The sequence below is a fragment of the Salmo trutta genome, chromosome 12 (genome assembly GCF_901001165.1).
Source record: "Salmo trutta chromosome 12, fSalTru1.1, whole genome shotgun sequence".
NCBI classification, from domain to species: domain Eukaryota; kingdom Metazoa; phylum Chordata; class Actinopteri; order Salmoniformes; family Salmonidae; genus Salmo; species Salmo trutta.
In genome coordinates this window covers 50,569,462-50,699,433 of record NC_042968.1, presented here as the reverse complement: position 1 = coordinate 50,699,433, position 129,972 = coordinate 50,569,462, and the positions used below count along the sequence as shown (strand labels likewise).

General features: G+C 43.1%; 3 protein-coding genes across 6 annotated transcripts in view; 1 reads left to right on the top strand and 2 right to left on the bottom strand.

Moving 5' to 3' along the window:
- Nucleotides 1-9,516: 9,516 nt before the first annotated feature.
- LOC115203744 (volume-regulated anion channel subunit LRRC8A-like) lies at nucleotides 9,517-65,615 on the bottom strand. 2 transcript variants are annotated; one of them, XM_029768693.1, is made up of 3 exons: nucleotides 65,408-65,615; nucleotides 37,637-39,758; nucleotides 9,517-9,690 (listed from the first exon to the last, which is right to left on the bottom strand). In XM_029768693.1, the coding sequence occupies exons 2-3, from the start codon at nucleotides 39,746-39,748 to the stop codon at nucleotides 9,532-9,534; spliced, it is 2,271 nt and encodes a 756-aa protein (XP_029624553.1). In that variant the 5' UTR covers nucleotides 39,749-39,758; nucleotides 65,408-65,615; the 3' UTR covers nucleotides 9,517-9,531. The 2 variants fall into 2 exon arrangements, with proteins under 2 accessions (XP_029624553.1, XP_029624552.1); XM_029768692.1 differs by lacking the exon at nucleotides 9,517-9,690 and adding an exon at nucleotides 23,667-25,744.
- A 46,636-nt stretch (nucleotides 65,616-112,251) lies between these two features.
- Nucleotides 112,252-120,932, top strand: LOC115203743 (uridine-cytidine kinase 1). The gene is made up of 7 exons (XM_029768691.1): nucleotides 112,252-112,419; nucleotides 112,696-112,855; nucleotides 113,102-113,198; nucleotides 119,172-119,314; nucleotides 119,457-119,551; nucleotides 119,994-120,042; nucleotides 120,125-120,932. The coding sequence occupies exons 1-7, from the start codon at nucleotides 112,333-112,335 to the stop codon at nucleotides 120,310-120,312; spliced, it is 819 nt and encodes a 272-aa protein (XP_029624551.1). The 5' UTR covers nucleotides 112,252-112,332; the 3' UTR covers nucleotides 120,313-120,932.
- A 168-nt stretch (nucleotides 120,933-121,100) lies between these two features.
- The window catches only part of LOC115203741 (rap guanine nucleotide exchange factor 1), a 128,322-nt gene continuing 119,450 nt past the window's right edge, over nucleotides 121,101-129,972 (bottom strand). For all 3 annotated transcript variants that reach the window (XM_029768686.1, XM_029768687.1, XM_029768688.1), the window contains 12 exons: nucleotides 129,396-129,471; nucleotides 128,921-129,005; nucleotides 128,672-128,764; nucleotides 128,301-128,415; nucleotides 128,134-128,204; nucleotides 126,857-126,941; nucleotides 126,641-126,735; nucleotides 123,906-123,984; nucleotides 123,691-123,792; nucleotides 123,439-123,536; nucleotides 123,152-123,280; nucleotides 121,101-122,373 (listed from right to left, as the gene is read on the bottom strand). In XM_029768686.1, coding sequence (XP_029624546.1) covers nucleotides 122,223-122,373; nucleotides 123,152-123,280; nucleotides 123,439-123,536; nucleotides 123,691-123,792; nucleotides 123,906-123,984; nucleotides 126,641-126,735; nucleotides 126,857-126,941; nucleotides 128,134-128,204; nucleotides 128,301-128,415; nucleotides 128,672-128,764; nucleotides 128,921-129,005; nucleotides 129,396-129,471 — 1,179 coding nt within the window. In that variant the 3' untranslated portion in view covers nucleotides 121,101-122,222. The remainder of the gene's footprint in view (nucleotides 122,374-123,151; nucleotides 123,281-123,438; nucleotides 123,537-123,690; nucleotides 123,793-123,905; nucleotides 123,985-126,640; nucleotides 126,736-126,856; nucleotides 126,942-128,133; nucleotides 128,205-128,300; nucleotides 128,416-128,671; nucleotides 128,765-128,920; nucleotides 129,006-129,395; nucleotides 129,472-129,972) is intronic.

Sequence of the window (129,972 nt, the reverse complement as noted above, 5' to 3'; positions counted from 1 at the left end):
CAGAATGGTCTTTAGGTGAGGCAGATGAACCTGTTGCCATATTACTTCAACAGTATTTAACATGAGATCCTCTCTAAGCTTTACAGGAATGTGGTTCTGAATATAAAAACAGCCACACCTCCACCTTTGGCATTTCTATAGATCTTATAACCATGTATTGCTACCACTATCAAAGTTACTATCCAAGTGAGTTTCAGAGGTTGTCAGAATATGAATGGCATCTGTTACTAGCAAATTATTGATTTCATGAACTTTGTTTCTTATTAAGCTACATATGTTAACGTGGGCTATTTAAGAAAAACATCTGGGATGCTGATAAGAGAATTATCTAATAAAGGTAAATGAATCAATAATCCATTATGAATTAGTAGTTATGTAGCATGGATAATGAATAATCAATGTACTGAACGTTAGTCTCATAAAGGTCTAGTAGAGGCTGGAGAGGGAGAGAAATGTGTGTGTGTATTTAGTGGCCCCAAAGGAGCAGTAGACGTATACATGTGTGAGATACCGGGAGAAGCCTTCAAGGTTCTCCTAATCTATAGGGAAAGGAACAGGCAGTGCTGGAACAGTGGTGGGAGGTCAAGGAAGAGATACTGTTCACCTACTGTTTGTGCGTATGTGTGTGCATAGGTTATCTACTGTTTGTGTGGAGGTGTGTGCGTAAGCGGACATCTTTGTGCATGTTGGGCAGAACGTTCTCTGAATAAAGCCGTATGAACCTTTTGCAGAAAGCTGAGTCCTTGCCTAATTATTAACCCATTGTCTTACAAACCCTGGGGATTAGTCAAGGCTTATTGATTGTTAATTATTATCATTAGGATATAAAATTCCTTTGACAGATGCTTGATTGTTTTTCTTACTTTACTGGGAAGCTTAGTAGAGGTAGACCTGCTTGGGTTATTTATGTTAGTGCAGGGTGAGCTGTACGCAGTGGACTTCCTGCTAGGGCACACCGACTCAGTGCTAACAGTATAACTCTGGTTCATATGTACATGACTACTGCATACAATAGCTGTAGGATAAGCAGAGGCATTCAGGGCAGTAAGAGGGACATACATTTGGTTACTTACATTGTGTCTTCCAATGCCCCTGGGATAATGTACATTTGCTGAAGCATTATGACAGCTCAGCGACACAATGGTAGGGATTAAATGAGCTGGACTTGGGTCATTGATAAGTCATTTTTTAATGTGATATTTCTTACATTGTTACCCCAGGTAATCTTAGGTTTTATTACATACAGTCGGGAGGAACTATTGGATATAAGAGCAACGTCAACTCACCAACATTACGACCAGGAATACGACTTTCCTGAAGTGGATCCTCTGTTTTGCCCACCACCCAGGACAATGGATCGGATCCCAGCCGGCGATCCAAAACAACGATGCCGTAGAAGGGGCAGACGGAGCGGTCTTCTGGTCAGGCTCCGTAGACGGGCACATCGTGCACCGCTCCCGAGCATACTACTCGCCAATGTCCAGTCTCTTGACAACAAGGGCCCTAAAGATTTATGTTATACAACGTTTGACATGTTTGAATGAACGTAAATACATTTTTTTTGCACATTCGTGAGGACAAGTCCCGCGCGCTTCGTACATTATGAGTAGCCTTCGGAACGCGCTAACAAGAAGGAGCTATTGGGACATAAATTATTAACTTTTTCGAACAAAACTACATTTGTTGTGGACCTGGGATCCCTGGAAGTGCCTTCCTGTCACATACCTCTTCGTCAGAAGATATGTTGAAATCGCTGTCGTAAAAAGTGTACCAATATGCAGCGGATTGCGTGCTCATCATAATTTATTATAAATGTGAACACGAGGAAAAAACAATAAACAAAACTTACGACAGGAACAGTGTAGCAGGCTAAACAAAAGCAGTGCTAACATACAACTACCCACCAGTGACAAACAAAACACACACCTCAGAGGCAACTAGAAACACCTGCCTCCAATTGAGAGTCCAGCAACCAAATCTGCACATAGAAAACTTAACCTAGAACCTACTCATACTAAAACATACACCACAAAACCCCGGAACACATAAATAACATACCCCTCTAAGCTATACACAAAAACCCCCACCATACAAAACAAACATACCTCTGCCACGCCCTGACCAAATAATACAAATAATCCTCTATACTGGTCAGGACGGGACAGTACCCCCCCCCCCCCCCCCCCCCAAAGGTGCAGACCCCGGATGCACCTTACACAAAACCCAGTAAATACCCCAAAACAAACAGAAAAATCCCCCTAAACTAAAGGGAGGGAAGGGAGGGTGGCTGCCGTCAACGACGGCACCTGTGCTACACCCCCCCTCCCCAACCCACCTATATTGGAGGCGGCTCAGGTGTGGGACGTGGACTCCGCTCCACCCTCGGCGTCGCCCACTTAGGTGGCGCCCTTGGCCGCGTCGGAGGACTGGTGGGCGACCCTGGCTGCGCCCGGCTGGCGGGCGTCCCTGGCTGCGCCCGGCTGGCGGGCGACCCTGGCGGCTCCGGCCTGGCTGACGACCCTGGCGGCTCCGGCCTGGCTGATGACCCTGGCGGCTCCGGCCTGGCTGATGACCCTGGCGCTCCAGCCTGGCGGGCGGCTCTGGCGGCTCCAGACTGGCGGGCGGCTCTGGTGGCTCCAGACTGGCGAGGCTGGGCTGACGCACTAGAAGCCTGATGCGTGGGGCTGGTACTGGACATGCCAGCCTGGAGACACGCACCCCAGGGCTAGTGCGAGGAGCGGGAACAGGCTGAACAGGACTAGGCTGACTACTGGGAAGCTTGGCCCGGGTTGCTGGTACTGGTCGTGCCAGACTGGAGGTACTCACTTCCGGGACAGCACGAGAGGCAGGAACCGGAAAGACTGGGTCGTGGAGGCGCACAGGTGGCCTAGACCTCACCGCCTGCACAACCCGTCCTGGCTGGATGGAACTAGCAGCCCTGTACAAGCGGGGTGCTGGTATAGGGCGAACTGGGCTGTGCAGGGGCCTGATGGTTGCCGTACGTAGAGCGGGCGTAGGGTAGCCTGGTCCTAGGAGGCGTACCGGCGACCAGACGCATTGCACAGGCATCCTTCTACCAGGCTGGATGCCCACTCTAGCATGGCATCTGCGAGGGGCTGGAATGGCGCGCACCGGACTTTGCGTGCGCATGGGTGAGATAGTGCGCACCTCAGCGAAACATGGCGCTCTCCACCTCATACGCTCCTCCATGTACTCACGGGCAGCTGGTTTATGGCTCTTCCTAGGCCTAGCCAAACTACCAGTGTGCCCCCCCCAAAAAAATTATTGGGGGTGCCTCTCCGGCTTCCTCACCAGACGTGTCCCCCGGTAGCGTTCCTGGTCCACCCCGGCCTTCTTCCACGGGCCCTCTCCGGCCAGAATCTGTTCCCAAGTCCATCTCTCAGTATAGTCCATATATTCCATGTGCCGCTCCTTTCTCCACTGCTTGGTCCTGTTGTGGTGGGTAGTTCTGTCACATACCTCTTCGTCAGAAGATATGTTGAAATCGCTGTCGGAAAAAAGTGGACCAATATGCAGCGGATTGCGTGCTCATCATCATTTATTATAAATGTGAACACGAGGAAAAAACAATAAACAAAACTTACGACAGGAACAGTGTAGCAGGCTAAACAAAAGCAGAGCTAACATACAACTACCCACCAGTGACAAACAAAACACACACCTACTTATAGGACTCCCAATCAGAGGCAACTAGAAACACCTGCCTCCAATTGAGAGTCCAGCAACCAAATCTGCACATAGAAAACTTAACCTAGAACCTACTCATACTAAAACATACACCACAAAACCCCAGAACACATAAATAACACACCCCTCTAAGCTATACACAAACCCCCCCCCCCCCATACAAAACAAACATACCTCTGCCACGCCCTGAGCAAATAATACTAATAATCCTCTATACTGGTCAGGACGTGACACTTCTGATGAAGATAATCAAAGGTAAGTGAATATTTACAATAGTATATTTGATTTTAGATGACTCCAAGATGGCGCTAACCTGTATCGCCTAGCCTATTTTTCTGAGCATAGCACCTCGTTTATTGCAAAGTGTGATTTCCCAGTACAGTTATTTTAAATCTGACAATGCGGTTGCATTCACGAGATGTTAATCTATAATTCTTTGAATCACAATATTATATTTTACCAATGTTTTCGAATAGTAATTTTGTAAATTGTAGCGCTGATTCACCGGAAGCATTTGAGGGAAAATATTTTCTGAACGTCATGCGCCGCTGTAAAATGCTGTTTTTATATATAAATATGAACTTTATCGAACAAAAAATGCATGTATTGTGTAACATGATGTCCTAGGAGTGTCATCTGATGAAGATTGTCAAAGGTTAGTGCAGCATTTAGCTGTATTTTGGGTAGTTGTGATGCATGCTAGTTGCTTTGAAAATGGCAGTGTGATTATTTTTGGCAGGGTACTCTCCTAACATAATCTAATGTTTTGCTTTTGCTGTAAAGCCTTTTTGAAATCGGACAACGTGGTTCGATTCAGGAGAGGGGTATCTATAAAATGGTGTAAAATAGTCATATGTTTGAGAAATTGAAGTTATAGCATTTATGAGGTATTTGTATTTCGCGCGACGCGATTCCACTGGCTGTTGACTAGGGTGGTACGCAAACGTCCCACGGTTCCCAGACAGGTTAAAGTGCAACACGCAGAAAATCGGTCCGCCATTTCCCGATTGCTAAAATTCTAATTGTTTGCCTTATTTCAGTTTGTGACAAAACAAGGGTAAAGAATCATTGTACCATCTGAACTGCTGTGAAATATATTTTCAATATCCCATAATATGGTATTTTCAGCTGTTTGAAGCTGGTGTATAACCCGGAAAGTAAAAGACGCAAAAACAAAACTTAAGGAAAGCATAAAAGTAATGCACATACAGTACCAGTCAAAGGTTTGGACACACCTACTCATTCAAGTAGATTTTTCTTTATTTATACTATAACGATGGATTATTTGGGACCAAACCTACATTTGTTATTGAAGTAGAAGTCCTGGGAGTGTATTCTGACGAAGAACAGGAAAGGTAATAACATTTTTCTTATAGTAAATGTGATTTTGGTGAAGGCTGAACTGGTTGGGTGTCTAAATAGCTAGCCCTATGATGCCGGGCTATGTACTTAGAATATTGCAAAATGTGCTTCATCCGAAAAGCTATTTTCAAATCGGACATATCGAGTGCATAGAGGAGTAATGTATCTATAATTCTTTAAATAATTGTTATGCTTTTTGTGAACGTTTATCGTGAGTAATTTAGCAAACTGTTAGTAAATTCCCCGGAAGTTTGCGGGGGGTATGCTTTTTCTGAACGTCACATGCTAATGTAAAAAGCTGTTTTTTGATATAAATATGAACTTGATTGAACAGACATGCATGTATTGTATAACATAATGTCCTAGGTGTGTCATCTGATGAAGATCATAAAAGGTTAGTGCTGCATTTAGCTGTGGTTTGGGTTTTTGTGACATCATATGCTAGCTTGAAAAATGGGTGTCTGATTATTTCTGGCTGGGCACTCTCCTGACATAATCTAATGTTTTGCTTTCGTTGTAAAGCCTTTTTGAAATCGGACAGTGTGGTTAGATTAAGGAGAGTCTTGTCTTTAAATAGCTGTAAAATAGTCCTATGTTTGAGAAATTGAAGTAATAGTATTTCAAACGATTCAAAAATCGCGCCACTGAATTCAGGTGGCTGTTACGTAGGTGGGACGAATTCGTCCCACATGCGCCAGAGAGGTTAAACAAATCAAAATATATTTTAGATTCTTCAAAGTAGCTACCCTTTGCCTTGATGACAGCTTTGCACACTCTTAGCCTTCTCTCAACCAGCTTCATGAGGAATGCTTTTTCAACAGTCTAGAAGGAGTTCCCACATATGCTGAGCACTTGTTGGCTTCTTTTCCGTCACTCTGCAGTCCAACTCATCCCAAACCATCTCAATTGGGTTGAGGTCGGGTGATTGTGGAGGCCAGATCATCTGATGCAGCACTCCATCACTCTCTTTCTTGGTCAAATAGCCCTTACACAGCCTGGAGGTGTGTTTTGGGTCATTGTCCTGTTGAAAAACAAATGACAGTCCCACAAGCGCAAACCAGGTGGTATGGAGTATTGCTGCTGAATGCTGTTTAGCCATGCTGGTTAAGTGTGCCTTGAATTCTAAAGAAATCACTGACAGTGTCACCAAGAAAGCACCCCCACACCATCACACCTCCTACTCCATGCTTCATGGTGGAAACCACACGAGGAGATCATATGTTCACCTACTCTGCGTCTAACAAAGGCGGCTGTAAACAAAAATCTCAAATTTGGACTCATCAGACCAAAAGGACAGATTTCCACTGGTCTAATGTCCATTGCTCGTGTTTCTTGGTCCAAGCAAATCTCTTCTTCTTTGTGCCCATTAGATGTGATTTCTTTGTAGCAATTCAACCATGAAGGCCTGATTCACGCAGTCTCCTCTGAACAGTTGATGTTGAGATGTGTCTATTATTTGAACTCTGTGGTTTGATGGTTTTTGCCACTGCACCTGAAATAACTTTCTTGAGGTCTTGAAATTTTCCGGATTGACTGACCTTCATGTCTTAAAGTAATGGACTGTTGTTTCTCTTTGCTTATTTGAGCTGTTCTTGACATAATATGGACTTGGTCTTTTGTCCAAATAGGGCTATTTTCTGTATACCACCCCTACCTTGTCACAACACAACTAATTGGCTCAAATGCATTAACCTCTCTAGGGCAGGTGGCACCAAATTGTCCCACCTACGTAACAGCCAGTTGAATCCTGTGGCGCGATTTTCAAATACCTTAGAAATGCTATTACTTCAATTTCTCAAACATATGACTATTTTACAGCTATTTAAAGACAAGACTCTTGTTAATCTAACCACACTGTCCGATTTCAAAAAGGCTTTACAACGAAAGCAAAACATTAGATTATGTCAGCAGAGTACCCAGCCAGAAATAATCAGACACCCATTTTTCAAGCTAGCATATAATGTCACAAAAACCAAAACCACAGCTAAATGCAGCACTAACCTTTGATGATCTTCATCAGATGACACTCCTAGGACATTATGTTATACAATACATGCATGTTTTGTTCAATCAAGTTCATATTTATATCAAAAACCAGCTTTTTACATTAGCATGTGACTAGCATGTGACTAGCATTCCCACTGAACACTTCCGGTGAATTTACTAAATTACTCATGATAAACGTTCACAAAAAACATAACAATTATTTTAAGAATTATAGATACAGAACTCCTTTATGCAATCGTGGTGTCTGATTTTAAAATAGCTTTTTGGTGAAAGCACATTTTTGCAATATTCTGAGTAGATAGCCCGGCCATCACAGGCTAGCTATTTTGACACCCACCAAGTGTGGTACTCACCAAACTCAGATTTACTATAAGAAAAATTGGATTACCTTTGCTGTTCTTCGTCAGAATGCACTCCCAGGACTTCTACTTCAATAACAAATGTTGGTTTGGTTCCAAATAATCCATAGTTATATCCAAATAGCGGCGTTTTGTTCGTGCGTTCAAGACACTATCCGAAGGGTAAAGAAGGGTGACGCGCCCGGCGTGTTTCGTGACAAAAAAAATCAAAATATTCCATTACCGTACCTCGAAGCATGTCAAACGCTGCTTAAAATCAATTTTTATGCGATTTTTCTCGTAAAAAAAAACGATAATATTCCGACCGGGAAACCCTGTTTTCGTTCAAAGACGAAAAAATAAAAACATGGAGTCGTCTCGTGCACGCGCCCCCAGTCTCATTGTTCTCAGATCAACCACTATCCAAATGCGCTACTGTTTTTCAGCCATGGCCTGCAAAGTCATCATTCAACATTCTGGCGCCTTCTGAGAGCCTATGGGAGCGTTCGAAAATGTCACGTTATGCCAGAGATCCCCTGTTTTGGATAGAGATGATCAAGAAGGCCAAGAAATATTCAGAGAGAGCGCTTCCTGTTTGGAATCTTCTCAGGTTTTGGCCTGCCAAATGAGTTCTGTTATACTCACAGACACCATTCAAACAGTTTTAGAAACTTTAGGGTGTTTTCTATCCAAATCAAACAATTATATATATGCATATTCTAGTTACTGGGCAGGAGTAGTAACCAGATTAAATTGGGTATGTTTTTTATCCAGCCGTGCAAATACTGCCCCCTATCCCCAACAGGTTTTAAGGAGTGACCCTGGACAACACACTGTCGTTCTCTGCAAAATTCAAAGCAGTAACTCGCTCCTGCAGATTCATGCTCTACAACATCCCTAGAGTATGATCTTTCCTCACAAAGGAAGTGGCTCAGGTCCTAATCCAGACACTTGTCATCTCCCGTCTGGACTACTGCAACTCTGTTGGCTGGGCTCCCCACTTGTGCCATCAAACCCCTGCAACTTATCCAGAACTTTCCCAAGTTCTCCCATGTCACCCTGCTCCTCTGCACACTCCACTGGCTTCCAGTTGAAGCTCACATCCACTACAAGACCATGGTACTTGACCACGGAGCAGCAAGGAGAACTGCTGCCCCCTGCCCCCACACAAAGGCTATGCACAAACCCTACACCCCAACCAGAGCACTCCGTTCTGCCCCCTCGGGTCTCTTGGCCGTCCGACCCCCTGTCAAAGTTCTTCTCTGTCCTGGCAACTCAGTGGTGGAAAGAGCTTCCCCCTGATCCTAGGACAGCAGTGTCTCTGCCCATCTTCAGAAAACATCTGAAACCCTACCTCTTCAAAGAGCATCTTAAATAAGACAGCTCAGTCTTATCCCCTCCATTAATTGTTTTAATAAAAAAGCTTGCACTTGTCTTTTCCTACTAGCAGATAACTTCTTTACTGAGGAAAAATGTACTTACTATGACTGATATGTGGTTGTCTCACCTAGCTAACTTAAGATGAATCCACTAAATTGTAAGTCGCTCTGGTTAAGAACGGCTGCTAAATGACTAAAATGGTCAATGTAAATTCATATAAAAAAAGAAATTATAAGATACAGATGGACAGTATACGTGATGCTCAGTGCTACTGGTCAGTGCTACTGGTCAGTGCTACTGGTCAGTGCTACTGGTCATGGTCAGTGTTACTGGTCAGTGCTACTGGTCATGGTCAGTGCTACTGGTCAGTGCTGGCTGACCTGTACATCTTGGAGCAGCTGGGGCAGGTGGAACTGCCACTCCTTACAGAAGCTGGACAGCTGCAGCAGAAAGCTCACCGTGTGGTCAGCCTCGTCCAGACAAACCAGACTCTGGACCGTCCACACCGCATTCAGACACTGACGGACACTGACGGAAACAAAGAAACAGACACCTTAGGTCTCATGTTCAGACAGACACACGCATACACACAAACCTCAGGAAACATTACACAATGAGATTACCAACCCCCCTTCCACACACACACCTGCAATATGCGTTGCACTCCAACAAAGTCGAGGGCCTCGTTTATGAAGTTATAGCGCAGCGTCTAGAGCAGGCTTTTATATCAATGCTTTTATGTCATGTTCCGCATCCCAAATGGCACCATTTGGGATGCGCCCATGTTGTGGTTGTGTGTTACCTGTGAGGCTCCATTGGAGGGCGCTGCATAGACACTGAGCAGAGGGAGACAGATACTCTGGATGACGCTGGCCCCGGCTACTGCTGCTGCCCCCTGGAGGACAGGACACAGAACATGCTCAATGGCTGAAACACAGAGTACATTTTCATGTTTAAATAGGTTTGTCTTTGCAGAAGAGATAATGATATCTAATAATATTACATCTAAGTCTTTCTACAGTACTCAACATTGTGCTATTGGGGTGTGACAATTGGTGTATTTTTGTACCTGTGGTGGGTGGGTGAATGAGAGAGAGAGAGACAGACAAAGTGTGTTCCTGTGGTGGGTGTGTAATAGAGAAAGACCAATATGTTTTCTTTTAGGGCCTATACCAATTTTTGGGGGGACCAAGGAAGCTGATGGACGATATTTTATGGCGATATTCAATATCATTACATTTAAAAATGTTAGTAAACATCTTCCAGAGACATCCATGTATGCATCAATAAATCAATTATACAATCATATCGATTTCACAAGTTTTTTTTATCAAACTACATAACATAAATGGTAATAATTTATTTTTATGGTAAATCTCTATTGATACATTGGTCAGTAGCCTAGGCCTACAATACAGGTGAATGCATATGCAATAGAAGTGTGTGCATGCATTGAGTTACTGAGCTTGCTACGACTGATTTCAGTGTAGTCTAGATGGGTCAGCTGACAACGTCCCGAATACGATGCACTCTGTGCAGGTCAGTCAAGTTCTTCCACACCGATTTCGACAAACCATTTCTGTATGGACCTCGCTTTGTGAACGGGGGCAGTGTTGTGCTGAAACAGGAACTTCCCCAAACTGTTGCCACAAAGTTGGAAGCACAGAATCATCTATAATGTCATTGTATGCTGTAGCGTAAAAATGTCCCTTCAATGGATCGAATGGGCCTAGCCCGAACCAAGATAAACAGCCCCAGACCATTATTCCTCCTCCACCAAACTTTACAGTGGGCACTATGCATTCGGGCAGGCAGAATTTTCCTGGCATCCGGCAAATCCAGATTCGCCCTTTGGACTGCCTAATAGTGAAGCGCGATTCATCACTACAGAGAACGCATTTCCTCTGCTCAGATTCCAATGGCGGTGAGAGAAGACAAGCCTTCAGTGATGTAACAGCTTTCCAAAATTTAGCTGGGATCTCTGTAAATTCTGATAGTGTATTAACTGTCACAACCGTCGTCAAGAATGGACCAAGGCGCAGCAGGTATGTGGATACTCATGTTTTTTTAATAATAAAAAAAAAGGAGTAAAGTATCCACTGGACAAAAACAATAAAGACAACAGCAACAGTCTTGCAGGCACATACAATGCAGTGCAAGGACAACTACCCACAAAACCAAGTGACAAACATACTCCTACATATATGACTCCCAATCAGGAACAACGATCCCCAGCTGTTCCTGATCAGGAGTCACAAGACCAACACAGAACATTCACACACACAAGACTGCCACGTCCTGACCCCAAAACTACTACAACAGCTCCATCTGCTGGTCAGGACGTGACATTAACATAATAATCAGATTTTCCTTTTTTGACTAGTTTTACACACAGATTTCTCAATAGCCCGAAAGACTGCCAGTCTGGATCTAGCTTTGGCCCAGGCAGCATCTCTGTTGTGTTTGACTTCAGATAGCTCTGGACTGAACCAAGGGCAAGACCTATTTTTAATTCTCTGTTTTTTTAAAGGGAGCATGTTTATCTACAATACAATTGAAAACATTTGAGAAGTGGTTCAGAGCTAACTCTGGGTCAAGAATAGATGCAATAAAATCAAAGGTCACAAAAAAAAGGCCTGCTCATTGAAATGTTTAAAATTCCTTGTTGATAAAATGAGGTTTGATGTAGGCATCTGTATATCCCTGCCACGTACAAAAGGACAGTGGTCACTAATATCCAAAGCAAATACCGAACTCCCAGCATATTTCTCTGGAGTATTTGTAAATATGAGGTCAATCAAAGTCGATTTTGTAGGGTCCTTTAAGTTTGGACGAGTGGGCTTTGTAATCAGCTGGGTCAAATTTAGAATAGTACAAAATCCTTTAAAACAGTCAGCATCCTGCGTTCCCCATGCAAGATACACATTTCCAGCGTTCAACACCTCTGGGGTAGTAAAAATTGCAATTAAATCAGTGAGTTAATTTAGTACACACTTCTTGGCAGAGGGTGGACGATAGATTCCTGTAGCTTATTTTTTTGTTTGAACCCAACTGAAGACTCAAAGCCAACAATTCAAATTGTTTAGGACTGGATGTAGCCTTAGACACACAGAAAAAATATAATTTGTGTAAATAGCAACACCACCGCCTTTGCCTTTCCTATCAGCCCTAAACACATTGCAACCATCCATAGCAACATCAGAGTCCAGGGTTTTATCAGTTAACCAGGCCAAGATCTTGACATTATCAATTTTAGGTAATAAACTATGAATATTAAGATGTAAAAATGTCAAACCTTTTCTGCATTTAAAATCATACGGAGGTTCAGGATACTCAACGATTGGATTATACTTATTAGGAAAAGAAAACAAAGTAGGAATAGCAATGACATTTCTCCAGTGAGCACCATTAGGCATGTCACCACTTTCAGATACAACATGTGGAACTCTCACAGTGACCAAAGAGGAGATGGTAAAAACTGACTTACATGTAATGCTAATATTGTCCTCATATAAATTTTGTTGACCAACAACCTTTCCAATGTTTGATGACAACAGCCAGGAGCCATTTTCACCCAGGTGAATTCCGTCTTCCAAAAAGTAGCCAGGCCCATTCCAGAAGGAGTCAAAATTGTTGACGAAGGACATGCCCAAGTACTTGGTCAGATGCATTAACCACTCACTGGTAAAGAGACCAAAAACGGCTAAAACACTCTGTCCCACAACGGCGAGGAGATGGAATTGGGCCCGAGACAATTATATGTTCTGCTCATTCCTGAGCATTCTACAAGAGCTGTAAGAAGTTGTCTCTTAGCTTTACAGATTTCACACACATAATATCATTAGACCCAATATGCAACTGTTTTCAGAGCAGGAATCTGTTTCTTGATGGTGGGCATGACTTCTAATAAATCCAATACCCTAGTTCCAGGAAAACAACCATGATGGTGGGCATGACTTCTAATAAATCCAATACCCTAGTTCCAGGAAAACAACCATGATGGTGGGCATGACTTCTAATAAATCCAATACCCTAGTTCCAGGAAAACAACCATGATGGTGGGCATGACTTCTAATAAATCCAATACCCTAGTTCCAGGAAAACAACCATGGGGCTTCCCATAATAATGGTTGTTGTCCATTTCGAGCCAGAGCCCCCAGCCCAACTAGGGGCTCCTCTAACTCGCCCCCCACAAATGATAGGAATAGCAGAGCCCACCGTAAGACCCTGGTGAAGCAGAACTCGGCGATGCCATCACAACGTTGGCCGATACGGAAGGAACCTCCGATGCTCCATCAGAAGATGGTGCCGGGACTCGGAGTGGAGAAAAACGAGAAAAATCGCAGGTCTTGGCTTTCCCTGTAGCCTGTTCAAATCAGCTATTTATATGCCTAGCATACCGACCTCTCTGTAGCCCTCCGCAAGCAGGCAATTGTCGCAAAATTGAATGGCTTATTCGGGGTTGCAGGTAGCCTAGTGGTTAGAGTGTTGGACTAGTAACCGAAAGGTTGCTGGATCAAATCCCCAAGCTGACAAGGTAAAAATCTGTTGTTCTGCCCCTGAACAAGGCAGTTTCCTAGGCTGTCATTGAAAATATGAATTTGACTGACATGCCTAGTTAAATAAAAGGTAAAATAAGGTTGTTATGAGTGTATTGATAAGTAGGATGTGACATTCTGGCAACTTTGAGAAAAAAACACTTCATGTTGAGCTTGTCTGTTGCTTTAAACTTACTGTTTGATTAAATAACACACAAATGACTCAAGAGATAGCCAGAGATCAAGATAAGCAGAATATTGTTTTTTACCCTGCTCCTTAACTCGCAGATTCTGCTGTTACTCTCCTGAAGTTTCCGGTAATAGGCTACACGAGTCGGCGGCAACCTTTCTCATGTGGAATGCCAATTTATCTTACCATTTCTACCGAGTTACGGTTTTCATATGCACATTTGTGGAAAAGTTTAATTTCATGTATAATAACGTCTTTGTATCTCAAAATCCTTGTCATGTGGTTAATCAAAATTCTATCCAAATCAAAATTAAAATGATAAACATAAAAAGTAACTTTTATTGCCAACTACGTAAAAATAGCCAATAAAGCCAAATATCAGGGTAAAAAGAAATATCCTTTGAATCACATTGGCTAAGCATGGCCTTTGACATATATTTGCACGCAGGCCAGATAGCCTATAGTACTTTTGTGCGTAATCTGGTTACTCAACATTGACAAGCACGCTCCAAACAAAAGACAATGACTAAATGACAAAACGCGTAAATGGAATGAAATAAACCAAAACCTGTTTCACACAAGTGTAGCATAGGTTGGGCAATCTGCAAACAATGTGTCCACTCCGACAATGAGACAGATAAGACTGGAGTAATAATAATAAATATATTGAAAGCATTAACATAAATTACCGTAACAAAACAAACATCGTAGATTAGAAATTATAGCAATTAACGGTAAATGTACTACTGGTGATATACACCACATTAACAAAAATAATGTGGACACCTGCTCGTCAAACAACTCATTCCAAAATCATGGGCATTAATATGGAGTTGGTCCCCCCTTTTCTGCTATAACAGCCTCCACTCTTGCTGCGGGGACTTCCTTCCATTCAGCCACAAGAGCATTAGTGAGGTCGGCACTGATGTTGGGCGATTAGGCCTGGCTCGTAGTCGGCGTTCCAATTCATGCCAAAGGTGTTCGATCGGGTTGAGGTCAGGGCTCTGTGCAGGTCAAGTTCTTCCACACCGATCTCAACAAACCATTTCTGTATGGACCTCGCTTTGCATGGGGGCATTGTCATGCTGAAACAGGAAAGGGCATTGCCCAAACTGTTGGCACAAAGTTGGAGTCACAGAAGCTGCCATTCTCCTGGTAAACGCCAAACCCAGATTTGTCCGTCAGACTGCCAGAGGTTGAAGCGTGATTCATCACTACAGACAAAACGTTTCCACTGCTCCAGAGTCCAATGAAAGCGAGCTTTACACCACTCCAGCCGACACTTGGCATTTCACATTGTGATCTTAGGCTTGTGTGGGGTTGCTCAGCCATGGAAACACATTGTGAAGATCCCGAAGAAGTTATTGTGAAGACATTGCTTCCAGAGGCAGTTTGTAACTCGGTGGTGAGTTACGAGGACAGACGATTTTTACATGCTACTCGCTTCAGCGGTCCCGTTCTGTGAGCTTGTGTGGCCTACCACTTCGCGGCTGAGCCGTTGTTGCCCCCAGATGTTTCCACTTCACAATAACAGCACTTACAGTTGACTGAGGCAGCTATAGCAGGGAAGACATTTTATGAACTGACTTGTTGGGAAGTTGGCATCCTATGACATTGCCACATTGAAAGCCACTGAGCTTTTCAAGTAAGGCCATTCCACTGCCAATGTTTGTCTATGGAGATTGCATGGCTGTGTACTCGATATTATACGCCTGTCAGCAATGGGGCGGCAGCGTAGCCTAGTGGTTAGAGCATTTGACTAGTAACTGAAAGGTTGCAAGATCAAATCCCTGAGCAGACAAGGTACAAATCTGTCATTCTGCCCCTGAACAAGGCAGTTAACCCACTGTTCCTAGGCAGTCATTGAAAATAAGACTTTTTTCTAAACTGACTTGCCTAGTTAAATGAAGGTAAAAAAAATTTTTTTAAATGGGTGTGGCTGAAATAGCCAAATCCACTAATTTGAAGGGGTGTCCACATACGTTTGTATATTTAGTGTATGTAATGGGGAATTGATAGACACTAACAATCAAATGCAAACAATTCACACAATTAAGTTATGAAACAATGCATGTGCACAAATTGGCTGGAGAGCGCGGATCCTGGAGAGAGACGTGCATTGTGCATCTTTGCCACACGTCTTTTTGGACTGTGCTATCCCCGCAGCCTCCGCACTGGATTAGTTTCAAGTAGTAACCAAAAAAAGAATTTTATAATTAGGATTCTTCAAAGTAGCCACCCTTTTTCTTGATGACAGCTATGCACATTCTTGGCATTCTCTCAACAAGCTTCATGAGGAATGCTTTTCCAACAGTCTTGAAGGAGTTCCCACATATGCTGAGCACTGGTTGGCTGCTTTTACTCTGCGGTCCAACTCATCCCCAACCATCTCAATTGGGTTGAAGTCGGGTGATTGTGGAGGCCAGGTCATCTGATGCAGCACTCCATCAATCTCCTTCTTCGTCAAATAGCCCTTACACAGCCTGGAGGTGTGGTTTTGGGTCATTATCCTGTAAAAAAATAAAAAGATAGTTCCACAAAGCGCAAACCATATGGGAGGGCATATCTCTGCAGAATGCTGTGGTAGCCATGCTGGTTAAGTGTGCCTTGACTTCAAATTAAATCACAGACATTGTCACCAGCAAAGCACCACCACACAATCACACCTCCTCCTCGATGCTTCACGGTGGTAACCACACGAGAAGATCATATGTTCACCTACTCTGCGTCTCACAAAGACAAGGTGGTTGGAAACAAAAATCTCAAATTTGGACTCATCAGACCAAAGGGCAGATTTCCACCGGTCTAATGTCCATTGCTCGTGTTTCTAGGTGCAAACATGTCTCTTTCTCTTATTGGTGTCCTTTAGTAGTGGTTTATTTGCAGCAATTTGACCATGAGAGCCTGATTAACACAGCCTCCTTTGAAAAATTGATGTTGAGATGTCTCTGTTACCTGAACTCTGTGAAGCAATTATTTGGGCTGCAATCTGAGGTGCAGTTATCTCTAATGAACATATCCTCTGCAGCAGAGGTAACTCTGGGTCTTCCTGTTGTGGTCCTCATGAGAGCCAGTTCCATCATAGCACTTGATGGTTTTTGAGACTGCACTTGAAGAAACATTCAACGTTTTAGGAATTTTCCAGATTGACTGACCTTCATATCTTAACTGCCTTGTTCAGGGGAAGAACAACAGATTATTACCTTGTCAGCTCAGGGATTTGATCTTGCAATCTTCTGGTTAAAAGTCCAACACTCTAACCACTAGGCTACCTGCCACCCCAAGCATGCTGAAATTATGTTAATTTGTTTACAGAGAAATAACATTGTATTTGGTCAAACACCATTTTTCCCCAACAGTTTGCAAAGAGCTGGCAGCAAGCTGATAGGTTAGAACCAGTAAAGGCCGCTTTACCACTCTTGGATAGCGGAATGACTTTGGCTTCCCTCCAGGCCTGAGGACAAAGACTTTAATCTAGGCTCAGATTAAAGATATGACAGATAGGAGTGGCTATAGTCAGCTACCATCCTCAGTAGTTTTCCATCTAAGTTGTCAACGCCAGGAGGTTTGTCATTATTGATCAAAAACTAACTTAACAAAATTCTAACTTGCAATTATTTTCTTTAATTATTTGTTTTGAGTACAATGGCTCACTGTTCGTTGTTGGCATTTCCTGCCTAAGTTTGCCCACTTTGCCAATGAAGTACCATTGGTACCACGGGGGCCCCTCAGGGGTGTGTGCTCAGTCCCTTCCTGTACTCCCTGTTCACTCATGACTGCACGGCCAGGCACGACTCCAACACCATCATTAAGTTTGCCGATGACAACAGTGGTAGGCCTGATCACCAACAAGAGACCTGACCATGTGGTGCCAGGACAACATCTCCCTCAACGTGATCAAGACAAAGGAGATGATTGTGGACTACAGGAAAAGGAGGGCCGAGCATACCCCCATTCTGTAGTGGAGCAGGTTGAGAACTTCAAGTTCCTTGGTGTCCACATCACCAACGAACTAACATGGTCCAAGCACACCAAGACAGTCGTGAAGAGGGCACAAAAAACCTATTCCCCCTCAGGAGACTGAAAAGATTTGGCATGGGTCCTCAGATCGTCAAAAGGTTCTATAGCTGCACCATCGAGAGCATCCTGCCGGGTTGCATCACCGCCTGGTATGGCAACTGCTCGGCCGCAAGGCACTACAGAGGGTAGTGCGTACGGCCCAGCACATCACTGGGGCCAAGCTTCCTGCCATCCAGGACCTCTATACCAGGCAGTGTCAGAGGAAGGCCCTAAAAATGTTCAGACTTCATAGACTGTTCTTTCTGCTACCGCACAGCAAACGGTACCGGAGTACCAAGTCTAGATCCAAGAGGCTTCTAAACAGCTTTTATCCCCAAGCCATAAGACTCCTGAACATCTAATCAAATGCCCCCCCCCCCCTTTTACGCTGCTGCAACTCTATCATCTATGCATAGTCACTTTAACTCTACCTACATGTACATATTACCTCAACTACCTCGACTAACCAGTGCCCCCGCACATTGACTCTGTACTGGTACCCCCTGTATATAGCCTCGATATTGTTATTTTACTGCTGCTCTATAATTATTTGTTACTTTTATTTTTTATTAGGTATTTTTCTTAACTGCATTGTTGGTTAAGAGCTTTTAAGTAAGCATTTCACTGTAAGGTCTATGTGACCACATTTGATTTGAAGAAATCATAAAAATAATTGGCAACATCAAATGGTTGTGTGATGAACAAGCTATCTGATTTGATGAAAGATGGAGTTGAATTTGTCTTTCTGCCCATAATTTCACAAGGAACAAGTAACCAGATGCAGCTGATAACGTACATAGGTGAAAGCAGGCCGGGGGTCACTCAATCATGTAAATTATGACTATAAAGGACAATGGAGACTATGTATATCTGGGCAATTCCATGGTAATGGAATTACTGAGACTCCGATTTCTCACTTTAAAATGTATACCAAACAAAAAACATTGATTTCAAAGTTTAAAAAAAAACATAACTATGCACAATCACTACTTTCAACAATTTCTACAGAACATTTTACAAAAACATCTACTGGAAGAACTTTGCAGATAATGTTTGGTAACAGAATAAAACTCAGGAACATTTTACAAAGAAAAAAACTGCAGTTTTTCCAAATATCTTTTTATTATTATATACTGTGTACATTTTTCAAAAAACACTTTGAAATCAAATGTGTTTTCTTTTCCATACATGTCATTACAGGAAATAAATAATAAAATAATGTATCAGAATAGTAGAAAAGGAGCGGTAAAACACGTGTGGTGGTGTTGTGAAGGCTAAAATCTCCCACTGTTTCAAGGGTCTGGGGCATTCAGCATTTCTCCACTTAGAAAGCTAGTGTTCACTCATTTTGGCAAAAAAGTGGGCAAACATAATGGTGACGAAGAAATACAGATGGTTATTTGTTTTCACTTTTGACACAGGTCCATGTTGTGGGTGGCACACAATGTGTAGGTTGAGATGAATATGACCATCCAATGATCAAATAAGATGGAAAGGAACCAAAATCTGACTGGAACAAAGGCCAGCATAGAGCACACTCGGGCCCTTACAATGCCAGCCAGCGCTGTTCTAGATTGAAAGGGGGATACCTTGACATTTCAGTTGACTCAACTGAAATGTTTTCCGCATTTAACCCAACCCCTCTGAATCAGAGTGAACACAAAACAGAGTAAAAACATCTATGAACTCATTCAGTTGGCTGACTGAAATATGTATCATTGTCCTGTCAACCACCCAAATATGTATGGCTTATTAGAAACAAAAAAAAATGTTTGACTAACACACAATCTGAATTTCCATGGGCCTTCCAACACAGAGAGCATGCCTTGTCCATGTCCATTTGTCATGCTGCTGAGCTATTATTTGACTAATGCCATCTTACCATGTCAACCTTTTGCACCTGCACTTTTTGTAGCTAAGCCAAGTACATTATGTAATGAAAGTAAAAAGCATTTTTCTATCTCAGCCTCCCTAAAATGTTTCTAGAGGTTTTTTTAGAGTGAGAACTTTTTAACTCTATCATGAACTTTAGCAGGTAGTGCAGGGTTTCCTAAACTCGGTCCTGGGGACCCCTAGGGGTGCACGTTTTGGTATTTGCCCACCACTGATTCAAATAATCAACTAATTATCAAGCTTGGATTATTTGAATCAGCTGTGTAGTGCTAGGGCAAAACACAAAATGTGCACCCCTTTGGGTCCCCAGAACCGAGTTTAGGAAACGCTGAGGTAGTGCCTGTTTATGCATATGCTCATTGTTAGGATTTCAACAATAAGTTACTAACTGAGAAACTATGCCCCTAAACATGTAAAATACATACTCATGAGAAGCATCAAAGCTGCTCCGACTATGTAAAAGACCACAATTCGGTATGCTAACCAAATTATGGATTGAGAATGCCGTTAATTTCTCTAATATTCATGGCCAGACTTTATTATATTTTTATGGTAATACACAACCGTGGAACCTTTTTCTTACATTACAAAATTAAGGCCTACTCAGTGCTCACACGGGGGCGCTCCACCCACACTGGATGCACAAAAGGATTGTCGAAGCAAGGCATGATTTCCAAGGTGCACAGAAGACCATTTCTGTGAGAATTAGAATTTTGCATGTGAAAGCAAGCTGTCAGTCATTCTGCAGAAACATGTTTACATAAAGGAATTTGGGGACATTTACAGTGCCATTCAAAAGTTTGGACACCTACTCATGCAAGGGTTTTTCTTTATTTTTACTATTTTATTCATTGTAGAATAATAGAAGACAAACTATGAAATAACACATATGGAATCATATAGTAAGCAACAAATGTTAAACAAATCAAGATATACCCAATTGAGATAGTTTGGGATGAGTTGGACCGCAGAGTGAAGGAAAAGCAGCCAACAAGAGCTCAGCATGTGGGAACTCCTTCAAGACTGTTGGAAAAGCATTCCAGGCGAAGCTGGTTGAGAGAATGCCAAGAGTGTGCAAAGCTGTCATCAAGGTAAAGGGTGGCTACTTTGAAAAAACGTATATATATTTTTTAACGCTTTATTGGTTACTATATGATTCCATATGTGTTATTTCATAGTTGAGATGTCTTCACTATTATTCTACAATGTAGAAAAACCCTTGAATGAGTAGGTGTCCAAACTTTTGACTGGTACTGTATGTAAAACCGGCACATTGCTGATAGGAGATTACAAAAAAAGTGACAGGATATGCATCAACTGTTGGGACCATGGCATGACGACCTACCTAAAGTGCCGGCACAGTGGGGGTAGGTGCAGAGGTCTTCCCCAAAGACTGATACAAGATCACATACTTTTTAATCTCCCTAATGACTAAGCTCATAATTGAGGGTATTGCAATCTGACCCTAGATCTGTCGTTAAGGGCAACATGTAGAGCCAGATACCGTTCCTACAGGGGCCTGAGTCATCATGTAATCAGATATTTTCTGCAGGTCAGACACACACACACTTCCAGGTTCCACTGCTCTGTAAACACTTGGCTGACCTCACCATCGGTCCTTTAACTCGCCTGTTCCCTCTATGGTGACATGCTGGAGTGGAGTGGGGATAGATGTTCAATGTGCATTTAGGGGGGAAAGTCTGCAGTCTTGTGACTCAAAGGTGAAAGTGTTGCCACTATGAAGGTCAGGCCAAGTACAGGTCAGGGCAAGTACAAAACAGATATTCATTTTAGCTTGTTGGGGGAGGGGCATGGAAAGGACATAAAAAGCTAGAGAGATGAGTTAGATACAAATAGTTAATTAAAATGAATGTTTTAACAGTGTAAAAAAGTACATAAGCAGAGTTAGATGTGACACAAAACAATAGCATGTAACCATCACCTCAGCTGAACATAAAGAGGCTTACATGAAGAGGGGGGATTTTTTTGTGACGCTATAAGGCCGTTAAAGTATTACTTTAATTATATACATCTATATATGGCCACAGCAAAGAAGAGAAATATACTCTGAAATATATTATACAGTTTTATTTGCAGAATCTCTATTTCCTACTCTGAGTCAGTCAGCGCTAACTGTTATCATATTCACCCTTACAAGCACACGCCACACTAAAGCTGTGAATCAATGAGCTCTCCAGTGAAGCCCTGAGATTAAATCCTACGGCACTCAGATCAGATTTGGTCATCAATCATAACAGCCCTGTTAAGAAATGACCAGGAGTCCGTTTGAGAGCTGTACCTGTTTGCAGCTGTTTTCAAATGTTCTAAAAAGCCTGGAACAAGTCAGAAAGGAATACTTGGACATTACTTGTATGTCTGTAGACGAACAACGATTTATATATACACACTAGATGACTGTTAGGGGCGCTATGTTGAAGCCACCGTAGCTCCATCTTGGTACTCCCCCACCGTTATACAAAATATTTTAGAAGCTATAGAAATGCATTTATTAATGTCTACATTCGTTTTTGCCACATGTATTATATTACAGACACCTTAATGCATACTTATGTGAGTTAAACATACAAATAAAAAATGAAAAAATATATAAACATTTTCCTTAAAGCATAATTTTTGGAAATTAATAATATTAAAGTACACTTTTTGGGGGGATTAATGTTACTGTCCCTACTACAAACAAAAAAATGCTTAAATACATGCAATCTTGTAGTGAAACATTTAATTGAAATAAAATCTGCAAAAAAAGAAACGTCCCTTTTTCAGGACCCTGTCTTTCAAATATAATTCGTAAAAATCCAAATAACTTCACAGATCTTCATTGTAAAGGGTTTAAACACTGTTTCCCATGTTTGTTCAATGAACCATAAACAATTAATGAACATGCACTTGTGGAACGGTCGTTAAGACACTAACAGCTTACAGACGGTAGGCAATTAAGGTCACAGTTATGAAAATTTAGGACACTAAAGAGGCCTTTCTACTGACTCTTAAAAACACCAAAAGAAAGATGCCCAGGGTCCCTGCTCATCTGCGTGAACGTGCCTTAGGCATGCTGCAAGGAGGCATGAGGACTGCAGATGTGGCCAGGGCAATAAATTGCAATGTCCATACTGTGAGACGCCTAAGACAGTGCCACAGGGAGACAGGACGGACAACTGATCATCCTCGCAGTGGCAGACCACGTGTAACAACACCTGCACAGGATCGGTACATCTGAACATCACACCTGTAGGACAGGTACAGGATGGCAACAACAACTGCCCGAGTTACACCAGGAATGCACAATCCAATCTGCAATAGGCTGAGAGAGGCTGAACTGAGGGTTTGTAGGCCTGTTGTAAGTCAGGTCCTCACCAGACATCACCGGCAACAACGTTGCCTATGGGCACAAACCCACCGTCGCTGGACCAGACAGGACTGGCAAAAAGTGATCTTCACTGACGAGCCGCGGTTTTGTCTCACCAGGGGTGATGGTCGGATTCGCGTTTATCGTCAAAGGAATGAGCGTTACACCAAGGCCTGTACTCTGGAGCGGGATCGATTTGGAGGTGGAGGCTCTGTCACGGTCTGGGGCGGTGTGTCACAGCATCATCGGACTGAGCTTGTTGTCATTGCAGGCAATCTCAACGCTGTGCGTTACAGGGAAGACATCCTCCTCACTCATGTGGTACCCTTCCTGCAGGCTCATCCTGACATGACACTTCAGCATAACAATGCCACCAGCCATATTGCTCGCTCTGTGCGTGATTTCCTGCAAGACAGGAATGTCAGTGTTCTGCAATGGCCAGCGAAGAGCCCGGATCTCAATCCCATTGAGCACGTCTGGGACTTGTTGGATCGGCTGGGGCCATTCCCCCCAGAAATGTCCGGGAACTTGCAGGTGCCTTGGTGGAAGAGTGGGTAACATCTCACAGCAAGAACTGGCAAATCTGGTGCAGTCCATGAGGAGGAGATGCACTGCAGTACTTAATGCAGCTGGTGGCCACACCAGATACTGACTGTTACTTTTGATTTTGACCCCCCCTTTGTTCAGGGACACATTATTCCATTTCTGTTAGTCACATGTCTGTGGAACTTGTTCAGTTTATGTCTCAGTTGTTGAATCTTATGTTCATACAAATATTTACACGTTAAGTTTGCTGAAAATAAACACAGTTGAGTGAGAGGAAGTTTCTTTTTTTGCTGAGTTTAATATAGAATTCCATGCATTCCTATAGAGGACTGCTCCTACTGGGGTGTGCCAATATGACCGACCGGTGGCCTCTCAATGGCCAATACATAGCATCAGAAATCCAGGGTTTATATAGATCATTGGTCTCAACCAATGATTTATATACACAATTGATTACTAATTGGGGATGCTGTGTTGAAACCACCACGCCTCCATCTTGGTACACCTTAATGCATACTTTTAAATTATATTATTTGAGCTAAACATACAAAAACATATTTTTCTGGTTCATTTTTAGCATCAGCAATCCAGGGTTTATATACATCATTGGTCTCGACCAGCGAGCCTTTGCTCTGGGATCGCTTGCTCCTTTCTGATGCACTCCTACTCTGTGAGCGTTGCTCCATTCATTTACATCTGGGCCCTAGCCTTTACTAACAAATCCAAAACCGCTAACTTTTCAGAACAGAGCTAGATTCAAAACACCTAGCTGGAAAGTTTTCATCGGTAAGTAACATTGCGAAAAAAGGGAAATGACGTGTAGTAAATACATAAAATGAAAATAATTGTGTGAACAAAGATGAATTCATCTCCCTTTCCTCCAAAGTTAGGCTTTCCTCTCCTAAAATAACTTGGGACAGTTGGTGAGAAAAATAAAACCATCAATGCCTATGCTTGAAACAATTTTACAACAGCTATACATTGTCTGCATATTTAGCAAAATCATGAACATTATGGTTTTAATCACAGACAATGTGGGACATACAGCACAGCACCCAAAAGGTAAGGCCATATTAGTAACAAGAGTTGCCTGGCTGGTCTTGAAGGAATCAGCTGAGGTGGCAATTTCCCTCCAAATTATGTTGTTTACTCCAAGTCCCATCGATAAAAGTGTCTCTTCTTCGATATCCCGGCAGAATATATTGCACTAACGTGTACTGTATAAGCCAATGCCGTATCCATGGACACTGTTTTGGAGTGCAAACATCTGGATAATTTTCATTAGGGCACAGTATCAAACATTTCAAAACATTTTGCAACAGAAAACAAAAATGTGTGTTTCTTATTGACAGTCCCTCTGTTTCAGACCATTTTCTTCCATTTGGTGTCTAATGAACAGGGCCCTGCTTAGGATGTATTGGCCATCGAGATGTGTTCCCTTAAGCCAGTCGGATCCTGTGTCCTCTCACTGCCGTTTGGATAAACACATACTGCTGGTATTGGTGGACTGTATACTTTAAAGTGAAGATGATGGAAAACAGAGCACACACACACACTGCTTGGTAGGCTACATGAGCCTTCCACTCCCATACAGCGTCTCTTTCATGTTGACCGCTGGCTTTCTAGCAGTGGATCAGTTAGGCAGAAGATACTATTTTTCTGAGTTCTAGGAGTGTGTGTTTTATTTTCACCACATGGGGGAACCGTGGGGGGTACCTCTTAGCTTTGTAACCCCTTGTCCCTTTGTGGTCTCTGTCTATACGGAGACGAATCAGTACTAAAAAAGGGCCTCAATCTCAGAGAGGTTTCTGTCTGGTTAGTCTGTTAAAGAGCATCTTGTGAACCTAAAAAAAACAAATTCAGCCAGTAAAGCCAAGACACCAACCAACCATCCTTCTCTAAACGTATGTCCAGAAATATTGACACCTCTCACCCCTTTCTCCTTCCCAATACCAGTGGAGGCTGGTGGAAGGAGAAATTAGAGGATGGCTTCTGATTTAAAATGACATCATCCTCCACTGCCCAATACCCCTTCTCTCTCCCGCTTTCCTCCTCTCCTTAGGCTCTCTGGAGTCTCTCCTCAGACCGGCTCTTTGTCGGCCCTCCACAGCTGCTCTTTGACCTCGGGGGGCAGGGTGTTAAAGAGGTCCTCCTCCACCACTAGGCCGCACCTCTTCAGCAGCCTGCACTCTCCCAGCTCCACGGGCAGGCACTCCAGACGGTTCCCCCGCAGCTCCAGCTGGGTCAGGCCCGTCAGCTCACCAAAGCGCGAGGGCAGAGTCTGCAGGCAGTTGTTGCCCAGGTTAAGGGTGCGCAGCTTCTTGCACTGGAACAGATCCGGCGGGAGGGACTCGATCTGACAGGGACAAGGAGGGAGAACAGAGAGAGGATGAATGTTGAAAAATAGGAGAAAGGTTCTTGTATTTGTTAACTTCTCCCCATAGTTAACAGCTGTATTTGTAATAGCAGGCTTGGAAAAAGAGGAGAGAGAAATCCGTTTCCACCGTAGTTACCCAATCAAAAACCAGTCACACACCAGCCCATAGGACTTTAAACCAATCAGAAACAAATCAAAACAATCTGCCCTAAAGCAAAGACTGGCATGATACCCTAGCCCAGAATCTAGAGTAAATTATTTAGGTAGAGGTACAGACAAACAGTGCATTCGGAAAGTATTCAGACCCCTGAACATTATCCAAATTTTGTAACATTACAGCCTTATTCTAAAATTGATTCATTTGTGCCACTCAAGGACATTCAGAGACTTGTCTTGAAGCCACTCCTGCGTTGTCTTGGCTGTGTGCTTAGGGTCGTTGTCCTGTTGGAAGGTGAACCTTCGCCCCAGTCTGAGGTCCTGAGCGCTCTGTAGCAGAATTTCATCAAGGATCTCTCTGTACTTTGCTCTGTTAATCTTTCCCTTGATCCTGACTAGTCTCCCAGTCCCTGCCGCTGAAAAACATCCCCACAGCATGATGCTGCCACCACCATGCTTCACCGTAGGGATGATGCCAGGTTTCCTCCAGACGTGACGTTTGGCATTCAGGCCAATCTTGGTTTTATCAGACCAGAGAATCTTGTTTCTCATGGTCTGAGTCCTTTAGGTGCATTTTGGCAAACTCCAAGCGGGCTGTCATGTGCCTTTTACTGAGGAGTGGCTTCCACCTGGCCACTCTACCATAAAGGCCTGATTGGTGGAGTGCAACTGAGATGGTTGTCCTTCTGGAAGGTTCTCCCATATCCACAGAGGAACTCTGGAGCTCTGTCAGAGTGACCATCAGGTTCTTGCTCCCCTCCCTGACCAAAGCCCTTCTCCCCCGATTTCTTGGTTTCGCTGGGCGGCCAGCTCTAGGAAGAGTCTTGGTGGTTCCAAACTTCTTCCATTTCAGAATGATGGAGGCCACCCTGTTCTTGGGGACCTTCAATGCGACATTTTTTAGTACCCTTCCGCAGATCTGCACCTCAACACAATCCTGTCTCGGAGCTCTACGGACAATTTCTGTTGACCTCATGGCTTGGTTTTTGCTCTGATATGCACTGTCAACTGTGGAGAGGTGTGTGCCTTTCCAAATCATGTCCAATCAATTGAATTTACCACAGGTGGATTCCAATCAAGTTGGAGAAACATTTCAAAGATGATCAATGGAAACAGGATGCACCTGAGCTAAATGTCAAGTCTCATAGCAAAGGGTCTGAGTAGTTCTGTAAATAAGCTGTTTTGATTTTTTTTTTATACATTTTTTTAAAATCAGTTTTTGCTTTGTCACTATGGGTTAGTGTGTAGATTGATGAGGGAAAATTACTTTAATCCATTTTAGAAAAGGCTGTAACATAAAATGTGGAAAAAGTCAAGGGGTCTGAATACTTTCCGAATGCACTGTACATATTCTATAATAACTTATGCATCATGCCCACACTAACACCTGTTATTAATGGCTGCCATCTGTTGGGACAACAGCACAATGAGTGCATCCTATATAGATTATGTTAATTTAAGCCAATTACGATCAGAGTAAGCCGATTTACGAGCCTAAAAACAGCCTTATCAAATTACAAATGCTTTTCTTAGCTTCATGCTCTGAAGATGTAAGATGGCTGGGGCTACTTAGGCATTGTTCTTCAAGCAAAAAACGTAGCACATTGGTGTCCAGCTGCGAGCATCGGGTCCTCGTTAGGGCCGACCTGGGAACAACGTTTTACAAATTACACAACTCATTTAAGTTGATAATGAACCAGAGGGGTTCCTTGTAAACGAGGCTAATTTGGGATGCATAACACTCTGTTCGAGGACTATTTTCAGTGTGGACAAGGGAGTGTAGCAAAGGGTGTAAAATAGTTTTCGAACTTCATTGGAAGGAATGATGTTTGAAATTCTTTTTACATTTTTATCACTTTTTTAAAATCATGATGAAAATGGCATTTTTTAGACCTATGTAAACCATGTGACCCGTGAACGTGATAGAGACAACATATTGGTGCCATTATACTACTTATACTGTGCTATAAAATATGGAGTATGTCTTGATTCTAAAATACAATTTTCACATTCATTTATTAAACTACCCTTTTTGAATTTGTTTATTTTAAGACATATTGTTTGGAACAATATACTCCACAAGCACATCACATTTCCAGAGTGGGCTCTCTTCTAATCCTGAGGGTATGTACAATTTTATGAGCACCACCAACACAGTGAATGGAAAAATGGATCCTGCTGGTGACTTGCTGAATGTGCAATCCTAAATGGGGTCTGTGATTGGTTAACCTCCTAAGGTCGATGTCTGCGCCTCCACAGAAATCAAATTAGCATAATAAAAAACATCCCATACAAATCAGTCAATTTTAGCTAGAGATGTTTGTGTTGTTGTTGCATTGGATGCGTCCTAATCCACCTCCTATGTAACACTTCCGCATCTGCAGTGAAAGGTGACAGAGTTAGAGCAGTGTTTGTCAGACGATGAGACGTCCCTAAAATCGGTCTTCTCACAAAATTGTCTGTAGCATCCAAATTATTATGACCCCTCTATGGAGAGATGAGACTCTAACGAATACGTACAAGACTTGTCTGAATGTCCCCCGGTACAAGTTGAAAAAATGTATGGAAGTATATATATATAAATAACTCAGCTAAAAAACAAACGTCCTCACATTGTCAATTGTGTTCATTTTCAGCAAACTTAACATGTGTAAATATTTGTATGAACATAAGATTCAACAACTGAGACAAACTGAACAAGTTCCACAGACATGTGACTAACAGAAATAGAATAATGTGTCCCTGAACAAAGGGAGGGGGGGGTCAAAATCAAAAGTAACAGTCAGTATCTGGTGTGGCCACCAGCTGCATTAAGTACTGCAGTGCATCTCCTCCTCATGGACTGCACCAGATTTGCCAGTTCTTCCCCCAAGGCACCTGCAAGTTCCCGGACATTTCAGGGGGGAATGGCCCTAGCCCTCACCCTCCGATCCAACAGGTCCCAGACGTGCTCAATGGGATTGAGATTCGGGCTCTTCGCTGGCCATGGCAGAACACTGACATTCCTGTTTTGCAGGAAATCACGCACAGAACGAGCAGTATGGCTGGTGGTATTTTCATGCTGGAGGGTCATGTCAGGATGAGCCTGCAGGAAGGGTACCACATGAGGGAGGGGGATGTCTTCCCTGTAACGCACAGCGTTGAGATTGCCTGCAATGACAACAAGCTCAGTCCGATGATGGTGTAACACACCACCCCAGACCATGACGGGCCCTCCACCTCCAAATCGATCCCACTCCAGAGTACAGGCCTCGGTGTAATGCTCAATCCTTCGAGATATATATGACTCGTTTCAGGAAACTAGGTGTATGTCACACGTCACTACTTCACAGGAGCAGCATTTGAATTTTTTTTTAATCAAAATGCGTTTTTTGGCAGAAATGCCTTTTGGAACATGTGAACGTTCATGTGCCTTAATAACAAAGTTGTATTCCTTCCATAAATATGAATAAAATTGTTAAAATTACGAGCTTAGTTGGTTTAGCCATGGAAAAGACAGGAACCTTCCCACTAGCCATGATTAGCTGAGAATGTATGGGCTGGACATGCCGGGAGTTGAGTTTGGATTGGTCTGCCATGTAGCACGCTTCTGTCTATAACGTGAGCTGTTCAGTATGTATTGACAGTCCTTTCTACAGCACCGTTTTTGAAAGACATAACGTTAGCCAACAACGTTGTCCTGAATTTAGCAGGTGCTACCGACAGATCAGAATACAAAGGGATGGGCTACTTTCTGCACACGCCACGGTCAGTGTGAACCGGAGTGACTTGACACAAAGCTGGCCAAACAAGATGAAACTACAAACAAAACGAAGTTAAATGGTTCCAGTCTGCCGTGAAGCGTTTATCCACGTATACAGGTAAGAGTCTAGTTACATTTTCTAGCTACAAGTTTCTAATTTTGTCAGAAAGTCATTTTTATTGCAAGTTAAAGCATACTGTTAGCTTGCTGGCTCGCTAGCTAATGTTACCTGTATGATCTGTGTAGTAATATTATTAAAATAAGAAATCCATTGCTAGTTATAGGATAATGTTAGCTAGTTAACATTGAACCTAGTTTGTTAGCTTTAGCTACCTACATATTCATACTATAGCTAAGACAATTTGTATTGATAGTAGTATGAGTTGGGCTTATGCCAGTTCATTGTTTAGCTAGCTAATTACATGTCTAAACAAAAAAAGACTCCACTTCAGCCTGAATATTTTACATGACCCAATTGATGGGGTTATTACGGCCATCAATTGTATTTTATGAACATGTGTACATGTCTAGACAATAGTGACCCATCCACTTAGCTAGATGTGGGTAAGGGTGATTACGGCCATCGGTTGTATTTCATGAACATGTGTACATGTCTAGACAATAGTGACCCATCCACTTAGCTAGATGTGGGTAAGGGTGATTACGGCCATCGGTTGTATTTCATGAACATGTGTACATGTCTAGACAATAGTGACCCATCTACTTAGCTAGATGTGGGTAATGGTGATTACGGCCATCGATTGTATTTCATGAGCATGTGTACATGTCTAGACAATAGTGACCCATCCACTTAGCTAGATGTGGGTAAGGGTGATTACGGCCATCGATTGTATTTCATGAACATGTGTACATGTCTAGACAATAGTGACCCATCCACTTAGCTAGATGTGGGTAAGGGTGATTACGGCCATCGATTGTATTTCATGAACATGTGTACATGTCTAGACAATAGTGACCCATCCACTTAGCTACATGTGGGTAAGGGTGATTACGGCCATCGTTTGTATTTTATGAACATGTGTACATGTCTAGACAATAGTGACCCATCCACTTAGCTAGATGTGGGTAAGGGTGATTACGGCCATCGATTGTATTTCATGAACATGTGTACATGTCTAGACAATAGTGACCCATCCACTTAGCTAGAGGTTACTAGGGGGGTGGTTCTAGAATTTCTTTCACATGACCCGTCAGACCCGTCAATTTAGACAAGTGTGTCGGGTAAGCGTCATCTAATAACGATAAAATGTTTATAAAATATTTTTAATCTGGACACTTTGTTGTTGATATTGCTCCTATGCAAGTACTATCCCTGTACTTGCGTACTTCTGTATCCTGTGCATGTGACAAATAAACATAGATTTTATTTGATATAGTGTTTACCACATGGCCTCACATGTGAACCCTTAAGAGGGTGTGAACAATGCTGAATGGGTGTAGACAAAGATGAGCTCTCCAGTAGGTGTACCAAAACATTCAAGGGCCATTTTAGTTATAGCCTAATGTTAGCTAGTTAACATGGAACCTAGTTTGTTACCCTCTGAAAAGTGGGGTTAAGTTTATCAACTTTAAATGCAGAATTACTTCCCCACTGTTCCTCCACGCTCCCGAGAGGCACAGTGGTCTAAGGCACTGCATCTCAGTGCAAGAGGCGTCACTACAGTCCCTGGTTCGAATCCAGGTTGTATCATATCTGGGCGTGATTGGGAGTCCCATAGGGAGGCGCACAATTGGCCCAGCGTCGTCTGGGTTTGGCTGGGGTAGGCCGTCATTGTAAATAAGAATTTGTTCTTAACTGACTTGCCTAGTTAAATTAAGGTTAAATAAACATATAAAAAATACAGTTTATGATATACAATTTTCTAGCTCTGAGTCTCTACTTTTATCCAATATAAAAACCACTATTTAAAATTTTGCTACATAAGACCGAATTGAGGCGGTTGGTCACATATGGAGACTGTTTAGTAACAAAAATAAGGGGTTAAATGCATACATGTAAAAAATCTAATGTTTCCTGATCTTTCTTATATCTCTCAGATATAGGACAGACTCTTCAGAACAAACTTCCTTTAGAGTTTTTGGTTGGACTATCTGTTGTTCAATGTAGTGAATCTGTTATATAATGCATTTGTATGGGTTAATAGCTTAGACTCTTATGGGTTAAACATCCTTCCTCCCAATTAAGTTTTTATGTGAGAATTGCCAGAAAAATCTGAGATACCAAAAATATTTTTTTGCTCCCGCTGGAGTGGAATCGCCTTAAAACCATGATAATAGTATTGTTTAGAGTAACCATCTGATCCCACACACAGCAGATGCCCACCAGAACACAACAGGGAGAATGTTGTATAACCTCCCAGAATTCCTTGCAAGCCCTCAGCATGTTTCTCACTGTGAACTCGATTCCTAAATAAATCAATTGGGTGAACGGCGTGTTTAACCCGACGGTAATGCACTGGCTCACATTAGACATTACAGGCAAATTGGTTGTAAAGAGCCTGAGGTCAGCTTATCAGGTGATCCGAGTGTTGTTCATGCAGAATTCACAAATTGGCCCATGCAAAAACACAAATGACCAGAGCTATGGCCAATTCACCTCACATGTATATAATTAAAAAGATATATTAAATTATGTAATGTGTTTACATTATAAATGATGTATATTTACATGATACTACATTTAGTTAGTGTTACACTTTACATTTACATTTTAGTCATTTAGCAGACGCTCTTATCCAGAGCGACTTACAGTAGTGAATGCATACATTTCATACAATTTCATACATATCATACTTTTTTTTTTTTTTTTTTTTCTGTGCTGGCCCCCCGTGGGAATCGAACCCACAACCCTGGTGTTGTAAACACCATGCTCTACCAACTGAGCTACAGGGAAGGCCACTTACAAGTGTAACTTACAAGAGCTAGCCTACACTAATATTATTCTCAAAACTCTCTCTAAAAGTCAGAAATTAGTTGGACAAGAATTCGAATAAGTCAAAGGTCATGCAAATAATCTTCTTAAACAATTCACAAAACTCCTGAATGAGTCTAAGACAGCATCACCCTGAGGTGTTCTGTACAGAAAACAGTAAACCTTTTCCAGCTATCATTGGGGCAGCGGGTAGCCTAATGGTTAGAGTGTTGTAACTGAAAGGTTGCTAGATTGAATCCCCGAGCTGACAAGGTAAAAAAATCTGTCGTTGTGCCCCTGAACAAGGCAGTTAACCCACTAGGCCGTCATTGTAAATAAGAATTTGTTCTTAACTGACTTGCCTAGTTAAATAAAAGGTTAAATAAAAAATCTGCTTAACAAGGCTGAGTTGCATCTAATAGGGTGGGGTGTAGTACACACTGTTCAAGGAATGACACTGTTTTAGAGGAGCTTGACTATACTAAATAGTCCAAAAAAAGAATTCACTAGACATTTTGACTTCATATTGGCTTGAAAATGCTTACATTTTCAGTTACTAAAAAAATAAGTAGAGTACCAAAATAGTGAAAATCACCCCAGAGACAAGTTCTCTTTATCTGCAGCCAGAAGCATGACAAAGTCATTAGCATAATACAACTGTTAACTTGTGTACTTAAAAAAAAAATATATATATTTATGAATTTTCTGCTTTACAAAACAGACAGATAATTACAGCAAACAAAACATTGAGAATACACCCCACCCCTCAACTAGAGACAAAAAAATGTATTCAAAAACAACAGAACACAACATTGCTCTTAAGGAATTGGCACCTTGCTTCAATGATATTTGACATACTGTACAGTATAAGGACTATGCTCGGCATTAAAAAGAATTACTGTGGATCAGGGTTGGTTGCAGGTTGTATGTTGTTTCCCATCATCACGTGAAAGACACGTGATAAAGGGCTGCCATATCTTAACAAATGTATTAGATCTGCCAGAGATATCATGTCGAATCCTTTCTATATGTAGCAAGCTGGTGACTTCAGCTAACCAGGTTTTAAAAACAGGTACAGTCTCCTTATTCCAAAGGCTTAAAACGTTTATTTTTGCAATAACCATGCCATATTGTAATGTTTTTTGTTCCCAGTGGGTTAAAGTCGTTAGGTGCTGTCGTTAGGTGCTGTTTTAGGATACTGCCTAAAACAACAGTATCCGAGGCTGGTATGAGGTTACAGCTGTATACTTCTGAGAAACACTTAAAAATATCTTGCCAGAATGTGTGCAGTTTGGGGCATGACCAGAAGAGGTGACCCAGGGTACCCTCTGCAGATTTGCACTGAGGGCATATCAGAGAGACCGAGGGGTAGAACGAGTGTAATTTGGTACAGGAATAGTGTAGTCTGTGAATCACTTTGTATTGAATAAATTGGTGTCTGGAGTTTATCAAGCACAAGTGAATATCTTGAAGCAATCAGCCCAACAGTCATCGGTAATCTCCATAACAAGGTCTTGCTCCCAGGTCTCATTGAAATGTTAGAGTAATATGCTGTAAAGTTATCTACAAAGCTGGAGATCAAACTCTTGGAGCCAGGAGCGAGGGTCATGAAAATATACAACACGCGGGCAGGTGTAATTGCCTCAAAATGTGGTATATTTAAGCAAACGTAGTTTCTTATCTGAAGATATCGGAAGAAGTTAGATGCGAGGAGAATGTGCGAATGTAGCAAAAATATTGATGTAAAGCTCTGCAATAGTAGTAATGCCCTTTCTCTTCCAGAATAAAAAAGTGTTGTCAGTTGGTTGGGGGGGGGGGGGGCATGGTTATGGAAAATAATAGTACTAACAAAGGTCTATGTTTTCAAATATTTTCCTTATGATAATTTTTTTTTTGCATAACGTTGTTGCCAGTAATAACTGTAGGGGATTTAGTTGATGAAAAGAGAAGTGCTGGAAGAGAGGTGTTGTGTATATCTAGGATCTACCATGCCAGAGTATGCATCCTGCCAATAAACCTTGCATTTGCTGCCCAATAACAATGTTGAAAATTTGGTAGGCTCAGGCCACCTAATTCTTTGGGCTTGATTATATGTTTTTTAGAGATCCGGTGTACTTTGTATCCCCACACAAAAGTCTGAAAGAGATAAAGGAATCTGGGGAGTGTAACCATTTTAATAGCGTTAACACGGCCTATCACCTTTAAGAGGCATGAATTTGCTTTTATCCCAGTTTATAGTGTACCCAGAGAGTTCTGCAAATGATTCGATGAGCTCCAACAGCAGTGGAAATGACTCTTCAGGGTGTGAGACAAACAAGATGATGTCATCCGCATAGAGTGAGATGCGGTGATCAACCTTGCCTATGTTTAGCTGAAGCAACGGCAGGATGGCTTCTGATACTGATAGCTAGGGGTTCCATAGCAATGCCAAATAGCAACGGACTCAAGGGGCATCACTGGCGGCAGGAACATTAAAGTGAAAAGGAGGGGATTTATCGTAATTAGTGAGAACTGAAGTCGTCGGGCACGCATATAGTATTTCAAGCCAAGAGACAAAACTCTCGCCCAGACCAAACTCATTTAACCTGTTTGGGATAGGGGGCAGTATTGAGAATTTTGGAAAAAATATGTGCCCATTTTTAACTGCCTCCTACACCAACTCAGAAGCTAGAATATGCATATTATTGTTCAGGTTTGGATAGAAAACACTCTGAATAACAGAACTCCTATGGCAGGCAAAAACCTGACAAGGTTTCAAGCAGGAAGTACCCTGTCTGACAAGGAGTCGTGCGTCTTGCATCTGTTTATTGAAAAGTAAGGATCTTAGCTGTAACGTGACAATTCCCAGGGCTCCGATAGGCTCTCAGAACCCGGGAAATAACTGAAGGTTAACGAGGCAGCCTCAGGCTGAAACACATTATCGGCTTTGGCAAGTGGCGGCTCAGAGGACCTTTGAATGAGGCGCGTGCACGATTCGCTCCTGAGGAGAAATTTTATTCGGCTGTTTAGGCTCAATGCATATTCCGGTCGGAATATTATCACTTTTCTACGAGATAAATGGCATAAAAATTGGTTTTAAACAGCGGTTGACATGCTTCGAAGTACGGTAATGGAATATTTAGCCATTTTTTGTCACGCCAATGCGCCATGCGCGACACCGTGATGAAGCATTCTGATAGTGTCTAGAACTCACGAACAAAACGTCGCTGTTTGGATATAACGATGGATTATTTGGGACCAAACCAACATTTGTTATTGAAGTAGAAGTCCTGGCAGTGTATTCTGACGAAGAACAAGCAAGGTAAGAACATTTTTCTTATAGGAAATGTGATTTTGGTGGAGGCTGACCTGGGTGTGTGTCTAAATAGCTAGCCCTGTGATGCCGGGCTATGTACTTAGATTATTGCAAAATGTGCTTCATCCGAAAAGCTATTTTAAAATCGGACATATCGAGTGCATAGAGGAGTAATGTATCTATAATTCTTAAAATAATTGTTATGCTTTTTGTGAACGTTTATCGTGAGTAATTTAGCAAACTGTTAGTAAATTCCCCGGAAGTTTGCGGGGGTTATGCTTTTTCTGAACGTCACATGCTAATGTAAAAAGCTGTTTTTTGATATAAATATGAACTTGATTGAACAGACATGCATGTATTGTATAACACAATGTCCTAGGTGTGTCATCTGATGAAGATCATAAAAGGTTAGTGCTGCATTTAGCTGTGGTTTGGGTTTATGTGACATGATATGCTAGCTTGAAAAATGGGTGTCTGATTATTTCTGGCTGGGCACTCTGCTGACATAATCTAATGTTTTGCTTTTGTTGTAAAGCCTTTTTGAAATCGGACAGTGGGGTTAGATTAACGAGATTCTTGTCTTTAAATAGCTGTAAAATAGTCATATGTTTGAGAAATTGAAGTAATAGTATTTCTAACGATTCAAAAATCGCGCCACTGGATTTCAGTGGCTGTTACGTAGGTGGGACGAGTTCGTCCCACATGCGCCAGAGAGGTTAATGATTTCTGAGCGTTAAGTGCAAGTATTGCAACTTTAGAGTAAAGATTTAGTAGCTCTTCATACTGTCTCTCGAGGGTGGCGATGCATGTCTCGTGGTCACCTGCGTTTCCTTCCAGAACAATAATGTGGGTTATATGTTCAGCCTGGGAGGTTTGCACTGATTGTAAGGATGAGTCGAGATGACTAAATCAAGCGTTCATGTCCTCTTCCATTTTCTTGATAGCTGCTAATATAATAGTTGGTGAGGGCTCTGAGTCAGGGTTAGCCATGCTAGCCATTACGGCCAGGCTAACGCAAGCATCGCCATCCTCTTCTTGTGCTGTGGTGGGGCCTTTACCATCTTTCTTTCTGGTTGTTTTTGGATTAATTAGTTTCCCCTTGGCCGTGTTTCTCATGGAGTTGCTCATTGTAGCAGTTTGGTCGGGCAAAAGTAGAATTTAAATCAAATTTAAGGAAAGAGTGAGGAGGTGGACGGAGAAATGTCTACTCCATGGTGCTCACTAGCGCCCCCCCCTCATCTGACAGTTACTTTACTTGAACTCATTTGAAACATATTATTATCACTAGCAGGGTAGGCTGTTACTTTCTCAGAATATTGGGCAAATTAACTATTGAAGCGATAATTTTACCTCAATGGAACTATGGAGACATCTCGGTCTACTACACAAAACTCTACAATGTGTACTCTACAATATGTGCACAAGATCATTAGGGCAAATTATCCCTAACATAACCACATACCGGTCTTCATAATTATGCTAAGCCCTACCTTCCTATGAGCCCATTCACATGTGAAAGAGGCAGGTAGAAGGGAGTAGGGCTTTTCAAGAACAAATGTCTAACATTCTCCTGTGACACACAGATAAATGCAAAGACAAGACCATTTGACCTGACCAGGAAATAATCTGGGCCCTAACAAAGATAGCTAGATAGAGGAAAGAAGAAAAACTGTTGGTTATAGAGTTAGTTCCAAGTTTGTATCAAATATTTTCTCTGGGACGCTCAAATACTAGATCTGTACTCACCCTGTTGGCTGTCACAGCAAAGTACTGCAGGTTCTGGAGGAAGCCCACGTCGGCATGTATACTGGTCAGGTTGTTGTGACTCAGGTCCAGGAAGCGCAGTTTGCGGCAGTAGAACAGCTGGCCCGGGATGTTCTCGATCTTGTTGCGGTTTAGGTAGAGCCTCTCCATGTTCGTCAAGGTGCCGATCTGGATGGGGATATAGGCGATCTGGTTGTACCACAGCTTCAAGTTTACTAGACGGTGCAGGTGCTGGAAGCTGATGATCTCCTCAATGGTCTTAAGGTTGTTGTCCTTCAGGTCAATCTCCTGCAGGTTGTGCAGGCTGAAGATGGAGTGAGGGATACGTTCCAGGTCGCAGCGCAACAGCTCCAGCTCTGTCAGGTTCACCATCTTCTTCAGGCTGTTGAGCACCATCAGCTTGGTGCCCTCATTGTTGATTGACAGCTTCTGGAGGTGGACCCCAACGTCTGTCACCACCTGAGGCAGCTTGGTCAGGTTACTCTTCAGACGGAGCACTTTGAGCCTCTTGAGCTCTCGTAGCCCGTCGATGACAATGTAGCGGTTGTTCTCTGCGCTCAGGTTTCCTGTGAGGTGCAGCTCGCTCAGGTTCTTCAGGCTGTAGATCCATAGAGGGATCTCCTTGATGTCGGTGAACTTGATGTGGAGGGACTTGAGGTTCTCCCTCAGAAAGGCCAAAGCTGGGGCCTCAATTTTTGCCGGTGTGTGGTAGAGCCACATCTCTCTCAGGCTGACTAGCTGGGCAATGATGGGGGGGATGGTGACATCAGGGATGAGCTCCAGCTTGAGCACCTCCAGCTCTATTAGGTCAAACACCGTTTCAGGGATTCCGTTAAGCATGAACAAGTGCAGCTCCAGTTTCTCCTGGGAGTTTTTGGTGATGCGTTGCCGCAGCTTGTCCAGCGTCCACTCATTGTTGAGGTTCAGCTGGCGCAGTTTGTTCTCACTAACCTCCGACAGGAAGACCGCAAAGCGTTTGGAGTAGAGCGGGTCATACTGGTCTATCATGTGCAACATGAAGGCAAAGTCGTTTTTCACGTCTGGTATGTCACTGTATCTGCTCTCCTCGCGGATTGACTCAAAGGAGTAGCGCTTAAGCGAGCGGCTGAGCATCCAGCAGAGGGTATACATGCAGATGAGACCGTAAATCCCCACCAGGCTGATATAGAAACATGCCAGAATCTTGAAGAGCGTGGCCAGGGGGTGAGCACAATGGTACATCCTATAGCCCGTCAGCTTCTCAATGTCCACTGTGCAGATCACACTGAACTTGATGTAGTGCACATAGTAGGCTGTGTAGCAGATGATCAGGATGAACTTGATGACTTTGATGATGGTCTGGCGGATGTAGAGCCGGTAGACAATGTCCCCTTCTTCGACGTGGATCCGGAATTTCTTGACCTTCTCGAAAAGAGCTTTGGCTTGCTCACCTTCCTTCTTGTCCAGGACACCCGTGTCAGAGCGGTCAACAATGCCCTGCTCGATGCGGGACTTGGTCCTTTGGAGCATGGGCACGCTGGCCTCCACGTCCTCGCTGATGCATGATGCCTTCTTGTCCATGGTACCGTTCATCTTCCCCAGAGGCTTGGGGTCGCTCTCCTCCACTACAGTCTCAGACAGAGCCCTGGTGGTCCATGGCGAGTCAAAACACTTGAGCAGGATGGACACAAAGTGCTCCAGTTTGGAGCTAGTCCGGGGGAACTTGAACCAGAAGTTACTGCAGGCCAGGAAGATGAGGGTGTGCAGTAGCACCAGGTAGGGGAAGTACTTGGCAAACCAGTGCAGCTTGTTCTCATAGCAGACCGCGTCAATGTAGTTGTACTGGTGCCGGTCCAGTTCATACTGGATGCCTTTTGGCTCTGGGTCAAAGGGGTCACGGAAGCTCATATTGAGGTACTCGCAGGATTTGTTGACCACCCACTTGCAGGGCAGGCAGATCATCTTGTCCTGGGTTACCTGTAGCGTGCCCCCAAACACGGCGATCATGAGCATGACGATGGAGATGTAGTCTGTGAAGACGTCCCACCATGGCTTCAGGATGCGGTATGCCGGCTGGGTGTCGGCAAAGTACCGAAGCTCTGTGATGGGGATCATGATGGTTTACCTATAGAAAGGGAGAGAGAAAAAATGTAATGCAAGACATTTACAATGCCACATGTATACTTCAAATTTCATTAGAGTAAAAGCTTCAAAAGATTGGCTCCAACATGCTTGAACTACAAAAATAGCTTATCAAATCGAACAGGATTGCACTATAAAGTCAGAGAATTATTTCCGTTGTGGGGAAATACGTCATGTCAGCATGAGTTAGGGCTGGGCCATATACCGGTACTGATACACGGACCGGTTTGGGTTTTTACTTGACCTTCTATAACCATATTTGAATGTTTGGTTTGTTAAATGTGATACGCCATGTGTAACGTGCATTTTATAGTTTACTTCGCTGCTTAAGTCATCTCTCTCTGCTCTCTCCATGCCTCTTTCCACACAGACCTAGCCCCGCCACTCAAGGAGCGGATGTTGTTCCTTAACTACGAGATACTTGCATTCAGTCTCTGCATGATTAATGCAGTACATTAAGAGCAGTTGGAGGTCACGGAAGGAGAGTTGTATGGCATTGAAGCTCGTCTGGAGGTTAGTTAACACAGTGTCCAAAGAAGGGTCAGAAGTATAGAGAATGGTGTTGTCTGCGTAGAGGTGGATCAGAGAATCACCAGCAGCAAGAGCGACATCACTGATGGATACAGAGAAGAGAGTCGGCCCAAGAATTGAACCCTGTGGCACCCCCAGAGACTGCCAGAGGTCCGGACAACAGGCCCTCCGATTTAACACACTGAACTCGATCAGAGTAGTAGTTGGTGAACCAGGCGATACCGATTATTGGTTAACAGGTTAACCTGTTAGGGCTAGGGGGCAGATTTAATCTGGTTACCACTCCTACCCAGTAACTAGAATATGCATATAATTGTTTGATTTGGATAGAAAACACCCTAAAGTTTCTAAAACTGCTTGAATGGTGTCTGTGAGTATAACAGAACTCATTTGGCAGGCCAAAACCTGAGAAGATTCCAAACAGGAAGCGCTCTCTCTGACCATTTCATGGCCTTCTTGATCATCTCTAACAAAAACAGGGGATCTCTGGCATGACGTGACATTTTCTAACGCTCCCATAGGCTCTCAGAAGGCGCCAGAAAGCTGAATCGTGGCTTTGCAGCCCATGGCTGAAAAACAGTAGCGCATTTTGATAGTGGTCGATCTGAGGACAATGGGACGGGGCGTGCGTGCCCGAGTCGACTCCATGTTTACTTTCTCTCTCTTTGAACGAAAACCACCACTCCCGGTCGGAATATTATCGCTTTTTTACGAGAAAAATGGCATAAAAATTGATTTTAAACAGCGGTTGACATGCTTCGAAGTACGGTAATGGAATATTTAGACATTTTTTGTCACGAAACACGTCGGGCGCGTGACCCTTATTTACCCTTCGGATAGTGTCTTGAACGCACGAACAAAACGCCGCTATTTGGATATAACTATGGATTATTTGGGACCAAACCAACATTTGTTATTGAAGTAGAAGTCCTGGGAGTGCATTCTGACGAAGAACACCAAAGGTAAGCAAACTTTTCTAATAGTAAATCGGAGTTTGGTGAGTACCACACTTGGTTGGTGTCAAAATAGCTAGCCTGTGATGGCTGGGCTATCTACTTAGAATATTGCAAAATGTGCTTTCACCGAAAAGCTATTTTAAAATCGGACATAGCGAGTGCATAAAGGAGTTCTGTATCTATAATTCTTAAAATAATTGTTATGTTTTTTGTGAACGTTTATCGTGAGTAATTTAGTAAATTCACCGGAAGTGTTCGGTGGGAATGCTAGTCACATGCTAGTCACATGCTAATGTAAAAAGCTGGTTTTTTATATAAATATGAACTTGATTGAACAAAACATGCATGTATTGTATAACATAATGTCCTAAGATTGTCATCTGATGAAGATCATCAAAGGTTAGTGCTGCATTTAGCTTTGGTTTGGGTTTATGTGACATTATATGCTAGCTTGAAAAATGGGTGTCTGATTATTTCTGGCTGGGTACTCTGCTGACATAATCTAATGTTTTGCTTTCGTTGTAAAGCCTTTTTGAAATCGGACAGTGTGGTTAGATTAACGAGAGTCTTGTCTTTAAAATGCTGTAAAATAGTCATATGTTTGAGAAATTGAAGTAATAGCATTTCTAAGGTATTTGAATAACGTGCCACGGGATTCCACTGGCTGTTGAGTAGGTGGGACGCTTGCAATGTTGAAGACAAATCCACTAGTGTTCTATTAGTTTGTGTTTCTTATATCTGCAAACAGCTAGATTGCCTTTTCTTAGCAAATTGGGCCTGAATCTTGTTAGCCGTTAATGCTAATCGCTAACTAGCTAATAAATGTACTGAGTCAGAGCAAACGTAACTAGCTATACAGCCTGATAATACCAGTGATGGTGTAGACCTACAGTACCAGCCAAAAGTTGACACACCTACTCATTCAAGGATTTTTCTTTATGTGTACCACTTCCTACATTGTAGAATAACAATGAAACTATGAAATAACACATATGGAATCATGCAGTAAACAAAAGTGTTAAATCAAAACATATTTTATATTTTATATTCTTCAAAGTAGCCACCCTTTGCCTTGACAGCTTTGCACACTCTTGGCATTATCTCAACCAGCTTAACCTGGAATGATTTTCCAACAGTCTTGAAGGAGTTCCCACATATGTAGAGCACTTGTTGGCTGATTTTTCTTCACTCTGCGGTCCAACTCATCCCAAACCATCTCAATTGGGTTGAGGTCGGGGGATTGTGGAGGCCAGGTCATCTGCAGTACTCCATCACTCTCCTTCTTGGTGAAATTGCCCTTACACAGCCTGGAAGTGTGTTGGGTCATTGTCCTGTTGAAAAACAAATGATAGTGGGACTAAACGCAAACCAGATGGGATGGCGTATCGCTGCAGAATGCTGTGGTAGCCATGCTGTTTAAGTGTGCCTTGAATTCTAAATAAAATCAGTGTCACCAGCAAAGCACCCCCACACCATCATACCTTCCTCCTCCATGCTTCACGGTGGAAACTACACATGCAGAGATCATCTGTTCACCTACACTGTGTCTCACAAAGACAGCGGTTGGAACCAAAAATCGCAAATCTGGACTCATCAGACCAAAGGATAGATTTACACCGGTCTAATGTCCATTGCACGTGTTTCTTGGCCCAAGCAAGTCTCTTCTTCTTATTGGTGTCCTTTAGTAGTGGTTTCTTTGCAACAATTCGACCATGATCGAAGGCTCCCGAGTGGCGCAGCGGTCTAAGGCACTGCATCTCAGTGCCGTGATTGGGAGTCCTATAGGGAAGGCACACAATTGGCCCAGCGTTGTCCGGGTTTGGCCAGGGCAGGCCGTCATTGTAAATAAGAATTTGTTCTTAACTGACTTGCCTAGTTAAATAGGCAAGTCACTATTCTCGTCCGTAACCCCACATATTTATATCAGCATGCAAACACCATGAAGACCAATTTTAATGCTTATTATGGGAAATTCCATCATACTAATGATACCATCATGAAAACAGATCAGTTTGTTCTGGAATACAAAAAATATTTTGGCCGTAATCCTATTTGTAAACTAATTTCCATAGTTATAATAATCCCTACAGCCCAGGGGTTCCAACCTAGATGATTAGGTATTTTTTATTTTTGTATTACAATTTGCGATTGTTTATACCGATCTAAAACAACACATACATCTGCTGTACTTTAGGCTAGAAACAAGCGACTCTGATGCACATGGGAATATCTTTGGTTTGTCTAACATTCAGAAGCTGAGTTACGACCTTCTAAACTCTGAGTCAAAGAAATTGGACTTGGGGAGTAATCTCATACTGTCACTATCAATTGATCAAATCACTATGTAAAAGAGAATATGTATAATTAAATTAAGGGTTCATATAAATTATCAAAAAACATATATTTGGTAGCAGAATAACATTTGGGGAAATCAGGTCTAGACTTAATTTTCCTTATCCATTATTATCATCATCATCATCATTAAATAGCTTGCCTAAAATATGTCAGTCTTTTAAACTACGTACAATTTCAGGAAATTAGCTTCAAAACAACATTTTCCAATGTCCAAAAGGGGGCCTTGGGGAAGAAAGGTTGGGAACCCCTGCTTCAGCCAAATGTTTAGGCTAAGCTTCACCACCAAGTTAGTTCAAACAATTAGGAAGTCATCTTTATGATGCCTTTTACAATAGGCCTACAGCCCAGTCAGCTATTTTCAGGTCAAGCCAGTGTGTGGGTTGCCAGAGTGGTGTGTGTGTGTGGGGGGGTCTACTATATGTCAGGGAAATCCCAGACATCCTGTGAGCAGACAGAGAACACTATGTGTCTCCAAGAACACAGAGGAAGCTGGATGCAGAGGGGAACAGAAACTGACACAGCACACAGATGCTAAAGTAAGCAATAAATGTAACAAATGTATTGTTACAAGACCCCACACAAAAATGAGTAATCATTGTGACTCGAACTTTAAAAACACAAAGTTATAAAAAGGACAAGCCCATCAGGTAGGCAAACTTGACATTGTAAGGAAGGACAGCTTTTGAGAACTTTGGCCTTTAAAAGTAAATTAAGAAAACAGGGGCTGGCTGCAAGAGTGAACATGTTTCTTGCGGTTTACTTTCTGAAGACATATTACTCATTGCGGGAGATTTAATGATAGTATTTATGGGCCAACAGCTAAATGTCATAGACAGCCTGTCTGATTATAATAAAACCAATGCTGAATCCATTAAAATGGCTGGAATGTGTTTTTGCCCGAAAAGGTGGTGTTCCATCTGTTATGTCTAGCTGTTATGTCTGTTATGTGTTCCATCTGTTATGGTGTTCCATCTGTTATGTCTAGCTCAGCTATAGTCAAACTGTATCCTCTTCACCAGTGACATTTTATCTCCCAGACAGCACAGATGTGGAAAAATGTAAGGTTACTTGCGTAACCCTGGTTCTCTGATATTATGAGTGAGATCTCTTCACAAAGACTGCCCACCCTCTCGGAAGTGCCTATCAAAAGTGTTTGTTGGAGACAGACAGGTAAGAGTGGCGAATGAGGTAAAACCCTCACACTTCCATAAAAGGAATAACTCTCCCGCCCTCTGGTTATTCTCAAGCATGCTTTTCTTCCTCATGCTCCTGCGAGCAGGGGAATGCGGTGAGATATCTCATACCATAATATCAAAGAACCAGGGTTATCCTGTCTGGGCTAGGGGGCAGTATTTTCACGGCCGGATGAAAAACGTACCCAATTTAACCTGTTAGGGCTAGGGGGCAGTATTTACACGGCCGGATAAAAAACGTACCCGATTTAATCTGGTTACTACTCCTACCCAGTAACTAGAATATGCATATAATTATTGGCTTTGGATAGAAAACACCCTAAAGTTTCTAAAACTGTTTGAATGGTGTCTGTGAGTATAACAGAACTCATATGGCAGGCAAAAACCTGAGAAGATTCCTTAAAGGAAGTGCCCTCTCTGACAAGATCTTGTTCTTCTTGTCTCTGTTTATTGAAGACTGAGGATCTTTGCTGTAACGTGACACTTCCTACGGCTCCCATAGGCTCTCAGAGCCCGGGAAAAAGCTGAATGATGTCATTCCAGCCCCAGGCTGAAACACATTTGCGCTTTTGGCAAGTGGCCGATAAGAGGATAATGGGCTTAGGCGCGTGCACGAGTCGATCCCGTGCTTTATTTTATTTCGTCTATTTACCTAAACGCAGATTCCCGGTCGGAATATTATCGCTTTTTTACGAAAAAAATGGCATAAAAATTTATTTTAAACAGCGGTTGACATGCTTCGAAGTACGGTAATGGAATATTTAGATTTTTTTTGTCACGAAATGCGCCGTGCTCGTAACCCTTATTTACCATTCGGATAGTGTCTTGAACGCACGAACAAAACGCCGCTGTTTGAACATAACTATGGATTATTTGGGACCAAACCAACATTTGTTATTGAAGTAGAAGTCCTGGGAGTGCATTCTGACGAAGAACACCAAAGGTAATCAAACTTTTCTAATAGTAAATCGGAGTTTGGTGAAGGCTAAACTTGCTGGGTGTCTAAATAGCTAGCCCTGTGATGCCGGGCTATCTACTTAGAATATTGCAAAATGTGCTTTCACCAAAAAGCTATTTTAAAATCAGACATATCGAGTGCATAGAGGAGTAATGTATCTATAATTCTTAAAATAATTGTTATGCTTTTTGTGAACGTTTATCGTGAGTAATTTAGTAAATTGTTAGTAAATTCGCCGGAAGTTTGCGGGGGTATGCTAGTTCTGAACGTCACATGCTAATGTAAAAAGCTGTTTTTTGATATAAATATGAACTTGATTGAACAAAACATGCATGTATTGTATAACATAATGTCCTAGGTGTGTCATCTGATGAAGATCATCAAAGGTTTGTGCTGCATTTAGCTGTCTTCTGGGTTTATGTGACATTATATGCTAGCTTGAAAAATGGGTGTCTGATTATTTCTGGCTGGGTACTCTGCTGACATAATCTAATGTTTTGCTTTCGTTGTAAAGCCTTTTTGAAATCGGACAGTATGGTTAGATTAACGAGAGTATTGTCTTTAAAATGCTGTAAAATAGTCATATGTTTGAGAAATTGAAGTAATAGCATTTCTAAGGTATTTGAATAACGCGCCACAGGATTCCACTGGCTGGTGGGACGATTTGGTGCCACCTACTCTAGAGAGGTTAAACAGGTTACTACTCCGACCCAGAAACTAGAATATGCATATTATTAGTATATGCATATTATTAGTAGATTTGGATGTACAGTCGTCTCAAATAAAACTGTGAAGGACCTCGGCATTACTCTGGACCCTGATCTCTCTTTTGAAGAACATATCAAGACTGTTTCAAGGACAGCTTTTTTCCATCTACGTAACACTGCAAAAATCAGAAACTTTCTGTCCAAAAATGATGCAGAAAAATTAATCCATGCTTTTGTTACTTCTAGGCTGGACTACTGCAATGCTCTACTTTCCGGCTACCCGGATAAAGCACTAAACAAACTTCAGTTAGTGCTAAATACGGCTGCTAGAATCCTGACTAGAACCCAAAAAATTTGATCATATTACTCCAGTGCTAGCCTCCCTACACTGGCTTCCTGTTAAGGCAAGGGCTGATTTCAAGGTTTTACTGCTAACCTACAAAGCATTACATGGGCTTGCTCCTACCTATCTTTCCGATTTGGTCCTGCCGTACATACCTACACGTATGCTACGGTCACAAGACGCAGGCCTCCTAATTGTCCCTAGAATTTCTAAGCAAACGGCTGGAGGTAGGGCTTTCTCCTATAGAGCTCAATTTTTATGGAATGGTCTGCATACCCATGTGAGAGACCCAGACTCAGTCTCAACCTTTAAGTATTTACTGAAGACTTATCTCTTCAGTAGGTCCTATGATTAAGTATAGTCTGGCCCAGGAGTGTGAAGGTGAATGGAAAGGCTGGAGCAACGAACCGCCCTTGCTGTCTCTGCCTTACCGGTTCCCCTCTCTCCACTGGGATTCTCTGCCTCTAACCCTATTACAGGGGCTGAGTCACTGGCTTACTGGTGTTCTTCCATGCCGTCCATGGGAGGGGTGCGTCACTTGAGTGGGTTGAGTCACTGACGTGGTCTTCCTGTCTGGGTTGGCGCCCCCCCCCCCCCTTGGGTTGTGCCGTGGCGGAGATCTTTGTGGGCTATACTCGGCCTTGTCTTAGGACGGTAAGTTGGTGGTTGGAGACATCCCTCTAGTGGTGTGGGGGCTGTGCTTTGGCAAAGTGGGTGGGGTTATATCCTGCCTGTTTGGCCCTGTCCGGGGGTATCATCGGATGGGCCACAGTGTCTTCTGATCCCTCCTGTCTCAGCCTCCAGTATTTATGCTGCAGTAGTTTATGTGTCGGGGGGCTAGGGTCAGTCTGTTACATCTGGAGTATTTCTCTTGTCTTATCCGGTGTCCTGTGTGAATTTAAATATGCTCTCTCTAATTCTCTCTTTCTTTCTTTCTTTCTCTCGGAGGACCTGAGCCCTAGGACCATGCCTCAGGACTACCTGGCATGATGACTCCTTGCTGTCCCCAGTCCACCTGGCCGTGCTGCTGCTCTAGTTTCAACTGTTCTGCCTGCGGCTATGGAACCCTGACCTGTTCACCGGACGTGCTTGTTGCACCCTCGACAACTACTATGATTATTATTATTTGACCATGCAGGTCATTTATGAACATTTTAACATCTTGACCATGTTCTGTTATAATATCCACCCGGCACAGTCAGAAGAGGACTGGCCACCCCTCATAGCCTGGTTCCTCTCTAGGTTTCTTCCTAGGTTTTGGCCTTTATAGGGAGTTTTTCCTGGGGAGTTTTTCCTAGCCACCGTGCTTCTTTCACATGCATTGCTTGCTGTTTGGGGTTTTAGGCTGGGTTTCTGTACAGCACTTTGAGATATCAGCTGATGTACGAAGGGCTATATAAATACATTTTATTTGAAAATTTTATTTGGATAGAAAACACTCTGAAGTTTCTAAAACTGTTTGAATGGTGTCTGTGAGTATAACAGAACTCATATGGCAGGAAAAAACCTGAGAAAAATCAAAGCAGGAAGTGAAAAGTCTGAGAGTTGTAGTTGTTCTTTTGATTCTCTATCAAAGCTACCGTGTCTGTGGGGTGACGTTGCACTTCCTAAGGCTTCCATTGGCTGTCTAAAGCCTTCAGAAAGTGGTTTGAGCATTTTCCTGACTTTTCGTCTCTCGTTCCGCGATCGCGCGTTATGCCTTTGGATAAGTGATCTGTACGCACGAACAAAACGGAGGTATTTCTACATAAATATGGATTATTTCAAAAACAACATTTCTTGTGGAAGTAGCAGTCCTGGGAGTGCATTCTGACAAAGATCAGCAAAGGTAAGAGAATATATCTAATACTAATTCTGAGTTTAGGTTGCCCCGAACTTGGCGGGTGTCTGAATAGCTCACCGTGATGGCTGAGCTATATACTCAGAATATTGAAAAATGTGCTTTCTCCGTAAAGCTATTTTAAAATCTGACACTGCGGTTGCATCTAGGGGTAGTCTATCTATAATTCTTAAAATAATTGTTATATATTTTGTCAACGTTTATGATGAGTATTTTTGTAAATTGATGTGCACATTCAGCGGACGTTTTGGTGGGAATACATTTTCTGAACATCACGCACCAATGTAAAATGCTGTTTTTGGATATAAATATGAACTTTATCGAACAAAACATACATGTATTGTGTAACATAATGTCCTAGGAGTGTCATCTGATGAAGATCGTCAAAGGTTAGTGCTTCATTTAGCTGTGTTTTGGGTTTTATTGACACATGTCCTTGCTTGGAAAATGGCTGTGTGATTATTTTTGTCTATGTACTCTCCTAACATAATCTAATGTTTTGCTTTCGCTGTCAAGCCTTTTTGAAATCGGACAATGTGGTTAGATTAACGAGAAGTTTATCTTTAAAAATGGTGTAAAATAGTTGTATGTTTGAGAAAGTTGAATTATGACATTTTGTTGTTTTTGAATTTGCCACCCTGATATTTCACTGGCTGTGTCCCGCACGCTAGCGTCCCACCTAGCCCATAGAAGTTAAGAAAGTCATCTTTAGTTCTCTTTCAATTATTTGTTTTGATATCTCACATGGGGATATGGCCATCTCCCGTATTGCAAAACATGCTCTCCAAAGCCAGGGAAGTCCCAACATCAGCAACCCTCAGAGGTCCCGAAATGAATGGAGTACGTACCGAAGAGGTGCAGAGACAACCCAACAGGGGAAAAACTTCATAAAGTGAGGGGAAGCCCAATATAAGGCGCATACAATCTCAGTTTAATGAGATATGCTCCAAAAACAGTGCCCAAGAGGTAAACTCCTTTGTAGGAGAGGGACCTTCCAGGCACCTCCAAAGATTATCGCCCCATTATAATGGTTCCCATGATCCGGCAGGATATCGTCGAAATGAGAAGGGCCCAATAAGTGAAGCGCATAACACCCTTGCCCGAGCTCTCCTACAGTCCAAGTAGATGCGAACCGCATGTAATGGACAACAGGGACACCCTTCTAGAGAAGGCAACAGGTGAAAAGCCATAGGCTCCAAGATGCGACAATGGGAAAAAGTCGAACCGGGCCAAAGATAGGGTTAGGTACATTAACCTGAAAAACCCCAGGACAGACTGTGGGCGCGAACAGTGACTGGTAAAGCACAGTCCACACATACGCTTAATGATGCCAAAGGCCATTGTAAAGTGAAAGAAGGAGGAATATTACATCTCCACACTTTCCAGTGGCTAATAGCTGCTGTGAAAGGGTTTTAAGCACAATAGACACGTCCCAGGACGAGCTAAAAGCTCAGGGACTGGGTTTAAGCAAAGTGCCTTGCTTAGAGACTACACAACAGTTATGGATAATCTGTTTCAAGCATCTCTGAACTTTGCTCCATTCATCTTTGCCTTGATCCTGACTAGTCTCCCAGTCCCTGCCGCTAGAAAACTTTACGCCTTGGAAGGCCGAAAAAGTGGCTAAAGTATGTCGTGGAAAATTGCAAGATTATGTTATAATACTTGTATTGCATAATATGTTTATGTGATATACATGTCTATTAGAATGTATTTCTAATAGACTCTAGTGTTGGCAGTTCTTCCCTCAGCTGGGGCTCAGTCACTTGGGGCCCAGAGAGGGGAGAGGTCAGGCTTGTCTTTCACATATCCCTGGTGCTATGCAGCATATCAGAAAGGGAAGAGGACAGGATGAAACATTGTCTTCATATGCGAATGTATCTGTTAAACCATGTGAAGGGATGGCGTGATTAATGGGGAACCAATTGCTTGTCTCCACAATGTCTGTGCGCAAGTCACTCCCTCCTTTGGCATTGGGAGAAGGTGTATGGCAGTGTCTGGAACCATTGTATGTCCTCTCTGATGTTGCACTTATCCTGGGATAGTGTATGACCTAGAGGCTCACTCCCCTCAGTGAGCTTGTCCAGGAGTGGGGTCAAGAGGGGGTTTACTTGAGATGGGAGTATCTAGAGTTGACGATTGATTAATGCCATTGGATAAGGTGGTGTTTTTGTGCTATGAAGTACCAGGAATGGGATTAGAACCTCGTCTTAGGGACCAAACTGAACGATAATTTATAGCGAATGCTATCTGGCTATGGGATACTCCTCTCTCAAGTAAAAGTATTTTTTGTGAACTGTTCCTAAGATCTGTGGTTCATCATGTAGGTTGAGAGGGGTGTATCTTGGCTATAAAATATCTTTGTATTTTTGTGTTGTCACTTTCAATGGTTCATTAAAAATGGCGCATCATTAAAAGGCATTGCTAATGCAAAGCTCTTATTATTAAAAATGTAGTTTAAGTATAACTCTGACTGGTGTGTGAAGTTTGTACCTCTCCTCATTTGGTAATGCAGAAATTAGCCACAAGGACCATAACAAAGATGAACCTTCTCTCACTCCAACAAATCCTGCAAGGAGCATAGGACCATGGAAAACAGAGTGTAGTGAATAACAATCTGTCTAGTCACACCACTTCTCCACAAAAAAACACACCAACTGTGAAAACAGAAAGCTTGCATAAGTGGCTGTCACTCTTTTCCAAGAGTTACAGGCCTGTCTCTTTCCCTTTTTTTCTAAAGAATCTGGGTGAGGGTGGTGAATTGCTTCGTTCGCTAGGGTATAAACCCTGCATGACGATAGCCAGGGTTGGGGAGTAACTGATTAATGCATTCTGATGACAAAAAAATACTTTTAAATTCAGAAACTATGTACTTTTAAATTCAGAAACTAAGACACCTTTCTGTTCTCAATGACATTCAATTCAGCATTGGAAAAAAGGCACAATTTGAAGTTTGTTTCACCTGAGTGAGTCTGACCATAAGTCAGAGATCACGTATCCTTTTTGTCTTCTTTTAATGCATCTTAAGGCAAAAGTAATACAAAAGTAACAGAAAGTTAATGAGATTACATTACTGAGTTTGAGTAATCCAAAAGTTACATCACTGATTACAATTTTGGACAGGTAACTAGTAACGGATTACATTTAGAAAGTAACCTACCCAACCCAGACGATAGCTGCCAGGACTGATCGTAAGCACAGTTGTAACTGCCGACTGAAAAAAAATCACTGGTCATCGAGGAGCTCAAAGACGAAGAAGATATGAATAAGGCATCACCCACTTCTCCTGGGTGTCAGCTCTTCCATCTCTTTGGGATGGGGTTTCCTCAGGCCCTATCGTGTCATCGCTGCAGTAAGTCAGTCTGGATAGATGCGGGAAGCAGGCTGTCTCGGGACAGAGCAACCAGCACCATGATGTAAGACATCAGGCAATATAGCCAAAGGAAGAAGGAAACACCTCCAGCGCATTATTCCTAAACCTGGGCACTAGGACAGCTACATAACTGGTATGTCTTGGCCCTGCTTCATGCAGGAACGTTGTCAAGAGCAACCTTCCTGCACCTTCCCGCTCCTCAGCCACTCGCTCCCGTAAGCTGGGGAGGCAGAGCAGGAAGTTGCGTGAACCAATCGCTTTGTGGACTCGGGAGTACCAGATAGCTGTTTGGGGCTCTGACACCTGTGAGGACGCCGTCAGTCTGTCCCCCCTTTTCCCTAAGATCCAGAAAGTAAAGTAAGGAATAACTGATTGTGCATGTCCAGGCTCAGGGTACCCTTAGCAAGAATCCTGCTAGTGAGGGGCTCTTAGCTTCCCTGAGGCAAAGGCAAACTGGTACTGTGGGGAGCAGTTAATAAAAAATAAAAAATCTGGGCTTGAGTCTTTTCCCGTCATATAGATCCATTGACGGGCGCTGAGCCACTACAGGGGATGGCCACTCGATGTCCAGTCTGGCCGCAGCCGCTTTCAGACATAAAAGAGCCCAAACTTCACTGGAGGTGGTCTGTGGGCCTGAGAGGGTGGGAGAACGGGGTCGTCAGTACCCATCTCCTGCACTATCTCAAGGATCTCCATGATATTAATCCCATCGTGATTCCCCAACTCGCCTTCCCCTGACACTATGTCGTCAGCCATTGAGGGGAGAGAGTCGAGGCTAGTGGGGCGTTAGCTAGCTAGAAGCTACCTTGTGGTGAAGGTGTGCCGTGGCTAGCTCAGTGCTGGCCAAGTTAGCCTTCAGAAAGAGTGCTTCCGCAACCGAAGGTGCCGTGAAGGCTGAGATGGTCTAGTAAACACAACATGTGAATGTTGACGATAAAAGGGTGCTCACAATTCTACCGTGTTGCAGGTAGGGTATGCTAGCAAGGTTAGCTTGCTTCTCAGCAAGGTAGCCAAGTTAGCCTTGCAGAGTGGGCTAATCGAGTCTCAGTAGGTAGCGGAGACTGAGAAGTCAAAACTAAAACCTTCCGGTTAGTACTCAACCTCTCGACAGGGTATGAAGACCTACAGTTGGAGTCGGAAGTTATCCTACAGGGTTCATTTCTGGGTATCCAGTCGATATGAGGCGAGCTAGAGTAGTGAGACCATTCGTGAGGAAGAGAAGCAAGAATAACCAGAGGGTGGGAGAGTGGCTCCTTTTATAGAAGTGAGGGTCTCACCTCATTCGCTACTCTACCTCTGTCTCCAACAGATGCTTTTGATAGGTACTTCCATGAGAATAGGAAGCGAACCCCCACATGTGAGATGTCAAAATTAACAATTCAAAGAGAACGACCCATTTATTAGGAAATTGTTGGGGCCAGGAGTTTTTGCTGATCACGTGACTTGATTAGGGAAAATAATCTCTACCCTGGTCAGGACAAGAGGTCAGAAACACCTTTGTCCTGAGACATTAATACTACTACTACAGTCTACTGGGGAAACCACCCATTTAATAGAACATTCCTCAGGAAATGAAATCATTATTCAGGTACACAAGTCCTCTGCATGTGGACTGTTTAACCCAGACACGCTACTTAATGAAAACATCTCAAACTGAGATCAGAGTGAAGCTTAGAGTGCCTACCCCCAGCAGAACAACCCCTTCCAGTATCACGGACAAATTTCAGACATCAGCTATCTAATCAGTTGAAAGAGATTTCCCGTTTCCTTTTTGTATGTGTGAGGTCAGTTGGGGAGGACTGGGTGTAGACTTTAGTTTCTAGCTCCCTCTCTCCATGTGCACCTCCTCTTCTACCTGCACAAAATAACAGGAAGAGAATAAGGGAGTGTGGTCAATGGAAGCTCACAAAAGAGCCTCATCCAGTCCAAACCAGTCAGACGAAGCCATCTTAAGTCGCTCTATTTCTTTGGATCGCTGCCCTCTCTGACAGTAGCTCCCAGTTTGTCAGAAGTCTAGTTTAAACACTCCGACTGAGACCGAACAACAACAAAAAAGTTTGTTTCTCTCTCTACGCTGCCCCCCCCATCCCCCTCCCCTCTGTAGCACGAACCAAGTAACCTATCAAATAAAGTCTTTGTTTGCACAAATTTCAAGTTGTGGTGGCATGACTTCTACAATTCAGTTGTGTTGTGACAAGGTAGGGGTGGTATACAGAAGATAGCCCTATTTGTTAAAAGACCAAGTCCATATTATGGCAAAACAGCTCAAATAAGCAAAGAGAAACGACAGTCCATCATTATTTTAAGACATGAAGGTCAGTCAATACCAAAAATGTCAAGAACTTTGAAAGTTTCTCCAAGTGCAGTTGCAAAAACCAAATCTAATTTTATTGGTCACATACACATGGTTATCAGATGTTATTGCGAGTGTAGCAAAATGCTTGTGCTTCTAGTTCTGACAGTGCAGCAATATCTAACCAGTAATATCTAACAATTCCACAACAAATGCCTAATACACACAGATCTAAGTAAAGGAATGGAATAAGAATATATAAATATATGGATGAGCAATGAACGAGCGGAATAGGCTAAGATGCAATAGATAGTATAGAATACAGTATATACATATGAGATGAGTAATGCAAGATATGTAAACATTATTAAAGTGACATTATTAGAGTGGCTAATGATTTAAAGTCTGTATGTAGGCAGCAGCCTCTCTGTGCTAGTGATGGCTATTTAAAACATCTGATGGCCTTGAGATAGAAGCTGTTTTTCAGTCTCTCGGTCCCAGCTTTGATGCACCTGCACTGACCTCACCTTCTGGATGGTAGCGGGGTGAACAGGCAGTGGCTCAGGTGGTTATTGTCCTTGATGATCTTTTTGGCCTTCCTGTGACATCGGGTGCTGTAGGTGTCCTGGAGGGCAGGTAGTTTGCCCCCGGTGATGCGTTGTGCAGACCTCACTACCCTCTGGAGAGCCTTACGGTTGTGGGCGGAGCAGTTGCCGTACCAGGCGGTGATACAGCCTAACAGGATGCTCTCAAATGTGCATCTGTTAAAATTTGTGAGGGTTTTAGGTAACATGCCAAACTTCTTCAGCCTCCTGAGGTTGAAAAGGCGCAGTTGCACCTTCTTCACCACACGGTCTGTGTGGGTGGACAATTTCAGTTTGTCAGTGATGTGTACGCCGAGGAATTTAAAACATCTTTCCACCTTCTCCACTGCTGTCCTGTCGATGTGGGTAGAGGGATGCTCCCTCTGCTGTTTCCTGAAGTCCACGATCATCTCCTTTGTTTTGCTGACATTGAGTGAGGTTAACCTCTATGGGCTAGGTGGGACGCTTGTCCCACCTACTCAACAGCCAGTGTAATCCTGTGGCGCGATATTCAAATACCTTAGAAATGCTATTACTTCAATTTCTCAAACATATGACTATTTTACACCATTTTAAAGACAAGACTCTCATTAATCTAACCACACTGTCCAATTTCAAAAAGGCTTTACAACGAAAGCAAAACATTAGATTATGTCAGCAGAGTACCCAGCCAGAAATAATCAGACACCCATTTTTCAAGCTAGCATATAATGTCACATAAACCCAAACCACAGCTAAATGCAGCACTAACCTTTGATGATCTTCATCAGATGACACACCTAGGACATTATGTTATACAATACATGCATGTTTTGTTCAATCCAGTTCATATTTATATCAAAAACCAGCTTTTTACATTAGCATGTGACTAGCATGTGACTAGCATTACCACCGAATACTAAATTACTCACGATAAACGTTCACAAAAAAACATAACAATTATTTTAAGAATTATAGATGCAGAACTCCTCTATGCACTCGCTATGTCCGATTTTAAAATAGCTTTTCGGTGAAAGCACATTTTGCAATATTCTAAGTAGATAGCCCGGCATCACAGGGCTAGCTATTTAGACACCCACCAAGTTTAGCCATCACCAAAGTCAGATTTACTATAAGAAAAATGTTATTACCTTTGCTGTTCTTCGTCAGAATGCACTCCCAGGACTTCTACTTCAATAACAAATGTTGGTTTGGTCCCAAATAATCCATAGTTATATCCAAATAGCGGCGTTTTGTTTGTGCGTTCAAGACACTATCCGAAGGGTAAATAAGGGTCACGCGCCCGACGCGTTTCGTGACAAAAAATGTCTAAATATTCCATTACCGTACTTCGAAGCATGTCAACCGCTGTTTAAAATCAATTTTTATGCCATTTTTCTCGTAAAAAAGCGATAATATTCCGACCGGGATTGGTGGTTTTCGTTCAAAGAGAGAGAAAGTAAACATGGAGTTGACTCAGGAACGCGCGCCCCGTCCCATTGTCCTCAGATCGACCACTATCAAAATGCGCTACTGTTTTTCAGCCATGGGCTGCAAAGCCACGATTCAGCTTTCTGGCGCCTTCTGAGAGCCTATGGGAGCGTTAGAAAATGTCACGTCATGCCAGAGATCCCCTGTTTTTGTTAGAGATGATCAATAAGGCCATGAAATGGTCAGAGAGAGCGCTTCCTGTTTGGAATCTTCTCAGGTTTTGGCCTGCCAAATGAGTTCTGTTATACTCACAGACACCATTCAAACAGTTTTAGAAACTTTAGGATGTTTCCTATCCAAATCAAACAATTATATGCATATTCTAGTTACTGGGCAGGAGTAGTAACCAGATTAAATCGGGTACGTTTTTTATCCGGCCGTGCAAATACTGCCCCCTAGCCCCAACAGGTTAATTTCCTGACACCACACTCCGAGAGCCTTCACCTCCTCCCTGTAGGCTGTCTCGTCGTTGTTGGTAATGAAGCCTACTACTGTTGTGTCGTCTGAAAACTTGATGATTGAGTTGTACGCGTGCATGGCCACGCAGTCATGGGTGAACAGGGAGTACAGAAGGGGGCTGAGCATGCACCCTGTTGGGGCCCCAGGATCAGCGAAGTGAAGATGTTGTTTCCTACCTTCACCACCTGGGGGCGGCCCGTCAGGAAGTCCAGGACCCAATTGCACAGGGCGGGGTTGAGACTAGGGATGCACCGATATGACATTTTTGGCCAGTACCGATATCCAATATTTTCCTTGCCAAATAAAAACCGATACCGATAACCGATATTTAACATTTTATCGGCCATTTAAGCATTCTAGTACAGTTAAATAGTTGAAACACACACACTGACCAAAAAGTTATTTTGTTGGCATTTACGTATGTCCCCATTACCAGTAAAGCATAATCAAAACCTATTTTTTTCCACTTACTTGCTGTGCTGTTTTGTTGTTCATTTGTTCAGTCTCAACCAGGATTTCATTATACATGTCAAGCAGTGAAGTTTCAGCTGTCTGTCCGTGGCCTTTCTTCCTCGGTTCGCACTGTCACTGTGTCCGTTTCCATCTTGTCCAGCTGTGTCTAACATTTCATGTAAACCATGTTTCTTGTGTGCATTGAAGTAGAGGTCCTTGTACCTAGCATCGAGCATGGTGGCGACACAGTAAAGAGGCTCAGAGAGAATGGCACGAATAACTTGTTCACAGCCTTGAGAACTTTTGCCTTGAGACCTTTTTAACCCTACTGTCTGTGTCGGCAGTTTTGTTGAGCAGGCGTTTCAATGCCATGACAGAGGGTATTACGTCCGCTGCAGACGCAGTTGATTAGCTTATTTCTCCAGTCAGTTGTTCGAATGGAGCTAGGAGTATGTTCATGTTTCTAAGTTTCAAACATGTTCTCAAATGCCATTGAAATGGCAGCAGCGGTATGAGAACAAGCACATTCTTGAGCATACAATACGGTTTTTCTCAGTATGAAATCCTTGTCAACCCACTGTGCTGTCAGACTCAGCATGCTCAAGGGGCTGACATCTCTGGTCCAAATGTCAGTTGTGAAGCTAAAAGCAGTGATGCCCATAGCAAGTAGCTCATGGATGTGCGTTTCAACAATACTATGTAACTCCGGTAGGGCAACATCTGAAAAATAGCGCCTACTTGGTAGTGTGTTTTCCCGGGGCCCGAGGTGCTTGACCAATCGGCGAAAGCCAACATCATCCATGACAGAGAATGGTTGATTGTCAAGGTCAATGAATTCCATTATCTTGGCCTTAATGGATGTCGCCTTTGAGTTGTCTCACTGAAAATGTCTTACTCTTTCAAATGACTGCTCGACTTGAACTTGTTTAGTTGTTGGAAGTGTGTGCTTAGTATTTTTCTGCTTTTGTTCTGTGTAGCACTGTATTTTTGTGGCGTCATTACATCATCTACCTATGTCTATATAGGTATGCACGTCAGCTTTTACATCGGTTTTGCACATTGGTGATAAACTAGACATTGGGCCGATGCTCGCATTTTTAGAAATATATCATGCATCCCTAGTTGAGACGCAGGGCCTCAAGATCAGTGATGACCTTGGAGGGCACTATGGTGTTGAATGCTGTAGTCAATGAACAGCATTCTTGCATAGGTATTCCTCTTGTCCAAATGGGATAGGGCAGTGTGCAGTGTGATAACGATGTTGTCGTCTGTGAACCTATTTGGGCGGTAAGCAAATTGAAGTGGGTCTAGGGTGACAAGTAAGATGGAGGTGATATGATCCTTGACTAGTCTCTCAAAGCACTTCCTGATGACAGAAGTGAGGGCTATGGGGCGATAGTCATTTAGTTCAGTTACCTTTGCATTCTTGGGTACAGAACAATGGTGGCCATCTTGAAGCATGTGGAGACAGCAGACTGGGATAGGTGGAGATTGAATATGTCCGTAAACACATCAGCCAGCTGGTCTGTGCATGCTCTGAGGACGTGGATAGGGATGCCGTCTGGGCCGGAAGCCTTGTGAGGCTTAACATGTTTAAATGTCTTAATCACGACGGCCACAGAGAAGGAGAGCCCACAGTCCTTGGTAGAGGGCCGCGTCGGTGGCACTGTACTATCCTCAAAGCGGGCAAAGAAGGTGTTTAGTTTGTCTGGAAACAAGACGTCGGTGTCCATGATGTGGCTGGTTTTCCTTTTGTGGTCCGTGATTGTCTGTAGACCCTGCCACATACGTTGTGTCTGAGCAGTTGAATTGCGACTACACTGTCTCTTAACTGACATTTTGCTTGTTTGATTGCCTTGCAGAGGGAATAACTACACAGTTTGGCCATATTCCCAGTCGCCTTGCCATGGTTAAATGCAGTGGTACGCGCTTTCAGTTTTGTGCGAATGCTGCCATCTATCCACGGTTTCTGGTTAGGGTAGGTTTTAATAATAGTAGTGGGTACAACAACTCCTATACACTTCCTTATAAAAACTCACTCACAGAATCAGTGTATACGTCAATATTATTCTCTGAGGGTACCTGAAACATATCCCAGCCCGCGTAATCAAAACAATCTTGAAGCGTGGATTCCGACTGGTCAGACTAGCGTTGAATAGTCCTTAGCACGGGTACTTCCTGTTTGAGTTTCTGCTTATAGGAAGGGAGGAGCAAAATGGTCAGATTTTCCGAAATGAGGGCGGGTGAGCATTGTGGAAGTCAGAGTAACAGTATTCCAGTGTTTTTCCCAGTGCCAAGTGCTACAGTCGACATGCTGATAGAATTTAGGTAGCCTTGTTCTCAAATTTGCTTTGTTAAAATCCCCAGCTACAATAAATGCAGCCTCAGGATATATGGTTTCCAGTTTGCATAAAGTCCAGTGAAGTTCCTTGAGGGCCGTTGTGGTATCGGCTTGAGGGGGGATATACACAGCTGTTACAATAACCGAAGAGAGTTCTCTTGGGAGATAATACGGTCAGCATTTGATTGTGAGGAACTGTAGGTCAGGTGAACAAAAAGGACTTGAGTTTCTGTATGTTTTTACAATTACACCATGAGTCATCAATCATGAAACATACACCCCTGCCCTTCTTCTTCCCGGAGAGATGCTTATTCCTGTCGGCGCGACGCACTGAGAATCCAGGTGGCTGTACCAACTCCGACAGCATATCCCGAGAGAGCCATGCTTCCGTGAAACAGAGTATGTTAAAATCCCTGATGTCAATCTGGAAAGCAACCCTTGTCCTGATTTTGTCGACCTTGTTATCTAGGGACTGGACATTAGCGAGTAATATACCCGAAAGTGGCGGGTGGTGTGTGCGCCTCCGAAGTCTGACTAGAAGACCGCTCCATTCTCCCTCTTCTCCGGCGGCGTTATTTTGGGTCGGCCTCTGGAATCAGTTCAAACGCCCTTGGCTGGAGAGGACAAAGGATCTGCGTCGGGAAAGTCGTATTCCTGGTGCTGGTAAGTTGACGTCGCTCTGATATCCAATAGTTCTTCCTGGATGTATGCAATAACACTTAAGATTTTCTAGGCTAACAATGTAAGAAATAATACAAAAAAATAAAAAATACGGCAAAGTTTCCTAAGAACTAGAAGCGAGGCAGCACTCTCTGTCGGCGCCATCTTTCACAACCATCAAGCGCTATGATGAAACTGGCTCTCATGAGGACCGCCACAGGAATGGAAGACCCAGAGTTACCTCTGCTGCAGAGTATACGTTCATTACAGTTAGAGACCTCAGAAATTGCAGCCCAAATAAATGCTTCAGCGTAACAGACACATCTCAACATCAACTGTTCAGTGGAGACTGATGAATCAGGCCTTCATGGTCGAATTGCTGCCAAGAAACCACTACTAAAGGACACCAATAATGATAAGAAAGTCGCTTGGGCCAAGAAACACTTGCAATGGACATTAGAACAGTGGAAATCTGTCCTTTGGTCTGATGAGTCCAAATTAGATTTTTGGTTCCAACCGCCATGTCTTTGTGAGATGCAGAGTAGGTGAACGGATGATCTCCGCATGTGTGGTTCCCACTGTGAAGCATGGATGTGGAGGTGTGATGGTATGGGGGTGCTTTGCTGGTGACACGGTCTGTGATTTATTTAAAATTCAAGGCACACTTAACCAGCATGGCTACCACACCATTTTGCAGCCATACGCCATCCCATCTGGTTTGGGCTTAGTGGGACTATCATTTGTTTTTCAACAGGACAATGAGCCAACACACCTCCAGGCTGTGTAAGGGCTATTTGACCAAGAAAGAGAGTGATGGAGTGCTGCATCAAATGACCTGGCCTCCACAATCCGCCGACCTCAACCAAATTGTGATAGTTTGGGATGAGTTGGACCACAGAGTGAAGGAAAAGCAGCCAACAAGTGCTCAGCATATGTGGGAACTCCAGGTGAAGCTGGTTGAGAGAATGCCAAGAGTGTGCAAAGCTGTCATCAAGGCAAAGGGTGGCTATTTGAAGAATCTCAAATATAAAATATATTTTGATATGTTTAACACTTTTTTGGTTACTAAATGATTCCATATGATTCCATATGTTCTTTCATAGTGTTGATGTCTTCACTATTATTCTACAATGTAGAAAATAGTAAAAATAAAGAAAAACCCTGAACGAGTAGGTGTTCTAAAACTTTGACCGGTAGTGTACAGTGGCAAGAAAAAGTATGTGAACCCTTTGGAATTATCTGGATGTCTGCTTAAATTGGTCATACAATTTGATCTGATCTTCATCTACTCACAACAATAGACAAACACAGTCTGCTTAAACTAATAACACACAAACAATTATAAGTTATGTCTTTATTGAACACGCCGTGTAAAAATTCATAGTGCAGGGTGGAAAAAGTATGTGAACCCTTGTTTTAGTTCAGCAATATTCTTGTGATGTCGGGTGTGAACTGCTCTCGAGGTCATGCCACAGCATCTCAATCGGGTTGAGGTCAGGACTCTGACTGGGCCATTTCAGAAGGCGTATTTTCTTATGTTGAAGCCATTCTGTTGATTTTACTTCTGTGTTATGGGTCATTGTCCCGTTGCGTCACCCAACTTCTGTTGACCTTCAATTGACGGACAGATAGCCTTACATTCTCCTGCAAAAAGTATTGAGAAACTTGGGAATTTATTTTTCTGTCGATTATAGCAAGCTGTCCAGGCCCTGAGGCAGCAAAGCAGACCCAAACCATGATGCTCCCTCCACCATACTTTACAGTTAGGATGAGGTTTTGATGTTGGTGTGCTGTGCCTTTTTTTCTCCACACATATTGTTGTGTGTTCCTTCCAAACAACTCAACTGTAGTTTCATCTGTCCACAGAATATTTTGGAACATCCAGGTGCTCTTTTGCGAACTTCAGATGTGCAGCTATGTTTTTTTTGGACAGCAGTGGCTTCTACCGTGGTGTCCTACCATGAACACCATTCTTGTTTAGTGTTTTACATATCGTAGACTCGTCAACAGAGATGTTAACATGTTCCAGAGATTTCTGTAAGTCTTTAGCTGACACTAGGATTCTTCTTAACCTCATTGAGCATTCTGCGCTGTGCTCTTGGAGTCATCTTTGAAGGACGGCCAGTTCTAGGGAGAGTAGCAACAGTGCTGAACTTTCTCCATTTATAGACAATTTGTCTTACCGTGGACTGATGAACATCAAGGCTTTTAGAGATACTTTTGTAACCCTTTCCAGCTTTATGCAAGTCAACAATTCTTAATCTTAGGTCTTCTGAGATCTCTTTTGTTTGAGGCATGGTTCACATCAGGCAATGCTTCTTGTGAATAGCAAACTCAAATTTTGTGAGTGTTTTGTATAGGGCAGGGCAACTCTAACCAACATCTCCAATCTCATCTCATTGATTGGACTCCAGGTTAGCGGACTCCTGACTCCAATTATCTTTTGGAGAAGTCATTAGCCTAGGGGTTCACATACTTTTTCCAACCTACACTGTGAATGTTGAAATTATGTATTCAGTATAGACTAGAAAAATACAATCATTTGTGTGTTATTAGTTTAAGCACACTGTGTGTGCCTATTGTTGTGACTTAAATGAAGGTCAGATCAAATGTTATGACCAATTTATATAGAAATCCAGGTCATTCCAAAGGGTCCACATACTTTTTCTTGCCACTGTGTGTGTAATCTCCAAAAATGTCAGACAGAATTATAATCACATGGTGAAGCCTTGCCTGATTGAACTGCAACATAACTTTACCACATCAGTGTTTCCCTGACTGTTGCCTGACATAGTATTCAAGTAGGCAGGTAGAGAGCTTTAGGCTTACCTGCCACCGCTCCTGAATCTTCATTTAAGTTATTCCCCAGGTAGATTGATCGACATAGTCTGATCGTCTGGGCTACAGAAATCTGAAAGCATACATCTAACAGAACGGTCCTTGTGTAGAAATGGGGGTACAGGAGAATAGTAATGCCCAGCTGAACACTGGACGGTAATGCATTTCAGTAAGAGATTACCTGAGTCTGTTTTAGGTCTCCCTCCAGAAAAAACAAAGATGATGACCAGTCTGTTAAATAGTATGGCTTGTTTTATGTAAGGCTTTGAGGAGAGGAGTAAAATAAGAGACTTTGGTGGCCGGTTTTCAGATCCTACCCTCAGCCTTATGTAGGTAGTGAGTCAGTGCTCCCACCTTCTGAAGACAAAGCTACCATTGTCCGGGCAGGGCTGCTTTGTCCAGGCAGTGTTGACTGGCATACATTAGAAAAAGGGCCAAACATAGAAATATAATTACTAGAAGGCCCGTCACCACTGCGATTTGTATGTACCATGATGGGTACACTAATTGGAGATGCTAGTTCTAATAATTATATTTCTATGGGGCCAAACCTGAGCCAAATTTATATCCCTGAGTCAAGGCCAAATAACCTCCTCCAAGGGCATTACCGCTCTTTACCTGGAACTACAGGGAGTCATTCTTAGAGAAAATATCAAATGGTCCCTGTGAAAATTGGGAACAAATACCATCCCTCTTTAAAAGAGCATTAAGATGTTGAGTGATCCAAGGACAGCTGAGACACTTGACATTTAAAAAAATGACATTTGATTTACAAACATGGTGGTGCGTAGCAGACAAACAAGCATTTGTTAGCACCCTAATCAACACCAAGTACTCCACAAAGAAGTTACAGGGCAAGTTGTTTGTAACAGTTTTACACACAGGGTAATTACATTACGTGTCCCTCTTTATGTCAGCCTTGTAAAAGAGATGTTGACTTTCTTCAACAATGTTTTGAAAGTAGACCAAGGCTGAGACAGTAGCACAGTCCACTGCAGAGGATTAGCATGAGGGCTATTTGTGTTTGTTATGATCTGGTGAGTAACTTCAAAAATAACACTTTGCAGAACATTCCAGTGACCTCACAGATGTCCAGCCCCGGGGACAGACAGTGTCACAGAGAGACAAGATGATGTCATCATTTTATGTCAGGGCATTTATGCTCAGGTGTTATAATTGGGTGGAGGGGGGGGACATGTAGTGGTGGCCGTTTCTTTTGGAATAAATAGCAATTTTGTGAACAGTTTCACCTCTCTGAAATAAAAATACTCCAATTTAGCCTCGATGTCCAACTCACATACAGGGTTCTGATGGCATCAATGTGATGTGTACATTTCATTTATAATTTTCTCCATGAGGTTCAGTGGACAATGTTAAGTGGCCTGGCTGGCAGTCCTATATCATGTTCTGGAGAGTAGCCTACCTGAGGTGCCCCCAGGGAAGGTAAAATGCCAACAGACAGCAGAATATTGCTTTTGGCACTAGAGCCAACTAACGCTAACTAGCAAAACATTATTACATTTTTTTTACAAATCAATACTTGGAGTCAAAGTATGGATATGTCGTCCAAAATAATATCGCGAAATGTAACTGTATACATTCTTCCCCCATCACTATCCAAATCCATTATTTGTAGAAATGCAATCGCATATGTTGCCAACTGATGTGTTATTACATACTGCAGATAATCCAAGACAGGTGAGCATTTGAAGGCCCACTCAATATGTGCTTCTGTGTGCCATTGTTTGAGCTCCCTTTATTTACCTGTTATTAGCTTTTTTAACAATACATGTTGTAAGGCCTACTTTACATTTTTCCAAATAATCATTCCATATTGAAATATCATCCCATTACATTAATTAACAAGTGTATATCCAGAAATCATTATTTATCGTCACTAACATTTTATCCACATTGCAACGATTTATAGGAAAGTGATATACAATTGCCTAGCTAGACTGGTGTAACATTAAATCCCTGTGAAATCATAAAAAGACTAACAGCGTAAATGCGTGTGCCAGGTGCCGGTTGAATGGCACGTGTTATGGCTCCAACAAAATGCACACGCTGATAATGAAGCAATAAGCCACAAAATACAGTTTAAGCTTATATATATTTATATATATATAAAGTCGTTTCGTGTCTATAACAAAGGTAGAATTACGTTATCACCGAGTCTTTGTTGGATTCCCAAACAACACCCCGGTGACGCTGTTACGATGTCATACACAGGAGTATACATTTTTCTCTGAACATCATAATGTATAAAGTCCTTACTCACCTAATTTGTTACAGTAACTGTCTTTATCCTCTTCCGCACATAATTGAAACATTTCGTATTGTTTCACAGAGGGGCAATGTTAAGGTTCACACTAACCATCCGCAGCACGTGTGTGTCGTGAGAAACATTAGCATATAGTGGAATCGGCGGTTCGCCTTCAAAATAAAAGTCTGCAATTGAAACTGATGCAAACGGATAAAAAGTCAAAACATGCCACAATTGGACTATAATTATATACAAATGAACATGATACAATTATTAGTCAATTTGAACCCCCAAAAAGTAGAAATCAGTTGAAATCACACTGGGGGTGTATTTCAATTCAGAATTTCATTGGGGGCATACTTATATGCACTGTACAGACTAACCTATGGATTGTGCACCCATGAAATGGGATATCAGCCACTCAGTGACACCCACAGAATACAACTATGTAGAATTTACACAAATATTAGTGTTTTAGCTCTTATTGCAAGACTTTAACTGTGGGAAATTATCATCCTAGTCAGTATATTGTGTGTATTGAACATTCATATTGAACTGCACAGCCTGACCTATTGATTGTGCAGTGTGGAGAAGCTACTCTGGAAGTATAGTTTATTAAGTTACCATTTACTTCACTCTGGAAGAAGTTAAGCTACACTGAAACTACCCTCGCAAAATATAAATTTCTTAACGAAAGTTACTTTGATGGATGGAAACTACAAATGTAACGGCTGTGCTCAATGCAATGGCACTCATAAATGTAGATCCTTCAAACACCCCCAAACAGGGAAACAGATCCCAATCAAAGGTGTTATCACCTGCTCCACTAAGGCAGTTATTTATCTTATAACTTGTCCTTGTGGTAAAAATGATGTGGGTAAAACAAAGCGTGAATTAAAAGTACATATCTCAGAGCATCGTAGCACCATTAGGTGCAAAAACTTGACTTACCCACCTTTTGGAAGCAAACCATTCGATTTCATCTCTACGTTATATTGGCATCAAACATGTCACCCTCCCTAGGAGAGGGGGTGACCTCGACTATTTATTGATAAAACGAGAGGCTGCTTGGATCTTTAATTTAAAGACCCTTGCTCCCTTCGGTCTCAACATAGACTTTGATCTGAAGCCATTCTTGTGATTATTGTGATTTTGCTATTCTAAATGTTTGTAGGCTTATGTAGCCAAATCGTATCTATGATTGTATGTTATCCATTTATGTTTTTTGTATGTTATTTTAATATATGAGAATTAACCAATGATATCAGGCCACAACTGGCCATGATTACAGACACCTGTGTGTCTTTTGACACTATATAAATGAGTCATCTCGCAGTGTTTGTCATTATACCCTGATGAAGACAGCTTGTCTGTCGAAACGTTGGACATAAATATTTTTGCATCTGAGCTCCAAGGGTGTGCGGTTCTCCTTTATTTTTTAAGTGTTCAATTCCACTAGCCAGCACCTCACTTAAATAGGTGTGCGTTTCTTTTGCCTCTAGATTACTTTGAAAAAGTACTTCACTACATCCAAACTACTTCGTGATAAATTATCATATGTAAATCTGAAATGTCATCACTTTGGGGTCATAGATGTAGGATGTTAATTTGAGTCAGTTTGCTACAATAAGAACATAATCGTGCAACAACAGGGAATGAGAATTATAATTAATTAACAGTTTTGTAGGGGTTGATACATTGAAGGTACCACGTTCATCTGTACAAACAATAGTACGCAAGCATAAACACCATGGGACCACGCAGCCGTCATACCGCTTAGGAAGGAGACGCGTTCTGTCTCCTAGAGATGAGCGTACTTTGGTGCGAAAAGTGCAAATCAATCCCAGAACAACAGCAAAGGACCTTGTGAAGATGCTGGAAACAGGTACAAAAGTATCTATATCCACAGAAAAAAAAGTCCTATATCGTCATAACCTGAAAGGCCGCTCAGCAAGGAAGAAGCCACTGCTCCAAAACCGCCATAAAAAAATAGACTACGGTTTGCAACTGCACACGGGGACAAAGACTGTACTTTTTGGAGAAATGTCCTCAGGTCTGATGAAACAAAGATTGAACTGTTTGGCCATAATGCCCTTTGTTATATTTGGAGGAAAAAGGGGGAGGCTTTGCAAGCCGAAGAACACCATCCCAACCGTGAAGCACAGGGGTGGCAGCATCATGTTGTGGGGGTGCTTTGCTGCAGGAGGGACTGGTTGTTAGAATAATTTGATATCTTTGATGATAATAATCAATAATCAATTCGCCTTGACTAATGCCCAAGGTTTGTAAGACAATGGGTTAAATAATTAGGCAAGGACTCAGCTTTCTGCAAAAGGTTTCTGTAGCTTTATTCAGAGAACGTTCTGGAGGTCAGGATAACAAAACAGTCATTTTATAGTTCTTGCTTACTTACACACATGCATTTACACACAAACTGTTGGTGACCTGCATCCCCCATTGATTTCCCACACTGTTTATCACTACCTAGCTCAGCCTGTTCCTTTCCCTCAAGGTTAGGAACCCTTTGAAGTTTTACTCCCTTTACCATCTGTCCCCTGCTTTCTACACTAATTACATACACACATTTCTTTCCCTCTCCAGTGGTTCCTGGACTTTCTGGAACTAATCAGACCAATCGATCACTACATTGATTATTCATTAACCATGCTGTATGACTATAATTCATCATGGTTTATTGATTCATTTACCTTTATTAGATAATTCTCTTATCACTGGTGGACTTCACAAAATAGATGGCATCATGAGGGAGGAAAATTATGTGGATATATTGAAGCAACATCTCAAGGCGTCAGTCAGGAAGTTAAAGCTTGGTTGCAAATGGGTCTTCCAAATAGACAATGACCCCAAGCATACTTCTAAAGTTGTGGCAAAATGGCTTAAGGACAACAAAGTCAAGGTATTGGAGTGGCCATCACATAGCTCAATCCTATAGAAAATGTGTTGGCAGAAATGAAAAATTGTGTGCGAGCAAGGAGGCCTACAAACATGACTCAGTTACACCAGCTCTGTCAGGAGGAATGGGCCCAAATGGTCATGCTCTGACCTAGGAGAGCTGTGTTTTTCTGTTTAGTTAGGTCAGGGTGTGATAGATGGGTGTGCATTCTATGTTTTTGTTTTCTATGTTTTGGCCAGGTATGGTTTCCAATCAGAGGCAGCTGTCTATCATTGTCTCTGATTGGAAGCCATACTTAGGCAGCCTGTTTTTCCTGTGTTGGTGTGGGTAGTTGTTTTCCATTTTGTAAGTATTACCTGACTGAACTGTTGGCTGTCGTTTGTTGTTTTTTCTGTTTAAGTGTTATCATTGAAGGAATATGAGCACTCTACACGCCACGCATTGGTCCCCTTTATAGGACCCACGTTACACAAATTCACCCAACTTATTGTGGGAAGCTTGTGGAAGGCTACCCAAAACGTTTGACCCAAGTTAAACAATTTAAAGGCAATGCTACCAAATACTAATTGAGTGTATGTAAACTTCTGACCCACTGGGAATGTGATGAAAGAAATAAAACCTGAAATAAATGATTCTCTACTATTATTCTGACATTTCACATTCTTAAAATAAAGTGGTGATCCTAACTGACCTAAGACAGGGAACTTTTACTAGGATTAAATGTCAGGAATTGTGAACAACTGAGTTTAAATGTATTTGGCTTAGGTGTACGTAAACTTCCGACCTCAACTGTAAATGGGCAATTCTCACTCTGGGGTAGGCGTTCTGGAAAGCACACATTATGTGAGGTATAGCTTGGACTGATATGATTTGCAGCGGTTAAGCTGCTTTTGGTAAGTCCTGTCGACTTCATGCTTTTATTCCCTAAGTTTAAAGTCTGACCCTGTAGTGCTCTGAAAGAGCCAGGCTTTCGTTTGCCTTTTGTTAATAAAAGCCTGTTAGCACAGCGCTCCTATGCCTTACCTTTGAGTCATTGACTATGCTCGACCCACTAGACAGTGTGAAAACCCTTGTACTGTCCCAGTCATACTTCTTCTGCATTCTACTCCTCTAACACAGTTTAAGCTAGAAACGCTGTTTAAACTTTAAAACGTGCGGACTGGTCTGGATTGAGTTGCTGAATTTGAATATTTGATAGCCTTTGTCTTTTTAAACTATTAAACCTTGTCCTTCATCCACGTTCATTGCATTTCCTCAAAATTCTAAAGTTTCATTGTGACGTCACCTCCAACGTGTTATTCACTGTAAATGCAACAATTAAACTATTGACACAAATTAGCTACTTTGACCACTTGGCCAATAAAGAGTTAGTTTATGAAATCTTCCTCTACTTTTCAAAACTGAACGCAGATTTTTTTCCTTTTTATTCTGATAAAAAGTTGCAGCTGTTTTAGTAACCATGTACAAAATATTTGTAGTTAATCATATCAGTAACGTTAGTTGATGATATCGGAGCTGTGGCTCCGCACACCGGTGAGGTGGAGCAGAGCATGCTGGGCGATCTCCAGCTCAGAAAAGATCAGCTCAAGATTAGTCAAGTGATAGAAAGTTCTAGCCATGCTTGTGTGTTCCCACCAGCTGGCTTTCATTGTGTTAGCCGAGGCCAGTGTGCGTCCTTATTGATATGTAAGTACATATTTTAAAACTTTCAGGTGTTTATGTCTGAAGATGCACTCTGCGACAATAATGTCATATTTATGGTTATGCTAATGAGTAGTTTCTACTGCGCTGGCTAGCTCTGTTTTGGCTGTATCGTTTCAGACATTTAACCCTGTATTTATAAGGGTAATGTCTCCCCAGTGCGTTGTTTATATATGCCCTGCAATTGTATACGTGTGTGGTACATCATTATATGGATATTACATTGTATTTCACTGTTTAGAGGTATTCAAGTTCATTGTGCAGTTGTAGCCCTGTACTGAAGATGATGGTGCTGTGCTTTGTAGTACACATGCGGCAGCACTCTTTTGATCTCAAACAGTGCAGTCACAGTCAAGTTGTATTGCGCTGTATGGTCCTCTATAGCATTAAGTCATTATAGTCATGTCATAGCCAAGCATATTGTTTATAAGAGATGTGAATGGGAGATTCTATTGTATTTCACTATTGTATCTTTTATTTCTCTCTTCAATTGTAGACCACACACACACGCACACTGGTTGAAGCAAGTTGCTAGACCACTAAGTGCCTTAGCTTAGCCCATCCATACTACATACACTGTGCGGTGCTGTTCGTTATTAAACCACCTCTACTGGAATACTACCTGTCTGTCAATATACAGTCCACCAAGTCCTCACTTACAAACCGCATCAACATTTTCACTAACGTTTTATAAAGTGAACTTCTGACCACTTCCCCAACAAGTTAGCGGGTATGACATCTTGGTCTACTTCTCTGCTATTAAAATATATATATTCTACGGATCTATGACAGCTGTTTTAGTAACTGCATTACTACATTTTTTCCCTAAAACTTTTTCCAAATTGCAATTTTGACCACTCCCCCAACAAGTCAGACAAAAACGTAAGAAATCTTTCTCTACTATTCAAATTTTTACATTTACATTTAAGTCATTTAGCAGACGCTCTTATCCAGATCTGAGGTTTGAAGAAAAATATATTCGAACAATAAAAAGTGAGGTGTTTAGAGCGACAAAAAAAAAAGATAAATAAGAGAGCTGTTAGCTGATGCTATGTCTCATCATTGAGCAGTCCGAACAGAGCTGTTGCTATGTATGCTCACAAACTTAGAGGGTATGACATCTTGGTCTAATTCTCTATTAAAAATCGAAAATCAGAACATAATTATTAAAAGGTTAATTAAAAGGTTCCTCTACTTCTCTGCAAAGCAGAGCTGTTGGTATTGATTTCAATGGCAAAAAGGGCCATAAATTAGAATGGTCAAAAATACATTCAAATTCTAGACCCCATCGCCTCTTTCACTGCTTAGGCTATTAACTCCAAACCAATGCTGCGATGCTTAGACTGACCCCAATTCGGTTGCTTGTCAAAAGATTTGATACTGTCATTTAACTATAACCATTTAGAATGTGCATAAATTAACATGGGTTTGAATGAGAACCACAGGAATAGAGGTAGCAATTCACAATTGTCCTGCTCCTTTGCCAATTGAGCTTCAAGCCCAACTTTAAAACATTCAGGATGTGAAATTCTAACACTTTTATGAACTAACAAAATAAAAATAACTAACCAACAGTAATTATTGAATTGTTCAAGCTAGGGACACCAAACCAACTTTCACATGTTCAGGCTATCCTAACTTTAAATTATCAAACGTTTATAAACTATAACTATATTAATAGCATAAATCTGCATAAAATAACTCACCAACAGTCATTCTTGAAACATTCAAGCTAGAGACACCAAACCAACTGTTACATGTTTAGGCTATCCTAACTTTATCTACCTACTTAAAAAAAATATATCCGGTCACCAGCATTACTACAGCAGAAACTACCACTACTAAACTCAGCAATAAAAGAAACGTCCTCTCACTGTCAACTGCATTTATTTTCAGCAAACTTAACATGTGTAAATATTTGTATGAACATAACAAGATTCACCAACTGAGACAAACTGAACAAGTTCCACAGACATGTGACTAACAGAAATGGAATAATGTGTCCCTGAACAAAGGTCAAAATCAAAAGAAAACAGTCAGTATCTGGTGTGGCCACCAGCTGCATTAAGTACCAGTGCATCTCCTCCTCATGGACTGCACCAGATTTGCCAGTTCTTGCTGTGAGATGTTACCCCCCTCTTCCACCAAGGCACCTGCAAGTTCCCGGAAATTTCTGGGGGGAATTGCCCTAGCCTTCACCCTCCGATCAAACAGGTCCCAGATGTGCTCAATGTGATTGAGATCCGGGCTCTACGCTGGCCATGGCAGAACACTGACATTCCTGTCTGGCAGGAAATCACACACAGAACGAGCAGTATGGCTGGTGGCATTGTCATGCTGGAGGGTTATGTCAGGATGAGCCTGCAGGAAGGGTACCACATGAGGGAGGAGGATGTCTTCCCTGTAACGCACAGCGTTGAGATTGCCTGCAATGACAACAAGCTCAGTCCGATGATGGTGTGACACGCCGCCCAGACCATGACGGACCCTCCACCTCCAAATCGATCCCGCTCCAGAGTACAGGCCTCGGTGTAACGCTCATTCCTTCGACGATAAACGCAAATCCGACCATCACCCCTGGTGAGTCAAAACCGCGACTTGTCAGTGAAGAGCACTTTTTGCCAGGCCTGCCTGGTCCAGCAATGGTGGGTTTGTGACCATAGGCAACGTTGTTGCCGGTGATGTCTGGTGAGGACCTGCCTTACAACAGGCCTACAAGCCCTCAGTCCAGCCTCTCTCAGCCTATTGTGGACAGTCTGAGCACTGATGGAGGGATTGTGCGTTCCTGGTGGGCAGTTGTTGTTGCCATCCTGTACCGCAGGTGTGATGTTCGGATGTACCAATCCTGTGCAGGTGTTGTTACACGTCGTCTGACACTGCGAGGTTGATCAGCTGTCCGTCCTGTCTCCCTGTAGCACTGTCTTAGTCATCTCATTGCAATTTATTGCCCTGGCCACATCTGCAGTCCTCATGCTTCCTTGCAGCATGCCTAAGGCACGTTCACGCAGATGAGCAGGGACCCTGGGCATTTTTCTTTTGGTGTTTTTCAGAGTCAGTAGAAAGGTCTCTTTAGTATCCTAAATTTTCATAACTGTGACCTTAATTGCCTACTGTCTGTAAGCTGTCTTAACGACCGTGTCTTAACGACCGTTCCACAGGTGCATGTTCATTAATTGTTTATGGTTCATTGAACAAGCATGGGAAACAGTGTTCAAACCCTTTACAATGAAGACCTGTGAAGTTATTTGGATTTTTATGAATTATCTTTGAAAGACAGGGTCGTTTCTTTTTGTGCTGAGTTTATAACGCATTTGAAACCATACATACCTTAAAGCAAGCTAACAAACACCACATTTTCTTAAGGAAATGTACATTTCAGTTATCACTGTTAGCCTAAACATTTTATTTGATAAAACTACAGCTAGCAATCAGTAGGTCTACATACAAAAATATTCAACATAGTTCAATCATTTTAAAGAGCTGTCATCACTAGATGCACCATAATTTCTCTCTCCAAATAGCCTAAAATGTTTTAATCATTACATCATGATTAAACTAAAATCAAACTTAATTTACACTGAATGTTTCACAAAAGAAAAAATTGCCTCATTTACAAAATGGCCTCCAACACTCTACTCAGTAAATTGGATGCAGTCTATCACAGTGCCATCCATTTTGTCACCAAAGCCCCATATACTACCCACCACTGCGACCTGTACACTCTCGTTGGCTGGCCCACGCTTCATATTCATTGCCAAACCCACTGGCTCCAGGTCATCTACAAGTCTTTGCTAGGTAAAGCCCCGCCTTATCTCAGCTCACTGGTCACCATAGCAGCACCCACCCGTAGCATGCGCTCCAGCAGGCATATTTCACTGGTCACCCCTAAAGCCAATTCCTCCTTTGGCCACCTTTCCTTCCAGTTCTCTGCTGCCAATGACTGGAACGAACTGCAAAAATCAATGAAGCTGGAGACTCGCATTGCCTTCCCTGTAGCTCAGTTGGTAGAGCATGGTGTTTGCAACACCAGGGTTGTGGGTTTGATTCCCACGGGGGGCCAGCACAGAAAAAAAAAATGTATGAAATGTATGCATTCACTACTGTAAGTCACTCTGGATTAGAGTGTCTGCTAAATGACTAAAATGTATCTCCCTCACTAACTTTAAGCACCAGCTGTCAGAGCAGCTCACAGATAACTGCACCTGTACATAGCCCATCTGTAAACAGCTCATCCAACTACCTCAACCCCATACTGTTATTTATTTGATTTATTTTGCTTCTTTGCACCCCAGTATCTCTACTTGCACACTCATCTTCTGCACATCTATCACTCCAGTGTTTAATTGCTATATTGTAATTATTTCGCCACTATGGCCTATTTATTGCCTTACCTCCCTTATCCTACCTCATTTGCACTCACTGTATATAGACTTTATTTTATTATTGACTGTATGTTTGTTTATTGCATGTGTAACTGTGTTGTTGTTTGTGTCGAACTGCTTTGCTTTATCTTGGCCAGGTCTCAGTTGTAAATGAGAACTTGTTCTCAACTAGCTTACCTGGTTAAATAAAGGTGAAATAAAAATAAAAAAGTACATTCAGAAAGAAAAGCCAGGTAGAAATATTTAACCATTTATCAAGTAAGTCTGTAACGATGTACGCTGAGAGTCGGGAAGCAAGTTCAGGGAGTGTATACATTTAATAAATAAATGAACAAACAAGAAACACAAAATGCACACCGACATGAAACAGCAACAATGACGAGTGGGGAAGAACCAAAGGGAGTGACATGTAAAGGGCAGGTAATCAAGGAGCTGATGGAGTCCAGGTGAGTGTAATTATGCGCGTAATGCTGGTGACAGGTGTGCGACCATTACGAGCAGCCTGTTGACCTAGAGGCCGGAGAGGGAGCACACGTGACAAAGTCTTGGCGATATAGGCTCTGCTCCTTCAGGGTAGCTCACTGCCAAACCAAAGAAATCAATATAAAATAGCTATACCAATCCCCCCCCCAAATCAGCAGAACCTTACTCCAGCCGACTATGTGTAGCTATGCCAGAGTGCCGTTTAGATATTATCAATAGAGCAGCTAAAGTAAACCTACCTTTGCAAGAATGAGTACTATGTGGGAATTTTAACCATGTGCGGCATAAACTAAGCAACGTATGACTCCTATCCCTCGTGACGTACCCTCGCTTGAGGCAAGATGAGCTTCATCTGCCTATCTTGCCAATGTAGTAGTGTGAACCCAGCTACCCTAGAGACGCACCGCTGGGTGCCCTCACTGAACTATATGAGTAGCCTGATCATCTGTGGCCTACATGAAATATCTACCATCTAACACACAACCATAGCAATATGCACCCAGCCAACCACCGGTGCTAATACGCACTGAACATTATTACAATAACCACCAAAGCAATGCTATCGACTCTGGACAGAAATGCCAACATAGCTGTAGCGCTTTCGTTTGGAGAAGTAGTGGAGTCAGGCGCAGGACACAGGGAGAAGTGCAAACAAACGTGTTTACTCAAAAACACAATCAAAATTCTCCCACAGCAAAATAACAGGGTTGGGAGAAACACCTCCAACAACCACTAAACATGAACAATCACGGACAAGACAAACAGGGAAGCCAGAGGGTTAAATAAGGAACATAATCAGGGAATAGAAAACAGGTGTATATAATTAAGACAAAACAAAACGAACAGGGAAACATAGATCGGTGGTGACTAGTAAGCCGGTGACGTCGACCGCCGAACGCCGCCTGAACAAGGAGAGGGGCCGACTTCGGCGGAAGTCGTAACAATAGCGAACTATATAAGGCATGGAATTTGCAGATGAACTCATCACCTTTGGCATCCAAAATCTCCTTGGCATTTAATCTAATATAGCGTTTGTAGAAAACAAAGGATCAATGCCCCATGATCTCCAGTGTAGATGCAGGGACAGATAGAGAAGCCATTGAAGCAGCACCGATGTGAAATGAATGGGCTGCGTATAGCTCAGGAGATAGCCCGCAGCGTTGGCAGAGGAGACTGAGCTGTGATGAAAAACCAGTATCTCGTCATTGGTTGCCAGTGGTTGCCATTGCAGGTAGTGTAACATGGAAGAGAGGACAGAAAGCAGTGTTAGTTTTACAATGACACCTGGCATACCTTTACCCTTCCTATCAGTTTGGGAATGCTTAACCAACACGGTGAACATTTGAGTGTCCAATCAGAAAATCATGAGATTATGCAATGATTAAAGAGAAATTAGTACAAGGTGTATTTCACAACCGTAAAAATTCATAGAAAGCCATAATACGACTGCCTCTAATGAAAATCATTGTACAAGCCGAACACCCTTAACATGACCTTAAGACTGCTTTTTTGAAGCCCACGAGGCAGATGCAACATAGCTAATAGCTAAATCAGGTAGGTTTCACAATCTCAGAATAAATTAAATTGTAACTTCGTAGCAGCAGGGGATCAGAGTGAAGCCAGGATCAATTGAGAAGCAGTAGCAGCGCCGATGCAGAATTGGACGCCAATACATCAGAGCTAGCCCTCAGTGATGAGTTCCAGTATCTTGTCATTGGTTGATGCTGGCAATGTTGAACAGAGTTTCACCAGGTGCTGCCGTGCTCAGCAATCAGGCAGCATAACATGAGAGGACAAAGCAGTGTTAATTCTGGTGATGATGACAATGTCCCACATGAGAGGTTCCATAATGCAAACAGAATTTAAGAGATTAAAGGGAAGGAACATTTAGTGCATTTAGACTGAAGAACACATTTAAAATAAGGCTGTACTCCCGTAAATATATGCTTCGTGATGAAAAGACCCAGTATTGTTTAGCCGACAGAATAACGGCATTCGATATCACGCTGCTCGACTGCTGAACAGTTCATGTAGCGTGCACAAGTTGGTAGATACGAGTCACGCTCAGTGAGTTGCATCAGGGTATAAGATGCCAACATACACAGCAGCATGCATGATAACACACACAAACTTGCTTACTACTATCCTAAAATGGTGTGCCATCATATTGCAATGCTCCAGCAGATGCTGTGGAAGGGATAGCTAGTGTTGCCCTCTAAGTCACCACAACCTCACTGTGTACTCTTGCAATAGCAGTAATAGCACCAACGCCATATCTACTATGTGCAGATGACACAGAACATTACAGCCAATGCATGAATAAGTACCACATTCACCTAGGTGATGTATATGGAGCCTAACATGCTGACCAGACTGGACGTGCGTTGCAAAATACATTTACACGTACATGTTATTCAATCATTGCACCCACACTGCTCGTGAGCATCTGTGTGGCCAGGCGCTGAAATAAAACATGGTTCTATTTGTGATGCTCGACGTGCTGCAAGTCCCGCCTCTCACATCTCCTCATTGGTTTTAGAAGCGTATACCCACGTGCCATCTCCTCATTGGTTTTTAGGAGCATATACCCATGTGGGTGATTGAAAGATGAACTGAGGTCCACACTCTCGTCGGTTGTGGTAATGCACCTTTTAAAGTTGGTTGCCAACCGCCATATCAAGTCCAAAGAAGAAGAGGCCTGAAGGAGGAGAGATTACTAGAAAACACATTTTTACCCTTTATCTGTGGATTAATTACGAGAGTTGAGGACCTTGTACATTTCAGGTAAAATAACAACCCAATGTTTATATCCCAGGACAAATTAGCTAGCAACATCAAGCTAGCTAAATTGCCATTAATGTTTAATGCTTTTCAACTTGTCCCCAAATGTATATAATTGGTTCGGAGTTAGTTTTGATATTTCAACCGGCAGGTATCGTGATCGCGTCTGGCGTGGGGGAACAAAATCATCAATGTGTGCGATGGCGCACGCAGACGCACCGTCAGCATGTGCTCCCACGATGCAATATTGGCAGCCATGCCATGATGAATACTGTGTGTAGAAAATGAAGCAAAGAATATCAGCTAACACCTGAATGTGCGAGCATTCACCACAGCATTAAGAGTTGCAGCCTAAACACATAGAACTAGTATGTAAGACATGTAAGACATGAAAATAACAAAAAAATAACAAAATGAACGCAGAAAAATACTACCAGTACTAATACATGACTAGAATGACGTGATTGCTGCAATAGCATATGATAGAATAAGACCAGTCACTGGAAAAATACTACTTAAAACGCAAGATGGACTGACAGGGAGGACCACCTATGTAAAACGCATGCCATGATTAGACATGCGAATAAACAGAGCCTAAACCTACTGTTGCAAATAATGGAAGTAAATATAACTATGTTGACTGAAATTATACCGTAAATGTGACTCATGCAACAGTATCCACTATTGTAGACAGATACTCTGATTGCTCAGAGAAGATAACCAGCAAAAAGTGTAACGTTAGCAATACAAGCTAACTAATCCAGACCAGTCTGCAAGGTAAACTGAATGTGTTCCATCTTAACTGTAAGGGAATAGGTTCCAAGAACTATACCCATAGTCATAATGATCTGTACAACATTTGGAGGTATGACTGCCGCCGCCACAAGTCACGGTAACTAATGTGACTGGTAAGACCTGTAAAATGTAGGCTATCCCTGATAGTATGCATTAATTCAGCGTTGTCATGAGCTGCGCGATGCGCAGTGAACTACTATCGATATTGATGCTGCACTAAACGATAAACGTCTGAATAGAGACTGAAATACTATCGAATCAGCATAAACACCATCTCCTGCTCCTGATTACAAAACTTTGCTACTCACTCACTGTATATCAACGCATAGCCTGTATTCTAGTCTAGCATAGACTACTTGTATGACAGGGATGATGGGTTGTGTTCACGGACGCGCCAAATCTTCCCAAAAGCTGGTATTGGAAACAAACGAGTAGACTATATTAGAGGTTGACCGATTATGATTTTTCAACGCCGATACCGATTATTGGAGGACCGAAAAAGCCGATACTGATTACTCGGCCGATTATTTTCTATTTTTTTTATAATGACAATTACAACAATACTGAATGAACACTTATTTTAACTTAATATAATACATCAATAAAATCTATTTAGCCTCAAATAAATAATGAAACATGTTCAATTTGGTTTAAATAATGCAAAACAAAGTGTTGGAGAAGAAGGTAAAAGTGCAATATGTGCCATGTAAGAAAGCTAATGTTTAAGTGCCTTGCTCAGAACATGGGAACATATGAAAGCTAGTGGTTCCTTTTAACATGAGTCTTCAATATTCCCAGGTAAGAAGTTTTAGGTTGTAGTTATTATATTACTATAGGAATTATAGGACTATTTCTCTCTATACGATTTATATTTCATATACCTTTGACTATTGGATGTTCTTATAGGCACTTTAGTATTGCCAGTGTAACAGTATAGCTTCCGTCCCTCTCCTCGCTCTTACCTGGGCTCAAACCAGGAACACATCGACAACAGCCACCCTCGAAGCAGCGTTACCCATGCAGAGGAAGGGAAAAAACTACTCCAAGTCTCAGAGCGAGTGACGTTTGAAACGCTATTAGCGTGCACCCGGCTCACTTCCTAGCCATTTCACATCGGTTACACCAGCCTAATCTTGGGAGTTGATAGGCTTGAAGGGGTGGGTATAATTTGTGGAGCGTTCCAACAGGAATCTGTTCCAAAAAACGTAAAGTAAAAGGTTGCCAACCAACAACGCATACAAAGTAGCAACGCATACAAACCTAGCTAACTAGCTGCCGAATAGGCATCAACTCACCATGTAGCTTATTCTTAATGTTTGTCCATAGGCAAACAGACATGTGAGGACAGACATTTTTCGGAATAAACGTGATGAGTGAAAAATGCAATGAAATAGACCACTCCCTACCTGGTATCGTATTCTGCCGTTATACAACTTTGTATGTGTTTGTTTTTTGGAGACCTTGTTATTTACGAAGTTTTTGGAATAGATTCCTGTTGGAACGTTCCATAAATTATACCCACCCAGGTTGAAGTCATAAACAGCGCAACGCTTGAAGCACAGCGAAGGGCTGTTTGAATGAATGCTTACGAGCCTGCTGCTGCCTACCACCGCTCAGTCAGACTGCTCTATCAAATCATAGACTTAATTATAATATAATAAACACACAGAAATACGAGCCTTGGGTCATTAATATGGTCGAATCTGGAAACTATCATCTCGAAAACAAAAGTTTTTTTCTTTCAGTGACATACGGAACCGTTCTGTATTTTATCTAACGGGTGACTAAGTCTAAATATTCCTGTTAGGCATTGATGTTTATGGTTAGGTACATTGGTGCAACGACAGTACTTTTTTTGCAAATGTTAATCAATGCCTTCCTCTTGTAGGAACTGCTGACACACTCCAGCCACATGAGGTCTAGCATTGTCTTGCATTAGGAGTAACCCAGGGCCAACCGCACCAGCATATGGTCTCACAAGGGGTCTGAGGATCTCATCTCGGTACCTAATGGCAGTCAGGCTACCTCTGGCGAGCACATGGAGGGCTGTGCGGCCCCCCAAAGAAATGCCACCCCACACCATGACTGACCCACCGCCAAACCGGTCATGCTGGAGGATGTTGCAGGCAGCAGAACGTTCTCCATGGCGTCTCCAGACTCTGTCACGTCTGTCACATGTGCTCAGTGTGAACCTGCTTTCATCTGTGAAGAGCACAGGGCGCCAGTGGCGAATTTGCCAATCTTGGTGTTCTCTGGCAAATGCCAAACGTCCTGCACGGTGTTGGGCTGTAAGCACAACCCACCTGTGGACGTCGGCCCCTCATACCACCCTCATGGAGTCTGTTTCTGACCATTTGAGCAGACACATGCACATTTGTGGTCTGCTGGAGGTCATTTTGCAGGGCTCTGGCAGTGCTCCTCCTGCTCCTCCTTGCACAAAGGCGGAGGTAGCGGTCCTGCTGCTGGGTTGTTGCCCTCCTACGGCCTCCTCCACGTCTCCTGATGTACTGGCCTGTCTCCTGGTAGCGCCTCCATGCTCCGGACACTACGCTGACAGACACAGCAAACCTTCTTGCCACAGCTCGCATTGATGTGCCATCCTGGATGAGCTGCACTACCTGAGCTACTTGTGTGGGTTGTAGACTCCGTCTCATGCTACCACTAGAGTGAAAGCACCGCCAGCATTCAAAAGTGACCAAAACATCAGCCAGGAAGCATCGGAACTGAGAAGTGGCCTGTGGTCACCACCTGCAGAACCACTCTTTTATTGAGGGTGTCTTGCTAATTGCCTATAATTTCCACCTGTTGTCTATACCATTTACACAACAGCATGTGACATTACATCAAAGTTGGATCAACCTGTAGTGTGGTTTTCCTCTTTAATTTTGAGTTTGACTCCAAATCCAGACCTCCATGGGTTGATACATTGGATTTCCATTGATTATTTTTGTGTGATTTTGTTGTCAGCACATTCAACTATGTAAAGAAAAAAGTATTTAATAAGATTATTTCATTCATTCAGATCTAGGATGTGTTATTTTAATGTTCCCTTTATTTTTTTGAGCAGTGTATAATTTGCACTATTTTGTCACTGTTTTTCATGTAACACACAGATGTTCTGCAGTTATATTCTGAACTCTGTCCCTCATCTGTTTCCTGACCTCCCCAGTTAAAACAGAGCCTGTAAACAACAGTGAGATTGACTACCACAGAAGGCCGCACTGGACAGTCATGCAGGCAACGATAACACCACACACAGTTTCAGCCTCTCATTTCTCCCTTTAAAACGGAGCCTAAGACACATGCATACTCACAGATGTTGTTGGTTTAACAGCCATATTAAAACCAACTATCACTAAATTTACCATTGCAGACATCCGTTTCCCTTCACACCAATACATAAGCTGTGTGTTGTCACCATTACTCTCACTCTTGCTATAAAGTCAGCTTTTACCATATTTATTCAAAATCTCGTATTTTCTTTCTCCTAGGAATTATATTTTATGCATTGCTGGTGAAATGGACAATCGAACACGTCAGGTTCATGCAACCTTATATCTTGTGCAATCTGTGCATTCTTTTGAAGGAATGTGGATTGACCTACATTAAATTATCTGAAGGATGAGGAAAGAATCTACAGGAATTCTTCCCTGTAAATCTTGTGGAATTACCTGCAGGACTCCTACCTACAGGATATCCCACAGGATTTCGGAGCCATTTTGGTGTAGGACAATTCCTTCATGTAGTCCTTCAGGAAACAGTCCTGCAGGATTTATTTGAGGACTATCTGCAGGATTCCTGCAGGATTGTTTTCCTGAAAGACTACCGGCATGATTCCTACAGGATCCTGGAGGAATTGTCATACAGGAAAGTGGCCCCGCAAATCCTGTTCCTATTCCTATTCCCTCAGGATAAATAATCTGCAGGATTCCTGCAAAATATCTTGTGAAAGATTCCTGTAGGACGTTTTATGAATGGTGGTCTGGATTGTGTTGCTTGTATACAACTTTTTAATCCTTTAGAACCCTTAGCGGCCTTCGATGGCCTTTCTTTAAATAAATATAGCGGCCGCGAACGGTCTTGTTTTTCTAAGAATAACGTCTGTCAATAACACAAAATTAACTTGCTAACAACTTGTTGTAGTATTCGCATGGCTGTTGTCATCAACCAGACACCGGAAACAGGGTATGCTGTCATTAGATTTTTTTGTGTGATTTAGTTTTTTTTCAGTTCATTACTCAAAATGCTTGAATGATTGCTTTCTGTCTCATGGAAATAGCTCCAGCATTTAGCTGTGTATAGTCAGCTAACTAGATGGCTATTTTGTCTTGTTTCTACAAATGTAATTCATATGGAAACAGCTCAAGCTGCTTGCTATAGCTAGCTAGTCTGTCAGGCAAGAAAAGTTGTGTGCCAGTAAATGTGGGCTGTGCTCTTGAAGCATCAACCTCACCTGTCATTTTCTCTAGCTATCCATACAGTCAACCAGCTAACTAGCCACCACATTGGAGATTAGAGCAATTCGTGTTTATCTGTTGGGATAAGGTTATGGTTTGTCATGTTTGGTAGGTACAGATATTCATAGGCTATACATTGCTCTTTTCCTATTATTTGACAGTTTAGCTGTCGTCTTACGGTACATGCCCGCGCAGTGGAACTCATAAGATATTGAGTTACAGTGAAATTTGTTTACATAGCCAGCTAACAAGTTGCTTGTTTTGTCCTGTTTCTACGGATGCTATTCATTTGGAAACTGTCCCATATTCGTAACTAGCTAATCAGCTAACATTGGCGAACTCTGTAGTTAGTCTGTCAGGCAAGAAAACCAGAGTCGATTGTGCTTCGCTCGCGACGCTGTCACTTGATCAAATCAAATGTATTTATATAGCCCTTCTTACATCAGCTGATATCTCAAAGTGCTGTACAGAAACCCAGCCTAAAACCCCAAACAGCAAGCAATGCAGGTGTAGAAGCACGGTCGTCTCACTCCCTTCGTACAAAGACAACCAGTTAACTATGCCCGTCGTAGCATCATCCCCCGTTCTGAAAGACTTGGCATTAACCATCAGTCAGACATCATATGCTGCGACATCTGTAGAATGTTGATAACAATGGCAACGATGCGACCGAGTTGCAGCACATGAAGAGATCGTAATCTGTCACGTCCTGGCCAGTATAAGGGTTAATTAGTATTGTAGTTTGGTCAGGACGTGGCAGAGGGTATTCGTTTTATGTGGTTCGGGGTGGTGTGTTTTGTTGAAGGTGCATTTGGTTCAAGTATTCCGGGGTTTTTGGGCACTGTTTGGTTTTCAGGTATTCTATGTTTAGTCTAGTATGTCTGTTTCTATGTTTGGTTAATTGGGGTTGGGACTCTCAGTTGAAGGCAGGTGTTGTCTATCTGCCTTTGATTGAGAGTCCCATATATTAGGGTGTGTTTGTGTTTGTTATTTGTGGGTGATTGTTCTGTGTTAGCCTTGTGCCTTGCAGACTGTCAGTAAATCGTTCGTTTTCTTTTTTGTTGTTTTTGTATTCGTTTTGGAGTGAATAAATGTTCAAAATGAACAACCGCATGCCTGCTGCGTTTTGGTCTACCTTTTCAGACGACGATTTCGCATTATCGTCAGAAGACGAAGATAAATGTGACAGTAATCACTAAAATGTCACAATATGGTGCAGAGCGTTCCATTTGCTCCCCGAAAACCATTGACAACTGAGTGCCGTTTTCAAGGGATTGTTAAATAAATGTTAACTATTTGGTTGTAATATCATCTCCTCGATCTTGAAGAGCATAGTCAGAACTACACATTTCTGATTATTCCATGCAAAGTAATTGTGCACATTTAGCTCTATCACAAGAGATATAAAGCAAGTAACTGCATGCTTTTCATGATCAGTAAACATAAATTGATCATGTAATTTCAGATATGTGATGGTAGCCTCTCAATATTGGCCACCATTAATTGGATATTTGAGTGATATAAAATTAGAGTGAACTATACAAGCGTGAGTGGTTTAGGTTAATTTCTCGTCCTTTGTGGGCTATGCCTTTCAAGCAGCAGAAGGGTGCATTTGCCGTGCAGTGGTAAGTAGACCTAAGGCCTTTTCACACTGCATTGTTCTTAGTCCCGGTGTATCTTAGCCCCAGGAGACTGGCACTGGGCTAATTTAGCTTGTGTTCACTTAGCTTAGCTAGCTAGCTATATGCCAAATGGATAGGCTAGTCTCGGGTATCTTAATAAATTACATAATAAATTGATGTTTACTGATCATGAAAAGCACGCAGTTACTGCTGTATATCTCTGATTATATAGATACATGTGGAATAATCTGAAAAGTGTAGTTCTGAGTGAACTTAGAGGTGACGATATTAAAATCAAATAGTTTTATTATAACATTTATTTAACAATCCCTTGAAAACGGCACTTAGTTGTCAATGGTTTTCGGTGTCTCCTTGCCCCCCAGCAGCCCAATGGAATGCTCTGCACCGTATTGTGACGTTTTATTTATAACAGCCTATTAAATGTTCTATCCTTCTTTTTGTTCTCCACTTTCATGGGATTTCCTCAGCATTCTAAAAGTCCCATTGTGACATCATGACTTACAACATTCCATTCACTATAAATGCAACTTGACACAAATCAGCTACTTTGCCAACAATGTAGACACACAACCACCAACCACACAAATTCTGACCACAACCACACAACTACTGACCACAACCACAGAACTACAGACTACAACTCCTGACCACAAGTACTGATCAAAACCATACAACTACTGATCATAACTACTGATCCCAACCACACAACTGACTACAACCACACAACTACTGGCCACAACTAGATACCACAACTACTGAACACAACTTCTGACCGCAAGTACTGACCACAACCACTGATCACAATTATTGATCACAACCACAAAACAACTGATCACAACCACACAACTACTGACCACTACTGACTACAAATACTGACTACTACTACTGAACCACACAGTACATTCAAATCTAGGTAGTGTTTTCAGTAGCTAACTAGATGGTAACTTTACAAGTAAAGTTGTGGGACTTGCTTTAGTTATATATAGTCAAAGTTAAATGTAGTAAAATAATTGGTCTGATTACTTTGATAGACTACTATATCAACCTTATTACTTTTGGCTCCAATGCCTTCCCACTGTGGGACACAATGTCACTATTTTCATTCCATTTCCCCCAGTGGTGTAGATTTTGCGCATACTGCCACGTTCAGAACAAGTTCCCGAGTTGGAATTCCGAGTTGGATGACCGTTAAAATAGATTTTTCCCAGTCGGAAGTCGGAGATTTCCAAGTAGTTTTGAAAGTGGCATACGGGTGCACAAAGTTGGTGTTTTCAAGACAACTGTGGTGCGTTCAGTTCGCTTAAACATTTGCTGTTGTGGAACAGTTTGTACTGAAAGACAAAGCACTACATGCTGACCACGCCGCCCGCGAGCGTTGCAAAATAAATGTACACAGAAGTTCTTCAATCATTGCACCCACACTGTTCATGCACGTCTGTGTAGCCAGGCGCTAAAATAGAACTTGGTTTTATTTGTGGTGCTTGACGTGCTACAAGTTCTGCCACTCCCATATCCTCATTGGTTTTTAGGAGCATATACCCATGTGGGTGATTGAAAGATGAACTGAGCTCCACACTCTTCCAGTTGGTGGTGGTACTGCACCTTAAAGTTGGTTGCCAAACGCCTTATAAAGTCCAAACAAGAAGAAGCCTGAAGGAGGAGAGATTACTAGAAAATAACTTGGTTTAACCTTTTATCTGTGGATTAATTGTCAGAGTAGAGGACGTTGTAAATTTCTGGTAAAATAACAACCCTGTCACTGGTGTAGAGAGGAGTAGGCAGGAGGCAGTTGCAGGTTTAGAACTCCTGAATTTATTTAAGCACCATAGATCAAAGCGGGATGAAAACCAAACACTGTTGTGCTCAAGATATATCTTCATAAACAAAAAGGCACAGGGCGAACCCAAAGTGCAAAATATAAAGTACTCAAGAAATAGTAGGAGAGATTCCTCTCAGGAAAACAAGTAACATTTATAATGACCAACAAAGACAAATGGCAAAGGGAGTGTATATATATATATATACACAGTGATAGAGTGGGGGATTGGAACTAGGTGTGTGTAATGTCACAAGTCCGGGGTTGATGAGTGAAGGGAGTTTGCCAGCAGTAGATTCGGCAGCAGGTAGAAGGCCGGCGACGCCAAACGCCTGAGATGGACAGGAGGGGGAGCCAAAGCGAAGGCTGGTGTGACAAAACCAATTTTTATATCCCAGGACAAATTAGCTAGCAACAGCAAGCTAGCTAGCTAAATTGCCATAAATGTTTAATGCTTTTCAACCTGCCCCCAAATTAATATAGTTGGTTCAGAGTTTGTTTTGATATTCAACCTGCATGTCCTGATTGTGTGAGGGTGGACAAAATCAACGTGTGCGATGGCGGATGCACGCACTCGCGCAAGTGGTAGTCGGCATAGAGTAGCCTACAGGTTGCCGAAAACTAACTAAAGGGAAATCTAATTTATTTGTCACATGCGCCGAATACAACCTCACAGTGAAATGCTTACTTACAAGCCCTTAACCAACAATACTTTAAGAAGTTTAAAATAGATATGTAAAAAATAGGAAATAGAAAATTAAAGTAACAAATAATTCAACAGCAGCAGTAAAATAACAAGCGAGGCTATATACAGGGGGTACCGGTACAGAGTCGATATGCGGGGGCACCGATTAGTCGAGGTTATTGAGGTAATATGTACATGTAGGTAGAGTTAAAGTGACTATGCATAGATTAGAAACAGAGAGTAGCAGCAGCGTAAAAGAGGGGTCTGGGTAGCCCTTTGATTAGCTGTTCGGAGTCTTATGGCTTGGTTGTAGAAGCTGTTAAGAAGCCTTTTGGACCTAGACTGGTGCTCTGGTACCGCTTGCCGTGTGGTAGCAGAGAGAACAGTCTATGACTAGGGTGGCTGGAGTCTTTGACAATTTTTATGGCCTTCCTCTGACACTGCCTGGTATAGAGGTCCTGGATGGCAGGAAGTTTGGCCCCAGTGATGTACTGGGCCGTACGCACTACCCTCTAGTGCCCTGCGGTCGGAGGCCGAGCGGTTGCCATACCAGGCAGTGATGCAACCAGTCAGGATGCTCTCGATGGTGCAGCTGTATAACCTTTTGAGGACCTGAGGACCCATGCCAAAACCTTTTAGTCTCTTGAGGGGGAATAGACTTTGTTGTGCCCTCTTCACGACTGTCTTGGTGTGTTTGGACCATGATAGTTTGTTGTTGATGTGGACACCAAGGAACTTGAAGCTCTCAACCTGTTCCACTACAGCCCCGTCGATGAGAATGGGGATGTGCTCGGTCCTCCTTTTCCTGTTGTCCACAATCATCTCCTTTGTCTTGATCACGTTGATGGATAGGTTGTTGTCCGGGCACCAGACGGCCAGGTCTCTGACCTCCCTATAGGCTGTCTCATCTTTGTCGGGGATCACTGTTGTGTCATCGGCAATCTTGATGATGGTGTTGAGGTCGTGCCTGGCTATGCAGTCATGAGTGAACAGGGAGTACAGGAGGGGACTGAGCACACCCCTGAGGGGCCCCGTGTTGAGGATCAGCGTGGCGGGTGTGTTGTTCCCTACCCTTACCACCTGGGGGCGGCCCGTCAGGAAGTCCAGGATCCAGTTGCAGAGGGAGGTGTTTAGTCCCTGGGCCCTTAGCTTAGTGATGAGCTTTGAGGGCACTATGGTGTTGAACGCTGAGCTGTAGTCAATGAACAGCATTCTCACATAGGTGTACCTTTTGTCCACGTGGGAAAGGGCAGTGTTGAGTGCAATAGAGATTGCGTCATCTGTGGATCTGTTGGGGCGGTATGCATTTTTGAGCGAGTCTAGGGTTTCTGGGATAATGGTGTTGATGTGAGCCATGACCAGGCTTTCAAAGCACTTCATGGCTACCAATGTGAGTGCTACGGGTCGGTAGTCATTTAGGCAGGTTTCCTTAGTGTTCTTGGGTACAGGGACTATGGTGGTCTGCTTGCAACATGTTGGTATTACAGACTCAGTCAGGGACTGGTTGAAAATGTCAGTGAAGACACTTGCCAGTTGGTCAACGCATGCTCGGAGGACACGTCCTGGTAATCCGTCTGGCCCTGCGGCCTTGTGAATGTTGACCTGTTTAAAGGTCTTACTCACATCGGCTACGGAGAGCGTGATCACACAGTCGTCCGGAACAGCTGGTGCTTTCATGCATGTTTCAGTGTTACTTGAAGCAAAGCGAGCATAAAAGTAATTTAGCTCATCTGGTAGGTTTGTGTCACTGGGCAGCTTGCGGCTGTGCTTCCCTTTGTGTCTGTAATAGTTTGCAAGCCCTGCCACATCCGACAAGCGTCGGAGCCAGTGTAGTACGATTAAATCTTAGTCCTGTATTGACACGTTGCCTGTTTGATGGTTCGTCGGAGGGTATAGCGGGATTTCTTATAAGCTTCCGGGTTAGAGTCCCGCTCCTTGAAAGCGACAGCTCTACCTTTTGATAGGGTGTGAATATTCCCTGTAATCCATGGCTTCTGGTTGGGGTATGTAAAGGATGTTACTGTTTCATCAGGGAGCCACAAAGATGATGTAAACAAATGTAATCGCTGAATTCACATTGTTTGCTATTTCATGCAGCCACAGAATAGAAAGCTAAACAAATGATTTTGTATTCGAATTTCGCATTGTTTAAAGTTGAGATATCATTCATGCAAAGTAATTAGATTGGTTGTGCAAGTAATCCTCCACGATAATTGTAAAATTTGCCTCATGCTAGGTTTAGACGAGGGACACAAAAAGCATCATACCAGTCGGTATAGCGGGACAAGAAAGCAAGAAAGAGGGTGACGCAAAAGAAAGCCAGCATGACAATATGCATTGCTATGGTGATTTCAGTAAATAAACAGTGCAAATCAACATCCGGTAGAAAACAACACTATGGCAAAAGGCAGAAGTTGAAATATTTTAACTCTGGCGGCAAGGCCCGTCTACCGTGGCAGCTGACGGCATTCACCGCCAGTCTCAACAGCATTTTCCGTTGTGCTCTTATTGAAAACAATGACTTCCGGCTTGCCATCTAAACACAGCATCGTGTAAGGACGTTCAAAATTATTCAGATTAACAGTTTTTAATGAAACCAGCAACGCAAATAATTATTCTTAGTGATTGACAGTATATAGGTATTATTGCATGCTGAATAAGTAATCGCATTGAAATGAGATTCAATGATCATGATCAGTTTTATATATCATTCATGAAATATTTGTAAATTGGCTTGGTAGCAGTATTGACATTGTTGGTTGGTTAGCAAGCAATTGATGCTACAGATCATTCACATTTGGGAAAATTGGTCCAGCCGCTTGGTAGCTAGCTGTCGTTAGTTCAAATAAAGCAAATGATGTACTAATATGAAAGGGAAATTGTAGGCTAAACTATAACACCCCATATCTTAATTTAATGAATGAGGTCCAATGCAGAGGGTTCTCTGTTGAACGTGGACGTGCTTTGGACAGTCCTTGAACTTTGAAACCCATGCCAAACCGTCACATATAGCACTGCCCGTAATGCTAAATGGCGTGAAAAGAGTTGGCTTGTGTGACATTGCAGCCGACACTGCAGGCGACTGCCAACTGACTGATCTACAAATCACCTTGGAACATAAACTCATAATTATTTGTAGATCAGTAAGTCACAATTTGCTCATGATACATCACGTTTTTTGAAGCTCTCAAACACAGCCAGTGTGTCCCTTCACACTGCGGCTGTACTTGTGCATCAAACCATGTGCAGTGTTGCAGACATGTTAAAATTGTAGTACCTGGATGTAACTGCCGCCCGCCCACATGGTAGAGGCGTTTGAGTTCTATCCACATAATTTGTAATGTCAAAATGATTTGCATATTCAGCACGTCACGGCTGTCTGAAGGATCGGACCAAAATGCAGCGTCGGTTTCGTTCCACATATTTATTAAACGTTAAACTGAATTCAATACACTTAAATACTTGAAAACACAAAAACAACAAACCGTGACGCAGAGAAGAAAACACACTACTCAAAATATAATCACCCACAAAAACAGGTGGGACAAACATCCACTTAAATAGGACCTCCAATTAGAGACAACAAAAGCCTCTAATTGGAGGTCATGCCAAACAAAACCTAACATAGAAATACAAAACTAGAAACTGAACATAGAAATAGACAAACACCCCCTGTCACGCCCTGACCTACTCTACCATAGAAAATAACTTACTATGGTCAGGACGTGACAGTACCCCCCCCCCCAGGGGGAGTAGTCAGCACCTACAAAAAAAATAAAAAACCCAAACAACAACACCCGGGAGGGTAGGTTGGGTGACTAATGTCTATGGCGGCGGCTCTGGTTTCTGATCCCCCCGCTTCTGTATGTCCGGAGGAACCAGACCATGGATCATCGCCGGAGGCATCGGACCGCCAACCGCCACTGAAGACTCTGGGCTAAAGGCCGCCGCTGAAGACTCTGGGCTGCAGACCGCCGCTGAAGGCTCTGGGCTGCAGACCAACGCTGAAGGCTCTGGGTTGCAGACCAACGCTGAAGGCTCTGGGTTGCAGACCACCGCTGAAGGCTCTGGGTTGCAGACCAATGCTGAAGGCTCTGGGTTGCAGACCAATGCTGAAGGCTCTGGGTTGCAGACCACCGCTTTAGGCTCTGGGTTGCAGACCACCGCTGAAGGCTCTGGGTTGCAGACCATCGCTGAGGGCTCCGGGCTGAGGAGCGTCGCTGGAGGCTCCAGACTGGAGAGCGTCACTGGAGGCTCCAGACTGGGGAGCATCGCTGGAGGCTCCAGGCTGAGGAGCGTCACTGGAGGCTCCAGAATGGGGAGCGTCGCTGGAGGCTCCGGGCTGAGGAGCGTCGCTGGAGGCTCCGGGCTGAGGAGCGTCGCTGGAGGCTCCGGGCTGAGGAGCGTCGCTGGAGGCTCCGGGCTGAGGAGCGTCGCTGGAGGCTCCGGGCTGAGGAGCGTCGCTGGAGGCTCCGGGCTGAGGAGCGTCGCTGGAGGCTCCGGGCTGAGGAGCGTCGCTGGAGGCTCCGGGCTGAGGAGCGTCGCTAGAGGCTCCGGGCTGAGGAGCGTCGCTGGAGGCTCCGGGCTGAGGAGCGTCGCTGGAGGCTCCGGACTAGGGATGCGCACTGGAGGTCCGATGCGTGGGACTGGCATAGGTGGCGCCAGACTGGTAACACACACCTCAGGTCGAGTGCGGGGAGCAGGAACAGGACACCCCGGACTGGGCAGGCGCACTGGAGGCCTGATGCGTGGAGCTGGCATAGGAGTTGCCAGACTAGTAACACGCACCTCAGGGCGAGTGCGGGGAGCAGGCACAGGACGTACTGGGCTATGGAGGCGCACTGGAGGGAGAGTGCGAGGAGCAGGAATCGGTCTCACTGGACTGGGGAGACGCACTAAGGGCTGAGTGCTCACAGCAGGCACTGGCTGTACCGGGTTATGGATGCGCACTGGAGGAGTAGTGCGAGGAGCAGGAATCGGTCTCACCGGACTGGGCAGGCGCACTGGAGGCCTGATGCGTGGAGCTGGCATAGGAGTCGCCAGACTAGTAACACGCACCTCAGGGCGAGTGCGGGGAGCAGGCACAGGACGTACTGGGCTATGGAGGCGCACTGGAGGGAGAGTGCGAGGAGCAGGAATCGGTCTCACTGGACTGGGGAGACGCACTAAGGGCTGAGTGCTCACAGCAGGCACTGGCTGTACCAGGTTATGGATGCGCACTGAAAGGAGAGTGCGAGGAGCAGGCACAGGACGTACTGGGCCAAGGCTGCGCACTGGAGGTCTGGAGCATATGGCTTGCACAACCCGCCCTGGCTGGATGCTCAACTCAGCTCGACAACTGCAGGGTGCGGGCACAGATCACACCGGCCTGTGAATGCGCCCTGACGTCACAGTGCGCATCACCGCACAACACGGTGCCTGCCCGGTCACTTGCTCCCCACAGTAAGCACGGGAAGTTGGCTCAGGACTCCACCCTGACTCTGCCCAACTCCCCGTGTGGGCTGCCTGTCGCACTTGCCTCTGGGTGGATATAGCGCCTCATAGAATCGCCGCTCCGCTCTCGCTGCCTCGATCTCCTCCTTCGGACGGCGATACTCCCCAGCCTGCCTCCAGGGTCCTTTCCCATCTAATATCTCCTCCCAAGTCCATTTTTCCAGCTGCTCCATTCCACGCTGCTTGGTCCTTTGTTGGTGGGTGATTCTGACACGGCTGTCTGAAGGATCGGACCAAAATGCAGCGTCGGTTTCGTTCCACATATTTATTAACCTCTTATGGCTAGGGGGCAGTATTTTCACGGCTGGATAAAAAACGTACCCGATTTAATCTGATTATTAGTCCTGCCCAGAAACTAGAATATGCATATAATTATTAGCTTTGGATAGAAAACACTCCAAAGTTTCTAAAACTGTTTGAATGGTGTCTGTGAGTATAACAGAACTCATTTGGCAGGCCAAAACGTGAGAAGATTCTGTACAGGAAGTACCCTGTCTGACCATTTATTTGCTTTCTTTGACATCTCTTCCAAAAACTAAGGATCTCTGCTGTTACGTGACACTTCCCACGGCTCCAATGGGCTCTCAGAGCCTGAGAAAACCTGAATGACGTAATTCAAAGCCCTGGCTGAAACACACGAGCGCTTTTGCTAAGTGGTCTATCAGAGGACAAAGGGCTTAGGCGCGGGCACTGGCCGCCCCCGCCTTTCTGTTTTTCCCTCTGTTTACAGACACGCAGATTCCCGGTCGGAATATTATCGCTTTTCTACGAGATAAATTGCATAAAAATAGATTTTAAACAGCGGTTGACATGCTTCGAAGTACGGTAATGGAATATTTAGAATTTTTTTGTCACGTTATGCGCCATGTGCACGACCGTGATTTACCATTCTGATAGTGTCTAGAACTCACGAACAAAACGTCGCTGATGGAACATAACGATGGATTATTTGGGACCAAACCTACATTTGTTATTGAAGTAGAAGGCCTGGGAGTGCATTCTGACGAAGAACAGGAAAGGTAAGACCATTTTTCTTATAGTAAATATGATTTTGGTGAAGGCTAAACTTGCCGGGTGTCTAAATAGCTAGCCCGTGATGGCTGGGCTATGTACTTAGAATATTGCAAAATGTGCTTCATCCGAAAAGCTATTTTAAAATCGGACATATCGAGTGCATAGAAGAGTTCTGTATCTATAATTCTTAAAATAATTGTTATGCTTTTTGTGAACGTTTATCGTGAGTAATTTAGTAAATTGTTAGTAAATTCCCCGGAAGTTTGCGGGGGGTATGCTAGTTCTGAACGTCACATGCTAATGTAAAAAGCTGTTTTTTGATATAAATATGAACTTGATTGAATAGACATGCATGTGTTGTATAACATAATGTCCTAGGGTTGTCATCTGATGAAGATCATCAAAGGTTAGTGCTGCATTTAGCTGTCTTCTGGGTTTTTGTGACATTATATGCTAGCTTGAAAAATGGGTGTCTGATTATTTCTGGCTGGGTACTCTGCTGACATAATCTAATGTTTTGCTTTCGCTGTAAAGCCTTTTTGAAATCGGACAGTGTGGTTAGATTAACGAGAGTCTTGTCTTTAAATAGCTGTAAAATAGTCATATGTTTGAAAAATTGAAGTTTTCGTATTTTAGAGGAATTTGTATTTCGCGCCACGCCCATCATTGGATATTGGAGCAGACGTTCCACTAGCGGAACATCTAGATGTAAGAGGTTAAACGTGAAACTGAATTCAATACACTTAAATACTTGAAAACACAAAAACAACAAACCGTGACGCAGAGAAGACAACACACTACTCAAAATATAATCATCCACAAAAACAGGTGGGACAAACAACTTAAATAGGACCTCCAATTAGAGACAAAGACAACCGGCTGCCTCTAATTGGAGGTCATGCCAAACAAAACCCAACATAGAAATACAAAACTAGAAACTGAACATAGAAATAGAAAAACAGACAAACACCCCGTCACGCCCTGACCTACTCTACCATAGAAAATAACAACTTACTATGGTCAGGACGTGACAGCACAGCCTACACGCCCATCACATCACAAAATTCGGTGACAGCCAGCTCTGCTTCTTCGTAGACACTAGCCCCCTGTTAAACTGTAATAGTGACAGAATTAATTAACTAGAAAGGAAATGCGTTGATTTATGGTACCAGTCAAAAGTTCGGACACACCTACTCATTCAAGGGTTTTTCTGTATTTTTTTTTTTTTACTGTTTTCTACATTGTAGAATAATAGTGAAAACATAAACTATGAAATAACACATGGAATCATGTAGTAACCCAAAAAGTGTTAAATCAAAATATATTTTATGTTTGAGTAGCCACCCTTTGCCTTGATGACAGCTTTGCACACGCTTGGCATTCTGTCAACCAGCTTTTAAATGTTTTTATTATGAGTTTTCAGGGCGTGCTGCAGCACCTTCAGCACCTCTACTTCCCACGTCTATGGCCATGAGTACAGTAGTTTGCAGAAGAATCATCACAAAGTAAGAATCAATCAAGGTAGCTCTGGTGATTGTTTGCACTGTCTGCATTGCCGATTAATTAGGGCCGATTTCAAGTTTTCATAACAATCGGTAATCGTCATTTTTGGACGCGATCATGGCCGATTACATTGCATTCCACGAGGAAACTGCGTGGCAAGCTAACCACCTGTTACGCGAGTGCAGCAAGGAGCCAAGGTAAGTTGCTAGCTAACATTAAACTTATCTTATAAAAAAAAAACAAAAAAACAATCAATCTTCACATAATCACTAGTTAACTACTACACATGGTTGCTGATATTACTTGGTTAACTAGCTTGTCCTGTGTTGCATATAATCAATGTTAATTTATCATCGAATCACAGCCTACTTCGCCAAACGGGTTGTCACGGTTGTTGGGATAGACGGACCAAGGCGCAGCATGATTCGAGTTCCACCTCTTTTATTAGTGAAACTTAAACAAAACAATAAACAAACAACGACCGTGAAGTAACAGCGCGCGCATCAGCACTCAACAAAACAATATCCCACAAAGCAGGTGGGAACAATGACACCTTAAGTATGATCCCCAATTAGAGACAACAAACATCAGCTGCCTCTAATTGGGAACCATACCAAGAGCACCAACATAGAAATGAAAAGACTAGAACACCCCCTAGTCACGCCTTGACCTACAACACCATAGAGAACCAAGGGCTCTCTATGGTCAGGGCGTGACACGGGTGATGATTTAACAAAAGCCCATTTGCGACAAAAGCACAATCGTTGCATGAATGTACCTAACCATAAACATCAATGCCTTTCTTAAAATTAATACACGGAAGTATATTTTTTCAAACCTGCATATTTAGTTAAAATAAATTCATGGTTAGCAGGCAATATTTACTAGGGAAATTGTGTCACTTCTCTTGCGTTCATTGCACATGGAGTCAGGGTATATGCAACAGTTTGGGCCGCCTGGCTCGTTGCGAACTGATTTGCCAGAATTGTACATAATTATGACATAACATTGAAGGTTGTGCACTGTAACAGCAATATTTAGACTTAGGGTTGCCACCCGTTCGATAAAATACAGTACAGTTCTGTATTTCACTGAAAGAATAAACATTATGTTTTCGAAATGATAGTTTCCGAATTTGACTATATTAATGACCAAAGGCTCGTATTTCTGTGTTTATTATATTATAATTAAGTCTATGATTTGACATTTGCCAGCAGCTCTTAACAAAGCTTGATTCACAGCGCTGTTTATGACTTCATGTCTATCAACTCCTGGCAATACTAAAGTGCCTATTGGAACATCCAATAGTCAAAGGTATATGAAATACAAATGGTAGAGAGAGAAATAGTCGACGCGTCACAATTCCTATAATAACTACAACCTAAATCTTCTTAACTGGGAATATTGAAGAACTGGGAATATTGAACCACCAGCTTTCATATGTTCTGAGCAAGGAACTTAAACGTTAGCTTTTTTACATGGCACATATTGCACTTTTACTTTCTTCTCCAACACTATGTTTTTGCATTATTTAAACCAAATTCAGCATGTCTCATTATTTATGTATTGTATTAAGTTAAAATAAGTGTTCATTGCTCATTCAGTATTTTTGTAATTGTCATTATTACAGTGAGGGAAAAAAGTATTTGATCCCCTGCTGATTTTGTACGTTTGCCCACTGACAAAGAAATGATCAGTCTATAATTTTAGTGGTAGGTTTATTTGAACAGTGAGAGACAGAATAACAACAACAAAAAATCCAGAAAAACGCATGTCAAAAATGTTATAAATTGATGAGGGAATGAGGGAAATAAGTATTTGACCCCTCTCAAGCAGAAAGATTTCTGGCTCCCAGGTGTCTTTTATACAGGTAACGAGCTGAGATTAGGAGCACACTCTTAAAGGGACTGCTCCTAATCTCAGCTTGATACCTGTATAAAGTTTGGTATCTAATTGATTGGATGCCGCCGCCACCACCCAGAAGGACCCGGCTAAGAAACACTGCATATTTTAACCTATGGGCACACAGAGCTGCAAGATGGAAGGGCATTAACATCTAAACTGCCCTCCATGCTGCCCGGACCAACACCAACCCCGGACCCCAGACCCGTCCTCCAGCCTCATCGCAGCATTGCCCCTTCACCACGACCCACGTCACTCTCCACCCCCAGCCCTTCACCCTGGTTGAGCAGGCCACAAGGAGTGCCATCACTGACCTCCGGGTCTAGGGCTTCCTTGTGTGCCTTATTGCTCCTCAGGTTGCCTTTCCTCCCCTTTATAGTTCCAGCACCAATTCCAGACCCAGCACCAACCCAGTTCCCGGTATCCAGCACCAGAACACTGGAAGAGGGACGGAGGAGAGACTAAAGATCGGACCTTCACTCGGAGCGAGCAGGCCACAGGGGAGTGCCACCACCAACCTCCGGGTCTAGGGCTTCCTTGTGTGCCAGCTTGCTCCTTGGGTTGTCCTTCCTCCCCTCTGCAGATCCAACACCAGTCCCAGCACTAACCCCAGCACCTGACCACCACTCGAGGTGTGGAGAGGGGACCAAAGATTGAACCTTCACCCAGAGTGAGCAGGCCACAGGAAGGTGCCAGCCCTAACCTTACGGTCTTGGACTCCCTTGTGTGCCTGCTTGCTCCTCAGGTTGTCATTCCTCCCCTCTACAGTCCCAGATCCAACTCAGCACCTGCACCAACACCAGTTCCCGGTTACCGGTTCCCGTCCCAGTACTAGTCCCGGCCCCAGTACTAGCACGGTTTCCAGCCCCGGCCACAGCACCAGCATGATTGGAGATTGTGAATTACTGTATGTGTATAAATGCATTTATCCAATGTCTTTATCCAAAAGGCTTCTTAACAGCTTCTACCCCCAAGCCATAAGACTCCCGAATAGCTAATCAAATGACTACCAGGACTATTTGCATTGTTCCCCCACCCCCATTTTTACGCTGCTGCTACTCTCTGTTTATTATCCACGCATAGTCACTTTACCTCTACATATTACCTCAATTACCTCGACTAATAACCGGTGCCCCCGCACATTGACTCTGTACCGGTACCACCTGTATATAGCCTCACTACTGTTCTTTTATTTTTGCTCCTTAATCATTTATTTTATTAATTATTTTTTTTTGCTTCAGTTTATTTTAGTAAATACTTTTAACACTTTTTTTCTTAACTGCATTGTTGGTTAATGGCTTGTAAGTAAGCATTTCACTGTATGTGACAATTTCATTTCGGCACATGTGACAAATACAATTTCATTTGATTTGATTCAACTAAAAAAACTACATTTTTGTTTGTTTTACAGCACCGTATGATCACATTCTGTATGGATTGAAGGTATTGCTTCTAATGAGTGACTGGAGGACACCATGGAGGAAGAGAGAGAGTGTCCATGATAGGCAGTTTGCCATGGCCCTAAATGGGCTTTGTATTTTTATTTTTCCTATATCATATAACCACAATAAAAATGTATTCCAAGCATCAGCCTTCTCTGTTTGACTGTGATCAGTGCAGTAGTAGTTGTAGGATTGGTGTAAACTCATTGTCTCTTCACTGCCTCAGCATACCACACCTGCTGTTCAATTCTGACACTGGCAACCTCAACCTGTCTTTCTCGCACTGAGCACTTCTGATCCCCAGAAACTTGGGCAACCCCACAATTGACAATACTACACATTCCTTTGTCCCATGCCCTCCTGCACACTTCTCATATCTTGGAATCTCCCTCCTACACACTGCTGCAACATAACCATACGCTTGGCATCTGAACACCTTAGTGGGTTTGGCACAAAAGGTCTCACTGAATAACTGACATATCCTAACATGACTTTATCAGGTAAAAACTGCTTCAAAACTCAAAAGGACAATATCTTCTCAGTTTTACCACGCTCGCCACTGGGTCTGCGTCGCACCAAACTGTGTTCGTCAGACACAGGGAATTTTCCATTTCAGTCCACCTCAACACTTAATGCCACCCCAGTAATCACTCAAAGACGCCCTGCTCTGGAGAGCAAAGCAAGTCATAGGTATTGTCCCTAGTCACGTGACATGAAGCGCCCGCTCTCTCGGGATGGAAGAAACAAAGAAAATCATCACAAAAGACCACTTCCAGCTACCTTCACCAATTTAACAGTAACCAACTTATTTTCTACCCAGCCTGAGACTACATATGGATCAGCCAAAAGGCAGGGATCCACTGCGGGTGCAATGTCCAGATATGCATTTCCAAGCGCTCTGATTGGTTGGGAATGGCAGGGCAACTAAGGGGACTGTGAGGGGAAGTTAGGTCGAGAGGAGGGGAGTAGGACAGTCTTTTTTACAGACGCCCCAATATTTCTTATGGAAATATTAACTTCCACAAAAAGGCCTCTAACTTAAATGGCAAAGTCTCTAATGCGGATCTATAAAGGGGGCCTAGTAAGGCAGGAGGCTCTAAACCTGGTGGGATAGGCAACTGCCAACCAACGAAGGCAGAGGGCTGCAATCCAAGCAGGGCAGGAGACTGCAAACGGACCAGCTAACTTAGGGCCTAGCATGGCAGGGGACTCTAAGGCTGGCAGGCTAGGATGCTGTGTACCCAATAAGGCGGGGATCTGCGGTCCGTGCAGTGCAGGATACTGAAGACCTGACGACAAAGCGAACATGTGTCCTAGCTAGGTAGGACATTTTTTTTATTTTTCCTTTATTTAACTGGACAAGTCAGTTAAGAACAAATACCTAGGGCCTGGCAGAGCAACAAACTCAGGGGCTACTAGTACAGGGAACTGTGGACTAGAACAACAGAGGACTGGGGGCCTAGCACTATTGCAGGAGTCCAAGAACCGGGTAGAAAGGGAACTCCAACCCATTCTGACCCTGCCATGAAGGATGGAGACTCTAACCCTGCTGTGGAGTAGAGGTCTTCACAGATCCACCTGCATCCGAATACCCGAGCCCCAATCCTGGACCCGAGTGGGTCCGGATCCATAATTCTAAATAATTTTCAATTAAGGTATCTATACTTTTACTCAAGTATGACATAGAAGTATCAGTGTTACTGTCCACAATCAAAAAGTAATCAGAAAACGTGCGTCTTCTCGAATTGTACAACAATAACACTGACCTGAGTGGGTGAGTGCAATGTCCAGATGCGCATCTCCGAGCTCTGATTGGTTGGGAATGGCAGGTCTATGATGGGTGAGTGACAACTAGTTCAACTCTGCAGCCAAACTACCTAGACTCAATAAGAGAAACTAAGGGGACTGTGAGGGGGAGTTAGGTGGAGAGAAGGGGAGCAGGACAGCCTATTTACACTTGTATTGATCAAGATAAAGACTAGAGGTTGACCGAGTATGATTTTTCAACGCCGATACCAATACGATTATTGGAGGACCAAAAAAAGCCGATAACGATTAATCGGCTGATTTCTTTTTTTGACAAGGTACCTGTGGAGGTTGTACCTAGGGAGAGCTGGCAGTGTCGGGGAGATGGGCCGAAGAATGGAGGAGGTGGAGCACTGCTTGATCCGTCCATTATCCACTCCACTCTGTATGATGACAGACACATTTCTATTACTTAAGAAAACTGATGTTACCTCCTCCAACAGCTCATGCAGCCTAAATATTTCTCCATACAGTGCCTTAATCTCCCTCATGTTTCCTCGCTCAGTTCTCCATGTCGCTCTAGCCAATCTCCAATGGGCGAGGTCAAGATCATGGATATCCTCCCGCATGCGTAGTTCAACCTGGGTCCCCTTCTCATTGGGCCTCTTCTTTTTCCTCTTTTTTGGGTTTGAATCTGTGTTTTCCTTGCCCTGCCTACGCACCTTTGGGCCATGAAGGACATTTAGAATAGAACATGTTATATTTTATTTTGCTCATTGGGTTATTATGTGCATTCCATTGATATAGAGCAGTGGTTCCCAAACGTTTTAATGTCCCGTACCCCTTCAAACATTCAACCTCCAGCTGCGTACCCCCTCTAGCACCAGGGTCAGCGCACTCTCAAATGTTGTTTTTTGCAATTTTTTTCATGTATTTTTATTTCACTTTATTTAACCAGGTATGCTAGTTGAGAACAAGTTCTCATTTACAACTGCAACCTGGCCAAGATAAAGCAAAGCAGTGTGACACAAACAACACAGAGTTACATATGGAGTAAACAAACATACTTTCAGTAACACAATAGAGAAAAAATTGTCTATATACAGTGTGTGCAAATGAGGTAAGGCAATAAATAGGCCATAGTGGCAAAATAATTACAATTTAGCAATTAAACACTGGAGTGATAGATGTGCAGAAGATGAATGTGCAAGTAGAGAGACTGTGGTGCAAAGGAGCAAAAAAATAAAATAAAATAACAGTATGGGGATGAGGTGGTTGGATGGGCTATTTACAGATGGGCTATGTACGGGTGCAGTGATCTGTGAGCTGCTCAGACAGCTGGTGCTTAAAGTTAGTGAGGGAGATATGAGTCTCCAGCTTCAGTGATTTTTGCAATTCATTCCAGACATTGGCAGCAGAGAAGGAAAGGCGGCCAAAGGTTGAATTGGCTTTGGGGGTGACCAGGGAAATACACCTGCTGGAGCGCGTGCTACGGGTGGGTGCTGCTATGGTGACCAGTGAGCTGAGATAAGGCGGGCTTTACCTAGAAAATACTTATAGATTACCTGGAGCCAGTAGGTTTGGCGACAAATATGAAGCGAGGGCCAGCCAACGAAAGCATACCAGTCGCAGTGGTGGGTAGTATATGGGGCTTTGGTGACAAAACGAATGGCACTGTGATAGACTACTTCCAATTTGCTGAGTAGAGTGTTGGAGGCTATTTTGTAAATGACATTGCTGAAGTCGAGGATCGGCAGGATAGTCAGTTGTACGAGGGTATATTTGGCAGAATGAGTGAAGGAGGCTTTGTAGCGTATTAGGAAGCCGATTCTAGATTTAATTTTGGAATGGAGATGCTTAATGTGAGTCTGGAAGGAGAGTTTACAGTCTAACCAGACACCTAGGTATTTGTAGATGTCCACATATTCTAAGTCAGAACCGTCCAGAGTAGTGATGCTGGACGGGTGGGCAGGTGCGGGCAGAGTTCGGTTGAAGAGCATGCATTTAGTTTTACTTGCATTTAAGAGCAGTTGGAGGCCACGGAAGGAGAGTTGTATGGCATTTAAGCTCATCTGGAGGTTAGTTAGCCCAGAGTCCAAAGAAGGAACAGAAGTATACAGAATGGTGTCGTCTGCTTAGAGGTGGATCAGAGAATCACCAGCGGCAAGAGTGACACCTCCGATTTGACCCACTGAACTCTGTCTGAGTAGTAGTTGGTGAACCAGGCGAGGCAGTCATTTGAGAAACCAAGGCTGTTGAGTCTGCTGATAAGAATGTGGTAATTGACAGAGTCAAAAGCCTTGGCCAGGTCTATGAATACAGCTGCACAGTATTGTCTCTAATTGATGGCGGTTATGATATCGTTTAGGACCTTGAGCGTGGCTGAGGTGCACCCATGACCAGCTCGGAAACCAGATTGCATAGCGTAGAAGGTACGGTGGGATTCGAAATGCTCAGTGATCTGTTTGTTAACTTGGCTTTCGAAAACCTTAGAATGGCAGGGTAGGATAGATGTAGGTCTGTAGCCGTTTGGGTCTAGAGTGTCTCCCCCTTTGAAGAGGGGGATGACCGTGGCAGCGTTCCAATCTTTGGGGATCTCTGACGATACAAAAGAGAGGTTGAACAGGCTAGTAATGGGGGTTGCAACACTTTCGGCTGATCATTTTAGAAAGAGAGGGTCCAGATTGTCTAGCCCGGCTGATTTGTAGGGGTCCAGTTTTTGCAGCTCTTTCAGAACATCAGGTATCTGGATTTTGGTGAAGGAGAAATGGGGGAGGCTTGGGCAAGTTGCTGTGGGGGGTGCAGGGCTGTTGACCAGGGTAGGGGTGGCCAGGTGGAAAGCATGGCCAGCCGTAGAAAAATTCTTATTGAAATTCTCAATTATTGTGGATTTATCGGTGGTGACAGTGTTACCTAGCCTCATTGCAGTGGGCAGCTGGGAGGAGGTGCTCTTATTCTTCAAGGATTTTACAGTGTCCCAGAACTTTTTGGAGTTTGTGCTGCAGGTTGCAAATTTCTGTTTGAAAAAGCTAGCCTTTGCTTTCCTGACTGCCTGTGTATATTGGTTCCTAACTTCCCTGAAAAGTTGCATATCGTGGGGGCTATTTGATGCTAATGCCGTGCGCCACAGGATGTTTTTGTGCTGGTCAAGGGCAGTCAGGTCTGGAGTGAACCAAGGGCTTTTTCTGTTCCTGGTTCTAAATGTTTTCAATAGGGCATGCTTATTTAGAATTGTGAGGAAAGCACTTTTAAAGAATAACCAGGCATCTTCTACTGACTGAATGAGGTCAATATCCTTCCATGATACCGGGGCCAGGTCGATTAGAAAGGCCTGCTTGCTGAAGTGTTTTAGGGAGCGTTTGACAGTGATGAGGGGTGGTTGTTTGACCGCAGACCCATTACGGACGCAAGCAATTAGGCAGTGATCACTGAGATCCTGGTTGAAGACAGCAGAGGTGTATTTGGAGGGCAGGTTGGTTAGGATGATATCTATGAGGGTGCCTGTGTTTACGGATTTGGGGTTGTTCATTGATAATTTGTGTGAGATTGAGGGCATCAAGCTTAGATTGTAGGATGGCTGGGGTGTTAAGCATGTCCCAGTTTAGGTCACCTAACAGCACGAGCTCTGAAGATAGATGGGGGGCAATCAATTCACATATGGTGTCCAGGGCACAGCTAGGGGAAGAAGGAAGCGGCAACGGTGAGAGACTTGTTTCTGGAAAGGTGGATTTTTAAAAGTATAAGCTCAAATTGTTTGGGCACAGACCTGGATAGTAAGACAGAACTCTGCAGGCTATCTCTGCAGTAGATTGCAACATCGCCCCCTTTGGCAGTTCTATCTTGTCGGAAAATGTTATAGTTAAGGATGGAAATTTCAGGGTTTTTGGTGGCCTTCCTAAGCTAGGATTCAGACAGCTTGATCATCAGGGTTGGCGGAGTTTGCTAAAGCAGTGAATAAAACAAACTTAGGGAGGAGGCTTCTAATGTTAACATGCATGAAACCAAGGCTTTTACACAGTTACAAAAGTCAACAAATGAGAGGGCCTGGGGAATGGGAGTGGAGCAAGGCACTGCAGGGCCTGGATTAACCGCTACATCACCAGAGGAGCAGAGGAGGAGTAGGATAAGAGTACGTCTAAGGGCTATAAGAACTGGTCGTCTAGTACGTTCGGAACAGAGAGTAAAAGGAGCAGGTTTCTGGGCGCGGGAGAATAGATTCAATACATAATGTACAGTCGTGGCCAAAAGTTTAAAAAATGACACAAATATAAATTTTCACAAAGTCTGCTGCCGCCGTTTGTATGATGGCAATTTGCATATACTCCAGAATGTTATGAAGAGTGATTAGATAAATTGCAATTAATTGCAAAGTCCCTCTTTGCCATGCAAATGAACTGAATCCCCCAAAAACATTTCCACTGCATTTCAGCCCTGCCACAAAAGGACCAGCTGACATCATGTCAGTGATTCTCTCATTAACACAGGTGTGAGTGTTGATGAGGACAAGGCTGGAGATCACTCTGTCATGCTGACTGAGTTAGAATATCAGACTGGAAGCTTCAAAAGGAGGGTGGTGCTTGGAATCATTGTTCTTCCTCTGTCAACCATTGTTACCTGCAAGGAAACGCGTGCCATCATCATTGCTTTGCACAGAAAGTGCTTCACAGGCAAGGATATTGCTGCCAGTAAGATTGCACCTAAATCAACCATTTATCGGATCATCAAGAACTTCAAAGAGAGCGGTTCAATTGTTGTGAAGAAGGCTTCTGGGCGCCCAAGAAAGTCCAGCAAGCGCCAGGTCCGTCTCCTAAAGTTGATTCAGCTGCGGGATCGGGGCACCACCCGTACAGAGCTTGCTCAGGAATGGCTGCAGGCAGGTGTGAGTGCATCTGCACGCACAGTGAGGCGAAGACTTTGAGGATTTGCCTGGTGTCAAGAAGGGCAGCAAAGAAGCCACTTCTCTCCAGGAAAAACATCAGGGACAGACTGATATTCTGCAAAAGGTACAGGGATTGGACTGCTGAGGAGTGGGGTAAAGTCATTTTCTCTGATGAATCCCCTTTCTGATTGTTTGGGGCATCCGGAAAAAAGCTTGTCCGGAGAAGACAAGGTGAGCTCTACCATCAGTCCTGTGTCATGCCAACAGTAAAGCATCCTGAGACCATTCATGTGTGGGGTTGCTTCTCAGCCAAGGAAGTGGGCTCACTCACAATTTTGCCTAAGAACCAGCCATGAATAAAGAATGGTACCACACATCCTCCGAGAGCAACTTCTCCCAACCATCCAGGAACAGTTTGGTGACGAACAATGCCTTTTCCAGCATGATGGAGCACCTTGCCATAAAGCAAAAGTGATAACTCAGTGGCTCAGGGAACAAAACATCGATATTTTGGGTCCATGGCCAGGAAACTCCCCAGACCTTAATCCCATTGAGAACTTGTGGTCAATCCTCAAGAGGCGGGTGGACAAACAAAAACCCACAAATTCTGACAAACTCCAAGCATTGATTACGCAAGAATGGGCTACCATCAGTCAGGATGTGGCCCAGAAGTTAATTGACAGCATGCCAGGGCAGATTGCAGAGGTCTTGAAAAAGAAGGGTCAGCACTGCAAATATTGACTCTTTGTTTCAACTTCATGTAATTGTCAATAAAAGCCTTTGACACTTATGAAATGCTTATAATTTGACTTCAGTATTCCATAGTAACATCTGACAAAATATCTAAAGACACTGAAGCAGCAAACTTTGTGGAAATTAATATTTGTGTCATTCAAAACTTTTGGCCACGACTGTACAGGTGTTTACTCTACATGACAGCTGCATCTCCACCCACTGTGGTGGTCTGAGGAGAGGGGTCACTGTGTTTTTGGTTACTTACAGTTGTTAACCCACCATTGAACCACAGAGCTAGTAGGTAATGTTCAATTGAAGTGTGTGTGTAATTACTTCAGTATTCCATAGTGACATCTTACAAAAATATTTAAAGACACTGAAGCAGCAAACTTTGTGAAAATTAAGATTTGTGTCATTCTCAAAACTTTTGGCCATGACTGTACAGACAAAGGTATGGTAGGATGTGAATACAGTTCAGGTAAACCTAGGCATTGAGTGGCGATGAGAGAGGTATTGTCTCTAGAGACATGAATTTATCCAGGTGAGGTCACCGCATGTGTGGGAGGTGGGACAAGAGGGTTAGTTGAGGCATATTGAGGAGGGCTGGAGGCTCTACAGTGAAATAAGACAATCACGAACCAAAACAGCAATGGATAAGGCATATTGACATTAGGGAGAGGCATGGTAAGCCGAGTGATCATAGGGTCCAATGCGTAGCTGGACGGGCTAGAGACACGGCGATTCAGACAGCTAGCGGCCGGGGCTAGCAGAAGGGCCTTAGAGGGACGTCGCAACGGAGGAAGTCTGTTGTTGTAGCCCCCTCGTTTGGTTACGCCGGCAGACCAGTCGTGATGGATCAGCAGGGGTCCGTGTAGTAAAAGGGGTCCAGGCCAATTGGCAAAATAGGTATTGTAGCCCAAGGAGTGGCTGATGGACCTCTTCAGCTAGCCGGGAGATGGGCCTAGCATAGGCTAGCTCCAGGTTAATTGGTGCTTTCGTCGAGACAGAGTCGTTAGCCAGGAGAAGCCAATCGGATAGCAGCTAGCTAGCTGCGGTGATCCAGGTGAAGAGGTTCAGAGCTTGCGGTAGGAATCCGGTGATATGGAGAAAAAGGAATCAAATAAGCTCTGTGTTGAAATACGCTGTACAGACTGGCAGGAGTTGTCCTGGCTAAAGGTTAGCTGATGAACACTAGCAGTGGCTAGCTGACTACTAGCTAGTTAGCTGGCTAGCTTCTGTTGGGGGTTCCGGTTCTAAAGTAAAGAAAATAGCAGATCCATACCACATTGGGTGAGGCGGTTTGCAGGAGAGTATGTTGAAGTTGGGGTTAAGAAAAATATATGCGAAGAAAAAAGATATATATAAATATATATACATTTACATTTACGTCATTTAGCAGACGCTCTTATCCAGAGCGACTTACAAATTGGTGCATTCACCTTATGATATCCAGTGGAACAACCACTTTACAATGGGGGGGGGGGTTAGAAGGATTACTTAATCCTATCCCAGGTATTCCTTAAAGAGGTGGGGTTTCAGGTGTCTCCGGAAGGTGGTGATTGACTCCGCTGTCCTGGCGTCGTGAGGGAGCTTGTTCCACCATTGGGGTGCCAGAGCAGCGAACAGTTTTGACTGGGCTGAGCGGGAACTGTGCTTCCGCAGAGGTAGGGAGGCGAGCAGGCCAGAGGTGGATGAACGCAGTGCCCTTCTTTGGGTGTAGGGACTGATCAGAGCCTGAAGGTACAGAGGTGCCGTTCCCCTCACAGCTCCGTAGGCAAGCACCATGGTCTTGTAGCAGATGCGAGCTTCAACTGGAAGCCAGTGGAGTGTGCGGAGGAGCGGGGTGACGTGAGAGAACTTGGGAAGTTTGAACACCAGACGGGCTGCGGCGTTCTGGATGAGTTGTAGGGGTTTGATGGCACAGGCAGGGAGCCCCGCCAACAGCGAGTTGCAGTAATCCAGACGGGAGATGACAAGTGCCTGGATTAGGACCTGCGCCGCTTCCTGTGTGAGGCAGGGTTGTACTCTGCGAATGTTGTAGAGCATGAACCTACAGGATCGGGTCACCGCCTTGATTTTAGCGGAGAACGACAGGGTGTTGTCCAGGGTCACGCCAAGGCTCTTAGCACTCTGGGAGGAGGACACAATGGAGTTGTCAACCGTGATGGCGAGATCATGGAACGGGCAGTCCTTCCCCGGGAGGAAGAGCAGCTCCGTCTTGCTGAGGTTCAGCTTGAGGTGGTGATCCGTCATCCACACTGATATGTCTGCCAGACATGCAGAGATGCGATTCACCACCTGGTTATCAGAAGGGGGAAAGGAGAAGATTAATTGTGTGTCGTCTGCGTAGCAATGATAGGAGAGACCATGTGAGGATATGACAGAACCTAGTGACTTGGTGTATAGCGAGAATAGGAGAGGGCCTAGAACTGAGCCCTGGGGGACACCAGTGGTGAGAGCACGTGGTGCGGAGACGGATTCTCGCCATACCACCTGGTAGGAGCGACCTGTCAGGTAGGACGCAATCCAAGAGTGAGCCGCGCCAGAGATGCCCAACTCGGAGAGGGTGGAGAGGAGGATCTGATGGTTCACAGTATGAAAGGCAGCAGATAGGTCTAGACCACTTTAGAAAAGGAAGACATATATTTAGCATACAGATTGGGACTTACAGTGAGGCTGGGGAGTTGTGAGAAGTTGTGAGGCTGGGGTGTTGTGAGCCTGGGGAGTTTGGGAATCGTCCCGTGCAGTCTGATTGGCTAGAAAATGAAAATAATGACAAATATGCAGTCAGTAATAAGGGGGGTAGAGGTTATCATGACACAAGCTTGTAATTTTCAATCTTAGAAAAGCTCATATGTCAAAATGATGATTTTTAAAGCACTGGAGTTTTGACTTTATGAAGGTGGTGAGAAAGAAATTAGATTCTAACCATTCTTATGATGAGCCTTGGGAAGGAGAACTTTCCCATAGGTTACTTAATTACTGTAATCCTGAAAAATAGACACTATGACTTAGAAATCTTACATTATTTAAATCATCTCAATTCAATTGTTCCACTAAATAAGCCTACTTACACTAAATCACAAGTGGTCACAACTACTTACCACCAAACACTTCAAAATAACCATCCAAGATATAGCAATGATTTTGAACCCGAATTGAACTCTTAAGTGACAAGTTGCCGTAAAGTGACAATAATGCTATGGTCAACCATTTAAGCTGTAAACATCTCTAAACACAGTTTTTTTTTATGACATAAAGATTGTGATGTAATGTGATACTATGGGAGACCACACCCACCCAGACAGACAACCAATCACCAGACCAGAGCCATATAAGCCTATTTTCAGTTTTTTTACAAAAACTATTTTGTTATTTGTTTCATTAGTCCATTGCGAAATGCATCATACAGCTCAGGTCTGTGTTTTGAAAGTTAAACATCTTGAAAACTCGATTGCTGATATGCAAAACATTTTGGGACTATATCAACAGTGGACTAATGAAACAAATACCAAAAGATAGTTTTGGGGTGGAGTTTTCCTTTAACCAATTAACCCACTTCTATGCTTGAAATACAATATATCTCATCAAAATAATAAAAACCACACTGTAACAATGTGTATAACTGCACAACTACTGTCAATGATACTGTACATATTGAGTTGGTGTCTTCTGATCATCCAAGAGACATTCTGGTTATGTCCTAAAATGGCACCCTATTCACTACATTGTGCACTACTTTTGACCCGGGTTGATAGGGCTTTGGTCAAAAGTAGCGCACATTGTAGGGAATAGTGTGCCATTTGGGATGCATGCTAGGACTATGTAAAAATCACTTTAGACCTCTTCCCCTACAGGCTAATTACTAGTGGGGTACCTGTAAAGAGTAGGCTATCTATGTGAATAAGCACGATTTGCCAAGGCAGGATACTCTGCCCCCTATCCCTGTTTGGGATAGGGGGCAGTATTTTCACGGCCGGATGAAAAAAACGTACCCGATTTAAACTGGTTACTACTCTTGCCCAGAAACGAGAATATGCATATAATTAGTAGATTTGGATAGGAAACACTCTAAAGTGTCTAAACCTGTTTGAATGGTGTCTGTGAGTATAACAGAACTCATATGGCAGGCAAAAACCTGAGAAGATTCCAAGCAGGAAGTGGCCTGTCTGCGAATTTGTAGTCCTTTTGTTCTCTATCGAAACTACAGTATCTGAGCTGTTACGTGGCACTTTCTAAGGCTTCCATTGGCTCTCTAAAGCCTTCAGAATGCGGATTGAGGCGTCTCCTGTCTCTGGGCAGAGTATGGTAGCTCAGTTTGTCAGTGGTCTGCCTAGTGACTAAGAGATTGGAGATGCGCGTTCACGAGACCATGCTGTTTTTTCTTTTCGTCTTTGAATGAATACAGTATTGTCTGGTTGGAATATTATCGCTATTTTACAAGAAAAATACCATAAAAATGGATTTTAAACAGCGTTTGACATGCTTCTAAGTACGGTAAAGGAACATTTAGAATTTTTTGTCTCGATATGCGCTCGCGCATTACCCTTTGGATAGTGACCTGAATGCACGAACAAAACGGAGGTATTTGGGCATAAATATGGATTATTTGGAACAAAAACAACATTTCTTGTGGAAGTAGCAGTCCTGGGAGTGCATTCTGACAAAGATCAGCAAAGGTAATCCAAGTTTCTAATAGTAATTCTGAGTTTAGTGAGCCTTGAAGTTGGCGGGTGTCTGAATAGCTAGCCGTGATGGCTAAGCTATGTACTCAGAATATTGCAAAATGTGCTTTCGCCGAAAAGCTATTTTAAAATCAGACATAGCGATTGCATAAAGGAGTTCTGTATCTATAATTCTTAAAATAATTGTTATGTATTTTGTTAACGTTTATGATGAGTAATTTAGTAAATTCACCGGAAGTTTTGGGTGGGAATGCATGTTCTGAACATCACATGCCAATGTAAAAAGCTGTTTTTGGATATAAATATGAACTTGATTGAACAAAACATGCATGTATTGTATAACATAATGTCCTAGGAGTGTCAACTGATGAAGATCATCAAAGGTTAGTGCTTCTTTTAGCTGTGTTTTGGGTTTATGTGACATATGCTTGCTTGGAAAATGGCTGTGTGATTGTTTTTGGCTATGTACTCTCCTAACATAATCTAATGTTTTGCTTCGCTGTAAAGCCTTTTTGAAATCGGACAATGTGGTTAGATTAACGAGAGTCTTGTCTTTAAAATGGTGTAAAATAGTCATATGTTTGAAAAATTGAAATTTTTGCATTTTTGAGTTTTTATTTTATTTCGCACCACGTTCTTCCATTCCATCCGCTAGCGGAATGTCTAGATGCAAGAGGTTAAAAACAAAAAACAACATTGACCATTCAGTCTACCATTATATCTTTGTAGGCCTAACTTGTGTTTTGAGGTAGGTTAATAGCCTAAGCTTCTCACAAGTATATTCCTATAGTTTGTCCACACAATCAGTTTAGCCTCGATATTAAATACTTTTTCCCAAGTGGAAATTAAGAAATGTTTATAGAAATTATGGGACAACTGCAATTAGAAAGAAAAATGTATTCATTAGAAAAAAATCTAGGCACCTTGTTGGGTGCCTATTAGGGCTCCCGAGTGGCACAGCGGTCTAAGGCAAGCGGTCTCAGTGCGAGGCGTCACTACAGACACCCTGGTTCGGATCCAGGCTGTGTCACAACCGGCCGTGATGGGGAGTCCCATAGGGCACAATTGGCCTAACGTTGTCTGGGTTTGGCTGGTGTAGGCCGTCATTGTAAATAAGAATTTGTTCTTAACTGACTTGCCTAGTTAAATAAAGGTTACAGTGTAGATTCACTCCAGTTGTCAATGGTAAGCTAAAAAAAATACTCTTCAGGATGCAGGCAGTTTTGATTTGACCTCATATTTTTAGAGTTCCCAGTTATTTTGAAAGCACACACTTTGCCTGAATTTGGAATTTCAGTAGATACTGTGCTGTGTGCAGTTCCCCCCTTAGACATTTGAGTCTAAAATAGCCTACATGTACAAAACGAACACTTGAACAACTGTTGAGTGGTTGTTAATCATCATTGTGCATCACTCCACATAAGCATGGCATTTGATGATTGTTTCCATGAAAATTATATTGGGCTCCTCTTGGTGGTCTCCTGTGTGTGTGTGTGTGTGTGTGTGTGTGTGTGTGTGTGTGTGTGTGTGTGTGTGTGTGTATTGCTATCTGGGATCCTTGGGACGTCCGTCCGTCCGCCCCCCCCCCGATTTTATTTCCTCCTGCATCGATGCTTATCAGATAACCAGTAGACCTAAGCAATATAACATGATTATAACAACTGAATGGTGGCCAATTGAATGGCAACGTTACAGAATAAACACTTATTTAAAGAGTTTCAAATGAGGACTCTTATTTTGACGTTTTTACAAACATTAGTTTTGCCCCAGGAAGTGCTTGGCCGTGTTCTCGCGTATTTACAAATATGAACGGGAACACATTCTTGTTTTGGAAGGCAGCTGACTAGCAACAAAAGCGTGCTGTTTTTCGACAATTGACCCGACATGACTGCTGTCAGACCGCTCGAGATGGAGCGGCCCAGGCACCGTCCGTTTCTGATCGGTGTTAGCGGAGGAACTGCCAGCGGCAAGGTAGGTAACGTTAACTAGCTACATAATAATAGCTGTCTAGCTAGCTGTCAGGGTAGCTAGCTAGGTCGTTTCAACAATCAGTAAAGTAGCTAGCTAACGTTAGCTAGTTTTCGTTTTTCCAATGAACTGAAAGCAAACACTGAAAGCAGACACATCAGGATGTCACTTGACACCAAGCCATCTATTAAATTATTGTCTTGAAATGTGCCAGCTACTTCACTCTGCTATGGCTGTGCCCCAACCTTATCAAACTGAAATTATGTTTCTGATTTTTAGTCAACAGTATGTGCAAAAATCATGGAGTTGCTGGGCCAGAACAAGGTGGACCATCGTCAGAGGAAAGTGGCCATCATCAGCCAAGACAGCTTCTACAAAGTCTTGACACCTGACCAGAAGGCCAGGGCACTCAAGGGCCAGTACAATTTTGACCACCCAGGTACTACAGGCCTGTATGGATATTGTAATAACATAAGTATAATTGTTGTAATAACATCAGGCACTTATCACTCACTAGATTACATTAATTCAATTAATTAATGCACTTCCATCAAGCAATGGCAAATGTTCTAACTGTAGCTACAATGCGAAAACTGTAGGTTAACTTAAGTAATCATTATTATAAACATAAAATAAATGCATATCTGCATGGAAAAAGTGAATAACGTTGAAATGTTTATTACAGATGCTTTCGACAACGAGTTGATGTACCAAACCCTGAAGGATATTGTGGAGGGGACAGTGGTGGAGGTGCCGACATATGACTTTGTCACGCATTCCAGGTGAGGTAAACATTCCATATGGAAACATACCATTTCAGTTGGAAATGCCCTTCTTGAATTCAGACAGACCGGGTCAAAAAGGCCCACCCTACACATTCCAGAGCTCAGATAGTTGACTCTTGAACTAAGACATGACCTTTGACCTAAGATGTCTCTAACCCAGCTCATCTGCAAACACACCGAACAAAAATATAAATGCAACATGTAAAGTGTTGGTCCCATGTTTCATGAGCAGAAAAAAAAAAAAAAATTCATAAAGCTTATTTCTCCAAAATGTTGTGCACAAATTGGTTTACATCCCTGTTAGTGAGCATTTCTCCTTTGTCAAGATAAATAATCCACTTGACAGGTGTGGCATATCAAGAAGCTGATTAAACAGCATGATCATTACACAAGTGCACTCTAAAATGTGCCGTTTTGTCACACAACAAAATGCCACAGATGTCTCAAGTTGAGAGAGCGTGCAATTGGCATGCTGACTGCAGGAATGTCCACCAGAGCTGTTTTTTATTTATTTATTTAACTAGGCAAGTCAGTTAAGAACAAATTCTTATTTACAATGACAGCCTACCGAAAGGCAAAAGACCTCCAGTGGGGACAGGGGCTGGGATTAAAAATAAATAAATAACATATAAATATAGGACAAAACACACATCACGACAAGAGAAACAACACTACATAAAGAGAGACCTAAGATGACAACATAGCAAGGCAGCAACACAACATGGTAGCAGCACAAAGCATGGTACAAACATTGGGCACAGACATCAGCACAAAGGGCAAGAAGGTAGAGACAACAATACATCATGCAAAGCAGCCACAACTGTCAGTAAGAGTGTCCATGATTGAGTCTTTGAAGAGATGGAGATAAAACTGTCCAGGTTGAGTGTTTGTTGCAGCTTGTTCCAGTCGCTAGCTACAGCGAACTGAAAAGACGAGCGACCCAGGGATGTGTGCTTTGGGGACCTTTAACAGAATGTGACTGGCAGAACGGGTTTTGTATGTGGAGGATGAGGGCTGCAGTAGATGTCTCAGATGGGGGGGGGGGGGGGGGGGGGAGTGAGGCCTAAGAGGGTTTTATAAAGAAGCATCAACCAGTGGGTCTTGCAACGGGTATACAGAGATTACCAGTTTGCAGAGGAGTATAGAGTGCAGTGATGTGTCATATAAGGAGCATTGGTGGCAAATCTGATGGCCGAATGGTAAAGAACATCTAGCTGCTTAAGAGCACCCTTACCTGCTGATCTATAAATTATGTCTCCGTAATCTAGCATGGGTAGGATGGTCATCTGAATCAGGGTTAGTTTGGCAGCTGGGGTGAAAGAGGAGCGATTACGATAGAGGAAACCAAGTCTAGATGTAACTTTAGCCTGCAGCTTTGGTATGTTCTGAGAGAAGGACAGTGTACTGTCTAGCCATACTCCCAAGTACTTGTATGAGGTTACTACCTCAAGCTATAAACCCTCAGAGGTCGTAATCACACCTGTGGGGAGGGGCATTCTTCTTACCAAACCACATGACCTTTGTTTTGTAGGTGTTCAGAACAAGGTTAAGAGTAGAGAAAGCATTTAACACAAAATCTGGGGAGGGGCCAGCTGAGTATAAGACTAACATTTGCATATAAATGGATGAGAGAGCTTCCTACTGCCTGGGCTATGTTGTTGATGAAATTGAAAAGAGTGTGGGGCTCAGGATTGAGCCTTGGGGTACTCCCTTGGTGACAAGCAGTGGCTGAGACAGCAGATTTTCTGACTGCACTCTTTGAGAGAGGTAGTTAGCAAACCAGGCCAAAGACCCCTCAGAGATACCAATACTCCTTAGAATGGAATACACCAATACTCCCCACAAGAATGGAATGGTCTACTGTATCAAAAGCTTTGGCCAAGTCAATCAAAATAGCAACACAACATTGCTTTGAATCAAGGGCAATGGTGACATCATTGAGGACCTTTAAGGTTTCAGTGACACATCCATAACCTGAGCAGAAACCAGATTGCATATCAGAGAGAATACTATAGACATCAAGAAAGCCAGTCAGTGGATTATTGACAAGTTTTTCCAACACTTTTGATAAACAGGGCAAAATAGAAATGGGCCTATAACAGCTAGGATCAGCTTGATCTCCCCCTTTAAATAAAGGATGAACTGTGCCAGCCTTCTAAGCAATGGGAACCTCCCCAGAAAGGAGAGAGAGGTTAAAAAGATCGGAGATAGGCTTGGCGATGATAGGGGCTGCAACCTTAAGGAAGAAAGGGTCTAAACCATCTGACCCAGATGTTTTTTTGGGGTCAAGTTTCAGGAGCTCCTCTAGCACCTCGGACTCAGTGACTGCCTGCAGGGAGAAACTTTGTAGCGGGGCAGGAGAAAAAGAGGGAGAAGCATCGGGGATAGTCGCATTAGAAGGGGTGGGAGATGAGGAAATGTTGGACGGGCAAGGAGGCATGGCTGAGTCAAATAGGAATCTTGACTTAATGAAGTGGTTATTAACCTGTTGGGGCTAGGGGGCAGTATTTGCACGGCCGGATAAAAAACGTACCCGATTTAATCTGGTTACTACTCCTGCCCAGTAACTAGAATATGCATATAATTGTTTGATTTGGATAGAAAACACCCTAAAGTTTCTAAAACTGTTTGAATGGTGTCTGTGAGTATAACAGAACTCATTTGGCAGGCCAAAACCTGAGAAGATTCAAAACAGGAAGCGCTCTCTCTGACCATTTCATGGCCTTCTTGATCATCTCTAACCAAAACAGGGGATCTCTGGCATGACGTGACATTTTCTAACGCTCCCATAGGCTCTCAGAAGGCGCCAGAAAGCTGAATGGTGGCTTTGCAGGCCCTGGCTGAAAAACATTAGCGCATTTTGTAAGTGGTCGATCTGAGAACAATGAGACTGGGGGCACGTGCCCGAGCCGACACCATGTTTACTTTCTCTCTCTTTGAACGAAAACAACCACTCCCGGTCGGAATATTATCGCTTTTTTACGAGAAAAATAGCATAAAAATTTATTGTAAACAGTGGTTGACATGCTTCGAAGTACGGTAATGGAATATTTTGATTTTTTTTGTCATGAAACGTGTCGGGCGCGTCACCCTTCTTTACCCATCGGATAGTGTCTTGAACGCACGAACAAAACGCCGCTATTTGGATACAACTATGGATTATTTTGAACCAAACCAACATTTGTTATTGAAGTAGAAGTCCTGGGAGTGCATTCTGACGAAGACAGCAAAGGTAATCAAACTTTTCTAATAGTAAATCGGAGTTTGGTGAGTACCACACTTGGTGGGTGTCAAAATAGCTAGCCTGTGATGGCCGGGCTATCTACTCAGAATATTGCAAAATGTGCTTTCACCGAAAAGCTATTTTAAAATCGGACATAGCGAGTGCATAAAGGAGTTCTGTATATATAATTCTTTAAATAATTGTTATGTTTTTTGTGAACGTTTATCGTGAGTGATTTAGTAAATTCACCGGAAGTGTTCGGTGGGAATGCTAGTCACATGCTAGTCACATGCTAATGTAAAAAGCTGTTTTTTGATATAAATATGAACTTGATTGAACAAAACATGCATGTATTGTATAACATAATGTCCTAGGATTGTCATCTGATGAAGATCATCAAAGGTTAGTGCTGCATTTAGCTGTGGTTTGGGTTTATGTGACATTATATGCTAGCTTGAAAAATGGGTGTCTGATTATTTCTGGCTGGGTACTCGGCTGACATAATCTAATGTTTTGCTTTCGTTGTAAAGCCTTTTTGAAATCGGACAGTGTGGTTAGATTAATGAGTCTTGTCTTTAAAATGGTGTAAAATAGTCATATGTTTGAGAAATTGAAGTAATAGCATTTCTAAGGTATTTGAATATCGCGCCACGGGATTACACTGGCTGTTGAGTAGGTGGGACGCTTGAGGTTAAAGAGCTCAGCCATGTGCTTCTTGTCAGTAACAACCACATCATCAACATTATGGGCAGCTGTGAGGAGGGTTTATTCTCCAGGTCTTTAACCGTTTTCTAGAACTTCTTAGTGTTAGACCCACTGCTCCTTAAAGTAACTAACTTTGGCCTTCCAGATAGCCTGAGTACACTTATTTCTCATTTGCCTGAATGAGAGCCAGTCAGCCTGAGTATGCGTGTGCCGAGCCTTTCGCCAAATGTAATTGTTGAGGTGGAGTAACTCTGCAAGATCACGGTCGAACCAGGGGCTGAACCTGTTTTTAATTCTAATTTTCTTGACGGGGGCGTTTGTTAACAATATCACTGAAAATATCAATAAAGAAGGTCCAAGCGTCTTCGACAGAGGGGATCAAGCTGATTCTATACCATTTTAAAGAGGCCAGTTCATGAAGGAAGGCTTGCTCATTAAAGTTTTTTAGCAAGCGTCTATGACAAATCAGGACAGGTCGTTTCACTGAGCAGCCATTACCAACACAGGCTGTAAAACAGTGATCACTAAGGTCATTACAGAAAACACCAGACTGATACCTATCAGGATTATTTGTGAGGATAACATCTAGGAGAGTAGTCTTTTCTGCGTGTTTGGAGTCATACCTTGTGGGATTGGTAATAATCTGAGAACGATTTAGGGAGTCCCATTGCTTTAGGACTTGGGCAGGTGGTTTAAGCATGTCCCAGTTTATGTCACCTAGCAGGACAAATTCAGACTTACTGCAAGGGACCAGGAGAGAGCTTAGGGCAGGTAGGGTACAGGCTGGTGCTGATGGAGGACGATAGCACCCAACAACAGTCAACGAAGAGCTATTTGAAAGTTTAATGTTTAAAACCAGCAAATCAAATTGTTTGGGGACTGTCTTGGTGGAGACAACCGAGCACTGAAGGTGACCCTTGGTAAAGATTGCTACACCCCCACCTTTGGAAGATCTGTCTTTCTGAAAAATGTTATAACCAGAAAGGTTAACATCAGTGTTCAAAACACTCTTCCTTAACCACGTCTCAGTAATGACCAACACATCTGGACTGGAGCTGTGAACCCACACTTTCAATTGATACATTTTAGGTAATAACGTTCTAGTGTTAACGTGCAGAAAACCCAGGCTTTTACGAGAGCAGAAATCAGTGAAACATATCAGAGCACAAGTCAGAATTGGGGCTAGCAACAGTAGATGGGTCAGGGTGTACATGCACATGTCCAGATATCATCAACAGTAATACAATACATCTGTTGCCAGAATGTAATGTTAATTTCTCTACCATAAGCTGCCTCCTACATCGTTTTAGAGAATTTGGTAGTATGTCCATCTGGCCTAACAAATGCAGACCACGTGTATGGCGTCGTGTGGGCGAGCGGTTTTCTATTGTCAACAGTGTGAACAGAGTGCCCCATGGTGGGGGTGGGGTTATGCTATAGGCAGCCATAAGCTACAGACAACGAACACAATTGCATTTTATCGATTGCAATTTGAATGCAGAGATACCGTGATGAAATCCTGAGGCCCAGTCAGGCCCACTGCCGCCATCACCTCATGTTTCAGTATGATAATGCACGGCCCCATGTTGCAAGGATCTGTACACAGTTCATGGAAGCTGAAAATGTCCCAGTTCTTCCATGGCCTGTATACTCACCAGACACCAGTCACCCATTGAGGGTGTTTGGGATGCTCTGGATCGACAGCATGTTCCAGTTCCTGCCAATATCCAGCAACTTCACACTTCTTGAGGTGTATGGTGGTCACACCTACCTTTTATTTTTTTAAGGTATCTGTGACCAATGGCTGAATATCTGTGTTCCCATTCATGTGAAATCCATAGATTAGGGCCTAATGAATTTTTCAATTGACCGATTTCCATATTTGAACTGTAACTCTTTGAAATTGTTGCATGTTGCGTTTATATTTTTGTTCAGTAAACATACCAATCATACATGCATTCATGTGAAAGTTAGTCTATGTATAGATTGTGTCTTTGTGTGTACTAAATGTGTTGCTTAGTTCATGTGTGTGTGTGTTCCAGGCTGCAGGACAGGATAACAGTGTACCCGGCTGACGTGGTTCTGTTTGAAGGGATCCTGGTTTTCTACTCTCAGGAAGTGAGGGATATGTTTCACATGAAGCTCTTTGTGGACACAGACTCTGATGTCAGACTGTCTCGCAGAGGTACTACTGACACAAATTAAGAGGCTGTACCATCCATAGATTGTCATATGCACTTCCATACTGATACTTTACTCTAGCGTCTTTGATATACATACTTGTCACGTCTTGGTCCTGATCTGCTTGTTGTGGATTTTACCTGCAGTTCTGCGGGATATGAAGCGAGGCAGAGACCTGGAGCAGATCCTCACCCAGTACACCATGTTCGTTAAGCCAGCCTTCGAGGAGTTCTGTTTGCCTGTAAATGTCCAGCGCTGCAACACTCACAATACACAAACAGATAATGGACACTAATTCATTATTAATAAGCCTAATTATGGACACAATGACACATTTAACACATTGTCAGCTGATTTACATCAGTGAGACGTTTAAATGTGACTCAATTACAAGTGTGCGCAAAGCTGTCAAGGCAAAGGGTGGCTACTTTGAAGAATCTAAAATACATCATATATTTTGATTTGTTGAACATATTTTTGGTTACTACATGATTCCATATGTTATTTCATAGTTTGTCTTCACTATTATTCTACAATGTAGAAAATAGTAAAAAATAAAGAAAAACCCTTGAATGAGTAGGTGTGTCCAAACTTTTGACTGGTGCTGTATATTCTGCTCAAAGTCCAGTCTTTTCAGAGCATTAGCTACCAAAATGAGATTGATAATGGTCCTTTTTTTCCAGACCAAGAAATATGCAGATGTCATTATTCCTCGAGGAGTTGACAACATGGGTAATAATAATACTCATGACTCATGAAGAATCTCCATCCCTCTCTCCTTTCCTCTCATATTAATCTGCCTTTCTCTCCGCAGTGGCCATCAACCTCATTGTGCAGCACATCCAGGACATCTTGAATGGGGACCTCTGTAAGTGGCACCGTGGAGGAGCAGTCAACGGGCACAGCCGGGGCTTCAAGCGGGCCGCCTCGGAGCAGGGGGACCTGGCCAACTTTCCCCCAGGGAAGAGGGTCCTACTAGAGCCCAGCAGTCGCCCCCACTGAGACAGAAATCAGTGTTTACTGTCTGTCTGTCAGTCTGTCTACTATATATATATAAAATGTGTTTTGTAGTATGTATTTAGAATTGAGGGTTGATGCTTTTACTGACTAGGTCTGGGATGGGGGAGACTAGCTCCTGTAACTCACCTGCAGACTGCAGAGCATCCAGTCAGATAGGGAAGCCTTGAGAATACATCCAAGACGCATCAAAAATAATTCATTAATATATCACTGAAACAGTTAGAGCAGGTATGACACAACTCTTCTCTTTTTTAATTACTCCGTCTTCCATGTGTACATTTTTACCCTGCAGTGGTTTGACTACCTCCAGCTGACATAGGAGTGAGATGGCGGAATAAAAGCTTTTTTTAAATGTCTGTTTTGATTTTGGCTTTGTTTGTTGCTTAAAATGTGTTATATTGTATCTGAACATGTGGAAATCAGATAAGTACAATATTTATCACCTAATGTGTGCACTTCAGTGCTACGTAGGCTGTTTGCATTGTTAAATATTTGCTGGATCATCCCTTGATGCCATGGTAAATTCATGCCTTGTGAGTTTATTTTTTAAAGCATTTTCCTAATGACCATGATATTTAAGAAATAAAATATGTTCACTATCAGAGGCTTGTGGTTATTTTTTACCCTAATGTGCGAGCACAACAAGCCTCCCATTGACATCAATGCATGATAATGTAAAAGTTTCAAGTGCAGATCTCGTTGGGATTTGGCCCATAAGGAGGAAGTAAGTAGCATAGTATGACAAACGTCTTCCATTCATTAGACAGTGATGTATAGAAACTGAGCAGTTTTATTGGAGTTGGATGACACCATTATTCCAAAGGAATAATGAATAACTACAGCACACAATGGACTGACAAACACAGATCCCACCCAGACACACACCCCCTCTTTACTGGGACACGCGCCTGGTTGCCTGACAGCTCTTACTCAAACATGGCACATGATGATTGAATATGACAGCATCTTTAGTACTTCTCTTTTTGTGTGTTTAGTTTTTTGCTTAGCTTTTTTGAGTGCACATTTGTATGGCACTTCTCTTAATAGACAATCCTTTTTAAGAACAAAAGGAGCACTGTATATAATAAATCATAACCATATATGATTCATAATATTAATAATAATACACTCTTGTTACAAGTCTAGTCCCTTTGTGGTCCTCCACCTCGCCTAACCCCTCAATTTACCATTTCCAAAACCACATCCCTGCCCAGTCAATTCTGCATTGTGACAGAGTTCATGGCAGAATATAGTCCGGAATACTGAGGAAGATTCCATGGATACAAGGAAGTTCCTCTTCCTTCCATGTTTGAGGGAAGTTAAGTCAAGAGAGGGAGCAGTAGGGACTGACCCAAGGATGGCCCACACTCTGTAGGGTGAGGGAGGGAATATCTGAGCGTCTAGAGGAGCTTTCACCTCACACACTCGCTGACACACACATTTATACAATAAAATGGGAGAGGACAGGGAGCAGTCTCTTCCGTTGTTCGACATCTCCACCTCCTCTCCTTATATGAAGTTTTCCTCTTCTCCTTGGCACCAGTCTTTTTCCTCTCTCACCTCCCGTTGGTTAGGAATTTCTCTCCTGCCAACTGCAGTTCTGGGCGGAGGGAACCCAATGTAACTCCAATCATAACCCCGCCCATAATCTCCCAGTGTATCAGAGCAGCACAGAGTCACTGTAAACCATGGTAGTATTTTCCCCCCTACTAGCCTACTGTATAACCTCTGGTCTGGCCCAGCCCTAGTCAGTCTTTCTTCCCCTGTTAGTGAGGTCCAGTTGATTGTGTCCATCCATCTATCCTTTCTGTCCATCTGTAGCACAGTGGAGGTCCCTCGGCGAGCCCTGGCTGTGGTCTCGGGGCCACGCCGCACCGCTAACCTCCCCCTTCCTAAGTCTTTTCCTCGCGCTCCGTCCGCCGCCGGGTGATGTTGCGAGGCTTGATCTTCAGTGAGAGCTCCCACAACGCCTCCTCGGCCAGATGGTCGCTGAAGTCGTTGAAGAAGCAGACTATGTCGTCGTTGCGCTTCAGCTCGTAATGCCTGGGGTGGGTGGGAAAGACAGAACGAGTCGATCAAGGGGATGCCTATGTCTTTCCATGACAGACTGACCAGGTCAATTCAGATTAAAGCTATGATCCCTTATTGATGTCACTTTGTTAAATTCACTTCAATCAGTGTAGATGAAGGGGAGGATACAGGTTAAATAAGGATTTTTAAGCCTTGAGACAATTGAGACATGGATTTTGTATGTGTGCCATTCAGCTGTGCTATGTATGTGTGTCATCCCAACGCTGCTGGGTTTTTCATGTCCAACAGTTTCCTGTGTGTATCAAGAATGGTCCACCACCCAAAGGACATCCAGCCAACTTGACAAAACTGTGGGAAGCACTGGAGTCAACATGCGCCAGCATCCCTGTGGAACGCTTTCAACACCTTGTAGAGTCCATGCCCCTACGAATTGAGGCTGTTCTAAGGGCAAAAGGGGGTGCAACTCAATATTAGGAAGGTGTTCCTAGCGTTTGGTATCCTCAGTGTACATGGTCAACCCTCTGTTGTATGGGGGTTAACATGGAGGTCGTAATGTACACTGTGGATCACTGCTTACCTCGTGGGATAATTATTGTAGTCTTATTGAATTACATTAAATATAACATATTCATTTATCATAATGTGAGGTTACCACACTCTCAATCTGTTTGGAGATTTGTGGATGCTTTTCTCATGGGACAACAGTTCTACTCACACTTGTTCCCTCATATCAATGGGTCTCAATGGGACTTACCTGCTTAAATAAAGGTTAAGTAATATAAATACTCACACTTGCTGGAAGCGCCTCATACTGTCCAGGATGTTGAACTGCTGCCAGCGCTTAGAGAAGTTGACCTTCCCGTCGATTAGGTCGGGGTTCCCCAGGTGGACGAAGGTCAGGTCCTGCAGGATCAAACCGCTGGAAAAGGAGAGGAGAAGAGAGAAATGGAAGAGAGATTAGGCTAAATGTAGACAAACAGTCCTAGGAAGAATAGGCAAAACACACAACCACTTTGATTGAACATTACCTAGCTCAGTTGCACATGTACCGAAACACAGACATAAAAACAGACTTACAGGTATGGGATGCACGGAGGCTCCACGTCGGCCAGAGCCGCCCGGTACGCTCTGAAAGATGACGAGCTGTCAATCAACGTACAGTATTCCTCCAATCCCTGGGAGAGAACAAGTGTGTTACAATGTGTTATACCCATAGCACACCCCGATACCTGAGTATATTAAAGTGAGACTCCATAGAAAGAATTGAAACACGAGTATGAATATCTAGATCTCTCTATGTCAGACTTGATCCACTACTGTCTGACTCACCTCTGAGGTCTGTTTCTGCCACTCCAGCCTGCGGATGGGGGCCGAGTCCAGGGCAGACAGTATTGCCAAGTATGAGTTGAAATTGTTCAACTTCCGTAAGTGCTACATGGAAAAAAGAAAAACAGGATAAGAACAGTTGTCCAGAGAGTTAATCATCAACTAATATACTAGTTAAGAGGAAGAGCTGTGGTGGTATAAATGGCGAGATTGGTTACCTTCATGATCTTGATGAACTTGAGGAGCAGCTTCTCTCGGTCCTGGGCTTTCTCCTGCTGAATGATTAGAGAGCGCACCCTAGAGGACAAACACACAGTGTTGCATGTGAGAGAATTAGAATTAGGATCTGTCTGAAAATACTTGAAGCAGTTATAGAATCCATTGCCCTTTATGGTTGTGAGGTCTGGGGTCCGCTCACCTACCAAGAATTCACAAAATGGGACAAACACCAAATTGAGACGGCATGCAGAATTCTGCAAAAACATCCGTGTACAATGCAATACACCAAATAATGCATGCAGAGAGCAGAATTAGGCCAATACCCGTTAACTGTCAAAATCCAGAAAAGAACTGTTAAATTCTACAACCACCTAAAAGGAAGCGATTCCCAAACCTTCCATAACAGAGTCATCACCTACAGAGAAATGAACCTTGAGAAAAGTTCGCTAAGCAAGCTGGTCCTGGAGTTCTGTTCACAAACACAAACAGACCACACAGAGCCACAGGACAGCAACACAATTAGACCCAACAAAATCATGACAAAACAAAAAGATAATTTACTTGACACATTGGAAAGAATTGACCAAAAAACAGCAAACTGGAATGCTATTTGGCCCCAAACAGAGAGTACACAGTGGCAGAATACCTGACCACTGTGACTGACCCAAAATTCAGGAAAGCTTTGACAATGTAAAGACTCAGCGAGCATAGCTTTGCTATTGAGAAAGGCCGCCGTAGGCAGACCTGGCTCTCAAGAGAATACAGGTTATGTGCGCACTGCCCACAAAATGAGATGGAAACTGAATTGTACTTCCTAACCTCCTGCCAAATGTATGACCATATTAGAGACACATATTTCCCTCAGATTACACAGACCCACAAAGAATTTGAAAACAAATCAAATTTTGATAATCTCCCATATCTATTGGGTGAAATACCAGTTTGCCATCACAGCAGCAAGATGTGACCTGTTACCACAAGGGCAACCAGTGAAGAACAAACACCATTGTAAATACAACCCCTATTTATGTCTATGTATTACCCTTTTGTACTTTAACTATGTGCACATCGTTATAACACTGTACATAGTCATAATATGACATTTGTAATGTTTACTGTTCATTTTTTATTTCAGTTATTTTTATTATCTATTTCACTTGCTTTGGCAATGTAAACATACAGTACCAGTCAAAAGTTTGGACACCTAATTTTTCTTTATTCTCATTCTTTTTCATATTTTTTTTACATTGTAGAATAATAGTGAAGACATCAAAACTATGCAATAACACATATGGAATCATGAAGTAGTTCCCATATATCTGCAGCTCAACTCATCCCAAACCATCTCAATTGGGTTGAGGTCAGGTGATTGTGGAGGGTCATCTGATGCAGCACTCCATCACTCTACTTCTTGGTAAAATAGCTCTTACACAGCCTGGAGGTGTTTTTGGTCATTGTCCTGTTGAAAAACAAATGATACTAACACTAAGTGCAAACCAGATGGGATTGGGTATCGCTGAAGAATGCAGTGGTAGCCATGCTGGTTAAGTGTGCCTTGAATTCTAAATAAATCACAGACAGTGTCACCAGCAAAGCACCACCACACCTCATCCTCCATGCTTCACATTGGGAATCACACATGGGGAGATCATCTGTTCACCTACTCTGCATCTCACAACGACACAGCGGTTGGAACCAAACATCTCAAATTTGGACTCATCAGACCAAAAGACATATTTTCACCGGTCTAATCTCCATTGCTCGTGTTTCTTGGCCCAAGCAAGTCTCTTCATATTGATGTCCTTTAGTAGTGGTTTCTTTGCAGCAATTCAACCATGAAGGCCTGATTTACGCAGTCTCTTCTGAACAGTTGATGTTGAGATGTGTGTTACTTGAACTCTGTAAAGCATTTATTTGGGCTGCAATCTAAGGTGCACTTAACTAATGAACTTATCCTCTGCAGCAGAGGTAACTCTGGGTCTTCCTTTCCTGTGGCGGTCCTCATGAGAGCCAGTTTCATTATAGTGCTTGATGGTTTTTGTGACTGCACTAGAAGAAACTTTCAATGTTTTTGACATTTTCCGCATTGACCTTCATGTCTTAAAGTAATGATGGACTGTCGTTTCTATTTGCTTATTTGAGCTGTTCTTGCCATAACATGGACTTTGTCTTTTACCAAATAGGGCTATCTTCTGTATACCACCCCTACCTTGTCACAACACAACTGATTGGCTCAAAAGCATTAAGGAAAGAAATTCCACAAATTAACTTAAGGCACGCCTGTTAATTGAAATGTGCATTCCAGGTGACTACCTCATGAAGCTGGTTGAGAGAATGCCAAGAGTGTGCAAAGCTGTCATCAAGGCAAAAGGTGTCCAACTTTGAAGAATCTAAAATATATTTTGATTTGTTTAACACTTTTCTGGTTACTACATGATTTCATATGTGTTATTTCATAGTTTTGATGCCTCCACTATTATTCTACAATATAGATAATAGTAAAAATAAAGAAAAACCCTGGGAGAGTAGGTGTGTCCAAACCTTTGATTGGTACTGTATGTTTCCCATGTGAATAAAGCCCTTTGAATTGAAAGTGAGATGGTGTGTGTGTGAGAAAGAGAAAATGTGCCATTGTGAGATGTTGACTGGTCATTACAAAGCTAGGTGATTTATATGGTGGGAGTTTGGTAATGCATAGACAGGCTGTATGTATAGGCTCAGGTCCAGCTCTCACCAGTAGCTCATGTTGTTAAAGTGCTCTGTGAACTGAGTCAAATTCGGACTCTTCTCCTCATTCTGCTCCTTGGCCCAAAGCAACACCTCAGGAATCTATCAAAATTGAAAAAATAAGGAGAGGAGAGATTGAGTTAAATCCGTCACTGGAGCAGAATGTCAATCTCTCTGCAGTGAAGGTGAAGAAAAGCAGAGATAGTTAGGGGCTCTCTGGTACCTCAATTTTGTAGAACAGTTCTGCATCCAGTAGTGTGAGCTGATCGGCGATCTCATGGCTGCGGAAGTCATGCAGCGTTCCGGGCCTGGAGTAACACACACAAGTTATGTCCTTCTATCCTCGTTGGGACCTAAAATCAATTTCCATTCAAAATCCTATTTTCCCTAACCCCTTACCCTAATTCTAACCCTAACCACTAAGCTTAAAATAGACTATAAAATACAAAAGTACATGGACAACCCTTCAAATTAGTGGATTCGGCTATTTCAGCCACACCCGTTGATGACAGGTGTATAAAATCGAGCACATCGCCATGCAATCTCCATAGACAAACATTGGCAGCAGAATGGCCTTACTGAAGAGGTCAGTGACTTTCAACGTGGCACCGTCAGAGGATGCCACCTTTCCAACAAGTCAGATCGTCAAATTTCTGTCCTGCTCAACTGTAAGTGCTGTTATTGAGAAGTGGAAATGTCTAGGAGCTTGTGTGGTAGGCCACACAACAGGACTGCTGAGTGCTGAAGCGCGTAAAAATGGTCTTTCCTCGGATGCAACACTCACTACCGAGTTCCAAACTGCCTCTGGAAGCAACTTCAGCACAAGAACTGTTTGTAGGAGTAGCCGCACACAACTGAGTAGCCGCACACAAGCCTAAGATCACAATGCGCAATGCCAAGTGTCGGCTGGAGTGGTGCAAAGGCTCCTTAGTTCCAGTGAAGGGAAATCTTAACAATACACCATACAATGACATTCTAGACGATTCTGTGCTTCCAACTTTGTGGCAACAGGTCCATACAGAAATAGTTTGTTGAGATCGGTGTGGAAGAACTTGACTGGCCTGCACAGAGCCCTGAACTCAACCCCATCAAACACCTTTGGGATGAATTAGAACGCCGACTGTGAGCCAGGCCTAATCGCCCAACATCAGTGCCGACCTCACTAATGCTCTTGTGGCTGAATGGAAGGAAGTCCCCGCAGCAAGAGTGGAGGCTGTTATAGCAGAAAAGGGGGGACCAACGCCATATTAATGCCCATGATTATGCAATGAGATGTTCGACAAGCAGGTGTCCACACATACTTTTAGTCATGTAGTGTAGCTTTTGTCCTCATGGAGACATGGGAAATGTCCCCACGAGGGAGAATGTTCCTTAATCAACCCACACAAATGCTTATTGACAGAGAAAGCAAACAAATCAATAGTACAAGCAAATGCAAGACGAGGTTGCTCTAGCCCCCTCCCATACTCTCCTGACCCTTGACCCCATGTTGATCCCTACCTGGCGGACACGCCCCGGGCGGCCAACGGCTTGAGAGAGTTGGTGCAGCGTAGCAGCTTCTTCTGCTCCACCTGGACAACAATAAGTTTAGAATGACATTTTATTTTACTTACAATATATAGTATGGTGCTTTTCATTTCCAAACAAATGTCAAACAGAGAACAGACCTTGTCCAGGATGTTCTTGCGGAGCACGCGGGCCAGGCTCAGCTCGCCGTTACACACCAGCCTGAACACCAGGTCCATCAGCTGCTTCAGGATGTCCTCCGTTAACTCCACCAGACTGGGAGGAAAAGAGCAGGGGATAAGTGAGTCAACGCCTCCACATCTAGCCATCACTATCTATCACTGTAATATAGATTTGTTTAATAATGTGTCAACTCATCCTGTAAGACCGATTTGACAATAAATAAATCATTCCTTCAAAATGTCTTCAATCTGGCTACAGGCCAGAAAAACTGTTGGAGACCCTTGGGTCTTTCTTGGAGTAAAAAGCCATTTGTGTGGCTCTATGGAGAGAGAGGGTCATCCATACTCACCACAGCTCATCCACCACTCGAACTAGCACAAAGAACGTGTTCTTGCTGACCCGCTTCTTAAATGTGTCTGGACTGTGACAGAACCTGGTATATGTGCTTGGTGGTGAAGGAGAATACGTATTCTGAACTCTTTCTCCTCATAGTAAATACGCACACACACATTTTCCATTGTCTTTCCAACACACACAGTATCTAGCCATCGAGACACTCAAGGCGACCAACACATGTCCATTGGGTTTCAAAGGATATCTGTAGTGGAGCTTCTTAATGAGGTCCTCTGGGCTAATGAAGGTCCTGTATGTGGTCAGGAAGGCTTCACAGTACAACACCAGATCTGTCGGGGAGCAGAGGAGAACACCACCCCTTTAAGTCTGAGGTCCACAACTAATGATGGATCCTATGAACTTTAGAAAGCATGGAGAGAGGACATGAATAGATAGGTAATATGCCATCTCCATTCTGACAGAGAAAAATGATCTGGAAAACAGGAATGTTCAATCTATCGTGAGATATATCTATTCTATAACTGTTCACATGTCAGAGTGAAAAGGGAGAATATACTGACATCACTGTACTGTATAACAATTTAACAGACAGAAAGTGTGATCGGATCCCGTCCAGTTTGAACACACACACACACACACACACACACAGCCTGTGCCACTGACCCAGAACCACACATTCTAATGGGGGCTGCTGTCGAACGGTGATAAACGCGACCTACCTTTGCGTTCCGTCTCTGTGGCGTGGACTAACAGAATATCCCCTGACCCAGCACGCACGTCAGGACCATCATCATTCTGAGAGAGAGAATGAGAAAGAGAGATGAATAGATGTTGAAAAAGAGCGCGGGGGGTGAGGTAGAGAGAAAGAGGGTTAGGTAGAGAATTGATGAGGATTAGGGCAAAAATGCAGTCTAGCCCAAAATGCAGCTCCCCTCTCTCTGTCCATGCTCACCCTCCCTCCCTTCCAGCCCTGCACCAGCTCCACTGACGAGTGAGAGAGGGGGAGAGAGAGAAAGAGAGGGCTGGCATACGCAGGACGCAGGCTGATCACACAGGCTGATCACACAGGCTGACAGATCCCCAACAATAATACCATTGTTTACTGCTACAGCTGTCCTTTGTTGTTTAATCAGACCTCCCTTCTCTTATCCCTTTCCTCCCTCCCTTTTCTCTCTTTCCCTCCTTCCCTCTTGCTACATCTGACCTTGCAGAGTGGGGACCACCATTTCACACAAATCACACACACGCACACACACAGACTCTCCTGCCTGTCAGACTGCACCAAACAGAAAAAAG

Excerpts from the sequence above, each read along its gene's own strand:
- LOC115203744 (XM_029768692.1), bottom strand. The coding sequence starts at position 39,748 with ATGATCCCCATCACAGAGCTTCGGTACTTTGCCGACACCCAGCCGGCA. Across the intron at positions 25,745-37,636 it reads TTGCTGTGACAGCCAACAGG|ATCGAGTCCCTCCCGCCGGA; the intron begins GTGAGTACAGAT and ends TGTCCCTGTCAG.
- LOC115203743 (XM_029768691.1), top strand. The coding sequence starts at position 112,333 with ATGACTGCTGTCAGACCGCTCGAGATGGAGCGGCCCAGGCACCGTCCG. Across the intron at positions 112,856-113,101 it reads GTACAATTTTGACCACCCAG|ATGCTTTCGACAACGAGTTG; the intron begins GTACTACAGGCC and ends TGTTTATTACAG. Across the intron at positions 113,199-119,171 it reads GACTTTGTCACGCATTCCAG|GCTGCAGGACAGGATAACAG; the intron begins GTGAGGTAAACA and ends TGTGTGTTCCAG.